The 121896-nt window shown below is 42.0% G+C and overlaps 5 protein-coding genes and 1 long non-coding RNA gene across 14 annotated transcripts; 2 read left to right on the top strand and 4 right to left on the bottom strand.

Moving 5' to 3' along the window:
* Positions 1 to 12275: 12275 nt before the first annotated feature.
* On the bottom strand, positions 12276 to 22614 carry LOC117537027 (protein FAM171B). Its single transcript, XM_034202197.1, has 8 exons — positions 22386 to 22614; positions 20361 to 20594; positions 19166 to 19258; positions 18592 to 18750; positions 17636 to 17806; positions 16353 to 16469; positions 16140 to 16263; positions 12276 to 15865 (listed from the first exon to the last, which is right to left on the bottom strand). Exons 1-8 carry the CDS (start codon positions 22612 to 22614, stop codon positions 14665 to 14667), a joined length of 2328 nt encoding a protein of 775 aa, XP_034058088.1. The 3' UTR covers positions 12276 to 14664.
* Positions 22615 to 24482: 1868 nt separating this feature from the next.
* Positions 24483 to 44588, bottom strand: LOC117537028. Of its 5 annotated transcripts, XM_034202199.1 has the most exons (12): positions 44234 to 44588; positions 28633 to 28765; positions 28291 to 28537; positions 27782 to 28058; positions 27195 to 27372; positions 26972 to 27042; positions 26685 to 26865; positions 26259 to 26498; positions 25955 to 26126; positions 25720 to 25871; positions 24686 to 24877; positions 24483 to 24623 (listed from the first exon to the last, which is right to left on the bottom strand). In XM_034202199.1, the coding sequence occupies exons 1-11, from the start codon at positions 44510 to 44512 to the stop codon at positions 24720 to 24722; spliced, it is 2088 nt and encodes a 695-aa protein (XP_034058090.1). In that variant the 5' UTR covers positions 44513 to 44588; the 3' UTR covers positions 24483 to 24623; positions 24686 to 24719. The 5 variants fall into 5 exon arrangements, with proteins under 5 accessions (XP_034058090.1, XP_034058093.1, XP_034058089.1 ...); XM_034202202.1 differs by having other exon boundaries at positions 24483 to 24877; positions 28291 to 28577; XM_034202198.1 differs by having other exon boundaries at positions 24483 to 24877.
* Positions 43197 to 48052, top strand: LOC117537047. Of its 3 annotated transcripts, none has more exons than XR_004567664.1 (5): positions 43197 to 43361; positions 45547 to 46166; positions 46316 to 46452; positions 47008 to 47075; positions 47239 to 48052. It is a non-coding gene; the product is annotated as an uncharacterized LOC117537047 (long non-coding RNA). The 3 variants fall into 3 exon arrangements; XR_004567665.1 differs by lacking the exon at positions 43197 to 43361 and having other exon boundaries at positions 45379 to 45823; positions 46014 to 46166; XR_004567663.1 differs by lacking the exon at positions 43197 to 43361 and having other exon boundaries at positions 45379 to 46166.
* Positions 48053 to 49147: 1095 nt separating this feature from the next.
* Positions 49148 to 52022, top strand: n6amt1 (N-6 adenine-specific DNA methyltransferase 1). The gene is made up of 6 exons (XM_034202218.1): positions 49148 to 49505; positions 50305 to 50391; positions 50489 to 50579; positions 51316 to 51399; positions 51477 to 51618; positions 51699 to 52022. Exons 1-6 carry the CDS (start codon positions 49369 to 49371, stop codon positions 51803 to 51805), a joined length of 648 nt encoding a protein of 215 aa, XP_034058109.1. The 5' UTR covers positions 49148 to 49368; the 3' UTR covers positions 51806 to 52022.
* Positions 52023 to 53717: 1695 nt separating this feature from the next.
* LOC117537030 (SLAIN motif-containing protein 1-like) lies at positions 53718 to 73391 on the bottom strand. 3 transcript variants are annotated; one of them, XM_034202203.1, is made up of 10 exons: positions 72871 to 73391; positions 71402 to 71538; positions 61697 to 61840; positions 61516 to 61620; positions 60378 to 60530; positions 57659 to 57994; positions 56846 to 56857; positions 55997 to 56146; positions 55593 to 55917; positions 53718 to 54740 (listed from the first exon to the last, which is right to left on the bottom strand). In XM_034202203.1, exons 1-10 carry the CDS (start codon positions 73290 to 73292, stop codon positions 54665 to 54667), a joined length of 1860 nt encoding a protein of 619 aa, XP_034058094.1. In that variant the 5' UTR covers positions 73293 to 73391; the 3' UTR covers positions 53718 to 54664. The 3 variants fall into 3 exon arrangements, with proteins under 3 accessions (XP_034058094.1, XP_034058095.1, XP_034058096.1); XM_034202204.1 differs by having other exon boundaries at positions 60378 to 60527; XM_034202205.1 differs by lacking the exon at positions 56846 to 56857.
* Positions 73392 to 81526: 8135 nt separating this feature from the next.
* Positions 81527 to 111063, bottom strand: mrps9 (mitochondrial ribosomal protein S9). Its single transcript, XM_034202210.1, is given in 12 exon segments — positions 81527 to 81923; positions 82744 to 82913; positions 84023 to 84131; positions 84946 to 85114; positions 85213 to 85288; positions 93712 to 93785; positions 93788 to 93799; positions 99442 to 99521; positions 99601 to 99631; positions 104471 to 104533; positions 109924 to 110103; positions 110947 to 111063. Coding segments are annotated over 12 exon segments (1155 nt in total). The 5' UTR covers positions 111046 to 111063; the 3' UTR covers positions 81527 to 81831.
* Between the last annotated feature and the right edge of the window lie 10833 nt (positions 111064 to 121896).

Raw genomic sequence — 121896 nt, 5'->3', positions numbered from 1 at the left:
CGTGAGACAGAGGAGCTAGGAGCAGCAGTCCCGTTGTCATGAAGGGGGAATCTAACTATATACAGAATATGTTTTTGTAGATCCAGGCTAGAAACATGTTCATTTTCTTATGTTAAGTTGGACATTTTAACATAGGGTCTACGGGAATTGCTACCATCTGCATCCATCGCCTATAGTTTGCAGCATTGGGCTTCACCGCACTGTCCCGGGGTTTGCCGCTTGGCTCTGATAGGCCAGAAGTCGGTTTGATTGCATTAGGGCTCGATTGCTTATCCTGTCTGAGTAGCCCGGATGAGGCTGCATCGCAATTTTTGACGTCGAATTTTACACATCGAATTTTTTTCACTTGAATTTTTGGGATCTGAATTTGAACATTCGAATTTTTTTAACTTGAATTTTTACATTTTTATTTCACATAGATAAATTCGGAGCAAAACAAATTCAGATTCATGATTTTCAAAGTAATTATTTTCAATGCTATAAATTCGGTGTCTGATCAAATTCAAATACTTCTGTCTCTTGTTTGCTTCCATAAAGGAGACGTATTGTGTGAAAAGAAATGTAAGATGTTGTTTAATGGCTGATATATTTATAAATTATGATCCATGTCACGTTTTCAGTGTTGGCGGCAGTTCCTCATGTTTGTCTCTCATCAGGGCTCTATAAATAGAGAACTACGGCAGATATGTAATATTTAATGCAGCCGAACCGTGTATTACAATGCCGTTATGTGATGACTTTCAAAGAGAAAAGCAAGCACACTCTGAATAAAGTGTTTTCGGTCTGTTTCCGGTATTTGTTTATGACGATGTGATGTGAGATGTGAGACTGGAATTGCACAGGGGAAAATAACGTATATGCAGTGGCGGCGGGTCATTAGGGGCAGGTGGGGCACAGCCCCACCTAGTGTCAGAAGAAAGTATTACAAATAATGATTACAAAAAAATACTAAAAAATAAATAAAAAAACATATAAAATATATTTTAAGGTCATGTTTAATAATCTGGTTCGTCTGTACATTTCTGTTTTAGTCTGTGTTCTTCTAATTAGTGTCTAGACTGCCGTTTTGAGCTGTTTAGAGCCATGTGGGACAAAACCCGATCCTGCCCCTCCCTCTCACAGTCTAAGTGAACGGTGATTGTAAAAACTACACTGCGCATGCTTAGAGTATTTTTCTATTTAATGTGTGTGGCAAAAAAATAATGACCGTAGGGGCATAGTGCTCCCATCCCCACCATACGTCATCTCACATAATTCAGAATTGATTGGCTGTAAGTACTCACGTGTGCAGTGCTGCGAAACGTCACGTGTAGTTTGAAGAGGAGACGAGAGAGCAGCATATAGCTAACATCACCAGCGATTAAAAGAAGTAAAAAACTGAAAGAAAATGAATGAAGTTGACCATTTACTGGAGCACACATTTGAGACACTTAGTCTCGGAGAGAAACTGGAGGTAAAGCGCCTCGGTGCCCACCATCCACCGGATTTCCAAATGGTCCAGACTGCGGGCAAAGTTAAACGTGGGTTTAACGCTGAGTGGTTTGCTAAAAAGAAATGGCTAACGGCGAGCATCCAGAAGAATTCCCTCTTTTGCTTTCCTTGCCTGCTTTTTGGTGAAGATCAAGGTACTTGGTCGAGGACAGGTTACAAGGACTTAAAGCATCTTTCGGAGAGGACAATGAAGCATGAGAGCAGCAACAGTCATTTGGAAAATGCCGTAAAATTGGGATTACTTGGAAGGGTGAATGTTGCAGCTCAGATTGACAGCGCCTACAGACGCGGCATTGATTCTCATAATAGGAAGGTGGAAGAAAACAGGTACGTGCTTGGTCGGATCATCACCTGTATTAAACTGTGTGGGAAATGTGAGACAGCACTGCGGGGCCACAACGAGTCGGCGGACTCTCTGAATCCAGGGATATTCAGGTCAATTTTCGAGACAATGTGTGAGGGCGATTCCAGGCTTCAACGGCACTACGAAGCTCAGCTTGTTTTCAAAGGGACATCAAGCACCATACAGAATGAACTCTTGGACTGCATGTATGATGTGTACAGGGAGGAAATAGCCAAGCAAGTGGACAACACATCATTTGTTGCCGTTCAGGCCGACGAGACAACCGATGTCTCCTGTAAATCGCAAATGGTGATTGTGCTGCGATACATTATGCCTGACCTCACAGTTACAGAGCGTTTTTTGGAGTTTGTGGAAGTAAAGGACAAAACTGGTGTAGGTCTCTCTAACAGCATCAAGGCTGTTCTGGAACCCCTGAAGCTGAAAGAAAAGCTCAGACCTATGACGGGGCAGCCGTCATGAGCGGTAACGTGCGCGGGGTACAGACGGTGATGAAGGAGACGTACCCAAACGCTCAGTTTGTTCACTGCTACGCCCACCAACTGAACCTGACCCTGCAGCAACTGTGTTCAGCAAGGATGAGCATCCTGAAGCTGTTTTTTGCAGATCTAACTGCTTTTTCCACTTTTTTCTCCGGTGCTCCAAAACGTGTTGCAGCTCTTGCAGAGGCAACACAGAGACGCATCCCACGGCCACCGGCTGTGAGATGGAACTTTAAAAGCAGAACTGTGAACGCGGTTTGGGAGACCCGAGATGCACTACTTCAGTGTATGAAGCATATACGCGCACAACCAGGATGGGATGCGGTCACCATAAGTGAGGCATACGGCCTGTCAAAGAAACTGCGGGACCGAGCATTTATGCAGCTCCTGGAGTTTTTTTTCGTTGCTTATGCCAGAAGTGGATGTTCTATACAACACTCTGCAAAAACGAAGCATTGATGCACCTGGCATCAACAGCGCGCTCTGCCGTTTCAAGGAAAATGTTCAGAAAATGAGGCAGAAAACTGATGCATTGGCCGCCACTGCTCATGATGGAACAGACGAGCCAGGCCGATGAGTCAGCAGCACAGCGCCGGTGATGAAGGAGGCTTGTGACACAGTCATCTCACAGGTGGAACAGAGGTTCTCACAGAGTGACCATTTGATCGCTGCAAAGCTTGTTGACAGCTCATTCTTCCCACAGCATGTCCTGTCATTTCCTACACCTGAGCTTGACTGCGCCGTGAAACTGTGGCCTGCGTTGGGAAACAAGGAGAAGTTGAAGTCTGAGCTGACCATGCTCTACCGCCACAGTGAGCTTCACACTGGAAACACTGCCCTGTCTCTGTTGAAATCCATTCACGAGAACAACTTGGAGGAAACGTTTGCTGAGACTGTTATTTTGGTCAAAATAATAGTGACAACTCCGATGACGACATCCGAGTCAGAGAGGAACTTTTCCACCCTCAAAAGGATAAAGACTTTCACTCGCAACACCATGGGACAGCCGCGACTTAACGCATTGGCCATGCTTTCAATTGAAAGCCAGTTGATCCAGCAACTACAGGACTTCATCCCCAAAGTGATAGACACATTCTGTCAGAGGAAGGACCGCCGTGCCGCTTTTCTTTTCAAGTGAGCCTTCAGCTTTGGTAAGTTCATTTATGTCATATATTTTGTTGATCTTCTGTGTTTTGCCTCTGCTGGATCGATTGATATTGTGACCTCGATGATGAGTGTCTGTGTTTTCCTTATATTTACAGTCTATGGTGTTTTAATGCTAAAGCATTACGGTTGTTGTTATTGTTAAGAATTACTTTGTGATGGTGACCTTTACTCCATGTATGAAGGTGCATTACTATGACATCCCCACGCTGTGTACGTAAATGTATGCGCTCACAGTGTTGCTCCTGTGGTCTTCAGTATGTAATTTGACACTCCCCCTCTCTCTCTCCTCCCCCCCTCTCTCTGTCCCCCCTCTCTCTCTCCTCCCTCTCTCTGCCCCCCCCCTCTCTCTCTCTCTCTCTCCCCCGACCTCTTTCTGCCCCCCCAGTTTTGTACACCTAGAAACGCCACTGCGTATATGCCACAATTGTAGATGCGGATTTTGTTAAACTAATACGTTTGAGCTGTGGACCAACACTATACATTGACGGGGAAGGGGGTAGCAATAAAGATTACACCATTAAACTGTTACACAACATAACATAATAATATCGATAGCAGCATCCCTAGCAACCACCTTGGTAACAATGAAAACGTTGTATCGACACAATTTCCTGAAGTAATCTTCGTAATAACTAGCAAACTAAAGATCAAGTACATCCACTGCACACATAATCTGAAATAAAAACTCATGTTTCTCGCATCAAATGACATCAAAACGCATTTTAATGGCCAAACTAACTTTAAAATAGGCATTTTACACCGAGAATAAAACGAAGTTCGGCCATGTTTTTTTTTTCTGCAGGGAGAAATGTGAAGATCACGTGACATAGACGCCAGCCATTGGAATGAATGGTGAACATTTTTTTAGGGATCTTACAATTTCAGAGGCGTTTTTGTATAAATACTACGTCATACGTTGTGGACCAACGTAGTTATTACACGCTTTTTTATGAGACTGGGTTGGTGATTCCCACCCCTACTGAAAAGGTTTCACTACAGTCATGTTTCTGGACTTTTGTGGCCAGAACATGACCCCATGAAGCATTATCAGTCCCAAAACAGCTTAACGGAAACCACTTGTACGGATGTGAGGATGTTGTAAAATTAGATTCAAGTGTCCTGATATTCACAGAAGAGGACATTTCATCAAACACAACGGAAATGATGTGGAAATGTGGATTTGCAGCATTGTGGCGACAGATTTTATGCCCTGTCACCAGCAGATGTTTCAGGTCAGAAAGTGGAAGTCATGAGTGTATGTGCCATTGTGCTACAAACATTTGATGTATTTTGATTTGTGTGTTTCACTTATTGTAGAATTTAAACCACAAAGGTCCCAAATCCCTCACCAACAACAATAACAACCCCTCCCCCACCATTGACAATTCCACTCTGTCTCCCTTCCCTCACATCCAACAACTCAGAGTCATTTTCAACAGCAACCTCAAACCATATTAACAGCAATGGGACATCCTTTCAAAAAGTTCAAAAAAACGTGCCGTTTATTGTGCACCCACTGAAAACCTGTCCAGCATCAGTAGCATGGCTTACGTGGTTTCTTGTATAGGTTGAGGTTGTTCTAGGCGTGGCGTGGCGATAATATTGCTCCACTTTCTCCGGTCCCCGAGATTCGGCTTCCAGTACAGGGTTCGTACGGGTGCTTGAAATCCTTGAAAATGCTTGAAATTTGACGTGGTGTTTTCAAGGTTGGGAAAGTGCTTGCATTTTGGGAATGGTGCTTGAAATTGAGATAAAGTGCTTGAAAATGTAAATGCTTTACTTTTACAATAAATTGCTGTCTGACTGAATAGTTCGCTTTTTAGATTAAAAGAAAAGAATTGCTTCGCTTCTACACAAAACAGCTCCGCTGCGGCCTTCCCGCGCTACGCGCGCGACCTGCGAGTGTTTGTGTTACGTGTGACCTGGGCATTCTGATGAGAGTGATAGATGACTGTGTGCCAGGAGGTTGCCGTTTCAACGAGCGTTGGCTAGCAGAAGACAAATACAAGCCATGGCTAAGACGAGGGTAAAGCCCACGAGTAGCCTCCTGCAAAGTTTGCAAACATAACGATGCGAGAGTCTGCGCTGACGAGCCACATGAAAGGTACGCCGTAGTACAGCATTTTAGTTTAGTTTAGTTTAAGCTAACGTTAGCGAGCTGAATAGCGAACTCGATTGAGGGATAATAATAATTGCAGGGGACAATCATTTCAGAGGAGCGTACCTATGTTAATATGTGCGTTACAGTCGCCATCCTGTGGTGTTCAGAGGATGAAGCATTCACGGCATTTCGTATTATAGTCACGAAATATAATCTATTGATTCGACACAGAGCGATTTTGAAAGCAATGTATTTCTACTGGTAGTATGTTTCGTGCCTAAACCAAATGTGACTTGCTCTCTCGAAATCAGTCACATTGACCCGAAGACACATTTTCGTTTGTATTACTGGTCTGGGGGAAGCTCGCGAGTGTGTGTGTATTTTTGCGTTTGTGTACCGGGGAAACACTCACAAGAAACACCAGCTGTTGTTATGCTTGCTGTGATGTTACAATTATGCCGTTACAAGCTTCAAAGTTTTATTTATCATCTGAATTTGCCGAAACAAGTTTAATATTCTGAAAGCCAATACTTTGTTTATTTGAAAACAGATGAAAACAAACTGTATTTTATATAAAATTGAAGTATTATACAAGTAAAATTACATTTTGCTTTAATCCCATGTAATTGTAGAATGAACACAGTCTTCCTTTGAAGATCTATAAGTCAGGTGTCTTGAGTAGCATTACCTACAAATCATTGTACACATTTGTAAATATTATGTTCCACTTGTTACCATTGTGAGTCTATTTTGATGCAGCTCTGCGTGATTTTGTGGCTACAATTCAGGCTAATACGCTACCAGAGGTGGAATAAGTACTCAGATATTGTATTTGAGTAAAAGTACAAGTACTCAGATCTTATAGTGAAATTATAAGTACTCAGATCTTGTACTTGAGTAAAAGTAGAAGTACTCAGATCTTGTAGTGAAATTATAAGTACTCAGATCTTGTACTTGAGTAAAAGTAGAAGTACTCAGATCTTGTACTTGAGTAAAAGTAGAAGTACTCAGATCTTGTACTTGAGTAAAAGTAGAAGTACCAGAGTGTAGGAATACTCTGTTACGGTAAAAGTCCTGAATTCAAAATGTTCCTCAAGTGAAAGTAGAAAAGTATGATCATCAAAATATAGTGAAAGTAGCGACAGTAAAAGTAGTCGCAGATTGGTCCATTTCAGAATAATATATATATGTTTTATAATGATTGATCATGAAAGTGTTCTCAAAGCTGGTAAAGGTGCAGCTAGTTTGAATGACTTTGTATACTGCAGGGTAGCTTGTGGATTTACTCCAGGTGGAACTAAAGTCTGATTTAACACTTGATTATATTTCACATCATTCATCCACATCTGTAAAGTAACTAAAGGTATTAAATACATGTAGTAGAGTAAAAGTACACCATTTACCTCTGACTTGTGTTTACTGCTAACCTAAAAGTACCTCAACAATAGTAATCAATAATGTATTGAAAAGTTATTTGGCTGATTGTTTTATATTGGCTCAGACAGGTTATATGGGAGGCCCAGTCTACGTACAGATCACTAATTTTGAAATATTAAACTTAGTTTTTCATCCTCGTGTAGAATGCTATCACGAAACACACATTTGGTTGTTTATAGCATAAAGAACATCTGATTTAATGTGAGGTAGGGAAATAATCATTTGAGTATGTGTATATAAATATGTAATTTACAACAGCTGTAAGATGCTTGAAAAGCTGGAAAATGCACCTTGAAAATGCTTGAAAAGTGCTTGAATTTGACTTTGGAAAAGGTGTAAGAACCCTGCCAGTAGCTCTGGAGAGAGCTTTGCACCTGTGGCCACTAACGGTAATAATTTCTCTGCTTTGTTTCAAGACATCAGAAAGCTTTTGAATGGTGCTACTTTTCCAGTTGGTCTACCAACCCAGTCTCATGGCATTTCGTGTTCACAACACGATTTTTAATCTATTGATTCGTGTTCACCAACACGATTTGCCCCTTTTTTTCGTGTTGCACAGCACGATTTTAAAAGCAATGTATTTCTACTGCTTGCAGCACGTCTTTTTCTCCGGTCGGGTCGAGGAAGACCGGAAGCTGTGTGGTTCATAAAAACATGTTCTTACTCAATATCAAGCCACAGTTATTGCTTTTATTTTAAATCGTATAATTTCGGACTTTTGTTGCCGTCTGTGAGGAAAATAAATGGGGCTCAGAGTGAGGCTCTGAGCCCCATTTATTTTGGGGATACAGAAATCTGTGGATACGGAAATCTGTATTTTAAAATATTTTTTTCCTTCTAATTCGTTATTCTTTTCAAAATAACACACTGTTATTTACTCACCAATAACACACAATTATCCTTGCTTTTATTTATTGGTTTAATTCCATAATCTCGGGCTTTTTTGGCGTCCGTCAGGAACTGAATTTCAAAATAAAAATAACCGGAAACAGACGTAGACCTATAAGGGACATTTCGAGCATCATTGCGATTGTCAACAGGCTTGTTTGAGACGCGTTGCGGCTCGCCTCGAAAGTAGACGAGAATAGCCGATCGCAGCCGGGGGAGGTCTCAAAAAGCTGGCCTGAAGTCGGACAGCTCGGAGTCCATGCTCGGAGTCGGCTTCGTCTTCTTCTTCTTCTCTCGATTTTTTTTGGCGGATTGCAAACAACTTTAAGGTGCATACCGCCACCTCCGGAGTCGGCTTGACTCGGTTTGCATTTATAAAGAATGCACACATGTGTTTAATCGTTAATGTCAGATATGTACTAAGTAAATACATTTGTTCCTGCTCAAGATTAGATTCAACTTTATCGTTATTGCACATATTACAGGTACTGAGACAACGAATGCACTTTAGCTTCTAACCAGGAGTGCGACAAGCAGTAAAGTGAAAAGTAATGTACAAAATCTACAGAATAAAATATAGAATGAATTGAATGATGAATAAACAGTGAGGGCTATGAATACACTAGATATCAGCCTGTGAGCAGTATGAACAGTGTGTATGAATATGCTAAGATATATAAAGTATGAAAACGGTAAGCAGTGCAAGTATAGTATAAAATATATGGATATTAATTTAATGATGATAAATATTGTGGAACAATGGTGAAAAATGGGAATGGATGTGGCGACGTAAAACTGACACAAAACAACAACAAACTTTTGCCGAGCCAATTGGAGAGTTTCATCACCAGCACGTGGTAAAAACCACCAATGAGCGCTCAGCTCGAGATACCAGCGAGTCGTTTCCCATCAAGCATTTCGCTTCCGCAGCCCGTGGAGAGGAACTGCGCCGACTCGCCGCGCCTCGCTCTCAAGGCTGCGGGCGTCTTTGTCCCGCGAGATTTCAACGTCTCATGTAGGCGAGCCTCCAGAGCAAGTTGGACAAAATGACTAACCATCATGCAACGCACGAGCAAGACGTTGATCGCAATTGCGCAGGTCTGCGCAGGTCTCGCTTGTCTCAAACAAGCCTAACGTTTCTGAATTTAGGATGTCCGAAGACACTACACTACCCATAATCCCCAGCTATCGTTTAGGACTACAGTCCCCGTAAGGTTACGCAGAGCGTCAAACAGCTGTGTGAAATGGAACGAAACCACGCCAGACTATCCAAAACTGGAATCGAACGCTGGCTATTGTGTTTCTCAAAATGTTCTATGGGACGTCTCTACTAAACGTTTCCGTTTTTCCCACAATTAGAAGTTGCCAGTATTAAACACATTGGTGTTATCAAATGTAAAACATATAATTAATAAATGGGTGAAAATCGCTTGTGTCCATAATGCGCAGCATTAATACCCACATGACAGCTCATTGTTACTTTGTAATTCTACTCCACTACAATTCAGAGGTTAACCTGGTATTTTTACTCCACTGCATTTATTTGAGTTACTTTGCAGATTCTGATTAATGATGTGAAATATAAACAACCCTTAAATCAGACTTTAGTTACACCTGAGTAAAATTCAGGTAAGGTGATTGTCAAGTGCCAACAATCAGGAGAGATATTTGATAGTTGGTGCTTGAGAAGACTAAACATGTATCTGCAATTGACATGAATGGAAACGAGTAATAAAGTATATTCATTACTCGTTATTCTCTACTAATAGTTAATTAAAGACTGTATATTATGGCTATTTTGCACATCCCTTTCAAGATTTTCAAAGGTTTATTGACATATCATATACACAACTACGGTGTAGTTATGCAATGAATGAAACACTTGGGTCACAGGTTCCTCAACAGTGCATTACAAGACATCTGTCAATATGTGTGTACCTCCACCATTAAACTGTCGTATTCTGCACATTTCTTATTCTATCTACATAAGAGTATAATTCATATGTATAATATCAGTTAAAATAAGTGCTTCAACATAGTTAACATTGCAGGAAAGCAATATATTAGACGTTAAGTACTTTGTCAGGCTTAATATTTATCTGTAGATAGATACCCCCAAAGTTTTTTTCTTATTTAAAAGAAGACCTTAATCTGTTATTTAATGTTTAAATAAAGGTTAATTCGTTTTTCTGTTTTGCACCTCCTCATATTAATATCTTTGTACATTCTGCACTAAACTGTTTTATTGTAGAGATCACTTATAGTATCTTCTTGATTTTTTATATTCTATATTTATACTTTCCTCCTATGAAAGTATGTACTCTTAATATTTTTTTAATCAAATAAAACACAATAATTCAATAACGTGCTTTAACCACTAGGAGGTGCACACAAGGTACACACAGCCATAATAACTTTGTATTATTAGTGTAGGACACTTGTGTTTTCGTACAACATCTGTAGATGTGTAGTTTTATGCATGCTTTCACATAATTTTACAGCATATTGCTATACTATTTCAGACTCAGTATTTACATTCTTACATTCAAAGAAAATCAGTAATATCTTACAGTCCTTTTATATCAGCTGTGCACCGTTATGGTGTAAATATAACCTATCTGTGAATTAGATCAAATGTAAAAGTCAGCCGAATTAGTGTTGATACTGCAAGGAGACGTATTGTGTGAAGAGAAATTGAAGATGTTGTTTAATTGTTGAATATATTTATGATCCACGTCAAGTATTCAGTTTCGGCGGCATTTTCTCAGTTTTTCCAAAGGTCTTCTCATCAGGGCTCTATAAATAAATAACTACGGCAGATCTGTAATATACAATGCAGCCGAACCGTGTATTACAATGCCGTTATGTGATGACTTTCAAAGAGAAAAGCAAGAGCGCTCGGAATTAAGTATTATTTTATTCTTTTAAAATGTTTTCCGGATTTCATATCATATAAACACCAAATCCCAGCATGCATTGCGGCTAAAACATCCAATAAACGAGCTTAAAACCATAGCTGAGGATCTTGGGTAATCGCTCGAAATGCCTACGTCTGTTTCCGGTTAGTTTTATTTTGAAATTCAGTTCCTGACGGACGCCAAAAAAGCCAGAGATTATGGAATTAAACCAATAAATAAAAGCAAGGATAATTTTGTGTTATTGGTGAGTAAATAACAGTGTGTTATTTTGAAAAGAATAACAAATTAGAAGGAAAAAAAGATTTAAAAAATACAGATTTCAGTATCCTGAGGCTCTGAGCCCCATTTATTTTCCTCACAGACGGCAACAAAAGTCCGAAATTATACGATTTCAAATAAAAGCAATAACTGTGGCTTGATATTGAGTAAGAACATGTTTTTATGAACCACACAGCTTCCGGTCTTCCTCGACCCGACCGGAGAAAAAGACGTGCTGCAGGCAGTAGAAATACATTGCTTTTAAAATCGTGCTGTGCAACACGAAAAAAAGGGGCAAATCGTGTTGGTGAACACCAATCAATAGATTAAAAATCGTGTTGGTGAACACGAAATGCCATGAGACTGGGTTGGGTCTACCTGCTCTTCACGTAGCTCTGCATGTCGTCGTTTCGGTGCTTTTTTTTCTTCTGGAGATAGGCACTGCTCAATCCACTCCTAAGGCCACCCCCCAAGGTCCAAGTTAACCTTACATGTTTCCATGACCCTGACTGTTCAGTGTTTGTCACTTAGGGACTTCATGAGATAAAATAAAGGCTAAAGCTCTAAGGGACTTTCCAGAACATTTACATGTCATGTAACATATGTTTCATCGTGGGTACAAACATCTGGGTTAATATCTCTATAACAATTACACAATTTACAAGATGGACATCCAGTAGCAGTTTAGCGATATAGCAGCCAGGTGAAGGTATAATAAAAGGTGATATGGTTACCCACTTTAGTTCCACACTGACGATCCTGAGGAAGTCCAACCCCTTCCCCCTGGATGGACATGTCATTTATGACATGGTTGTCCAAGCCCCCACTTGGAAGTTGGCCTCCTGCCTTTCCAGTGACTCTGACCAATAGATAGATAGATATGTTGTTATAGGAGCAGTGTGTTCAACATTAAACTACATACTACAATATAAAAAATTCAGGATAATTAAAAATGTTCTTAAAAAAGGTAAAGAATACTGCAGTAGCAGGAATATAGGCTTAAACTATACTGTATATACATATGATAGTATACATGTATACACATATATACTATCAGCTAGAACTGGAACTGGTTTGGTGGAAAAGGGGCCGTTCAGAGAGAACCCATGCGCTGGAACTTTTTGGAGTCGTGATAAACACACAGCAATTTGAATAATGAAAAGTCTGCACAATGTTTGGTATCAAGTAAGTTTATTAATTTAGTGCACAAAAAGGCAATACTAATAACACTACCATAATCACAGAGGTAAACACAAGAGGTGCCCATTTTGGAAGAAACAAAAGCCCACAAGGTTCAATGGGTCGACACAAGAGGGGCACACTGGAGAACACATTCAAATCAATACAAATACATTCAGCGAGATCACTTTAAAACGGGAGTGGCAGTACATCAGCACAAAGAGTTCACAAACTACTGTGTGCTGTGTTTTCAAGCTGATGGCTATCAGGAGAACATATTTTCATTTGTAAGCATACTGAATGATTAAGTGCTCCACTTGTTGCTACATTTAAAAATCACAAAGCTCAAGCTTGTTGTACCCTCCCTGTTAAAAGAGTCTTTAGGCTAACTTTAAACAAATCATATGGATGACTGGTTTAAAAACCTTCACCGAAACACACCTCTCAGACTTTGAGATGGAAGAAAAACGGCACAAAACAAGTGAAATCACAGCCACATAAAACATGAAATGTTGCTTTACTATATACATACAGAAGAACACATGAATGTAGCTACAGAATCCAGCCTAATACACAAAGTGAACTCATCGGGGAACATTTTTACAGTTATACGGAAGACTGAATATGGCAAAACTGTTAAGAGTTCCATTTTAGATTTTCAAATGATGGTAAGTAAATATTGCTCGTAAAACCGCTTTGTGGTGACGTTTTGCCAAACTTTATCATGGATGACCGGTGTCAGTGTTCAGATATTGTGCTGTTGCCGTAATAGAGTCTACAAATGTAGCTCTTTGTGCCAGTGTAACAAAAGGGCACATATTAAAGTGTAGTGTGCTTTATTGGAATCAAAACTAAAGCTGACAGATGAGAATGGCAGACTTCTTTTTTAAAGTAAAATCCTTCTTTATACAAATTGGTTGTTAGTAGGTTACACGTCAAAGTTGTGTTGTTAGAATTGTCCTTTTAACAAAGCGTGTAGTTTTAATGTTGAACCGTTATTCACTGTACAAAATATTATTTCAAAAAATCCTTTAAAAAAACGTTTTCTTTCTACGGTCATACCCAAAGAAAACCCCATGGTCAGGATGTATATATATTTAGGACAAAGTATTAAGAGGTTTGGGAATACATGCTGGAAACTCCAAGGCACCAAATGAATTGAGTAAAGTGTAGAGTTGTTGTTTTCAAAGTGTCTGAATCTGCTGGGCTTCTGGTGTGATTCATAAATTGTGATAATCGTAGTCCTGGGGTATTTTTGTTTTATAATCCCTTACAGTTGGCAGCACAACACTGAGTCTCTTTCCAAAACAATGAACAGTATCATTCAGTCCCCAAGTAATCAAACAGCTGATGAATAAAGCTGTAAGTTAGTTACAAAATATTTTCATACACGCGAGGAAACATTCATTTTCATGCATTCTAAAGTTATCGTGGCCTAAAACCTTAAATATCAGGTGTTAAAACTTCAAAGTGGCAGCTTCACAATGAATCCAGTGGAGTCAGTGAGAGGTGGAAAGTTGAAGATAGTTCTTAAGAAATCCAATATAATGAGGCCGAATGATGACAACATAATGTCAGTAAGCTAGTGTATCTTATTTATTAACAGCAGGCATTTATGGTGAGGATAAGTGCACTGTGTCCCTCCTGCAAACTCACCGGATTTGACTAAATCTAGACAAATACTGTGCCCTATGTGATCATATTTAATGATGACAGGCAGCAAGAAGGCACCCTCTTTAACGCTGGGACTGGAGACGGTGGGATGTGGTGTTCTCACGGACATTTAGCTGTGAAGAGTCTCGCTGGTGATGTTCAGATTCAGGAGAAAGGTGGTGCACACACTCCTAAAACAGCATTACGATTAAACATGATCCTGCTTGTTATCTTGAGCTATGCATTCTTTGGCAACAATGCCTGCGAGAGCTCATTTTAAAGACGCCATGTGATGAAAACAGCTCAATGTGACATTTAAAGGTCACCTATTATACTGTTTTTCATCAATATATCACAGGTCTCAGATCTATACAGAACCTGTCTCTGATTGGCTGAAACACCAAACAGATCATTGCAGCATTACCCATAATCCCCTCTGTTTCAGCCCTGTTTCCAAAGTGCTGATTCTCTGTCTGTTACTTTAGATGAAAATAAGGAGCCCCTCCCCACGCCCCTCTGAGAGACATTTGGTTACAAAGAACTCAATGGTGCTCTAGGAGGAGATTCAGGACAAAAAGTGAGCAAATCTTTTTTCCTGAACCGTTCAGAATCTCTTTACACAGAGGGGACACATGTTTATGTATAAAATACATGAAAAAGTGGATTTTGAATAATAGGTGACCTTTAAATTAAGCATTGATGACATTTTTTTTTAATGTTTGTCATGCTCTAACTTCTCTTGGTCAGGGGTCTCCCCTCGCGGACGTGCTTTGCGCTCCTCTTTTCCGTCTTCCCCTTCTCTCTCACCTTCCTCAGGCGGCGTGGGGGGGGCGTCCCTCTGGACTCGCTGTCCTCCTGAGCGCTGGACGTATCCATCCCGTCTCGCTCCTCGGGGATATTCGGAATGGCCCCGCTGCTCCCGTCTAAAATGTTCCTGAGGTAGGGGTCCTCGGGGGTGCAGGTGGCGGTGGTCCCGCTCTCGCTGCTGCTCAGGTCCTGCTCTTCGCTGTAACGCCCCCCCCGGCTGCGGTAGGGCAGGGAGGAGGCCCGGATGGATCTCCTGTCGCGCTCCATCTCGCGGACATTGTGCTCGTTCATGTCCACCCCCGAGTCCAGGCTGGTGTCGTTGCTGCTGTGGGGGCGGAGGCGGCCCTGTAGCTCGATGATGGAGTGGCGCACCGTGGCGGCCGGTTTCCCCTCCAAGGAGACAAACCAGGCGCGGGATTGAGACTTCCCCCGGGTCAGCTCCAGCAAAGTGCGCTCGGAAATCCCCTGCAGCTCGCTGGGACCCCCGTGCCCCCCCATACCCGCCGCCTCGTTCAGAGTCCCAGGCACGGAGACGGAGGACTCCAGCGGGTTATTGTAGCGGCCCCACATAGCGCCTGGAGGAGGGGTCTCAAGAGGCTGGGGGTCATCTTGGCTGCTCTGCTGGGGGCTGCTTCCACCTTTGGGGAGTGTCTGGGTGTAGTTGTCTTTATCAGGATCTGAGTGAGCGTCGTTGCGGGGGAAAGTGGCCGACTTGCAGTTTTCCGGAGCCTGGATGATAGCCATGTGGAGCAGCTTATCTTGAAAGAAGTTTGTAGAGTTCATGTTGGAACGGTTCTGCTCCGACTTCTCCCGAATCCGTGCCACCTCGTCACTGTTGATGTAGTGAGAGGGCTGCTGGGAGCCTTTGATCCGATCCAGAGCGATGTTCTCGTACAGGGCGGCCCCCGGGCGGCCCCCTGGATCCTCCACATAGATGTTGTAGTTGGCTTTATGCCTCGGTGTGAGGGAGGGGTCGCACTGGACACTGCAGGAAGCCAGGCTGTTGTCGCCAGAACGGAACAGCAAACCCTCCTCCATGTGGGTGGAGGTGGTTTGGTCTTTCTTCACCACTGTGAGTTTGGAAAAGCGTGCTCTCCTCCTAGGCTCTCGATAAGCACCTCGCCTATCGGAGGAAACAGAGATGAATCAGGATGGAATACAGGATCTTTCCACTTGTTAGGACAAACTAATGGCAAGTTAAAGTGTTAAGATTTCCCCAAATACATTTTCTAGTTATGTCTCAATAATAATAAGACAACTGTAAATAAGAGTTTTTATATATAGTGCATAAAATGTACTTCTGTTCATAAAATAATGAAGTCTTACTAAACAAGTAATGTAACATTTGTTTTTTTAAACTGCATATTGAAGGAAGCCCTTCTGAGCAGATCTCTTACCCGCAGTGACATAGCAACAAGGAGAGACATCCGATGACAAGAGCCAGCGACGCTCCCATAATTCCCATCATCAGGTAGGCGTGGTACGATGTGAAATCAAAGGAGCTTCCATGCCACAGGTAACCTAAACGCAGATAAAAACATAGACATGAGAGATCTACTAATACAAACGTCTCAATCTGCATTTGCAGGAGTTTGTGAAGGAAAAGGTACCGTGTGACGAGGGAATCGGGGCGGCGATCCAGTATCCCAGATGGGAAGCAGTGTAGGTCCAAACCAGCTCGTTACCTTCTGCTTTCACTATTCCCAGACCCTGATTCTCCCAGGCACCTGTTGGAATGGAACAGATCATTAAAGGTCTCCTATTATAATATTTGTATATATTATACGTCTCAGATATATAGAAAACATGTCTCTGAAGTGTTTTGCTCAAAACACCAAACAGATTGTAGCCATGCCTCATACACAGGGGTGCACATCACTTTTTTGCCCTGGTTCTCAAAGGAGCACCTGGAGATGTTGCTTTGTGCGCATCCTTAAAATGAAAAAAAAACGGACCTTTTGAGGGGTAGGCTACTTGACTTTATGAACGGGGGGGGGAGGTGTGCTAGTGAGCACGCAGCAGGGTTTCTGTGCGGAGCGCATAAAGCAGACCCTTAACGCGATAGCGAGGGGTAGAGCGAGGGATCGCAGATGCCGTCGTGCTCGTGGACGGATTAAAACAATTAAACCTAAGTAGCTCGCTAATTATATACTCTGCTATCTTACCAGTTCTTATGCAACTCGCATCTCTCTCTCTCTCTCTCTCTCTCTCTCTCTCTCTCTCTCTCTCTCTCTCTCTCTCTCTGATCCGGTGATCTTTTTTAGCGGAGGGTGCGCACCAGTTATGTGCAGCACTGCTCATACACCTCTGTTTCAGCCCTGTTACAAAAGTGCTGATTCTGCTGCTGGCCACGCCCCTTTGGAGCTGCTTCTGTGAAGAGAAGGTTGTCTACCAGCAGAAACTCAGCTAAATGCTGCCCTGGTTAAACGCCATATTATGTTCCAAACCACATCAAGGATTATTTCTGAAACAGTATGGAGCTCAAATGCTTTCTCTCTCTCGCGGGTTTACCACAAGGTGAGTTCCTTTTATATCCTGCTTCTTTACACATATTCTCTCCAGCACAGCATTAGCTCTGAGTGTTAGCGATGCTTGCTAATGTAAACACAGACCATATTACTTCCAAAATATTCTAAATATAGCGTGCATTCAAGCGGATATTGATTTTGAACTTCTTTCTGTTTCTCCAAACTGAGGACGTGCCACCTGCCACAAACTAGTACCCCATATAATCCCCCTTAAGCAATCTGAATCATCCCTTCTAAGTGTACAATATTGACAGATGCTATGTTGTTTTATGTCATCATATATGATCCTTTTTGAGGTTATTTTTCTTGTGATTAGAATTTTTTTTACATCATTTTGTGTCTTTTCTGTTCTCTTTTATCCTCACCTGTCTTTACATTGAAGGCCCAGGCTGGCACGGTGTCAGAGGCCCTCAGGCGGGTGCTGTGTCCCAGGGGGAGGCTGATGTGAATGGGCCCTCGAACCTGGAGCTCCTCACCTTCAGAGTACAGCAGGATATCCACCGCTGCCACCGCCTTCAGCTCGATGCCTCTCAACACTTCACACACAGGAAGCAGTGATCCAGTCAGAGGACGTTCACATGGTTACATTCTGATCTGAATTGTTTTACATTATAGTTTGAAAGAATCTGCTTCATTTAAAGATGCTGGCCCTTTGTGCCCAACCAAGTCTTTAACCAATAAGAACCCACGGTGACACAGACGTTACATGACATTTAAATGTTCTGGAAAGTTCCTTATACAGTTGTAGCCTTTATTTTATCTCATGAAGTCCTTAAGTGACACACTGAACAGTCTGGTGGGTCATGTGATTTTGTGTTCCCATAACAACAAGTCCAAGATGTTGTGACTAATGTGACAGAAATAGCTACATTTCAAAAGCTTGTTTTTTGTTGCTTAAGGTAAGATTCAAGCAATTCAAGAATTATGATGCTTACATAACATGTCCTTTATTACATTTAACATTTCATGATCAAATTGATATGAAACAAATGAGATAAATATGATTAGTTAATTTAGCTGATTCAATTATATTTAGTTAAAATATTCTATATTCTTCAATTTAAACAAATGTAATCAAAAAAATCATCCTCATTAATTAAATTATAAATAAGAATTACTTTACCATTAACGCTCAAAGTGACATATCTCACTTTTCTGCCACTAGGGGGGGTTACTTGTCAGAAATGTGTTCTATGTGGTCTATTTAGTCTAAATGTTGTTCCCCATAATTCTCTCCGAAGTAGAAATGGGTCTGGATTCTTCAGGGACAATTGATTAGAAACCAGCTTTAAACAATAGTAAGGCTTTATTTAATGCTCACATGATTTTTGGCTGATGAGGCCGGGGGTGCAGTTGGCACAGTCTTTGGCTAGGTGGTGCTGTGGAACAGTGAGGTAAGCCGTCACCGAGGAGACGTTGCTGTTATCGGACTTGGTGAGGAGGCTCTTCGGGAACTGGACCTTGGGTTGGGATGAGCTGTCTGTAAAACATGAAGGCGTTTGATTACATCTGGACACAGTATGTTTCCAATGTGTAAAGTGCTTCTGATGTTGTTAGACCATATAGATGAAAGATAAGTGATAATATCTATTTAAAAAAAGAAAAAGACCAAAGGATGTTGGTGGCTGAGAAACAAAAACAGTATCATAGTTCACCTCTATAGTCATATTAGTGGCGACTGTGTCCTAGTCATATTTAAAATGTAGATATGTGTGCAGTTACTCTGCTATTTCTTTATTTAGACAATCAAACCCTTCAAAATGAAATTGTAAAAATCTAAATTTCAACCGGTTTTAGCTTCGTCAATTCACAACAAAATGTGAATCAATGTAAATATCTTTCCTCAAGGAAACCTAAAATGGAGCTGGTAGAGTGAAGGGGTTTCTGAAACTCACCAGGTAACTTCCCGGTGATGAGGACGGAGTCTTGGTACAGCCAGATGTTCCCCTGACTGTGAGGGAGCAGCAGCAACGTCACAGCAGAGAAGACTGCAAACAGAACACACACTCTTCATTATACAACCTTCCAAATGTCTTTCTAAGAGACACCATTAAGAAGAAGACAGGAATCAAACGTCATCTAGAAATAATCCTTTGACAACAAACATGGAAAGAACAGATGTTATGTGTATTTTAAAAGTGATTTAATGAGTAAGGAGAGAAGTATTTGTCATTCTCCAGTTTGTATTTCATAAGACGAGCTGTTTATGTAGATCTGTAACACCGCCAGCAGGTGGCGATGCTACCTCCTCTCCTGAGGGTTCGGCAGAGGGAGGCGCCTGTGATCATGCAGAGCAGCTCTCCAGATGACACTCTCTCATCATCCCCCCTCCTCCATCTTTGATGTAAACACCACCTCCTTTCTTTTTCTGTCCATTTCAGAGAGGAAGTGGACACGGACAATAGACCCGCGGCCCTTTTCTCTTCTACACCAACATGAGATCTGGAGCCCCCACCCCCCCCCCTCATGTGATTGGGCGCAGGACAAAAACAGTTTGCTAAGGCAGGAATATGTCCCTCCCCCCCCCCACACTGGAGTCAGACACATGTAAAGAAAGCCAATCCAATGACGGGGGTCCCGTTACACTTGAACATAAACCGCTCCGTCGTGAACAAACCTCTGTGACACGCTGTGTGTTGTCGCAGACACTTCATTCATCTGTAATGAACATAAATAATGCAGGTTGCTGGCATAAATCACAAATGGCTGCACAGCCTATTTTACAATCGGACAGTTATAGTGTTATGTAACCTTTAACGGACTCCTACAGTAATATAAAATAGTGTTTGTGGAAGAGAAATGCGTCCTTGAGCAAAACGTTTTCAATTGAGTCCTAGAAAGAGCTAAATGGCTTGATTAGGTTTTAGTTTGGTCCGATCGATCCTTGTTGGAAAATCCTCTTCACCAGCAAGGGGGGGTCAGGGTCAGCTGTGACCTTGGGGCTGGTCTGGATTCAGCGATTAGCATTTTAGCAGAGAAGCCAGATTCAAAGGTAGAATAATGACGACATTTGGGCAAATCTTTCCCTCAGAAATCTGACATATTCTTCAATAGCCAAAGGTTTTTATAAGTTGTTGTGGGGACACTCACTGGGTCTCTTGCTGGAGCTCCAGGGCAGGGGGCTGGGGACGTAGCCCTCCATGTTGCCCAGCAGAGTAAGGCTGAGGCCTGGGCTGTACGCCACCCACAGCAGAACCTCCCCCCTCTCCCCCGTTCGGACGGAGCTCCTCAGGGTGTGGTTTAGGTAAACGTCCACTGAAGCCCCCGGCAGCGCCTGGCGGGTCACCAGGTCCCTCACCAGGACCCTCAGGGCAAACTCGGGCTCTGGGGAGAAAATGCCAGGTTTTATTAAAGCAACCAAATGTACAAACTTTCTATTACACTGTCAAAATCCCACAAGGAAATCACTTGTATTAATCAGAGGTGGAAGAAGTACTCATCTTAAGTAAAAGTCCTGCAATCAAGATGTTACTTATGTACAAGGATAAGCATCTAAATATACTTAGAGTACCAAAAGTAGCCATTGTGCAGATTGGTCCATTTCAGAATAATATATATGATATGTTTTATAATGATTGATCATGAAAGTGTTCTCAAAGCTGGTAAAGGTGCAGCTAGTCTGAAGTACTTTGTATACTGCAGGGTAGCTGGTGGATTTACTCCAGGTGGAACTAAAGTCTGATTCAACACTTGATTAGATTTCACATCATTCATCCAGAGAAGTAACTAAAGGTATTAAATACATGTAGTGGAGGAAAAGCACCTAAGTACAAAGTAGCACATTAGCTACAGTGCAGATGTGGCAATGGAAATCACAGGCTCCTCTAACAGAGCAACATGAACATACATAGGACATAAAACAAATCAAACAGATAAAATAGTGCAAGAGAATTTTTGTTGACAGTACAGTGCTTGAGTAAATGTACTTAGTTACTTAATAGGTTGGTACGCTGCCTGGCTGCTAGAGTTAGAAGTACTTGGTGTGTCTTTGCATGTGTCCTATCTGTATGCAGAGCAGCCTCAGCCACTTCCTCTCAGCAGCAGCTAACCTTTCTCTCACCATGAAAAAGTGATGAGGCAGGATGCGTCTGGATGGAAATACACCACAAGCGCCATGTTAGACCTTTCCACTTTTTATTGAGTTTCAGTCTTTTTCTAATCAGAATGCACTTTACCGTCTTATTGAAGTAAATGACTCGGGGAAAGAAGCTTGATTCCAAAGGTTTATACATGAAATGTCCCTGCTGTTGTTGTTCTTGTAACGCACTGTAATCTTTATCAGTATGGTGATACTAAGCTTAATTATATCTCATGTTGGCTGTCACTATATTGTTGTATATTGTACACTGTTACATTCATACTTTTTATCTTGTTATTCCTATGCATATTTATATATTTATACATACACTTTTATTCTGAGATTTTCAAATGCAAGTCAGCTTGTATTTTTTTTACAGAATTTCTTATGCTAGTTTATATCTTTGTTTGTATGTATATTTTTTAATATTCAGGTGTGGAGAGCTGAGCGTGATCATTTGATTGTACAGTGCAAACTGCCTGTTTTGCTGTATATATGAATCTTGTCGTGATGTGTAAATCTGACACTAGTAACACCACAGCCGGGGTGACTAGACATGTCCTTTGTTGTTGTTGTTTAATATGTAAATCCACCATCCATGCTGAGTTGTAAACAACACCCATCAGTGAGCACAGGTAATACATCACCTGCTCGGACACAACGATCAAACCCTAATCCCCAAAACTCCACATTATGCACCCTAATCCTATTAGCCTGTTGGCCAGACTCATTTTCCATCCATACTATATCCATTATGTTGCCGCTGGAGAATTAAAAGTAATTAAATGGCATTTTGGCTGAATTTATAATGTATTTTATAGACACAATTACAGCATGTGCCTCAAAATCATCACATAAAGCTGCAGCACTTTGATGAAAAAAAAACCCCAAGGCAATGAAACAATATGTTTAAAACAAACATCATGCTCTCCTCCACGATCCAGTTATGAGTCACACTGTTTCCTGTGTTGTAGCTCATTTCCATTTCTCCCTAACAATGCCTGAGTGACGGGCAGCTCCTTTCTGTTTTTGTTTACCTTCTATCACCGCGGTGGTGCTGGGAAACCTCCCCGGGGCGGTGGGTTCGGTGGCGGACTGCTCTCCGACGACTGCGACGGTGAGGCCATTGTCCCCGGGTGAGGAGGAGGGCAGGCCGCCGCCCTCCTCCGCTGCTCCCACCGCCTCATCCAGGCAGGAAATCAGGAGCAGCGACGGCAGAAAGAGCAGCAGCGGCAGCGGCAGCACGGAGCGTTCAGCAGCGGGCATGGCGAGAGCAGGCTCACCGACATACCGGACCGAGAGACTCGAGCTCGGGGGGAGAAGAGGGTCCAGCAGTGTGTGCTTATCCTGTAGGCCTCACCCCTTTCATGGCTCCTCTTAATGTCGGTGCGCACTGAGGGGGGAAAGCCCCGTGGAGAAAGGATGCGCTGGTGCTGAGGCTGGGCGTGTGAACACAAAGATCGTTTATATTAGGAAGATGTGTCACGCGTTAAATAAATACAGTACATGCTCATGTTTTTTTTGCACAGAATGTACTCACACTTCCTCATTGCATTTAAATCTTTAGTTTTAAAAACTGCAGCTACTTTGCCCACTTTAAGAATTGAATAGAATATATCATTTTGTTGGTAGTACTCTGTCAAAATCAAAAGTCAAGACAAAGTCAACTTTATTGTCAATCTTTCAGTTTGTGTACAGACAGAGATCGAAATACCGTTTCCCACAATCCAGAGGAATACACAATACAAATATGTATACATATATACACACAATCAACATTTGTACCCTACATATGCTCACATATAAAGTGTTCTTACTTATTTAACTTTTTAGGCTACTGCATATATGTAGGCTATATATAGATATACCATTCATATTTGTTGTTGTTGTGTCATATTTTAACTATTGCTTTGCCTTGTTAACATGCTGCTGTGAAAGCAAAACAAAATAAAGTAATAAGACGAAATAAGAGCCGCTGAATTGTACTCCTTAATTATATAGCTCGTATGTATTTTATTCCAAAAATGCATACAAATACTTGCATATGTGTGGAAACAAACTGTAATATCATCTAAATTAAACAGCATGGGCAACAACAGACATTTTTCAGTCATATTGTTCAAATTCACTGCTTTTTCTCTCTTTTATAATCATTGTAATCCATCATTTGTTTATAGATGTTACATTTGATCAATTTGACGACCATTTCTGTACCAGGAAAGATTTACAGAGTGAGAGGTCCCTCAGTCTAGATAATCTTTGGTGAGAGGGGAGCTGCTGTTACCTCCTCGTGGTCTGTCTTTCGCCCTGTCAGTCGCGGAGATCCCTCCATCCTAGTTTTATCTCCTTGTTTGACAACATTGGAAAATCCTCCAATCAGGACACATAACAAGACTGATGGCCAGACCATTTTTACTTGTCAAGTCTACATTAAAACATTCAGTAAATAAGTCATAATCAGACCTCAAAGGTATTCAATCTGACTAAATGTAAACATATCTTTAAAGTAACAGCCCAGGCAAGTCGATACAGATTGATTGAAATGTGTGTAGGGTTCCTATTTCATGTTTGAAAGGTGTTCACCCCCTGTCTCATGTCTGCTTCCTGTCTCTGTGTTGTCCCTCCTGTCTGATTGATTTCCTGCCCCTGTGTCTCAGCTTGTCAGCAATGTGTATAGTTTGAAATGCTCAGTTCTTCACTTCTTTATACAGGTGGAAATGTGGAACTTGCTCTACAACGCCTGCTGAATCTGAGCATGTGCAGTTACATTTTAGAGAGCGTAACTAAGTTGTCTGTTTTAGAGAATATATATTTTCCACATGGCATGACATTCAATATTTGTTCATCACACGAGGTGTCAAGACAGATGCAGGGCTGAATATGAGCGACTATGAGGCACATACAGCAGTGAGTGTTTTTGTTGTTGTATGAATTCATTTGTAAAACTTATGGTAATATTGTTCATGAAAATAAATACTGGTGTATAATGTTTTATGCAATCTTTCTTTTCATTCTGTCATTGTACATGGCGTTACTATATTATATACTACACGGCAATGGCACCCCATAGTGTTGACTACAAATTATCCACACAACCTTCAGCATATCCACCAGACACGAATAATCATGACACATTTTATACAAACTTCCAAAACTTTATCGGAAAAACAAACGCTTCACTGAACCCATAACAAAGTAACTATACATACATTTCACACAAGTGACATAGGCTTTTGACTAAACATCCTTTGGAATTCTTCCAGGCGTCACAGGTTTCTAGCCTACAGAGGTTTAGTGAGCTGGCCCAGGATCAGAGTAGTCATGCATCTGCGTTGTTCTCAGGGAGTTTCTTGATCCCAAAACGTCCGGGTTCAGAATGCTGTCAAAATTGAGCCGCGTAGCATATTTTGTGCTGACCTCCTCCCTGTCAGGTCCTCTGGGACGGGGATCTTCAGAACCTCCTCTGTGAATGGGGCGGGGTCCACAAAGACTTGATCAAAGATGAGGTCCATTAAGTTGTCAACGTAACCTGTGCATTATTTCAAAAAAACAAATGTTTGGTTTAGATTGTTATATGCATGTGAAAAGACAGACTGAAAGTTATTTTTTTTGTGCTGTTTCTGCAATACATACTTTATTTGAAACTGTATGAATGTCAACATTACGGGCACCTTTAACAGTTGTATATGTTTACCTACTTTTTTTAAATACTGCAACCTATTTATTTACCATAGGTATTTACGTGTGCTTGTGCCCTATTTTCTATTAGGGCTGCACGATATATCGTGTCGTGACGAAAATCACGTTATGCGCATATTGACATCGCAGGACGTGCAATTTTTTTTATTGAATTTATTATTATTTTTTTAATATTAGGACGTGCGATATTAAGTAGGCAAATGAACTCAAACACGTCGTGTTACAATTATTGAGTGAGTAACATGCAGGCTCTGCATGCACAGCAAACCACCAATCACAACCATTCTTGATCAGATCACAGCAGGGTAACCGAGCTAGCTCAGCTTGTTGCTCTGATAACTTAAGATCCAGACGTCCGTGACTAAAATCCATCATCCGGTTAAATATTGTTAAAAAAATACCAATTGTAGAGCAGTTCAAGAAAGGATGGTTTGCGGACAAAATAAACGGTCTTTTCTTCAATTCCTGTATTTTTTCATATCGCAGGGGAAGAAAATATATCGTGATGTCCGTTTTTTCCAATATCGTGCAGCCCTATTTTCGATGCAAGTCTACTCATTTACTTCCGCATTTATCTACCATTGTTGTTGTAATGCTGTAGTTTGTTTTGAAATGTAAAATATCCAATCTTGTTGTGTAAATAGTTGTATAATAAATCATTTGAACACTTACGGAATGTGGGGTCAGTCTTTATAGCTTTTGCTCTGCACTCTCCCTCCCTGGCCTCTGGGGTCTGCAGTTCATACGGAGGGTCTCCAGTGGATGAAGTGGGGCGTTCAGCCCTTTCATTATAGTGTATGGCTGCCAAGTACAGTCTTTCATTTCCGTAATGAGAACAAAAAAATGTAAATAATAGCAAAGGATGTACAAATTGTCATTAATTCTAAGTAACTATGGTTTATTTTACCTGCACAACATTCCAAGAAATGGAAACACGACATTTTGTGGCGCAAAGCGTAGGATGGCGCTGTGGAAGGCCTTCAAAGGTGAAGTCTGGTGGTGGGGGCTGAGTTTCTCCACATCATTCAAAACCCTCTCGTTTGAGAGCACTTTCTCCAGCTTGTGAAAGGCCTGCGTTCCTAAGAATTAGAAAATCAAAGTTATATTTATTACTGTTATTATGTATATTTGAAATGTTCATGCTGTGTCTGACAACAACTCTCTATTGGTTGTCCCTAACAAATATTAAAAGAGGAACGTGAAGCACATACCTGCTGCCAGCCATTCTCCTTTATCCCTGGTTACGGGCAGTGGATGAAGGCATTTGGGGAACAGGGGGTCCTCATGACCCTGCACGTGGTTCAGGATGGACGTCCATTTGGCCACTCTCTCAGGCCCGCTGGTGGAAGTTGCTGCAGTCCAGTATATATGCTTTCTGATACTCTTCAACCACTCTCGAAGCTGCTCGCAGTCCCTCTTCTTTGCAGCCTTGAGCAGTTGTTTAGAAATCCCTAAAAATACAATGAACATGTCGTTAATACACATATACATTGACTCAAAATGTTATTTCATTTCTGTGATCGTAGGGTTTATGTCTAAATAAATGTGTTAATTAATTTAAATTGTGTCATTGCATTACAATAAATGTTAGAGATCAAATGATGATATCAGAATTTTCTTTGAGACAAAGCGTTTACCTTTCTCTATGTGCCCGACATCATAGAGCTGGGTGACGCTGCTTTCCCTGAGGAACTCCTGAATTTGTCGATGTCGGTCTGTGACAATACAGTCCGGAGTCACACCACGTTCCTTCAACCACTCCAGACTCCTTTTCAGGCCCTCTTTCTCCATGTGTTTGCTTCCGCCAACCTCATTGCTCTGTCAGGACACATACAAATAAACATTGATATGTGCATTTGAATGAATACATGCAAAACAGTGCAGAAAAAACACCTCACTCAAAATGTAATTTCATCCAACTTACCTGAACCAACTGCAGGTCAACGACTTTGTTGTTCTTGAGGTCCATCAAAGTGTAGCTGCCAAACTTTGTGCCTGTGAAAAGATGTTTTACAATCTTTACATAGGGTGCATTTGTATTATTGATTGAAGTGTTTTAGCATATGTTTTTCATGCACTGTCAATTTAACAATCCCACATAATCCAACCCCTTTCTGAAATGTAAATAATATATAAATATGACATACCTGGAGAGACAGCCTTCATATCTCCACCAACGACCACCTTCTCCTCTTCACGGAGCTTCCGCAGCATGTCTTCCTGAGAGGTTTTCCAGTAAGATACGACCGCTGGCTCGATGAACATCCTGGCATGCCTTCGAAAGGTGTTGTATTTGAAGAGCTGCATGTTCATTGCTTTGAAGACCTAATGGTGGTTTAAAAAAAGAAAACAAGAATACATTTTGATCTAAAATAGTAGATTCAACACAATTAATGCATATTCAACCAATAATAACACATATAGCTTATATATCACACAAAGCGTAATGGAAATAAAATGTTTGTTATGGGAACCGGGGGTCGCTGGGCAACGAAACTCACGCACTCTTAGCAATGGTGACAAAGCAACGAGAGGGGGACATGAAAAAGATTAGTGGCTACAAACAGTCATTGAGGGGACCCTGGAAAGTGCAAATGAGATGCCCTTTTTTAAAACATGTTAGCATGGGTGCTGCTTACTCTACAGTGACCCATTCACACCTCTTCTCTCTCTTCTTCTTATTCAACAACATTATTTGCATTTTCAACCATTAGCCAAACTGCCGTTCATGTACCTTTCCAAGTTTGTAGAAAGATAGCCCGTTGACGTACGTTGCAGCTGATAGCTGCAGGTTTCCAGCTGGAGTACTCCCCAGAATAGGCTGGCTATTCCAATGTCTCGCAAACTGACAATGGGGGCAGAGCTGCTGCACTGATATGAATGTACCCATCTTTGTGGTTTGTACGTCACACACACGCCTGCACACAGGACACACTTCAAAAAGCTCCATGAGGCAGGTCTCATACACGATGTATGTGTTGATCTTATGGGGGGGTTTTGGTGCTTGAACTCTGAAATAAAAAAAGAGATGTTATTAGCCATCACACAGAAATGTAAATTATATATGTCGTCTACAGAAATGTATACTTGACATTTTTTAAGGGTTAGACCGTTAAGTCTCAAAGTGTTTGGTGTTGTGGACTTGTATTGCTTTCGAGCTGTTTTGTGTTTCCCTAGCAATCTTGGAATGATGTACAACAAAAACACAATACATAGACTCATAGGGATATTTGAGTAACTCACAACATGTCTGTTGTTTCTGTGTCATCTGCTATTGACTCTGTTGGATCATAGGTAGGATCCTGCGAGTCATCAATGTCCATAGTAGGGATTCCCTCAAATGGATCCTCGTCTTCCTCCTCAGAGTCTACACTGGACCTTTCTGATGGTCTCTCTATGGGGTCGGGTGGTAAATCTGGCAGGGGTGCTTCCAACGGAACAGTTTTCGTGCCTACACCAACGTTTCTGTGGGAAGCTTGAGCCTGGACAGCTGTAACACAATGGTATTTCCCACAAAAAACAAGATAAAACTAATAAACAATATTTACAAGCACACAAAAAACATTTGTAAAACGGGCTTCTTACCTATACTTCGAGAGGGACGAAGAGTCCTCCAGGAAAGCTGTGTCCTAACAGAACGCTGCGGTGGGGGGTCAGTCTGACAGGCAGCATCCACCTTTATACGAGGTATATGGCTGATATCTTCTGATGTGCTGGCCTGTATAGAACAAACAGAGTTATATTCAGGATAAGAAAATTGTATTTGAATAATTAGATAGCGCTACAAAAACAGAGTTGAGCAATAGAGAGCTGGGTTACTCAGAACTCAAAGTAGAGTAAAGTTAGAACGATATTGGCAGATTCAGATTTCACGGATCAATAACTCATGAAAAAAACGTTATTCAGACACAAAGTACGTCTCCTATGTACCGTGGTAAGGTTGACAACGAACTACAATCACATTTTGATTTAAAAAAAGCCAATACGCGCCCTCCTCCGAGCTGGACACATTAAATTGGTCTCTATCTGCAGCCGGAGAAGAAACGAGTGGTCAGGGACCGTCTGCAAAGTGCAACTCCGAAAAAAGAGAATACAATAATATTCAATCACTATTATACAGTTTATTACTACCAAACTCACCACACACATCAATAGTCTCCTGGTGGTCATACTACAGCAGAGAGTTTGGAAGAATATGGTTTTGAATAATTTTGGTGAATATTTATAGTGTAAAATCTTCAATAAATATGGCATAATCTTCAATAACGTCACTATTATACAGTTTATTACTACCAAACTCACTACACACAATATTACATTACATTTAGCTGACGCTTTCATCCAAAGCGACTTACAATCGGTATAGTCTCCTGTTTGTTATACTCCACTGATACATTTGTATAAATATTTTTGTGAACAAAACTAAATGTTTATTACAGATTTAGCCAAAGTTGAAGTTAAAGTCAACTTTAGTGTCAAATGTTCCACATGTGTTATACATACAGAAACATTGAAATACCGTTTCTTACAGTCCCACAGCCTGAACAAAAACAATATATATATAAACAAATTAAGAAAGTTCTAGCTAAACAAGGGTATAAAAGTAAGTAATACATTTATATATAAAAAACACAATCAACAAGAAACATAAATTGGACATTAGTGCAAGAAATTAGGACTAGGATTTAGGACTAGAAATGAAGCGAAATCGTGAAAACATCTTCAGGTGGAGGTGATGTACACGATAATATACTTTACTTTTTATTTCCCCTCTAAAGATCAGCTGCCACACTTAAAAAGAAAAAAGATTGTTCCATGGCAAAAGGGTTAAGAGTTTAAACAAATCAAATGAAGGATGCAGAGCAATCAAGCCTCCAGTTACGTTTGAGCTCATCTTGTTAGTATTTGATCAACTGAAATGTTACTGAATTAAAACTACAAACAAATGTTATTTGTTCCTGTGATGGGCTGTCAGTCGATTAAAATATTTAATTGCGATTAATCGCATGATTGTCAATAGTTAATCGCGATTAATCGCAAATTAATCGCACATTTTTGATCTGTTCTAAATGTACCTTAGAGGAATATATTTCAAGTTTTTAATACTCTTATCAACATATGAGTGGACAAATATGCTTTATGCTAATGTTTATTATCATTTGAACAATGACAAATATTCTCATGAATATTAAACACAACAACCTGGAACCTCTCTCATACAATAATACAATACAAATGGTGTGGGTGGGTGTGGGTGTGTGTGTGTGTGTGTGTGTGTGTGTGTGTGTGTGTGTGTGTGTGATGGACATTGGAGTTATGTGCAACTCAAGGCATATGCTCGAACGGGAGCTGCCTGGACGCTGTGATCATGTTGCGCGCACTATCCGTGCTGAGTGTGCTGACTTCTCGTACAATGTCCCACTGTCTGGCTTCCTGCATAAAGTCAAGTGCTCGGCGCAGTTGTGGCGAAATGTCGCTCCTCTGTTTTCATTTAAACAGCTCCTTATATCCGTTAGCGCAGCTAGCTAGCACCAGATGCTAACAACAACAATGCACGTAAGGTCTCTCTCTCGCTCGCTCGTGCCACACATACACACACCCTCCCGGTCCTCCAGATGGCCAGTCGGTGCCTGCCGGTGAGCGTGGAAGTGTGGTCTGCCACAAGCGGGCGGCAGGAGCGGGGCTGTCAGCATCAGCTTGTAGATGGTATTTTAAACTCGATGCGCTCTGAAACTACGGGGCGGCCGAGGACAAAAAATACACATGCGTTAATCACGTTAAAATAATTAGTGGCGTTCATTATTTTTTTCGTTAACGCGTTATTAACGTGTTAACTTGACAGCCCTAATATATTACACATATTAAAATGACAAATGACTAGTTTTGCAAACCAAAACAAAAACCCAACTTAGTGTTACATATTTGGCCACAGTTTTTTCTTATATGTACTTCTAAAAAGTTTACTTCAAACTCTTTTTATATTGAGAAAAAGTATTTCGCTTTGCGGGTCCTCCTTTTCCTAGTTTAGAGGCCATTTGAAAATAATGGGAAGAGTTAAAAAAGGAAACAGGGCCCAGAGGAAGGGCTGGTGGAATGGAAGCATTAGTCCGAGGAATGAAGAGTGTTCACATTACCAAAAGAGATACAGGACATTCTTCATATATTTGGTCGGAACCCGCTATAATTCTTTTTGGTCATGATGATAAGAAAAACCGTCATTGGCTGTGGGTAGTATGGACCAACAATCGAAAAGGATTGAAGGATTTGATCTATAAACGCAAAAAATCATTAGAGCAGAAGGAAGTTCAGGTAATGGAGGAAAATCAAAACGAGAGAGATGTTGGAGGGGAATGTTCTGAAGACTGTCTTACAAAGGACTTGCTTCTGAGCATGATTCAGAATAAGGTATCAGATGAGGACACAGAAAATAAAGAAGGAGAAGACAAACAACAAAGGATGTCTTCTCAGAGTGGACTAGAATTAGATGACCAGTTATCAGATGAGGACACAGACAAGAATGAAGCAGAAGACAAACAACAAAGGATGTCTTCTCAGAGTGGACTAGAATTAGATGACCAGTTATCAGATGAGGACACAGACAAGAATGAAGCAGAAGACAAACAACAAAGGATGTCTTCTCAGAGTGGACTAGAAGTAGATGACCAGTTATCGGATGAGGACACAGACAAGAATGAAGCAGAAGACAAACAACAAAGGATGTCTTCTCAGAGTGGACTTGAAGTAGATGACCAGTTATCAGATGAGGACACAGACAAGAATGAAGCAGAAGACAAACAACAAAGGATGTCTTCTCAGAGTGGACTAGAATTAGATGACCAGTTATCAGATGAGGACACAGACAAGAATGAAGCAGAAGACAAACAACAAAGGATGTCTTCTCAGAGTGGACTAGAAGTAGATGACCAGTTATCAGATGAGGACACAGACAAGAATGAAGCAGAAGACAAACAACAAAGGATGTCTTCTCAGAGTGGACTAGAATTAGATGACCAGTTATCAGATGAGGACACAGACAAGAATGAAGCAGAAGACAAACAACAAAGGATGTCTTCTCAGAGTGGACTAGAAGTAGATGACCAGTTATCAGATGAGGACACAGACAACAATGAAGCAGAAGACAAACAACAAAGGATGTCTTCTCAGAGTGGACTAGAAGTAGATGACCAGTTATCAGATGAGGACACAGACAAGAATGAAGCAGAAGACAAACAACAAAGGATGTCTTCTCAGAGTGGACTAGAAGTAGATGACCAGTTATCAGATGAGGACACAGACAAGAATGAAGCAGAAGACAAACAACAAAGGATGTCTTCTCAGAGTGGACTTGAAGTAGATGACCAGTTATCAGATGAGGACACAGACAACAATGAAGCAGAAGACAAACAACAAAGGATGTCTTCTCAGAGTGGACTAGAAGTAGATGACCAGTTATCAGATGAGGACACAGACAAGAATGAAGCAGAAGACAAACAACAAAGGATGTCTTCTCAGAGTGGACTTGAAGTAGATGACCAGTTATCAGATGAGGACACAGACAAGAATGAAGCAGAAGACAAAGAACAAAGGATGTCTTCTCAGAGTGGACTAGAATTAGATGACCAGTTATCAGATGAGGACACAGACAAGAATGAAGCAGAAGACAAACAACAAAGGATGTCTTCTCAGAGTGGACTAGAATTAGATGACCAGTTATCAGATGAGGACACAGACAAGAATGAAGCAGAAGACAAACAACAAAGGATGTCTTCTCAGAGTGGACTAGAAGTAGATGACCAGTTATCAGATGAGGACACAGACAAGAATGAAGCAGAAGACAAACAACAAAGGATGTCTTCTCAGAGTGGACTAGAAGTAGATGACCAGTTATCAGATGAGGACACAGACAAGAATGAAGCAGAAGACAAACAACAAAGGATGTCTTCTCAGAGTGGACTAGAAGTAGATGACCAGTTATCAGATGAGGACACAGACAAGAATGAAGCAGAAGACAAACAACAAAGGATGTCTTCTCAGAGTGGACTGAAGTAGATGACCAGTTATCAGATGAGGACACAGACAAGAATGAAGCAGAAGACAAACAACAAAGGATTGTCTTCTCAGAGTGGACTAGAAGTAGATGACCAGTTATCAGATGAGGACACAGACAAGAATGAAGCAGAAGACAAACAACAAAGGATGTCTTCTCAGAGTGGACTAGAAGTAGATGACCAGTTATCAGATGAGGACACAGACAAGAATGAAGCAGAAGACAAACAACAAAGGATGTCTTCTCAGAGTGGACTAGAAGTAGATGACCAGTTATCAGATGAGGACACAGACAAGAATGAAGCAGAAGACAAACAACAAAGGATGTCTTCTCAGAGTGGACTAGAAGTAGATGACCAGTTATCAGATGAGGGACACAGACAAGAATGAAGCAGAAGACAAACAACAAAGGATGTCTTCTCAGAGTGGACTAGAAGTAGATGACCAGTTATCAGATGAGGACACAGACAAGAATGAAGCAGAAGACAAACAACAAGGATGTCTTCTCAGAGTGGACTAGAAGTAGATGACCAGTTATCAGATGAGGACACAGACAAGAATGAAGCAGAAGACAAACAACAAAGGATGTCTTCTCAGAGTGGACCTAGAAGTAGATGACCAGTTATCAGATGAGGACACAGACAAGAATGAAGCAGAAGACAAACAACAAAGGATGTCTTCTCAGAGTGGACTAGAAGTAGATGACCAGTTATCAGATGAGGACACAGACAAGAATGAAGCAGAAGACAAACAACAAAGGATGTCTTCTCAGAGTGGACTAGAAGTAGATGACCAGTTATCAGATGAGGACACAGACAACAATGAAGCAGAAGACAAACAACAAAGGATGTCTTCTCAGAGTGGACTAGAAGTAGATGACCAGTTATCAGATGAGGACACAGACAAGAATGAAGCAGAAGACAAACAACAAAGGATGTCTTCTCAGAGTGGACTTGAAGTAGATGACCAGTTATCAGATGAGGACACAGACAAGAATGAAGCAGAAGACAAACAACAAAGGATGTCTTCTCAGAGTGGACTAGAATTAGATGACCAGTTATCAGATGAGGACACAGACAAGAATGAAGCAGAAGACAAACAACAAAGGATGTCTTCTCAGAGTGGACTAGAAGTAGATGACCAGTTATCAGATGAGGACACAGACAAGAATGAAGCAGAAGACAAACAACAAAGGATGTCTTCTCAGAGTGGACTAGAATTAGATGACCAGTTATCAGATGAGGACACAGACAAGAATGAAGCAGAAGACAAACAACAAAGGATGTCTTCTCAGAGTGGACTTGAAGTAGATGACCAGTTATCAGATGAGGACACAGACAAGAATGAAGCAGAAGACAAACAACAAAGGATGTCTTCTCAGAGTGGACTAGAAGTAGATGACCAGTTATCAGATGAGGACACAGACAAGAATGAAGCAGAAGACAAACAACAAAGGATGTCTTCTCAGAGTGGACTTGAAGTAGATGACCAGTTATCAGATGAGGACACAGACAAGAATGAAGCAGAAGACAAACAACAAAGGATGTCTTCTCAGAGTGGACTAGAAGTAGATGACCAGTTATCAGATGAGGACACAGACAAGAATGAAGCAGAAGACAAACAACAAAGGATGTCTTCTCAGAGTGGACTAGAAGTAGATGACCAGTTATCAGATGAGGACACAGACAAGAATGAAGCAGAAGACAAACAACAAAGGATGTCTTCTCAGAGTGGACTAGAAGTAGATGACCAGTTATCAGATGAGGACACAGACAAGAATGAAGCAGAAGACAAACAACAAAGGATGTCTTCTCAGAGTGGACTAGAAGTAGATGACCAGTTATCAGATGAGGACACAGACAAGAATGAAGCAGAAGACAAACAACAAAGGATGTCTTCTCAGAGTGGACTTAGAAGTAGATGACCAGTTATCAGATGAGGACACAGACAAGAATGAAGCAGAAGACAAACAACAAAGGATGTCTTCTCAGAGTGGACTAGAAGTAGATGACCAGTTATCAGATGAGGACACAGACAAGAATGAAGCAGAAGACAAACAACAAAGGATGTCTTCTCAGAGTGGACTAGAAGTAGATGACCAGTTATCAGATGAGGACACAGACAAGAATGAAGCAGAAGACAAACAACAAATGATGTCTTCTCAGAGTGGACTAGAAGTAGATGACCAGTTATCAGATGAGGACACAGACAAGAATGAAGCAGAAGACAAACAACAAAGGATGTCTTCTCAGAGTGGACTAGAAGTAGATGACCAGTTATCAGATGAGGACACAGACAAGAATGAAGCAGAAGACAAACAACAAAGGATGTCTTCTCAGAGTGGACTTGAAGTAGATGACCAGTTATCAGATGAGGACACAGACAAGAATGAAGCAGAAGACAAACAACAAAGGATGTCTTCTCAGAGTGGACTAGAAGTAGATGACCAGTTATCAGATGAGGACACAGACAAGAATGAAGCAGAAGACAAACAACAAATGATGTCTTCTCAGAGTGGACTTAGAAGTAGATGACCAGTTATCAGATGAGGACACAGACAAGAATGAAGCAGAAGACAAACAACAAAGGATGTCTTCTCAGAGTGGACTAGAAGTAGATGACCAGTTATCAGATGAGGACACAGACAAGAATGAAGCAGAAGACAAACAACAAAGGATGTCTTCTCAGAGTGGACTTGAAGTAGATGACCAGTTATCAGATGAGGACACAGACAAGAATGAAGCAGAAGACAAACAACAAAGGATGTCTTCTCAGAGTGGACTTGAAGTAGATGACCAGTTATCAGATGAGGACACAGACAAGAATGAAGCAGAAGACAAACAACAAAGGATGTCTTCTCAGAGTGGACTAGAAGTAGATGACCAGTTATCAGATGAGGACACAGACAAGAATGAAGCAGAAGACAAACAACAAAGGATGTCTTCTCAGAGTGGACTAGAAGTAGATGACCAGTTATCAGATGAGGACACAGACAAGAATGAAGCAGAAGACAAACAACAAAGGATGTCTTCTCAGAGTGGACTTGAAGTAGATGACCAGTTATCAGATGAGGACACAGACAAGAATGAAGCAGAAGACAAACAACAAAGGATGTCTTCTCAGAGTGGACTTGAAGTAGATGACCAGTTATCAGATGAGGACACAGACAAGAATGAAGCAGAAGACAAACAACAAAGGATGTCTTCTCAGAGTGGACTAGAATTAGATGACCAGTTATCAGATGAGGACACAGACAAGAATGAAGCAGAAGACAAACAACAAAGGATGTCTTCTCAGAGTGGACTAGAAGTAGATGACCAGTTATCAGATGAGGACACAGACAAGAATGAAGCAGAAGACAAACAACAAAGGATGTCTTCTCAGAGTGGACTAGAAGTAGATGACCAGTTATCAGATGAGGACACAGACAAGAATGAAGCAGAAGACAAACAACAAAGGATGTCTTCTCAGAGTGGACTAGAATTAGATGACCAGTTATCAGAGGAGGACACAGACAAGAATGAAGCAGAAGACAAACAACAAAGGATGTCTTCTCAGAGTTGACTAGAAGTAGATGACCAGTTATCAGATGAGGACACAGACAAGAATGAAGCAGAAGACAAACAACAAAGGATGTCTTCTCAGAGTGGACTAGAAGTAGATGACCAGTTATCAGATGAGGACACAGACAAGAATGAAGCAGAAGACAAACAACAAAGGATGTCTTCTCAGAGTGGACTTGAAGTAGATGACCAGTTATCAGATGAGGACACAGACAAGAATGAAGCAGAAGACAAACAACAAAGGATGTCTTCTCAGAGTGGACTTGAAGTAGATGACCAGTTATCAGATGAGGACACAGACAAGAATGAAGCAGAAGACAAACAACAAAGGATGTCTTCTCAGACACCATGGGCTACAAAAGGTGAGTGAAAGTGATTATTCAAAGTATTTTCATCCCTTTAGTTTTGTAAGCTTGAGAAAGGAGACTGAGCTGTGTCTACAGGCAACAGTGTTATTATAATCATGTATGTAGTTTTTGGATACATTTGTGTTGTTTTTAACCAATACATTAAGAATATAAGCTTTCCTTTTTTTCTTGTTCCTGTTGAGAAAAATAAAAAATGAATACTGTGTAAATGAAATTATTGTTTTGCACCTGTATATTATAGAAAATAACACTTATATTTACATATTCCCTGATTTGTTCAGGTGACATTTGATCTATATGATGGAGCCATTGGATTTGTGAATATAAGAAATGTGCACTGGAAGTTTGTGGTGAGTATACAGCAGGGCTCGACATTAAGGACCGCCCGATGGCCCGGGGCCATCTAGTATTTAGCTCGGTCAATGAAGCCTCACCTGCTGGTTGCCCGATCGGGCAATCTATTATGCCAGTATCATGCAGCTCGCGGATCCAGTAATGAGTGACCCGACAGTAAAACTAAACATATCTATAACTAGTTTCGGTAGTTTGAGAGGTAATTAAAATAGCTACGTGTGATATTCTAACCTGAAGTGTGTGTTTTGTCCGCTCACCGCTGCATGTGATTATGCAGAGCTGCGTGTCGACTCGTCAGCAGCAGCTGATCTCTCTCTCCCGTCAGATTAGACTTCACTCCCGTTTATGTCCATATCAATAAGATCCAGCTAGTTATAGCTAATGATATGACTACCTGCTTATTAAAAGACACCTAAACAATAAGCGTCGCTATGCAACTTGGTGAGGCCGCAAAGTATAGAGCAGCATTATGCATTTGTTTACATGTCCACCGGAACCCCGAGGCATTACCAACAGATCAACGCACAATCAACCCATACAGGACATCTCTTTCTCCACATTAAGTGTTAGACATTATAATTGACTATTCTTGTCTGTCACATACTCTTCTTGTCTGTCACATAAGTGGCGCAACTGAAGCGGTATTGCGCTAAAGGATAATTATTTTGACCGAAGAGATTTAGATTTGCCGGCTAACGGGAACTCTGACGTCGCCATTTTGTGTGCTTCGCGGATGCGCTCGGCTCCTCTCGACTGCTGCTCGGTCAGCTTCCGGATGAGGAGGCATTCATGGGACCAACTTACAGTAGATAACATTACAAACATTTTGAACAGGGGCCATAATAGTGTAAATAATGTTTGTTTTGGCAGTTATAACTGAATGTAATGTTTTCTACTTGTTTACATCTGGGAAGGCATTTGCCTTCATCAGATGGAAAGTGTCTTGACCAACAACTTAAATATTTCTTATAGCTATGCAGGGCATGCAAGTGAGCAAACACAAACAAGAACAAACAAACAAGAGAATATTTAAGAATAAAATTGAACAATATAATATTGTGGTGGTTCATCTTATAATTCAGTCTAGATAATGCACCAGACAGCATCTAAGACCTGCAAACATCTAAATGTTCTAGGGCAGTGTTTCTCAAACTTTTTCATACCAAGGACCACTTAACCAATAAAAAAACACTCGCGGACCACCTAACTCCACAAATATCCAAAAACCCATCGGTTTTTACAAATCGCCTGAAAATTGTACAAACAAGTGGCAACATGTGTGATGAAGGTGCTTATCTGGGCTATATCATGCAATTGAAAGTGAAACTTAAGCTCGTTCCATTGCGGAGATATTCCCGCGAGAGTGCGAAAAACTTAAATAAATGTATTTATTTCAAATGTGAAATGTTACCAATATACTCACGGACCACTAGGGGGCGCTCACGGACCACCAGTGGTCCGCGGACCACACTTTGAGAAGCACTGTTCTAGGGGGAGGCCCCCCAAACCCTTCGTGCGTCTTTTCGTCCGCGCGCATTTTTCAGGGCAATCTCTATTGGGTTCAGGGCCATCTGTAAATTAGCTTATGGGGCGTTTCCACTGCAGCGGGTAACTCGCTTTAAGCGTGCCGAGCCGTGCGGGGCCCGTTTTTGGTTGCGTTTCCACTTGGCCTAGTACCGGCTAGTGGGTCCTAATTCACAGTTTTTCTGGCCCCATAAAATCGTGGTTCTAGGGTCAGGAACAACCAGGCTGAGTCGGGCTGAGTATGCTAAACTAGAGAGAGAATCGCTGGCAAGGGGGCTACAACTACAACAAGATGAACATATTTGACCGTGATTTATTTGTAATACACGTTTCAAAATGATGCCGAAGTAACAACATACTGATACCGGTTAGTAAAAACCATGAATTAATGCTTTGACAAGTCTACAGACAGACGGCAGGCGAAAAACCCTTTTAAAATGCGTGCTTTCTAAATGGAGCTTGGCTAAGCTAACGTTATATATGCTCCGACCGTCCACACTCACAACAACGGCCTATACAGACATAAATAAACCAGCGACTGTATTCACCATGACACAGGCAGTCTGTGGTTTGTACTTGTTGGTTTCTGAACAGATATGAAGAGCTGTGAGCTCTGAGTGCTAAGAGCTAACGGCTGTGTTGTTTTTCTGGGGCTCTCATTGAAGATGACGTCACGGCTCCGCCTACACTGCGTTACTATAGTAACTACCCCAGTTCCTAAACTGTAATGGAAGCGCAGCATTAAAGTGAGCCGGGCCTAATAAGGCCTAACCAAACCGAGCGAGTCCTGCAGTGGAAACGCGCCATTAGATGGCCCACAGGGCCATCTCCCAAAATCCTTAATGTCATGCACTGATACAGCTACTCGTATAGTCATACTGTAGCTGCTTTTACAGCATGTATGTTTTGCTCAGGGTTTGCACATTTCAAGTTCATCAACTATTACTTTGAAGATGTATGATTACATTTATTCAAATGCATACAACTAAATATACATTGCTATTAAAAAATATTGTAATACATTACTCATATACTGTGACAGAGTTAAGACTAAAATGTGTATCTCATGCAGCCCCATTTTGTAAATGCATCTTTGCCTCAGGATTGATTTAAAAATGCTTCTTTTAGTTGTAATGTCTTCATGTTCTTCATCTATATCATAGGGAAACAATATAACATGTAGTCCAAAATAAGTACTCATTCAAACATTTCTCATTGGTGGTTGCTACTGCTCCACTAAAGATTTGAGTCTTCTGACCTCAAATTGTGCAACTTTCTTTCATCTGACATCTTTCATTACTTCAATACTTTTAAGTCTTAATTATACCCATTTAAAATGGGTAGTTATTATTTTAGTATTACTTTTAATAGCTTTTTTAACAGTTGAGCTGATTTTAATAATGTGAATCTATTAGTTAACTGTGGTTTTCATTTTTGAAGAAAAGCTGATACATTATTGTTGCTGCTAACATATTGAAAAAGGTTTGGTTTAATTATACGGTATGCTACTTTTTAAAACAGTACCTCCATGCCCTTTCAAACCACATGTATGTGGTTGATCCTCTGCAAGGGTCAAATGAAGTTGAGGACTCTAGAAAGGCTGGTTACAAATTTGGGTAATATCAAATATATTACAGGAAATACATTGGTTAAACGCACATTTGGTAAAGGCAAAGAGTAAGCGCCAATTACATTTTTTTCCCTATTGTTCTATAGAGAGTATTTCAAGATGCGCCGGAACAGACTGGGAAAAGAGGACTGGGTTAACATCAAATGGCAGCCTGGAAAGATAACCCACACCTTCCAGAAAGATGTCACCAGCTGTGGAGCCTTTGTCATGCAGGTGATTCAATGAAACATGTTGTGTTCATTAATAATAAAGCATTTTATTTTAAAGGGAAATTCAAAAACACGTCATAACGTCATGTTATTTTACCATCTGTCCAGATGGCCGAGATGACAGTGAAGGAATTTCCGTAAATTCCACAGACGTTTCACATCAAGTCATCAAAACAATGTCTTCAACATCTACGAAGAGACATGGCAGAAGAAATCCTCAAAGGATCAGGTATTAGCCAAAAATATGAAATGAATATATGGACGGCTTCCTGTAAATTGAACCTGTTATTTTTTCAGTTTCAAAGGATGACTTCTGTTCCTTCTGTAGAATTGAGGACCTGCCCACAACTGCTGTTGATGCTGTTTGGGTGAGGCTAAATGATGAATGGTTTTGAAACTCCAGAAGATAATCTGAATAGTAGATAATATATAGATCATCTGGAGTTAGATTTCAGGAATAACATAAAAGTAATGACATTTTGTATATTTTTATTAGTGCTGTCAAAATTATCGCGTTAACGGCGGTAATTAATTTTTTGAATGAATTGCGTTAAAATATTTAACGCATTTAACGCATGTGCAGAATGGCCCGCCCCATACGTGCCACCAGTGGCAGCGCCAGGGTATGGCTGGGGTAGGCTACACCCATACCAAGAAATGGCTTAGCCCCACCATGAAAAATGATGTTAAAGTAAGCAAAATAAAGTCTGCCAACTCACGCGGAGTAAATTGCACAGACAGCAGTTAGTAAGATTGATTTCAGTAGCCACGGTTTTGAAAACTTTTGTCACGTAGTGATCGTCTTCTCAATAGAACATCTTTGATAACGGCGTGGTGTTGTTGCAGGAAGTCCCGACGGAGAATACTTTTGCTGTAGTACAGGGGTGCACATAACTGGTACGCAGGTTATGTGCGTAATCTGAAATGCGTACCGTCACTTGTGTCACAAAGCGCATTTGCGTACCGACGTACTTGTGAAGCTTTCCCAGAAGGCGGTTAGATCACCGGACGACAGAGTCGGCTCCGTGTGCACAGACAGGGCTGCTGTTAACGTCGGTCTGTACAACGGAATTGTGCCAAAACTACGCCAACCGGCTGCGGAGGGAGACTCTCTTCCCCCCCCCCCCCCCCCCCTTCACTGGAGAACTGCGCTAAAACAGCTGATCACAACGTTCACACTCTGTGGTCAAGAAGTACTCCACGAGCCGCCGCCCCCCCCCCCCCCTCTGTCGACTTTCCTGAAGTACTCCCCCGTTGATAGAAATCAACACGTAATGAATTAAGACCCCACGGTTTGATGATTGATAGGTGTGTGGGTTGTCTTTTATTTTGACACGCAGAAAATGTTATAATAAACATAGATACTGTATGTGAAATGGATATATCCGCCTTCTTTCCATTCCCACAACAATATACATAAATAAATGGCATATTTTGGAAAATAGTTCGAATGGTGATTAATCATGATTAATTAATTTTTAAGCTGTGATTAATCTGATTAAAAATGTTAATCGTTTGACAGCCCTAATTTTTATGCATTACAGGTTTCCTTTTGTTTTTCTTATAATTTGTTAAAGTTTTAGCACAGTACAGATAAACCTGAATAACAACAAGTATTTATATATATTTTTTTTTTTTAAAAGTATAATCTCTATAAAATATAAATGAATATGCCTGCTTTACAAGTGTCCTACACTTTACATTTTCTTAATATCTTTGTTGTATTTGTCCCCATGTAGATTCAGTGTGAAACTTGTGGGAGATGGTTTCACACGCAGTGCCTTGTATTGGTGCCTGCTGCACCAATACAAAGAAAGACCCCGTGGTATTGTGTGTTGTGTATCCTCCCTAACTAAAGAGGCTAGAGGTGAGTTTGTGTAACTTTTACCAGAGGAACCAGGATTTGGGGAGGTAAGGCTTGTAGTTTGAACTACTACCACAGTAGAAGTAGTGCGCTTACAAACGGCATGTGGGGGGGAAATCCAGCCCAGCCAGTGATTTCAAATCGGCAAAATGAAAGCTGAACAAAACACAAACAAAAATCCAGAAAAAAGCTTTGCTAAATATTTTGGGCAACTGAAGTAATGATTAATAATCACCTGTCCATAGTTTTAAATTGTTATATTCTTAATTAAGATGTTAAATATATTTTCAATTACAGATGAAAGTAGTCACAGATGTTCACGATGTTTTCCATGTCTGACATTAGATTGTAGATGTGTTCATTAATATTGTACAGTAAGATAGGTGAAAAGCCTGAAATGTTTTATTTGTAATGTTAACTTTATGTTGTCACAGTCTGCTCCATCATTCACCAGTAGTTTTCCATTCACCTGTCTCACCTGTTAACCACACCCACGTTTTTGCTCACTCTCTTTCTCTTCACTGCAGTATTTAAACCCTCACCAGACACACACCCGTTGCCACATCCTACTTTGCCTTCATGCTAGTCTTTCACGCGTTTGTTACCAGATTGCCTACCCGGTTCCGACCCTGCCTGCTCTGCTGATCCCCGATCCTGCCTGTCCTTGGACTATCCTGCCATGCCTGCAGTCTGACCCTGCCTGTACCTACGCTGACCGCCTCGCCTGCTCCCTGACCTTCTGCCCGCTGTCCTCTGGTTCGTTTGCCTGCACATCATTCGGCTGATACTGTTCTGTTATCCCTCTGCTCTGGTAGTATTACCAATAAAGTTCATTAGCCTACTCCTTGGTTTCTCGAGTGCTGCATTTGGGTCCTTCGTAGGATTGTGACCATTTTACTGTTTCATAGCTAATGAAAAAGCTGTTTCATGTCTTAATTTATATATAACATACTGTATATACAATGTGTAACATTGTATGTTATAATATATTATAAATCTTCCCCAAAATTATTCCAAACCATATTCTTCCAAACTCTCTGCTGTAGTATGACCACCAGGAGACTATTGATGTGTGTGGTGAGTTTGGTAGTAATAAACTGTATAATAGTGATTGAATATTATTGTATTCTCTTTTTTCGGAGTTGCACTTTGCAGACGGTCCCTGACCACTCGTTTCTTCTCCGGCTGCAGAAAGAGACCAATTTAATGTGTCCAGCTCGGAGGACGGCGCATATTGGCTTTTTTTGATCAACATGTGATTGTAGTTCGTTGTCAACCTTACCACGGTACATAGGAGACGTACTTTGTGTCTGAATAACGTTTTGTTATTGATCCGTGAAATCCGAATCTGCCAATATCGTTCTAACTTTACTCAACTGGAACTCAATAGGAGACGTAATACTTGTGTTATTGGATGCTTATTGGCTATATTAGCCGTTACAGCACTATGTCTGAACATGTTAGCAAATGCGTGATAATTTCAATAAAAGCAAAGGGTGCTGGGCTTACAAAATAAAAAGTTACAAAAAGTTATAAAACACTCAACCGATTCCTGTCGAGGCTACACTAAGGCAAAGCTACATGCACGCTAACTAGCCTATAGCAAATATTAATATGGAAACACTTACAGCTTCCGAATTCGTGTTCCGGATGGTTGGAATTGACCCAGTCTTTAGCCTTAGTTTGGTGGCAAATCCACTTTTGACTTGACTTAAGTTAATAAACAAGTCCGCCGTAAAATGTTTCGAACACACAACCATACATTTGTTCTGGTATTCTGGCACATTCCCGTTGTAAATGAAGTCCATCCACAGTTTCTTGTCTTTCTCCGAAGTTGGCATTGAATGCAGTGTCTTGTCCGGATAGTCGCAGCCAACAACAACACAACGTTTGGATGTCTTATACATCTTGTTTGTAAGAGCCGGCCAAAAACACAAATGCTAGTGGGGGGAGCGATTCAGCTAGCCGACTGTATTATGCAGTGTGGCCAACTCCATAGTAAGGAGAGAGTAGCTATTGGCTGTCATAAAAGTCGCGAGAAGTCTCCCAATGACGTCATCACGTAATTTTCACGTCATGTAGTGGACGCTGTAGGAGTGATAACGCGGGAAAGACAACAACTACAACTTTCTTCTGTTGATTCTTGATTGATTGATTGATTGAAAAGTTTATTAACAGCTTGTATATTGGGTACAGTACAGTACAGCTCAAAACATACAATTGTTAAGGGGATGCAGACCAGAGAAAGACTTTCGTCTTGTTTACATCAGGGTCCCGGTCCCCCATTTCCAATTAATCAATTCTGTTATTTTTATTTTTATTTGGCCATTGAAATAGGCTTGAATCTCAAAATAGCTTCATGACTTTAATGCTTTGTCTAGACCCACATTACATAAATCACTTTTAGTCCTGTGGCCTATTGTTAAATGCTAAAACATAGAATTGTGGAAATGCTACGTCCAACCCTCCTCCTCTATCCGGGCTTGGGACCGGCAGAAACACTCTGGCAGAGTTACTTACGTTTTTACAGTTTTAATTTGATAGTTTTATTATTTAGAATGTATTTAATGTATTATCCTAATAGTTATCACTGATCAACAGTATTTCATTGTATTTCACTGTACATATTAAACCTTACATTCTGTTCTTTCAACTGCTATATTTTATTCAAATGTATCGCACTCTGTTTCATTTGCACTATTTTATTTTTGCATTATTCATATTGTTTAGTTTGATAAAATTAAATGTAATTAAATGTACTAGTTTAATGATTGTTCTTCAAAGGTATTATTCAGTCGTAAACAAAATAATAGCCTACTGAATAGGCTACTCTACAGCAGTGAATGAAGGATGAGCCTAAAACATGGTCATGCATCCAAAATGTTTATTTTTAACAAAATAAACACTTTTTTTTAAAAAATTAGCACTTTTTTGTATTCAGCCTCATATGTCAGCCATGGCTGTTGCTGCTGCTGCTGGCGGAGGCTGCTGCTGCTGAAGGAGGGTGCTGCTGCTGGAGGGTGCTGCTGCTGAAGGAGGGTGCTGCTGCTGGAGGAGGGTGCTGCTGCTGGAGGAGGGTGCTGCTGCTGGAGGGTGCTGCTGCTGAAGGAGGCTGGTGCTGGCAACGGCTGCAGGTGATGACTGCTGAAAGAAGAGGAGGCTGGAGGCTGCTGACGGTGGACCAGGAATGGAGATGCCAAGTACATCGATGGCAACGAGTAAGGTGTTTGGCAGTGGCCTAGATGTTATGACCTTCGGTGCAGAGGTCTGTTGGGTCTTCTTTGCCTTCTTACTCTGACTCTTACTGCCAAGATACCCTTTATGTTTATCCTTCCTCTCAGCCCTGATGCACTTTGATGCAATCCTTAACCTCAGCCTGATGTATGTTGAGAGGATTTTTTTCTTCAGGTCATGGCATGAGGGAAGGTTGCTGTCCAGCAACATGGCTTCTTGTTCCAGCTGTGACACTGCATTTGAGGACTCTATGAGGGAATCGCTCGTCCTCACACGGAACAGCTGCTCCACGTTCTGAACAAGGGTGAAAACCTCATCAGATGGACGGTAATCTGGCTCTAATTTGGTCTGTGTTGAAGATTTTTTTAAATGTTAGATTAATCAAATTGTGTTGTTTTTTTTAATGCCGAATTAATCCTTTTCCGGTTTACCAGAGCCCTCTCTGCTCTCTTTCTTAGTAATCTCTTCCTTCTCAGTTGCCTCATTAGATCCTCCACGTGAGCCCGGTCACAACTGGCCCTTGGCAGTCTGGTCCCTGGAGCACCTGACCCTGGCAAACTGGCCTCTTCATAGCTGACCCCTGACTGACTGGCTCCTGGCACACTGATCTCTGGTAAGGTGGCCTCTTGATTGTCGGCCCCTGACATACTGGCCCCTGGCAGTCTGCTGACATCTGTCTCACTCTCTCTGTCTGTTATGTCCCTTTCATTCCCTTGGAACTCCACCTCAATAGCTCCCTGAATCTCTGTAACAATAACAAGGCAATCTTGCTGTTATATGTATATGCTGCCTTTACTTGTGCACCTATTGTCATTTAAGGGTACGTACACTACACTCCTATAGTGACATTCATCTAAATTCGTCTATTGGCAATGTTAAAGTATGAAGAAATCTGTAGATTATCTACATGTGGTATATGAGTCTTCAGAGAATCCCTGAACCCTGGTAGTTTTGAAGCTGTATAATCTGAAGGTTGCATAGGAGTGTAGTCTATCCTTGAATTATATAACATGGGAAACATTGTTAGCTTCCTATATCATACCAATGTTTGATGTGCCATAATAGGTGTGGTCATCATTCCTGACATTAACAGCTGGAGGCATACTCCTTGACTGTTGTTGTCTGTTGACCATTGCCATCCATCTCTTCCTTCGCTCTACGTCCTTAGGGAAGCCATACATCCGGAACCCCTTCTCGGATCGATTAGAGCATCCAAATGCTGCACATCCAACCATGGTATGACAACTGATCTATTAAAATGCAATATAAACGAAAGTGCCATCATATTTGTTGTGCAAACATTTTAACATGAATATTGCTATGTCCTCTGTTCAGTCTGCTCCCAACTGTATTCTCTCCCCTTATTCACCACTGTTCCTATTCTTGCTCTGCTTTTTAGGGCCCAGGAAACAGATGAAGAGGATGAACCTTTTTGTTTTTTCAAAATGGTTAGGCTCCTGGATGACTTAGAGTTCTGTATTGCTTTTTTGTAAATAGTTGCTTACCCTAACCCTTTTTTGTAAATAGTTGTTTGTAAATATTTGTAAAATGTTTACAAACCCCCCCCCCCACAATTGTTGTTCGCACAATTACAGTATGCTTCTGTTTTTCACTTTTTGGTGTCCATTGTTCAGCCACTGTATTGGTAAGCAACAATTTGTTTTGGCCAAAATGTGTTATTCACACTCCTGACTCCAGTTTGATGTGCTGCACTCCTCTGAGTGGTCCTGATTTCAGGCAGAGGTCATGGCTTGGAAGGTTTTATATCCTGTAGTGCCACAACAGAACCTAATATGAATTGCTTTTTTCAGTTTCTCTTTTTTTTGTATTGTCTCGTCGCTGGATCATAGAAGAACATGACAGCGCAGCGCAACTATACTACGGACGTGACTGCCCTGGCAGTGACAGCAACATAGCCTGCTTGTGCTACCACACTTTCCCCTCAAAATATCGTTAAATAACGAAACTTGTAAATAGTGCCAATCCATACAAAGTGTAACCACATCATGTAAATATGAAAGCAATCTTTAAAAAATAACAGCGTTGGTTTAATCTATAACTATTTTGAGCATGTTTGTGCTGCTTTTGCCATAGAGAAGCATTGCAACGGAAGTGCGTTTGGAACTATCCCGGCATACATAAACCACGTGACCGGCTGGCGGCGACATCAAAGAGTGTCGTAACTCTTATCTCTCTAGGGCTCTGTCCATTGCCATAACTACACTGTAGCTACTATGATAATAAAAACCCTTGAATCTTTTGTGGGTTTCTTTAGTTTGGTTTACTTTTCTAACCTTATGATCCACTTGAGAGCCTACAACAAGTCAAAGAAAAACATGAACATTTTTGCCATTACTACAACATTTGTCTTTGTTTTTTTTAATTTAAAAGTTTGGTTTACTTTCTAATTGTATGTTCCACTTAGGAGCGTACAACACAGTAAAACATGAAAATGTGTTGTTTTTTTTCCGACCCCCCCTACACACATATGTCATCTTTATTTTTGTTAAAGGCTTTCTATGGCAGGTTCAGCCACTGAGCTGATGTGCCAACAAGCTGCAAAACATTATCAGGCAGCTTGTGATCATAGCAAGCCTCACCAGACAGCTTCAGACCATATCGTACATACAGGATGGAGTTAAGGGTCTGCAAGGACATCCGATTTCTAAATTGGCTTTTTACCACACTCATCTGGCTGAATAATCTCTCAACTTCAGCATTCAAGTGTCGCAAGGGCAGCACAGACACAGCAGCCATGGCAAGTTCCTGAAATGGGTTGATATCGGGAGGCGTGTGGTGCAGTGGGTTGAGCGTTGGTGTTCGGATCAGGGGGTCACAGGTTCAAACCTCACTGCAGTCAGCATGTCGTTGTGTCCCTGGGCAAGACACTTCACCCCAAATTGCTCCTGTGGGGATTGTCCACAGTATTGAGTATGTAAGTCGCTTTGGATAAAAGCGTCTAACAAGTGACATGTAATGTAATGATATCAGCTGAAGCCCACTGTGTTTTTTGTTTCATTCCACTTTCTCAGATGGATGTGGGATATTATTTAGATTTAGTGTGCAAGAATGACATGAAAAAATTAAATATGTAAAATGTGTTTTTTTTAGTTCTATATATCATTACATGGTACTATGACGTTTTACAAAGAAGACAAGTTTTAATGAAAGACACTTAAGAATAATTGTAGCAGTTTTTTTATCACCTTTTGTCGATGAACTAGGAGCTGTAATAGTACTGGTCAGAGCCCTAGAGATACTATCTCTAGAGCTCTGGTACTGGTTACCGTACGTCATCGTGACGTAGTTGTAAACACGGAAGTCGATTCTGAACGTGTGGCAAACACATTTTAGCTAGCAGCAGTTCGTTTGCCGCTTCTGTGATACGCGCTACTGTGAGTAAACCTGACTCACGCGTTGAACAACAACACTGCGTCTATTAACAGTATTAAATAATATTAAGAGTATTAACTTAACACCAATGGTGACGAGGTAGGAGCACGCGCAGGCTGTTAGCAGTGAAGCTAACATGTCAAAGAGTTATCCCACACCTGTTTACTGTCATGCTGCACGAGGAGACTTCCGGGATGTTTACGATCCGGCGGAGGACTCTTTCCTCCTGATTGACGCCTTGGAGAAGGACGCAGAGAGGCTGCAGCTGATGAGGTCAGACACAGCGCACCTGAACGCATCACATGTGCAGTGCAGGCTATGGTGCAGTGGTGGAAAGTCACTAAGTGCATGGATAAGGGAATAAATCATTGTTTATGAGTTTTACACAAAGGAACAAAACAGTAAAGTCCTGCTTTGTGCATCGGATGAAATATAGTGGTCTCAAAGGACATTTCCCTGCAGAATCACTACTTTCAAATATTTGAGTACATTTTGCTTGCAGTTGAGTAAATATTAATACAGTCAGAGGTGGGAAGTACATTTACTCAAGTAATGTACTTAAGTACAATTTTGAGGTACTTGAGTTTTACTTGAATATGTCCATTTGATGTTACATTTTACTTCTACTCCACTACATTTAAAAGCTCTAAAAATTCAATTAGTGGACTAACTCTTCAAGTTTTTATTTTACAAAAAGTAAATCAGAACTTTGTTTCTCTACAACAGTCAAATGCTACTTGATGCAGCAATATCATGTGGAAATGTCATATATATATAATTATATACACACAAAGGCCATTTTTCTGATGATTACTTTTGTACTTTTACATGAGTAAGATTTTGAATGCAGGACTTTTACTTGTGATTAAGTATGTTGACAGTAATGTATAGGACCTATACATTATTGTCAACATACTTGAGTAAAAGTACCTATACTATAGGTACTTTTACTCGAGGACAGCATGTTGTACTTGTATACTCACCATCATGTTTATAGTATGTTTAAGTATAGCAGGATTTGAACACTTACTCCACCTCTGGTTTACTGTGTGTATCTCTCTGCTGTTTCCAGCCCATGTGTGTGTCTGGAGGTGGGCAGCGGCTCAGGAGCAGTCTCAGCTTTCCTGGCCTCAGTGGTCGGACCCTCAGCTCTATATCTGTGAGTTTAAAAAATACTTATTTCTCATATCCAGCCGATAATTGCTTGTTGTAAAAGACACTTGACAATCCTAAAAACAGCAATGGTCTCTCTTCAGTTGCACTGATGTGAATCCTGCCGCAGCACAGTGCACCGCAAAGACGGCTTCCTGCAACGATGTGTCCCTGCAGCCTGTCCTCACATCCCTGGTGAGACGTGAGACATTCACAGCTCAGGACTTAACATGCTTTTAAAGGTGTCCTATCATGCAAAATGCACTTTCTGATGTCTTTTATACATACATGTGTGTCCCCGGTGTGTCAGGGAACTCACAAAACGTCAGAAAACAAATCCCTCTCTCTTTTCCTCCGTACCCAAATCTCTAAAAACGGGGGTACAACGGAGCTGATCCAGATTTTCTGCCGATATGACGTAATATCGGAAATGTGGGCTGGCTTTACGCCCACGGCCCTATCAGAAACGTCGCTATCAGAAACAATGCACAACGTGTTTTGGACGTAATATGGTCTTTGTTTACATTAGCAAGCATCGCTAACACAGAGCTAACCTGTACTGGAGAGAATATGTGTAAAGAAGCAGGATATAAAAAGGAACTCACCTTGTAGTAAACCCGCAAAAGAGGAAGTGTTTGAGCTCCATACTGTTTCAGAAATAATCCTTAATGTGGTTTTGAACACATTTAGCTGAGTATCTGGGTAGAATTCTCCTGCATGTTTTGTTTTTAAAGCTAAGGACCCAGAATCAGCACTTCTGTAACAGGGCTGAAATAGAGGGGTATGAGGCATTGCTAGAATGAGTGATCTGTTTGGTATTCTGAGCAAAACACTTCATAGACATGTAATATATGCCTTCAATTATTATAATAGGAGACCTTTAAGTGCGAGAATTTGATCGTTTAAGGCTGTTTTCCTGTTGTTCTTAAAGGTGGACAGTCTTCTCCCCCGCTTAAGTGGGAAAGTGGATGTCCTTCTCTTCAACCCTCCGTATGTGGTGACGCCTTCAGAAGAGGTCTGTACAGCAGGTTCAGGTTGTCTTCAGCTCACAGATGAGGAGCATTTTTTTAATAAAAGTCACTTTTCTCCCAGGTGGGGGGCACGGGTATAGAGGCTGCCTGGGCCGGGGGGGAGCGAGGACGAGAGGTGACCGACAGATTTCTGCCTGTGGTGGCACAGCTGCTCTCCAATAAAGGGTTATTTTACCTCATTACTATCGCTGAGAACGACCCAGGTGAGTTAACCGAGGAAATGAATATCAGTGCTGGAAACATTCTGGATAAAAGATCAATATTATTTTCTTTTTCTCACCAGAGGAGATCATCCGTCTACTGGGCAAATGTGGGTTGAAGGGAGAGGCATGCTTGTCTACAAGAGCTGGAAATGAGAGGCTGTCTGTCCTGCGCTTCCATAAGAGCTAAGCAACAAGGAACTGTCACAAATACATCCTCTGAGAAGATGACAGGAACTCTAAACTGACTTTGAAACAGTATGGCTGCAAGGACACATCTTTGAAAGATTCATCAGACAACACTTTTCTCGATCAAAACTCAGCATTGTGAAAGAAATGGGCTGGGGAGAAAGACTAAGGTGTCTCTGATGCAGAAAGGAAATTAAACAAATGTTTCACAAAGATAACTCCTTGTATTCACACTTTTTTTTTAAGCTACAAAGACATTTAAGAAAAATCCTAACATACTTCATATAGCTTTACAATTTAGATCGCCATTACTTTTTTTATTTCAAGATTTATATTTCAGTGAAAACCATTGGAATTGAGTTTTAAGTATGGTTCTTCTTTGCACAATAAGTTAAAAAGCTAATGCGACCTTTAAAGGTCCCAAGGCTTTCGCCACTGTATAGTTAGTTTAATAGGTTTATTTTTCCGCTACTTTGTGCATTACGGGACGAGTTGTGTTCGTATGTGGAAAACTCATACTCAGTGCGGTGAGCGCTGGCTTTATTGCTACTGTATCCGTAGCACGCAATAGTTGGGACTGTGTAATGACGTCAGTAAAAAAGGTTTGCTCCCCCCAAACGCAAATGTCAAACTCCGCCTATGATACAGAGATGCTGTATGAGAAACCAATGTGAGTTTGGAAAATTGCACAGTATAAATCTACTCTAGTAGACCTCAACAATGGAATTATGATCAGTAGAAATGGCCATGACATGGAACCTTTAAGCATCCGAAAAAACGATGGGAGTATGACAATCCAAACAAATTGGCATATTAGAACAGTCAAAAGTGAATTTCTTGCACTAGTCTGATGCCCAGGTACCCAGGTCTTTTGTATTATAGAACCAGTTTTAAGTAACAGAAGTAATTTGTTGTAAAAAGCTTGCAGTAATGTAAAGTTGGGCTGGACGTGTTTAACTATGCCAATTGGAAGTTATTTTGTGCATCATGTATTTTTGCAGGTGGACTGGTGTGTTAAATGTGCAGTTGTTCCTCAGTCCACCTGCAAACTTCCCTGATCCCTGGAAGAGCAGCAGCCTGCCCGGTACCATTCATGCATCTCACATCCGCCAAGTAGTCAAAACCTCATTTTACCACCTCTAGTGTTGACAGCAGATAACAGGAATGTATTCATCCAGCTGCAGGTATAGCTCACCGAGATAAATTCCAGAAGTGTAGGGATCTAATCCCATTTCTCTTCTTCATTTTCCCTCAGTATTGTGAACAACAAATACAGCGAAGTTTAAGATGCTGAGAGCTGTTGACCTAAAATGGAAATATTAGATGCCCAAGGGTGTGTAACATTTATCCTCCCTGGAAAATGTTAAATAAACCGACAAGTACTAGAACACTTATGTTGCCATGAATAAAAGTAAACACCTATCTTGACATGATTTATGTACCCCAACGTATTTTTCTTTTCGAGAGCCCCAGTTCCTTATTTGTTTTTACAGATGTCATTATAAGGACGTTTTCAATCTTGAGATGAGTGGGGGGAAATAATACTACAGATTTGGTATTAAAGATACCTTTTTATAACCATATCACACATTTAATTATTGCTAGGAATCATCTTTAACATACATTTCCAGAAACAAATCCTACCGAGCATTCTTGTATTTTTTTTTATATGCATTTACTCAAGTATTCATTTGATTATATTTTAGTTTGGTTAACATTTTTCACATTCCTGTTTACAAATGATACGGTTTAAAGTAAAAGTGTTTTTGGTTATAACCCTACCACTAGGTGGCAACATCTGCGTTATACTAATATCAGTTTGTTGCATACTGATTACAGCATGTTCAACCAATTAAAACGGGTTGAGTAAAGTTAAAAGTTGCAGATTTATATTTCAACATGAGAATGTTTTATTCAGTGTGTTTTATTAAAATGTTTCACTCGATCCAGTTCATCACAGTAACAAAAGTGTCAGGTTTCTGTGAAATGTGCCATGGTGACAGTCATTTAAAAACACAAACAAAAAGGTGCTACATTATGCCGTGTATAACTGTGACATCTCCAAAAACACATTTAATTAACAGTTTTCCCCATAAACCAGAATATCAAATTCAAAAAGAAGTGCAGGTATTAGTAAACAGAACAAATATCAATCAATTCAGAGATTAGTACAAAGTGCAACAAGAGCAAATCCCTTTAAGGGCGTTAAAAAGTTATTATGCACAGTTTTGTGAGACAATTATTGTAAACACATTCAGACACTTTCCTTTTGGTCACATTTAAAAATCAATAATATTGCATCAATATATATTTATATAATTAGCACACTTATAGTTAGATTTGTACATTAATACATACTTTAATGTCTTGTAAAAATTCGACCAAATGTGCCCAAACCAGGGATCAACTCATTTTTAGCAGCATCTTTGGCGCTTGTTGCCAGAGGGAAAGCACCTGATTAGTTAGAAATGTCCTTTTAAAATAAATATATAAATACAGTATCGTAAGGATCACTTCATAGAAACTGGCAGCCCTCATTTAGCAGGTTAGTACCCCACAGACAGTGGCTTATTGCACAAGAGCATCAGGGAACAACTCCCCATTGGCACACACCAATAAAATCAGACCTGACATTCAGTCACTCACATCCGGAAACACACAACCCGCCTTCCCCGAAGAAATTCTGCATAGAATTCAAAATGGATGACACGAGAGATCACTTTGGCCTTTTTGGATAACATTTCTCTACTCTATGCAGGATCTATGCAGAATGTAAGGTTACTTTTTGGTCAAACCCATTCAAAATGTCCCCACGGAAGAATGTTGAGTGACCCCAGCCAGCGGGGTTGTCTCCTCTTCATCAGTAGCAGCCGTCTCTCCAGTTGCTGTCACGGAGGGCACTGAAGGTGGTCAAGGTCTTTGGAGGCGTCAGTAAACTGGAAAACAAAATAAGTCTTAAAGCTCACCTATTATGCTATTATTAAACAGTATATTATAGGGCCATATCTATACAAAACATGTCTCTGAAGTGTTTTGCTCAAAACACCAAACAGATCACCCATTGTAGCCATGCCTCATACCCCTCTATTTCAGCCTCGTTACAAAAGTGCTGATTCTGGGTCTGGCCCTTTAAATGTAACCGAGCTGCTGCTGGCCACGCCCCTTTGGAGCATCCGCATGCAAGCAGTGAGCTCTGTGAAGAGAAGGCTGTCTACCAGCGGAAACTCAGCTAAATGCTGCCGTGGTTAAACGCCATATTATGTTCCAAACCACATCAAGGATTATTTCTGAAACAGTATGGAGCTCAAACTCTTTCTCTCTCGCGGGTTTACCACAAGGTGAGTTCCTTTTTATTTCCTGCTTCTTTACACATACTCTCTCCAGTACAGGTTAGCTCTGAGTGTTAGCGATGCTTGCTAATGTAAACACAGACCATAAAACACATCGCGCATTGTTTCTGATACAGCAACGTTTCTGATTCTGGGGTGGAACGTTGCCAGGAGTTCAACGTAAAGCCCGCCCACATTTTAGTAATGTCGTCATGACCGCAGCAAATCTGGATCAGCTCCGTTGTTCCCCCGTTTTTAGAGATGTGGGTACGGAGGAAAAGAGAGAGGGTTGTATTTTCTGACACTTTGTGAGTCTCCTTACACACCGGGGACACATATTTATTTAAAAAGACATCAAAAAGTGCATTTTGCATAATAGGTGTGCTTTTAGAGAATACAAATAATACATTACATTTTGATAGCGCTTTTCCTGGTGCTCAAAGCGCTTAAGGGATTTACCTTCGTGCTGATTGGGCCACCTTGCTGCGAGAGGTGGAGCTTGATGTGCTGAATAATGAGGCTGGGCGAGGCAGGCTGCTGCGGGCCGTGAGCGGGGTGGAAGTGGCTGCCCCCCCCCCACTTTGAGCTTTACTGATTATAGGGATGCCACTACCCCCCCCGCTGCTTCCACTGCTGCTGTTCAGTGAGTGGAGGCTTGTGGAGGTTGCCATGGAGCCCTTGATGGTGGGACTGACGTAGGCGGTGGCTTTTAAAGTCTGCCGTGACATGGAGGAGAAGTTCCCGACGCTCTGGACTCTGTTCTGCAGCTGGCCTGGGGAGGGGACTGGAAACAAAGATTCAATGAGCGTGTTTCTTTCACGATTCAATAAATACAGCTCTAGAAATGAGAGAAACCGTCTTACTGGAGGACTGCAGTCGAGCCAGCCCACTGGACGAATCAAAACTCTGGCTGTTACGAAGCAAACAAAGGGAAGCGCTAGGATTGGTTGGAATGGGCACACTGGGCATGCTGGGAGCTCGGACCAGGTTAGGCATGCTCCTGCGCAGATAATCTGACAAACACACAAATGCAAATAAAAAAGTTAAAAGATGCACCACGGTAGATTTTAATTCTCAAAATACAAATAAATAAACCTTATACTGCTTAGTGTGAGCTGCATGCCTAGAATTTGAACGTTTGTGGCCCTTTTTTGATACAATTGAACTATTCTATGTAAGATGTATGCAGTTACTTTTTGATCAAACCCATATCTGACAGAGACCGACACACAACTGAACATTCATGAAGTAAAAAACTGCACTAGGGCAGGTTTTAATCACTCACTAAGGCTCAAGATGGAAATAAATAAACATTATACTGTTTATGTGCCTGTTGCTTTATAACGATCCCTTGAGACGGCACATAAAGCTGGCTGTAACAACCACAGTCAGACATACAGCCCTAATCCCTTCAAACTCTCTCTCTCCAGTCTGAGGCTTTGAGGGTGGATGTACAAGAGGCTTACGCAGAGTTATTATTAAGTTGTAAGGACATCAGTGTGGGTCAGTCCTCAGCTGAGACGCATGATTAAATAGCAAAGGCGGGACACATCTCAAAGTGAGGAAAATTATGAAAAAGCATATTCAATAGTAATGAATTAATGGGTTTAACATAGCTGGGAGAGTTGGATTAAATATTACTTTGATTTATTTATATGAGGTTATTAGACTTTAATTTAATTTTGGATTAAGAGGAAAACATGTCGACTTACTCTCATGTTCGGCTGGACGCCGTGATGAAGTTTCCCCAAAACAATATGCCCAATAGGCAACACGTATAAACAAATACACACAGAAATATTTCACGTACAAAACATATAAACAAAGAGATAACTGATTAGTACTTCGGACACAGTTCAAAGAACGCAAGGTAAGATAGCATGTCTATCCCACTCTTCTGGAACAAAACATTTCAATGGGTTCAGAAAGACTTATTTCCACCCCTGCTACAAGATTTGGACAATTGCTTTATTTTATAGGTCTATTGCAAGACCCAAACGTTTTTTCCCTCAATCCAATTTAGTAGTTTCTTAACATCAGATATTGAGTGCATGTTTCCATCTTGATGGAGATTGCACTTCCCTTTCCCTGGCTCTTTGGAAGTCGTGGTCACACGATGAATACACGTCCAACATTCAGTCTCCTTTTAGCTCAGTTTTGGTCTCCACCATCTCCTAAAAAGTTAAATATCTGCCTCTCCTACTGAATGATACACCAAAGGGTAAGATAAGAGCATTGGTGTATCAGTTTGATGGGGATTGGTAGAGTTTTTTGCCCTTTCACTGTCTTATTGGAAGTTGGGTCACAAAGATTAGACGTCCAATATTCAGTCTCCTTTAGCTCCGGTTTAGTCTCCACCATCTTCTAAAAAGTTATATCTGGCTCTCCTTCTACTAAATGCCACACCAATGGGTATTTAAGCTTCTTCCCCTCCCCTATGAGAGATATATTATCTGCAGTGACTTTTGCACCAGTGTTCCTTATTGGAAAAGAGGCTACAAAGCGTTGAAAGGGTCTTCCCTCACCTGACCCGGGCCTGAAGCCGTGCTGCTCGGGCTGGGTTTGGAGCTGAGGCTGGAAGGCGAACCCTGCGGAGAGGTGAGGGGGAGTGGAGGGCGGGGTGGACAGGGAGCTGGTGCTTCTTCGCCAGTCTCGGACGCTGGAGAAAGTATGGGAGTGGGGCAGGCGGGTGAGGCGAGGCTGCGCGGGGGGCAGGAGGCCGTAGTCTTCGTCGTCCTCCTCCTCCTCGTCTTCCTCCTCCAGGCCGAGCCCGGCGCTGAGCTGGCTGAGCTGGAACGTGAAGCTCTGACTGCGGCGGGGGCCCAGGACGGACGACGTGCTGGCATAGTCCTGCCTTAGACCTGGGGGAGCGAGATATGAGGACCAGCGTGCAACACACGTGCAACACACACACACACACACACACACACACATCACCTCCTGGGGTTAATGAAGCTGAAGTAGTGATGAGCTCTGAGATCTGGTGACATATGTTAAATATTAGAGGGGGGACAGTAGAGACAGATGGTCAGCTGGTACACAATGACACAGAAACAATGAAAACATACTGGAAAAACTGACACATTTAAACATGAAATACATGTTCCTGATAAAGTTCAGGGGCCTCATTTATAAAGCCTTGCTTACGTAAGACAAAGCAAATAAATACGCACAGACATTTTCCGATTCATAAAACACTGCGTACCGGCACAGGACTTGCGTACGGCACGTCCTACGCCGGTTTTCCTTTATAAATCACAATCGACTCGAAATGCGGTGCAGCTTTTGAGGGCTTCACGTAACGCCCATATTTGCCTAGAAATAGTCAAAGAAACGCCCATTCATTCATTCTGACTGACTTTATGAAGAAGATCGCAGGAAATGACGACAGAACAGCTAAAAAAGACATCTCACACCGTGTCAGATGTTGGTTATTTTGGGGAGGTGGAGATAAATCATATTGTTTGGTGGATGCAGTTTGAACCAGAGTAGCAGCATGGAGGTCGGATCGTCACCAAAATAAATAAATGGCCCGAAAAAGGTTAATTACAAAAACAATACACATAGCCTTCCTCAGGCAGTGTGTTTGTACCAGGGACAGGAGACCCCCCCTTGATGAGAAACTGTAAGAAATGATCGGGGAATCCCTCCGGAGTGGAGTCATGACGACTGGATCTGAATTATGTTTTTGTATTTGGTGGTTTGTGTTCCAGCTGCCGATCAGCTGTGCGCAGCGTCTCCACTGCAGCCTGTGCGTCTCAACCCCCCCCCCCCAGCAACCCTATATCCATCAGTTAAAGGAAATACAACTAATGTGTTGTGTTATATCAGCTGTACAATTTACCACATATGGTGTTCTTAGCTTCCATACCTCCTGTGTTTTACGAGCAACTTATCAAGTCTTGGCAAATGGCATAAAACATGATTAAACGTGATAGTATAAAACCATGCTCGTATCTACAACCTATAGAAATGCAAAACGACGTCAGTTTAGACGTAATTCTGTCCTCCTGCTTACCGCATCATTTGTGAGAAAACATTTCATAACATTAACACAACATATTGGAGGTGGTTTTCAATAACATTTCCGTATTTATTTATTTCTCCAAGTTATGTTTTTGTGAGCACTGAGGAGTCGCAAACAGGCCTTCGTTAAATCATTTTAAGATTGGCTTTAATCAATGTTTGAAAATGAATTCTTCATATCTGATAAATGAGAGGTAACATTTTATTTATGGTATTATTTCCACATATTTCTCTCCATTCTTCCTTCTGCCAACGGTGTCGCAGTTTCTCGTCTCTCCTGTTGTTGTGCTTAGTGCGTACGCATGGGTCAGAGTTTGCGTGGAGGACCGCACGTTTTCCCGTCAAGTTAGTATTTAAAAAATCGCAAACATTGCGTAGAAACTGGCGTACGCCATCTTGTGTGCGTATATCCCTTTATAAATGAGGCCCCAGAAATTATTTTCCACTTCAAATGCAGGGAAATGTCACCCATCAACTTTTAGCAGGACTGATGGACAACAATAACATTTGAACAGTGAGATGTTTGGATGTTACAGCCTTTTTAAAACACCTAATTCCATTTGAATGTTATATCATATGACCTTTATTGCTCACTGTTTCTTTGTTTAGAGTTAAAACACACACAGGACAATAGCAACACATTTTGTTATGTCTGGATACCAGATGTGCCTCATCTAAAAACTCATAGTTCAGGTTTGTACTAAATGAGCCATGTGTACAAAATAAAAAATGCACTTAAACTTAAAATAAACTGAATTTGACAAATACGATTTTCTCTTATATTTCATAATTGTCTGTTTCTATAAGCAATCTTTTTTTTAAATAGATTTTGTGTACCAGAGTAGCATTTTATTTTAGAGAGACAGTGTTGAGCCTGAATCAATAAGTCTTGCAATCAGCAAAGTCTTCTTGTTTATCATGATTAAGATTCATACACCCGTTTCACACAGGAAGAACATGTGCAACTAATAACTATTAACAATGTCTTTGCTGTTGTAATGCGGTGAATAATGTTATGAGTGACACCTGTGTGCAAGTCTAATGTTCTATATCACCCCCCCAGTTTGGGAACCCCTGACCTTAAATAAAGATACAGCCAGCGTGCAGTGGGACAAAGCCCCTACATGACACACTTCGTCTCAGATCAGGAACTTCATGTTAAATCTCCACTGCTGAGCCAAAGAGCTGTAGTGTGTCTGTTTGGAGTCAATAACTTACTCTCCTCCTGCAGGCGGGCCATGACCTGGACGTCGGTGAGGTCCTGCAGTTTGTATCCCAGAGAGATGGAGTCGTCGTCCACCTCTGAAGAGCCGAGGTCGCTGTCCATGGACGACTGCGGGCTGAGGGCGCAGCGCCGGAGGCTGCGGCCTTCTGACAGAAAGAGAAGCAGCGTTAGAAAACACGTCGACTCCTCGTGTCCCCTCTCGTTTCTGACTCGGTGTTAAATGAATGAATGAGAAAAGCCCTCGAGTGTTCTCTGCATAAAGATGAAGGGTCGGTGAGAGATTCAGAATGTATTAAGCACCGGTGAGGCAGAACTATGACCAGAGAGGTCACACCAACCTGTCCCCGCTTAATGATATCCCTGATATCATTAACCCTGCCCGTCACCTGTATTATTCCAATGACTTTTATCCCATTTTGCTTTTATGTGCTCATCAGGCCAAGATTTCGTCACCCGTTGTGAGGCTTCACATATTTCTCTAATGGTAGTTCAGTACTGAACTAGTCTCTACAGTAATAAAACAGTTAAAGCTCCGGATTATTCGGAAATTGTCTGAACAGCTTTTCTGGAATGACTTGCTGATTGTCTTTCAAATTGTGTTTGTAAATGAGCACCTACATTTTAAATGTATTCACCTCAATGGAATTGGGAAGGAGACAGAATAATTCGCATTTTCAGAAAATGTAACAAAAGTCTGTCTTCATTTTCTCACAGAGTCTCGAAGATGGAATTTGGACACAGGATTTTTGAGTTTTGTTTTTGTATCCCCGTTTGGACTAGCGCCGTCATGGAAATGAGCCTCGGGATAAAACGCACTGAATCCTCGTTCCCTGCAGCGACCCCCCCCCCCCCCCCCCCCGAGCCTGGAACATTATTTCTTTCCGTTACAAATAATGCACAAAAGGCTGTGGCCCGGATTTGATTTCTGCGAGTGAAGCTGCATATATTCCCTTACTCCCACGAATTGAAGTGATATGTAAAAAGCTTGTTGCTGAGCCAGTTCTACACTCGGTGTCTACACCTGCACCTCCTCTGAAGATCATATTCAGTTTGATGTTCTATACAGTCTGAGGCAGGGAAAGCAGGAAGTGTGAATATATAAAATATACAAGAAGCAGCACTGAGGCTTACTGCGCTGCGCGGGGAAGAACGTGGGAGTCCTCTCAGAAAAGGGGGAGAGATCCTTCCCTACAGGACTCATCGTCCGGTGGTGGAATGGGGAGGAGAGGGACGAAACTGGGGGGGGGGAGAGCAACAACTGTTACTTTAATACCAGGGATATTGGATTTGAAATGTTTTGAGTCCACGTTACCGTGTCTTTCCGATGACTGGAGGGTGGAGGAGGGTTTGGCACAAGGGGAGGAAGTGAGGGGGGACACTCCGGCCACTCGACTCAGAGGAAGGCCGGGGGAGGCGGTGGGAGAGGGGCTGGATAGGGAGCTACGCCACCTGGAGACTGGGGAGGGAGGAAGGAAGGAGGAGAAACAAGCAGAAGGGAGGATTTTAACAAAATGCACAATCGTTAGGCAAAAATCTGGATTTTATTTAAATTAGACGAGATGGTGATTTATTTATCCCCATAGGGATAGTCAGGTGTAATAGCAGCAACAGAATGAGTGAAACATAGGTAGTACACGTGAGAATAAACACAGGGATATTAAGAATACAAAGAAGAAGAATAAACATGTACAGTGCATCCGGAAACTAGTCATACTCCTTCACTTTTGACATTTTGTTATGTTACAGCCTTATTCCAAAATGGATTCAATTCATTTTTTCCCTCAACATTCTAAACACAATAACCCATAATGACAAAGTGAAACATGGTTTTTTAGATTTTTTTGATTTACATACAGTGGGGCAAAAAAGTATTTAGTCAGCCACCAATTGTGCAAGTTCTCCCACTTAAAAAGATGAGGCCTGTAATTTTCATCCTAGGCATTCCTGCACTAGTTCCAGTAACTGGTTTACATATGGAACTTTTTGCAGGCAATGTGCTGATTAAGGCTGCGAAGATCCAGAATGGGTCTGCACTCTGTCTTCTTGGGAACCAGGAAATACATGGAGTAAAGCCCCTTTCCTCTGTCCTGAACGCACCGCGGCACGCTCTCGGGGGGGCCGCGCGCCCCATCTTAATGCCGTCTTCACACAGACGGTGAAATGCATCAATCGGAGCTATTACACTAGGCGAGGTGTGTTTTCTGAACAACACGCCGGCCATAATGTCCCTGCACTCGCATAGCGCTTTGACAGCACTTCCTGCGGTTTATCACCTTTACTGGAGTTACAACTGGGGCGGCGAGTGGGGAATTGTGTTGCATAATGGGTGCCTAATTAACCTCGTATGAAACGGACATTATGGGGAAATGTGGAGAGAGATTACTCTTACTCTGGGATAAATGCAATCGCTTTGATTGAATGCATTTTTCACACACACCACTCTAGAACTAGGGTTACAATACGTAACCTGAATGGAGGAGGGACGCTGCAAAACTGGAGTGAGTAACCCAGCCTCAGTGTCCTGTCCATCCACAGCTGAGCTTCCATTCCCCATAAAACTGTGTTAGGGGACATGTAAGCAGCTGTGGAGTCGCAGCTAAGAAGCTGTAGTACTCTCTGGTGGCCACACACACACACACACACACACACACAACTGTGCAGCTGTTACCTCACCATCACTGTGACTGCCACTCACTGCTCTATTCAACACAAAGGGACAAAGCTAGATTCAACACAACAAAGCTACTCTCTCTCTCTCTCTCTCTCACACACACTGTAGCCTACCTGGTGCAGAGTGTCTCAGACTAACACACACACACACCTCAGTTACTATTCATAGATGGAGAGAAGAAACTTGGGTTTGCAGCTGTGATAGGAATATCTTGGGAATAAAGATTTATAAAAGAGATACAGGAAGAGGATTTCACTCTATTACCTGTCAGTGGGAATATAAACCACTTAAAAGCTATGAGATGGGGGGGTTCAGTGTGAGAAAAAGTTTTTAGAGAGTACTTGTCCATGGACAAGTGAGTTTGGCAATTTACTTGTCCGAATACATTTTTCACTTGTCCAGAATGGACAAACATTGGGGCCACTGGAATCTTCTTCTTTGTCATCGTATTTTACATTTTCCCACGGTTTTTACGACACCGTTAACGTAAGTGAGCCGTAAGATTGTACTGCATCACACATGGGGTTGGGTATCGTTTGGATTTTAACGATTCCGGTTCTGCTTTTCGATTCCGGTTATTTTCGGTTCTCGATTCCGGTTCTTTGAGAGGGTAAAAATAAGTCAAACTGGGAGAAAAATATATTTATGAAAACATTAAGTAAAATCTGTATTCCTATTTACAAATCACTTCATACTGTTTAATTTCTTACGGTTATTGAATACAATTATATAAAAATAATCTCTGCATTGTTTAGTTAGTTCCAGTGGCAGTTCTAGAACATTTTAAATGGGGGGGCAAAGGGGAGGCAAGAGGTCATGCCAGGATGGCATAGGAGGGCGGACAGTACGTGGTATGTTATACTCTATATAACCTATTTATTGTTAATTCATGCCCTAACACAAGTGTTCTTAATGCACAAGAGAAACAAGGTGTTCAGACAAACAATCGGGTGCCCTTTGAGTCCCCCAAGCTTACCTCAACCATTTTAAATGAAAGGAAATTACAAAATGTATTTTAAAGCAATGAATTAATGGAACAGGTTGTTTTGCATTACAATGTAAAATTAAATATATATTTTGTTTTTAAAAAAATTGGTTGTCTTAGACAAGCACTAAGCATTATTACATATTAATTTAATATTAAACAAATCAAAATGGCCAATTATCCCAAAATGTTGCTGCTAATATAATCACATGCTTGTCAACTTTAACTGATCAAAAATCAATTCTGAAAAAATACTTGAATTATCTATGAAATTGCAATATTGTCCCTCAGTTTGTTTCAACCCCGTCACGCCATACCATTTACCCTCCTATTAAAATAATGGATCAGTCCGTGATCTGCATTGAGGGAATTACATCACAAAAGTGTCAGTTTCTTCTCTTACCTATATTTCAGATTAAGATTGACAAGCTCAACATTTCAACTATGTTGTATGAATTAATAATAGTAAATAATTGTTTATTACAAAAATAAACAATAGTTTTGCAAAATATTACAATTTTGTAATGTCCTTGACTTCCATGTGGTGCCATATCTTAGCTAAACAAGGTCTCATGCCTACTTTTTGTCAAAAACTTCAACCCTGTTACATTTTTTCAAGGAAATTCCTAGTAATTATTTATATGTTGTGCCAGAGGTGGGAAAATGTAAGTAGTCCACTACCAGATGTTATGACCAAACATTTTGGTTTCATTTTTCAAAGATATAAAGACCCAAAAGGCACCCGATTCAGAGAATACCCAGAATTCTGCATACTGTAAGTACTTAATTATAATTAAGTACACAAATGACATCACCCATCTCTTCAGAGAGCTACAGGTGACCTGTGCAGCAACACATTTCAATCAATATTAGTCAATACTAAGAGCTGCTAGATTGTGCTGCTTTAATGGAATATGTAAGGAGAATAAGAACATACCATGTGGTCCAGCTGGAGTTTCATCTGCCTCCTGATCCCTGCCTCTGGCCCTCTTTCTGATACTTCATCTTTATTCCTCACATATATTTCTTCTTCTTCACTAATGTCTTCATCTCCTCCTCTTCCTCCTGCTCTGACCCTCCTGGTCTCTTCGTCTCTCTTTTCCTTTTCCTTTTTCTGTTCGTCCTGATCACTTCTCAGATATGTCTTTTTGTTGTTGTTGAATCACTCCAATACTCTGGCCTGCAAGAGTCTACTTGTGAAAAGCACTGGTACAAATGCTTGTATAACTTTACACGTTAGGGCCATGTAGCCTAGCTAATATGTAGCATATCATAAATATAACATCAGAAAGTATTGATCAAGCGCACACAGGCAGCTGTGTTTGGATCCAGTTTTTACGGTAAAGGATGAATCCTGGTTTCATTGATCTGGCCTCATGGCTGTGATGTGTAGTTTACGTGGATTTAATAGTAGGCTACCGCGTAGTTTAGCAAAGTGATCGATCTCCCAGCTAACGCTGTCTGCGTAGTATTTTGTAACGTAACGCCCCAAACAGCGCCCGTCTGTTAAACGCTATCGATTCAAACGGCAGCGTTTTATTAATATTTAGTTTCAAGCTCTCGTCCTTAGTAAAAACAAAACTAGTGGAAAGGGAAATGCTCCCAGGGGAAGCTGATCCATAGGTGCTGGGACAGCTCGCTCCCTCTCTGCAGCGGTGTGAGCCGCGGTCTGTGTGAACGCCGCTCCGCAGTTTAATGCAGGGCCGTAGCTGTGTTTTTAACGGGCCTAAAATGATATTTAAAATGATTCAATTTTAACTAATGTAATGCTTGTTTTGTTGCTTGAGAAGCTTGTGGAAATAGTGTAGGTTTGTTTTAGTACAGTTTTAGGGAAACAAAAGTTAGGGGGGCAGCTGGGGGGGCAAGGCTCTACAGTGGGGGGGCAGCTGCGTCAATCGTTATGTACTTATATTACGCTGTAACAGGATCTAGTGATATCCAAGCAACAGAGCTTCATTTAGCATGAAATAATTATTGCACTGTATATATATATATATATACACTTATAATAATAAGTAATATTAACTTTATTTAATACAACATTTACGGTACAAGATTTAATCATACAGCCCATGTAGTATGATAATGAATTATAGCAAACATGTGCAATATATCCATTATTACAGCTCTGTGAGACGATATGGGTCCGTTCTTATTGTGCATCCATGGGTAAAGATAAATGCAACTCACATTGGTTTCTCAAACAGCATCTCTGTAAACTACGTGTATTCACTGAATTTCACTCTCTGCCTTTAACGGCTCCTTGTAGCTCCAATAGCTCCAGCCCCCACCCTCCCTGTGAGCACAGTGTGCTCTGATTGGTCGGGACACGTAACATGAACGTGCCGGGCGGCGCGGTCCCGTGGGTTAGATGCGCGTTCATAATGCAGAGGGAAATAACTCTCAGAATAACGTTATTAGTACATTATTACAACTTGAGGAACGAATGTTTTTAATAAGGGCTATACAAGTGTTCATACTGGGTAGTTTATTTAGTTTTAAAAAAATTATCCAACGATTTACAGACCACTAAATCGTCTCCGGCGTCAGAAGTTGAACATTGTTCAACTTCTGACGCCGGAGACGGACCGCTATGCTACTTTCAGTTCGGCGAAAAAGCGAGGCAACGTGACGTCACCCCATTCAAAGTGAATGGGCAGATTGAAGCTGTAGTGTGGACGGGCCGTTAGGAATCGACAAGCAGAACCGAAACTAACACTTCTAAACGAACAATGGCGGACACGTACAATTTGCGAATGAGTTCTGCCTTTTGTAAACTGAATGTATCAATAATTTGTCAATAAATCAGGCCGAAAAACTCCACTTGTCCGCCGGACAAGTCAATTGAAAGATCTACTTGTCCGATATTGTAAATAACACGTCCCGGACGGTGGGACGTGTACTTTTTCGCACACTGGGGTTGCATTCCTTTCATACAAACTGTTTCCATGGCAATGGCTCTACATTTTCACTGGTGGGAGGCTTCCTGCTAACAGCGATGCATGTAGAGTGCTTGCTGCACCGCTCCTGATGTAACGTCTATTACTCTGACCCACATATTAAGGAGACCCCCACCCTAAAAACAAAACAAAGTGTGTGTTACATGCAGTGCCATTCATCAATCTAGATTGTTCTGCGATATGCTTAAAGTTTTCAGTCTCATATTACGATTTAAATATAATAGGGACATATTGTGGAACATTGAAGTAGATGGTATGTAAAGTATAAACAAATCTAAATTGATCCATCTATCTAAAATCTGTCTGAAAATGAGCTGATCAGATTTTGTGATGTCATAATGTTTTTTTGTCTTGTGTAACCATTAGTCAATAACCAACCAAGGTAACACCCCCCGCCCCCCTTATCACCTGAATCTCCTCCTAGAGCACCATTGTGTTTTCTTAACCAATCTCTCAAAGGGGCGTGGCCAGCACATGCTCATTAGCATTTAAAGCTACAGACACAGAATCAGCACTTTTAGAACAGGGCTGAAAAAGAGGGGATTATGGGATGCTGCAATGATCTGTTTGGTGCCCAACACTTCAGAGACATGTTCTGTATATATCTGAGACCTATAATATGTTGTTGGAAAAGAGTATAATAGGGGACCTTTAAGGCAGCAATGTCACTTTTTCCAAGAAGATGTCAAATGGTTGAAATTAAGTTTATTGTCCAGTGTTACTCCAAGGTATTTAAAGCTGTCAACTGTTTGGTTATTGATAATAATGGGGTGCTGTGGTGTGGGGGGGATCAATAATGATTTATTTTACTGACATTGAGGTGGACATGGTTGTCCTCAAACCATTTGGTGAAGTGCGTGATGTTGTTGTAGTAATCCAGGACCACAACATCATAAAGGATGTCTGATTCTCAAGAACTGGATTTTCCTGCACTCTTCAACCCCACGCAACACTTTTAAGATGTTAGCCAGACACTCATGATGGCTGGATCTTAACAGTAAGTCTATGAGCCACCATGACCTGACCATTGTAAAAAAGAGCAGTCCAGCAAAAACACATCGCTTTGAAAACACTGCAGATAAAGATTTTCAGTTTTGTCACACAGAAGTGCCCACACAGGTGAGTGGAGCTCAGTCTCTTCTCATTAAAGGCTTCAGGGCCAGACACACACAGTAACCATGACGGCTGGTATATTCTAAAGGAAGCTCAGCACCCACACATACAGGTCACATGACCCAGGCCTGATCTGCTTAATGCAGGCAGACTGATGAAAGTCTGTGAGGTGGACTGAACCACTGATGACAGCAGAGGGAAGAAGCTGCTCCAACTACAACCTGGGGAGCAGTGCTTTTACATCAAGTCACTTTTCATTACATTTCAAAGCTTGAACAGTTCATCAAGGAAATATAATTGATAGATATGGACCAAATTTCCCACCACAAACAAAAACACAATTTACAAACCAATGCATTCTGTTTTGCAATAAAACACATATCCATCAGACAAACACATGACATGTTTCTAATAAATCATGTCAGTGGAACATAGGGCATTTGTAAAACAGGTTTAGTTTATTTGTGGAGTTTTGGTAGCGAATTAGCTCCATGAGTTGACTCATTTGCAAAAGAAATGTGTAATGGCCCGTCCACACAGCGGCGTGCGTTGAAGCTCGCCGGCGGGCGTGTCTGAAACTCGACCAATAACCAATCACATGAATCTCCCGCCCCTGACACACAAGCAGCGGTTTGATTGGCTAGAGTTTGTACTGGCATACGATTCGATTGGCTGACGCTTCTGCCGAGGCTTCAAAAGTTGAACATTGCTCAACTTTTGCAGCGAGCCACGCCAGCAAAGCTCCGCGTCGCTTCCCACAATGCATTTTGGCGAAAAGTGACGTCACCCCATTCAAAGTGAATGGTGAAGCTTTCAACGCACGCCGCTGTGTGAACGGGCCGTTAGTATGGAGATGCACACAGTGAAATACTCAGCTATAGCTCATAACAGTTGTAGATCGGAAGGAAGCTTTACAGATGTCACTGTTCTTTGTCTCCGCTCGAGGCTACATTAGCCTCTTAGCATGAATCTGGCTAAACAGTCAGTGATCGAGTTGCATTGTAGGTAATGTAGAGGCTTCTTGTTTGGTGAGAGAAGAATGCTTGGAGAAAATAATGTTACCTTGGTTTTTATATTTTGCTGCTTAAAATTAAATATTTGTTGATACAAATCTTTCAATTTAAAAAGTGAATAATCCAGCAGGGCAAAGCTTTCTCATTAGTCATTTTCTGCATGTAAATAATTGCAAAAAGCCTCCCAAAGATTGACTTGAAACGTTTGATGAAATGAAGCCAAGCTCAACAGGGAGCAGTAAACCAACCAAAAAGAGAGTTAAATAAACAGTCTTTTGAGCATAGAAATATGTCCACCAATATATTTTAACAACCTTTATTCACTTCAAGTCTCATTCTATTTGATCACATTAATGGTAAACTCTAGAAAAGGACATCAAACTGTCAGACGGCCTCCTACACAAGTAGGCGGAGCATGTAGCTGTGAAGTCTAGACGAGAAACTATTTAACGGTTCTTCCCTGCCCAAGATTTATGTTGTGTCAGCGAGCGAATGTGTTTTTTGGCAAGACGCCTGAAAGCGGTGTACATCGGTTTAAAATAGCCTGGAGGACAGAAGCATCCTCAACTAATCTGCTGTCTGGGTGAGAAAAAGATCTTACGCAATCAGAAGGGAACACAAACGTAAAGAAAAAGAGAAATACAAATGTAGGGAAATAAAGGAACCAAAAGGGCCACATAATCAGGATAATGTGAGTCTAGGTGGTCAAAATCAGGACGTCTGAACAACAAATACGCCCATCATATCAACGAAAAGTGTCAAAACAAAAAAAAAGAACCGCCAATTGAGACTGAAGGATAAAAACACCCGTAAAACATCCACACGCGCAGAAACACAGCTATTTAGGTGCACTTAATACCATGAGGATGATGAAATCTGCAGTGCATCATGGTCATTTCAGGTCAATAGTGACATTAGCATGTGCACTTATCTTAGCATTAGGTCTTAGTTTGTGTGTGCAATTAAAACATGTTTAACTTGCTGGTGATTGCACATGTTTTACTGGTGTAAAATTAAACACCAGCCATCTTTTAAGTCTGCCATCTTAATCTTTTCACAGCAAAAATATAATAAAAAGATGTAGCTCAAAATGTATGTGTTAAAACCATAGACTGTATACAGTTGCAAGAAAAAGTATGTGAACCCTTTGGATTCTCCGCACATAGCGTTGTGTGTTCCTTCCAAACAACTCAACGTTGGTTTCATCTGTCCACAGAATATGTTGCCAGTAGTGCTGTGGAACATCCAGGTGCTCTTTTGCAAACTTCAAACGTGCAGCAATGTTTTTTCTGGACAGCAGTGGCTTCCTCCGTGGTGTCCTCCGTGGTGTCCTCCGTGGTGTCCTCCCATGAACTCCATTCTTGTTCAGTGTTTTATGTATCGTAGATTCGTCACCAGAGATTTCTCTAAGTCTCTAGCTGACACTCTAGAATTCTTCTTCACCTCATTGAGCATTCTGCGCTGTGCTCTTGCAGTCATCTTTACAGGACGGCCACTCCTAGGGAGAGTAGCAACAGTGCTGACCTTTCTCCATTCATAGACAATGTGTCTTACCGTGGACTGATGAACATCAAGGCTTTCAGAGATACTTTTGTAACCCTTTCCAGCTTTATGCAAGTCAACAATTCTTAATGGTAGGTCTTCTGAGAGCTCTTTTGTGCGAGGCATGGTTCACATCTGGCAATGCTTCTTAAGAATAGCAAATTCAAAACTGGTGTGTATTTTTTATAGGGCAGGGCAGCTTTAACCAACACCTCTAATCTCGTCTCATCGATTGGACTCCAGGTTGGCTGACTCCTGACTCCAAGTAGCTCTTGAAGAAGTCTTTAGCCTAGGGGTTCACATACTTGTTCCACCCTGCACTGTGAATGTTTACATGGTGTGTTCAATAAAAACATATCATTGTTTGTGTGGTATTAGTTTAAGCAGACTGTGTTTGTCTATTGTTGTGACTTAGATGAAGATCAGAACACATTTTATGACCAACTTATGCAGAAATCCAGGTCATTCCAAAGGGTTCACATACTTTTTCTTGCAACTGTATATATATATATATATATATATATATATATATATATATATATATATAAAAATATATATATATATATATAAAAAACGTTCTGCCAGCACAGCCATATGTTCAAACTAAATCAAAAAGGTTTTATATCACTCTCAGACAGAGAGCATCTGTTTTAAAACAATATGGCAACAGATTTATTTTTGCCTCTTTTTAGTACACACCCAACAACTCTTTTTCTCGCACACAGCCTCTTACCTTGTTCCAGTCTGAGGGACAGGGATCTCCGGGCGGCCTCCACCTCAGATCTTGGAGATTCCAGCGCCTTCCGGCACCACTGCAGAGCTGAGAGGGAGTTACCCGTGCACTCTCTGGATTTTGAGGACACATACAGCCTGGAAAGAGAGACAGAGGAAACACTAAATGCTAGTTAAACAGGACAATGTAGATTTCACTTTTACACTGACGTCTGGATGCTAACACAACAGTTCATTTTGAGCAGGTTTACCATGCTAATAGCACCAAGTCAAGCTAATGGGAATGTCATTAGTTCGCAGGGTGATTATTTTCGGCTAAAATGAATCACAAAGTAACAGGTGCCAATGAAGTGGTTGTACCATAGAGTAGACATGTTTTGGAGTGTTTGGATGTGACAGTTTCTGATTTGATCTTGACTTTGTGCCACCAGCTCATCTCCTCCTGAGACAGAAACACATTTCCTCCCGGGATAATGTGATGTTAAGCTTTTCAGATTGGAGAAAGTGCAGCTCAGATTATTCTGACAGCCCTGAACTCCCACTCCTCGATTCTGCTCTGAAGGCAACACGGGGGAGCTGAATGATAGATTCAAAAAGCTACACTGACATCAGGTGAGCCCACATATACTTTCCCTTAAAACAAGGAGGGCCTGCAGTGTGAGGACATTGAAGTAAAACATGAATGCAAATGAGCTACAGTGCAGAATCATTCAGATTATAATGTTCAGTGTCAAGTCTAAAAGAAACCCTCAACAAAAGCACACCATGATAACTTCAGACATGTGGGAATGTATTGCAGGACAGCTCATAATGGCGTTTAAATGATGTTCTGTTATGTGACTGATGTGCTATGTGACATGTATTTAGTAACGTGTCATTTGCATTTTGTTATTCCCTTTTATCCGTTCGCCTCCATCTACTCGTCTTTCATTATGGCTCCCTGTGGGTTTTTGTGCATGCGCTGGTCACTTCTCCCTCTGCAACATGTCATGAAGTTCATCTCTTTTTCAGTGGAATAGGACAACAAGTGACAGGGTATAGTACTTATACATGTCTTACTTGAAGCAAATGTAAGAAATAACAGTGACACTAGCTCATGGTAACTGATGTTTCAGAGCATGGCACAACCCCATTTAGGGTTTAAGGAATTCCTGTGTGGCACCAAAGAGAATGCACCAATGTAAAAGCATCCAGCCAATGGCACTGTGATGTGAATGTGAGGAAGAATGGCAGCTTGGTGCAGCCATGATGACAGACAGGCCTGATAACAAGTGGCCTGTGTGTGTGTGTGTGTGTGTGTGTGTGTGTGTGTGTGTGTGTGTGTGTGTGTGTGTGTGTGTATGTGTCTTTGTCTTGCAGGAGGCTGGATCCAGACACAATGAGAATCAGGTGCAATTAGCAGGAGAAGCCTCTAAATCACACATGCGGGACTTTGAACGCAACACATGGTTGGAGACAAGCAACATTTACCAGGTTTCGTCGGACTCGTCTGAGCAGCACAGAGAATCAAAATCCAAAAGTTCCAGCTCGTCCAGAACCGACGGCTCGGAACCGTCCTCCGCCGCTCCATCCCCGGAGTGGAAATAGTCGAAAGGCTCCTCCAGGGAGGACCCCAAGGACGACTCACGCAGCAGGGTGGGCACTGGGCTGGGGAGGCAGAACCCCCCGGTGCCTGCGAGCATTTTCCACGGGGAAGGAGGCAGCACATGCGAGCGCGAGCAGCTACTCGCGCGGGTCCGGAGCAGCTCGTTTTGCCACTCCAGCGTTCGGACGAGCTGCTGCAGTTTCTTCACCTCCAGCTCGGCGTCCACGGTGTTGCTGTTGCAGTCCACTTCCGGAATTATAGCGGAGTTCAGAACCACTGCCTCCATTGGACCAGAACACAATACCATAAACGGTTGAATGAGAGACGGGGGACAGGTAAGCTGCTGCGTCTCACCTCGCTCCTTAAGACTGGCTTCTGAATTCCGGTAGCGGGAGTAATGTGCACGGCACCCAATGGGAGAGTACTCCACCCCTCCATCACACACCCCAGCCTCCGCCTCCTCATCACTACACGCTGACTACAGGTACACACTGCACCTGTCGCACTATAAATCATGGTAATATCTCAAATAAAAACCGTTTAGGATTTTATTTTTACCATAATGTACCATTTAAAAAAAAACGAGCTCTTCTTCGTATTGTTTTTAGGAAATCGTTGTTTTAAGTAGGCATAACCAACCATTGCTACCTATTTGTCAGCCTCAATTCATGTAATTCCCTAATCAGATAAAGGTGTATTATATTGAGCAGAAACACGCCTGATCAACATGTGCATTTGGCGCCATCTTGTGGTTGAAACTGGTAATTACATGACATTGAACATCTCTTTATCTGCATAGCAGGGTTATTTATATAGCACCTTTCAACTCAAGGCAATTCAAAGTGCTTTACAAAAAAATTAAATAATAAGATCATTAAGAAATAGGCATTTAAAAACAAACATTGAAAAGCAAAGAGCATAACATAAAACAAGCTGATATCTATATAACATAGTCAGACATTACATGAATAAGAGTTACAGTGCAGTGTGAGATAAGAATAGTTCAATTAAAAGCATCAGCAAAAAGAAACGTCTTCAGCCTGGATTTAAAAGTATTGAGAGTTGCAGTGGACTTGCAGGATTCTGGGAGTTTGTTCCAGAAGTTCTGACTTGGGACAGAAAGCAGACCAGAAGACCTGAGAGTTCTGGATGTAGCAGGAGATCAGAATAAACCATTCAATGTTTTATAAACCAGCAGCAGTATTTTGAATTCTTTGACAGACAGGAGACCAGTGTGAAGACCTCAGAACTGGACTGATGTGATCCACTTTCTTAGTGTTAGTGAGGACTCGAGCAGCAGCGTTCTGAATTAGCTGCGGCTTTCTAATAGAGACCTGTGAAGACACCATTACAGTAGTCCAGTCTACTGAAGACATTACATTGCATTTAGCTGACGCTTTTATCCAAAGCGACGTACAATAAGTGCGTTCGACCAACAAAATACAAACTTGAAGAAAACAGAATCATATAAGTACATCAGGCTTCATAGAGCAAAAACATTTCAAGTGCTACTCAACTGGCTTTAGATAAGCCAGTCCTTTATTAGTATATAAGTGCTTTGTTAATAGTTCTATCGCTCGAAGTGGAGTCGAAAGAGATGAGTTTTCAGTCTGCGCCGGAAGGTGTGTAAGCTATCTGCAAATGGGGAGCTCATTCCACCATCTTGGAGCCAGGATAGCAAACCCACGTGTTTTTGCTGATGGGAACTTGGGTCCCCTTCGCAGCGAGGGTGCAGTGAGCCGTTTGGTTGATGCAGAGCGGAGTGCACGCGCTGGGGTGTACAGTTTAACCATGTCCTGGATGTAGGAAGGGCCAGATCCATTCGCAGCATGGTAAGCAAGTACCAGTGTCTTGAAGTGGATTCTAGCAGTTACCGGAAGCCAGTGAAGGCAGCGGAGGAGCGGAGTGGTGTGTGAAAATTTAGGAAGGTTGAAGACCAGACGAGCCGCTGCATTCTGGATGAGCTGCTGATGAGAGGTCGGATGGCACATGCAGGTAGACCAGCCAGGAGGGAGTTGCAGTAGTCTAGGCGTGAGATGACGAGAGCCTGGACCAGAACCTGTGTCACTTTCTGGGTCAGCTGGGGACGTATCTTCCTGATGTTGTAAAGCGTGTATCTGCAGCAACGGGTTGTAGCAGCGATGTTTGCAGTGAAGGACAGGTTGTTATCTAGGATCACACCCAGATTCCTTGCAGTCTGAGTCGGGGAAACAACAGAGGTGCCAATGTTGATTGTCAGGTCAAGAGTGGGACAATCTTTTCCCGGAAGGAAAAGCAGCTCAGTCTTGTCAAGGTTGAGCTTGAGGGTGATGCAGACATCCACTGAGAGATGTCAGCTAGACAAGCAGAGATGCGTGCGACGACCTGGGTCTCTGAGCGGGGAAAGGACAGAATTAATTGGGTGTCATCAGCGTAGCAGTGGTATGAAAAACCATGCGGGCTAATGACTGATCCGAGCGAGTTTGTGTACAAGGAGAAGAGGAGGGGACCAAGAACAGAGCCCTGAGGGACCCCTGTAGTTAATTGACAAGGGTCGGACTCAGACCCTCTCCAAGTTACCTTGTAGGTACGGTCTTTGAGGTATGAGGTGAGGAGGGAAAGTGCAGAGCCTGAAACTCCAAGTTCTTGGAGAGTGCGAAGGAGGATCTGATGGTTCACCGTGTCGAATGCAGCAGACGGGTCCAAAAGGATGATGACAGAGGAGAGGAAGGCTGCTTTAGCAGTGTGCAGTTCCTCAGTGACAGCATGGAGGGCAGTTTCTGTGGAGTGACCTGCCTTGAAACCAGACTGGTGCGGATCCAGAAGGTTATTCTGATGGAGATAACAGGAGAGTTGTTTAAAGACAGCGCGTTCAAGTGTTTTAGACAGGAACGGGAGTAGAGAGACAGGCCTGTAGTTTATAACATCAGACGGGTTGAGAGTGGGTTTCTTTAGGAGAGGGTTTACTCTTGCCTCCTTGAGACTGTTTGGAAAGTGACCAGAAGTTAGAGAAGTGTTGATGAAATGGGAGAGAAACGGTAGAATATCAGGAGCGATAGTCTGAAGGAGGTTTGAAGGGATAGGGTCCAGAGGACAGGTGGTAGGGCGGGCAGAGGTAATGAGGGTAAGAACCTCACTTGGAGAGAGAGGGGAAAAGGAGGTAAGTGTGTTGGTGGAAGGAAGGTCTGGTGACCCAGCGGTGAGTAAAGGTGAGTCAGAAAAAGAAGAGCGAATATCATCAACCTTTTTTTCAAAGTGGGTAACAAAGTCGCTTGACATAAGGGAGGAGGGGGAAGGGGCTTTGGGGGGGTCCAGGAGGGAGGAGAAGATGGAAAATAGTTTTGTAGGATTGGAATAGGAAGATTGGATCTTATCTTGAAAGAAAGTGCTTTTTGCCTGAGAGATCGAAGCAGAGAAAGAGGAGAGGAGAGCCTGATAGGTTAGGAGGTCGTCACGGTGTTTGGATTTCCACCGTTTCCGCTCTGCTGCCCGAAGGACGGTTCTATTAGCACGCAGTGCGTCATTGAAGACATGAGCATGGACAAGTTTTTCCAAATCCTGCTGTGACATTAGTCTTTTAATTCTAGATATGTTCTTTAGGTGATAGTAGGCTGATTTAGTAACTGTTTTAATGTGACTGTTGAAACTCAGGTCAGAGTCCATGACTAGATTTCTGGCTCTTCCTGTTGTTTTGAACATTGCAGACTGAAGCTCAGCGCTAACTTTTATTCATTCTGCCTCCGAAGAAAATTACTTTAGTTATCCAGTTATCTTTATTTATTTGGAGAAAGTTCTGACCCATCCAGTCATTGATTTGTTCAATGCAGTGTTTGAATTGGAGCATAGTCTCCTTGTGAAATGGTTATGTAAATGTGTGTCGTCTGGTATAGCTATCGTAAACTCAACTTTAAATATGACTTTTTTCCAGCTTTTTTAAATTGGGAAAAGATTATTTAAAAAAAAAAACTGGAAAAAAGAATAAAGACACATTTGAAAACATGTGTTTGTATAATACATATACATACATCATATATAATTATCTATGTAAGTAATTCAGTTGTTAAATAAATAAAGCAAAAGTCGAGACAACTTGAAAGGGTATGGCGTTCCACTAAACTTGAAGAATCTCGTTTAATTTGGCATATTACACTCAATGAATGAAAGCACTGCGTAAAGTGAGAGCAGCCTACTACTCTTCATTAATAGATGAGAATAAGAATAATGCAAGATTTCTTTTCAGCACTGTAGCCAGGCTGACAGAGAGCCACAGCTCGATTGAGCCTTCTATTCCCATAGCACTCAGTAGCAATGATTTTATGTGCTTTTTTAACGATAAAATTCTCTTAGAAACAAAATTAATGACCTCTTGCCTTTGACCAGTATAGTGTTATCAACAGCTCCCGGAAACGTAAGTTCTAATATTACACTAGATAGTCAACTAGAATGCTTTTCAGCCATAAACCTTGAACAATTAAATTAAATGATTCTCTCTTCTAAACCATCAACGTGTATCTTAGACCCAATTCCAACTAAGCTGTTGAAGGAAGTTTTTCCATTAATTAGCACTTATTTATTAAATATTATGAATATGTCTTTATTATCAGGCTATGTTCCACAATCATTCAAAGTAGCAGTGATAAAACCGCTTCTTAAAAAGCACAACCTCGATCCAGAGGTTTTAGCCAATTATAGACCTATTTCTAATCTTCCGTTCCTCTCAAAAATTCTTGAGAAAGCGGTCGCAAAACAGTTGTGTGATTACTTAAAAAACAATGATTTATTTGAAGCTTTTCAGTCTGGCTTTAGAACACATCATAGCACAGAGACAGCTCTGGTTAAAGTCACAAATGACATTCTAATAGCCTCTGACAAGGGACGTGTCTCTATTCTTGTTTTGCTCGATCTCAGTGCTGCATTTGATACTATCGACCATGATATCTTATTGCAAAGACTAGAGCACTTAGTTGGCATACAGGGAACTGCTTTGGACTGGTTTAGGTCCTATCTGTCTGAACGCTCTCAGTTTGTACGTGTCAATGATGAATCTTCCACGCAAACCAAAGTTAGCCATGGAGTGCCACAGGGCTCAGTGCTCGGACCTATTTTGTTCACATTATATATGCTTCCGTTAGGCAATATTATAAGGAATCATTCTGTACATTTTCATTGTTATGCGGATGATACTCAACTATATTTATCAATCAGGCCTGATGAAATTAATCATCTAAATAAAATTCAAGACTGCCTTAAGGACTTAAAAACGTGGATGACCTTAAACTTTTTGATGTTAAACACGACCAAAACTGAAGTTATTGTACTTGGCCCGAAGTGGATGGCATTAATTTGGCCTCCAGTGAGACTAAGGAATCTTGGTGTTATATTTGATCAGGATTTATCCTTTAACACCCACATAAAATCAATTTCAAGGACCCCCTACTTCCATCTACGTAACATTGCAAAAATCAGGCATATCTTGCCTCAAAACGATGCAGAGAAACTAGTCCATGCATTTGTTACTTCAAGGCTGGATTATTATAACTCTTTATTATCAGGGTGTACCAAGAAGTCAGTCAAGTCGCTTCAGCTGATTCAAAATGCTGCAGCTCGTGTACTAACCAGAGTTAGGAAAAGGGACCACATTACTCCTGTTCTGGCTGCCTTACACTGGCTCCCTATAGAACACAGGATATCATTTAAAATTCTTCTTCTCGCCTACAAAGCCCTTAATGGGCAGGCGCCATCTTACCTCAAATAACTCATTATACCCTACTGTCCTACTAGGGCATTGCGTTCCAAGAATGCAGGGTTGTTGGTTGTTCCTAGAGTCTCTAAAAGTACAATGGGAGCCAGAGCCTTTTCTTATCAAGCTCCACATTTGTGGAATCAGCTTCCAGTTTGTGTTCGGGCGGCAGACACCCTATCCGTTTTTAAGAGTGCGCTTAAGACCTTCCTTTTTGATAAAGCTTATAGTTAGGGCTGATTAGATTCAGCCCCTAGTTTTGCTGATATAGGCTTAGTTTGTCGGGGGACATCTTACTTCTTCCTTCTCTCTGTCTATACCTGTGTACTCTCATGTTCCGATTAACCCAGCTTCCCCAAATATCTTTCTTTTTGGTGTCTATATACGCCGGGATCCGGAGTCATGGATGATCCTGCGCTCCTCTGTCCTGGATCGCGAGCCCTGGATCTTGAGTCGTGGCTGTGGTCCTGGATCATAGGTCCTGGATGGATATCCTCGTGGATTCATCTTCCTATTATACACACATTACATTACATTACATTACATTACATTGCATTTAGCTGACGCTTTTGTCCAAAGCGACTTACAATAAGTACATTCGACCAGGAAGACACAACCTTGAAGAAAACAGAATCATATAAGTATATCAGGTTTCATAGAGCCAAACATTTCAAGTGCTACTCAACTGGCTTTAGGTAATCCAGTCCTTTATTGGTATAAAAGTGCTTCGTTAATCGTTCTAACGCTCGAAGTGGAGTCGAAAGAGATGAGTTTTCAGTTTGCGCCGGAAGATGTGCAAGCTATCTGCCGTCCTGATGTCAATGGGGAGCTCATTCCACCATCTTGGAGCCAGGATAGCAAACCCACGTGTTTTCGCCGATGGGAACTTGGGTCCCCCTCGCAGCGAGGGCGCAACGAGTCGTTTGGCTGATGCAGAGCGGAGTGCACGCGCTGGGGTGTACGGTTTAACCATGTCCTGGATGTAGGAAGGGCCAGATCCATTCGCAGCACGGTAAGCAAGTACCAGTGTCTTGAAGTGGATTCTAGCAGTTACCGGAAGCCAGTGAAGGGAGCGGAGGAGCGGAGTGGTGTGGGAGAATTTAGGAAGGTTGAAAACCAGACGAGCCGCTGCATTCTGGATGAGCTGCAGAGGTCGGATGGCACATGCAGGTAGACCAGCCAGGAGGGAGTTGCAGTAGTCTAGGCGTGAGATGACGAGAGCCTGGACCAGAACCTGAGTCGCTTTCTGAGTCAGCTGGGGACGTATCTTCCTGATGTTGTAAAGCGTGTATCTGCAGCAGCGGGTTGTAGCAGCGATGTTTGCAGTGAAGGACAGGTTGTTATCTAGGGTCACACCCAGATTCCTTGCAGTCTGAGTCGGGGAAACAACTGAGGTGCCGATGTTGATTGTCAGGTCAAGAGTTGGACAATCTTTTCCCGGGAGGAAGAGCAGCTCAGTCTTGTCAAGGTTGAGCTTGAGGTGGTGAGCAGACATCCACTGAGAGATGTCAGCTAGACAAGCAGAGATGCGTGCGACGACCTGGGTCTCTGAGCGGGGAAAGGACAGAATTAATTGGGTGTCGTCAGCGTAGCAGTGGTAAGAAAAACCATGCGGGCTAATGACTGATCCGAGCGAGTTTGTGTACAAGGAGAAGAGGAGGGGACCAAGAACAGAGCACTGAGGGACCCCCGTAGTTAATTGACAAGGGTCGGACTCAGACCCTCTCCAAGTCACCCTGTAGGTACGGTCTTTCAGGTATGAGGTGAGGAGGGAAAGTGCAGAGCCAGAAACTCCAAGTTTTTGGAGAGTGCGAAGGAGGATCTGATGATTCACCGTGTCGAATGCAGGTCCAACAGGATGATGACAGAGGAGAGGGATGCAGTTTCCAAAACATTTGGACTACCTATGTTGCAAACGTATTATCTTTTCAATTTACACACGGCATCTATTGCACGTCTGTCCGTCCTGGGAGAGGGATCCCTCCTCTGTTGCTCTCCCTGAGGTTTTCTCCCATTTTTTCCTTTAAACTGTGGGTTTTCTCCGGAAGTTTTTCCTTGTACGATGTGAGGGTCTAAGGACAGAGGGTGTCGTATTGTCATACTGATATTCTGTACAAACTGTGAAGTCCACTGAGACAAATGTAACATTTGTGATATTGGGCTATATAAATAAACATTGATTAATTGAAATGAAAATGAGTGAAGTAAAAAGTTTGATATTTCCCTGAGATACAGTTTAGTAGAAGTATAAAGTAAATCAATTAAGTTATTTCTACAACCAAATAAATCCATTTGAAAATATTGTCATGTAAACGTGAGTTTGTCGTTAATAACACGGGATATGTTGCTTCATCATGTTCGTAATAACAAGCACACATTCCTCACATACATAAGACCAAATGGGCATGTGGAATTGTTTAGAAAGCATCTTAAAATGGTTCAACATGCTAATAATTTCAAGCAAAAATAAGAATATAACATGTGTATCTTATGAAAAACCTTATTTATCATTGAATGTATTGATAAACATCTCCATCTTTCTCATATATTCCTGGAGTGTATGACAAAGAGCAGAAACACGCCTGCTCAACATGTGCATTTGCCGCCATCTTGTGGCTGAAACCGGTCATTACACGAAGTGAAAAACATGCAGGTTTAGTTTGGTTAGAAATGTAATAATGCTACCATCAGTTGTTAAAAAAAACCTAGAGGATGATTTTAATTATACAATTCATAATTAAAATAATTTATCAAGCTCAAATTCCCAACATCTGCACATTAGTACAATGTGTAGAAAACACAAGGATTAGACAAATAAGCAGTCTTGTGAACACAAATCATATTTATTGTTTGATTTATTGATAAACAGCACCATCTTTTTCATGTATTCCTTGACAAACACTGCCACCTGGTGTCTGAAGAGGCTCACTGCAGCTGGATGAGTCAAAGCTGCACATTGAAACACAGCCCCCTGAGGGACATTCAGCAGTCTTTGTAAGAGCACAAATGAACGTCTGAAGTGATACAGCCTCTGGGAAGCAGACGAGGAGTTTATCTCTGGAAACAGTAACACCAGAATCAAGTCTGAATGTTGTATATCAGAGTTCAGGGAAGGGGAGTCTCCTGCTCAGCGTTTCTTCCAGGTGAATTTCCTTCGCGCTCCCTCCTGGCCGGGCTTCTTCCTCTCCTTTACTCTGGGGTCCGGTGTCAGCAGACCAGCTAGAAATGAAAAAGAAAACAAATGAAACAGGATGGGGAAAAGGAGGGAATAATAAGACAAGATTGTCAATATGCTCCACTGTCACAATAACTCTATAAAACAAATCACCTCTGGCTGGAAGACAACTAACTTCTCCATGGTGTCTCCTTGGTTACCTGGACTTATAACATTAACACTTGATGTAAATAATATCCTGCTTATATTGTGTTAACAGAAAATTGGCCCTTTAATAATGTCTTTATTTCAGTTTATAGATTTTTTTCTTTTATCTTCACGATCATCTGTAGGTTTTTCTTACTCTCTACTGCTGCTTTATTTCTATTTTTAGATATTTCTATTTTAGAATTGTTTATTTCTACTCTTTTAATTTGTTATTATGTGCAAAGTCTTGTTTTAATGCGGCTGCAACAAAACAAAACCCAAATTGGGATAAATAAAGTACTTATCTTATATATATATATCTTTATCTGAGTAGCTTTTGGAACAATTGGTTTTGATATGTGTGTTTCAATGTTCTGTTGAGCTGCATCTCAGGTGAACTTCAAGGAGTCCAAAAACAGGGACAGGAAACCAATTAGAGTACATTTCAACCACCACTTGACCTACATCGTTTCTGATCCAGGATCTAGTTTAAACATCACCTTTTTACACAAGTATTCACGTGCGTTATTAAAGGTATTTGTGTCAAATTTGATCGGAAAGTCAGTCGAGGTCAAAAACAATCTCTAAAAACACAAGATGGGGAAATAAGAAGAAAATGAGCATAAAGGTTTCAAACTAATCCTGAGAGGGGATTTGAACCAGCGCTTTCCGACCCACCTTGCCTCATGGTCTCCACCTGGCCCTCGGACAGGAAGCCGAGCAGGGCGCGGGACACGGCGAGCCGCAGCGCCCCCGCCTGGCTGGAGCGCCCCCCCCCACTCACAGAGCACTCCAGGTCGAAGCGTCCCAACACGTCCAGGAACTGAAGCGGGAACATCAGCTGCTCTCTACAAATAAAAGAGAGGGAAGGAGGACAACATGACCAGGAGATAATAAAGAAGAGGTGAAAGAATGGGGGGGGGGGGGGGGAGTGTGTGTGTTGAACAGATAGCGGTGTCGGCGGTGCAGGCTTAGCTAATTTAATGTCTGCTTGGATGACTTCTCGACAAGCATAGAGGAAAAGCTTACAATCTCACCTCCACATATTACAGACTTCTGACTCAGCAGGAAAAGGAATGGTGTGTGTGTGTGTGTGTGTGTGTGTGTGTGTGTGTGTGTGTGTGTGTGTGTGTGTGTGTGTGTGTGTGTGTGTGTGTGTGTGTGTAAAGAAAGTGAGTTCTGGATGGCGTCTCTGGCTGAATGGCCCGTGGGTGCTGACAAAGTCAATTGTCACCTCTCTGCTCCGATTACTAGCCCCCTCCTCACCACCGAATCTGGACATTCTCACACACACACACACACACACACACACACACACACACACAAACACACACACACACACACCAGCCTCACACACACTCACTCAACTGTGTAATTAACTCACTACGAGGCGACGCTGCGGAGAGTGAAAAAGCTGCTTTTGAAATGTATTTTAGGGGAGGTCCGAACGTAAAACAGTTTTTAAAAAAAGGTATAAGGACATGATTTTAACAAGATACAGGGATGACATTGTTTAATCATAACTTGGTGTTATTTTATCTTTTCGTACGTGTTGGTCAATAGTAATTTTGTTTATGAATTTGATACTGCTTAAGTTTGTACAGTATCATAATTCTCTTGTGTCATTTCAGGAGGCGTGTGGTGCAGTGGGTTGTGTGTTGGGATCAGGGGGTCACAGGTTCAAACCCCTCTGCAGTCAGCATGTGGTTGTGTCCCTGAGACCCTCACCCCAAAGTGCTCCTGTGGGGATTGTCCACAGTACTGAGTATGGAAGTCTCTTTGGATAAAAGCGTCTAACGAGTGACATGTAAGTAGTGATATATTATTTGTTGTATTATGGTTTTACACGTTCGAAGTGTAAAGAAACCAAATGAAAGATGTTTGAAGGGGAGAAAGTAGATCACGTCTTTAAGGACACAGGAAGTAAGTCAAACGTGTTTCCTCGCAGCTCTCGTACCTGTCCTGCTGAACGGGGAAATAATGAACGTAATCTCGCCCGTTGATCACGATGCGTCCGGAGCCGCTGTCTCGAAGAACCACAGAAGAAGTCGACGTCTTCCTCCGCCCTGAAGAGGCAAAGCACACCTTTACCTGACGTTTCTCATCATATATTATGATACCAAAGAGTGGGAACTGATTGGAAGTGTGTGAGTCTGACATTTATGGAGGTGTTTTACACAAAAGCCTTAGTTTAGGAACCAGGAGGTACTTTAGTGATCCCACATTGGGACGTGTTTGCGTTGCAGCAGCTTCAAACACAACAAAGGCACAGAAGCAGAAACACAAGAATGTGAACATCTCAAAATAGAATGAAAGCAGCATTAAAGTAGAACATGTACAGCAGACTGTGAAGATACTAACTCATCTATACACTTGACAATGAAGCACTCTTGAAAGGCTTCCCTATAATCAGCAGACTCATTCAGTCTTGAGTTTCTCCTCTCATTGGTTTCACTTTAGTTTTTGACATTATTTCCTGATCTGGAACATCTCTCCAGAATATAGAAACCGGTGAAACAGGGAAGGAACAGGGAACAGGGAAGGAACAGGGAACAGGGAAGGAACAGGGAACAGGAAACAGGGAAGGAACAGGGAACAGGGAAGGAACATGCGCACCTTCTTCTATATCCCAAACACTCCCAGAAAGCAGATAGTTGTAAAACCAGCAGAAAACCAGACGTTGATTGGAAGAACATAAAGAAAAAGGAGAACCTATTTGAACAATCAATCCAGATGATTTAGAGTTGGTTTTGATCTCTTTGAGTTATTTTAAAGGTGGACGCGTCACATTACGTACATCCATTTCCCATCAGTTAGTAAGAATGGCACGGTTACACCAAATGTCAAAATCTAATTTAGCAACGTTTTGTGCGTTCCTACCTTCCGAGGTGCTATAGGCCACGCCCCTCTCGTCTCGCTCAATCATGGGCACCGTTTGTTTGCTGGACTGGGCGTCGAGCTCCCTCCGGTAGCTCAGGACGAAGCTCTTCTCTGTGCCGCAGTACGGCAGGGACAGCAGGCGCTCCATCAGCTGGAGGAAGCGGTCGTACTGAAGGAAACCACGTGACACGTTTTAGACTAAGGGAAATAATCCTTACATAGATGTGAGAGACGAGGAGGACGACAGGAAATAAAGAGAGTTCTTACATCCTCAGTGCGCATGCCCTCTCCTAGCAATATATCCAGTTCATCCTTGGTGAGCCACCTGCTTGTGCCGAGTCCACTGATGGAGGAGAACACGGGTCAAACACACAAGAAAAGAGACATGGAGAAGAGGGGACACATGTTGATGAAGAAGAGACATGGAGAAGAGGGGACACATGTTGATGTAGAAGAGACATGAAGAAGAGGGGACACATGTTGATGTAGAAGAGACATGGAGAAGAGGGGACACATGTTGATGTAGAAGAGACATGGAGAAGAGGGGACACATGTTGATGTAGAAGAGACATGGAGAAGAGGGGACACATGTTGATGTAGAAGAGACATGAAGACGAGGGGACACATGTTGATGTAGAAGAGACATGGAAGAAGAGGGGACACATGTTGATGTAGAAGAGACATGAAGAAGAGGGGACACATGTTGATGTAGAAGAGACATGAAGAAGAGGGGGACACACTGTTGATGTAGAAGAGACATGAAGAAGAGGGGGACACATGTTGATGTAGAAGAGACATGAAGAAGAGGGGACACATTTGATGTAGAGGAACCTGAAGAGAGGGTACACATGTTGATGTAGAGACATGAGAGAGGGGACACATGTTGATGTAGAAGAGACCGTGAAGAAGAGGGGACACATGTTGATGTAGAAGAGACATGAAGAAGAGGGGACACATGTTGATGTAGAGGAGACATGGAGAAGAGGGGACACATGTTGATGTAGAAGAGACATGAAGAAGAGGGGACACATGTTGATGTAGAAGAGACGTGAAGAAGAGGGGACACATGTTGATGTAGAAGAGACATGAAGAAGAGGGGACACATGTTGATGTAGAGGAGACATGAAGAAGAGGGGACACATGTTGATGTAGAAGAGACATGAAGAAGAGGGGACACATGTTGATGTAGAAGAGACGTGAAGAAGAGGGGACACATGTTGATGTAGAGGAGACATGAAGAAGAGGGGACACATGTTGATGTAGAAGAGACATGAAGAAGAGGGGACACATGTTGATGTAGAAGAGACATGAAGAGGAGGGGACACATGATGATGTAGAAGAGACATGAAGAAGAGGGGACACATGTTGATGTAGAGGAGACATGAAGAAGAGGGGACACATGTTGATGTAGAAGAGACATGAAGAAGAGGGGACACATGTTGATGTAGAAGAGACATGAAGGAGAGGGGACACATGGTGATGTAGAAGAGACATGAAGAAGAGGGGACACATGTTGATGTAGAAGAGACATGGAGAAGAGGGGACACATGTTTGATGTAGAAGAGACATGGAGAAGAGGGGACACATGTTGATGTAGAAGAGACATGGAGAAGAGGGGACACATGTTTGATGTAGAAGAGACATGGAGAAGAGGGGACACATGTTGATAGTAGAAGAGACATGAAGAAGAGGGGACACATGTTGATGTAGAAGAGACATGAAGAAGAGGGGACCACATGTTGATGTAGAAGAGACATGAAGAAGAGGGGACACATGTTGATGTAGAAGAGACATGAAGAAGAGGGGACACATGTTGATGAAGAAGAGACATGAAGAAGAGGGGACCCCATGTTGATGTAGAAGAGACATGGAGAAGAGGGGACACATGTTGATGTAGAAGAGACATGAAGAAGAGGGGGACACATGTTGATGTAGAAGAGGACATGAAGAAGAAGGGGACACATGTTGATGTAGAAGAGACATGAAGAAGAGGGGACACATGTTGATGTAGAAGAGACATGAAGAAGAGGGGACACCTGTTGATGGGAGAAAGAGACATGAAGAAAGAGGGGACACATGTTGATGTAGAAGCGACATGGAGAAGAGGTGGACACATGTTGATGTAGAAGAGACACGAAGAAGAGGGGACACATGTTGATGTAGAAGAGACAATGGAGAAGAGGGGACACTGTTGATGTAGAAGAGACATGAAGGAGAGGGGACACATGTTGATGTAGAAGAGACATGAGGAGAGGGGGACACATGGTTGATGTAGGAGAGAATGAAGAAGAGGGGACACATGTTGATGTGGAGAGACATGAAGGAGAGGGGACACATGTTTGATGTAGGAGAGACATGAAGGAGAGGGGACACATGTTGATGTAGAAGAGACATGAAGGAGAGGGGACACATGTTGATGTAGAGGAGACATGAAGAAGAGGGGACACATGTTGATGTAGAAGAGACATGAAGAAGAGGGGACACATGTTGATGTAGAGGACACATGTTGATGTAGAGGACACATGTTGATGTAGAAGAGACATGAAGAAGAGGGGACACATGTTGATGTAGAAGAGACATGGAGAAGAGGGGACACATGTTGATGTAGAAGAGACACGAAGAAGAGGGGACACATGTTGATGTAGAAGAGACATGGAGAAGAGGGGACACATGATGATGTAGAAGAGACATGAAGGAGAGGGACACATGTTGATGTAGAAGAGACATGAAGAAGAGGGGACACGTGTTGATGTAGAAGGACATGAAGAAGAGGGACACATGTTGATGTAGAGGAGACATGAATGAAGAAGAGGGGACACATGTTGATGTAGAAGAGACATGGAGAAGAGGGAACATGTTGATGTAGAGGAGACATGAGAAGAGGGGAACATGTTGATTTAGAAGAGCATGGAGAAGGGGACATATGTTGATGTAGAAAGAGACATGAAGAAGAGGGGACACATGTTTGATGTAGAAAGAGAGAGACATGAAGAAGAGGGGACACATGTTGATGAGAAGAGACATGGAGAAGAGGGGACACATGTTGATGTAGAAGAGACATGAAGAAGAGGGACACATGTTGATGTAGAAGAGACATGGAGAAAGAGGGACATGTTGATGTAGAAGAGACATGAAGAAGAGGGGACACATGTTGATGTAGAAGAGACATGAAGAAGAGGGGACACATGTTTGATGTAGAAGACACATGGAGAAGAGGGGACACATGTTGATGTAGAAGAGACATGAAGAAGAGGGGACACATGTTTGATGTAGAAGAGACATGGAGAAGAGGGGACACATGTTGATGTAGAGGAGACATGAAGAAGAGGGGACACATGTTGATGTAGAAGAGACATGAAGAAGAGGGGACACATGTTGATGTAGAAGAGACATGGAGAAGAGGGGACACATGTTTGATGTAGAAGAGACATGAAGAAGAGGGGACACATGTTGATGTAGAAGAGACATGAAGAAGAGGGGACACATGTTGATGTAGAAGAGACATGGAGAAGAGGGGACACATGTTGATGTAGAAGAGACATGAAGAAGAGGGGACACATGTTGATGTAGAAGAGACATGAAGAAGAGGGGACACATGTTTGATGTAGAAGAGACATGGAGAAGAGGGGACACATGTTGATGTAGAAGAGACATGAAGAAGAGGGGACACATGTTGATGTAGAAGAGACATGGAGAAGAGGGGACACATGTTTGATGTAGAAGAGACATGAAGAAGAAGAGGGGACACATGTTGATGTAGAAGAGACATGGAGAAGAGGGGACACATGTTGATGTAGAAGAGACATATGAAGAAGAGGGGACACATGTTGATGTAGAAGAGACATGAGAAGAGGGGACACATGTTTGATGTAGAAGAGACATGAGAAGAGGGGACACATGTTGATGTAGAAGAGACATGGAGAAGAGGGGACACATTTGATGTAGAAGAGACATGAAGAAGAGGGGACACATGTTGATGTAGAAGAGACATGGAGAAGAGGGGACACATGTTGATGTAGAAGAGACATGAAGAAGAGGGGACACATGTTTGATGTAGAAGAGACATGAAGAAGAGGGGACACATGTTTGATGTAGAAGAGACATGGAGAAGAGGGGACACATGTTGATGTAGAAGAGACATGAAGAAGAGGGGACACAGTTTGATGTAGAAGAGACATGGAGAAGAGGGGACACATGTTGATGTAGAAGAGACATGAAGAAGAGGGGACACATGTTGATGTAGAAGAGACATGGAGAAGAGGGGACACATTTGAGTAGAAGAGACATGAAGAAGAGGGGACACATTTGATGTAGAAGAGACATGGAGAAGAGGGGACACATGTTTGATGTAGAGAGACATGAAGAAGAGGGGACACATGTTTGATGTAGAAGAGACATGAAGAAGAGGGGACACATGTTGATGTAGAAGAGACATGAAGAAGAGGGGACACATGTTGATGTAGAAGAGACATGGAGAAGAGGGGACACATGTTGATGTAGAAGAGACATGAAGAAGAGGGGACACATGTTTGATGTAGAAGAGACATGAAGAAGAGGGGACACATGTTTGATGTAGAAGAGACATGGAGAAGAGGGGACACATGTTGATTTAGAAGAGACATGAAGAAGAGGGGACACATGTTTGATGTAGAAGAGACATGGAGAAGAGGGGACACATGTTGATGTAGAAGAGACATGAAGAAGAGGGGACACATGTTGATGTAGAAGAGACATGAAGAAGAGGGGACACATGTTGATGTAGAAGAGACATGGAGAAGAGGGGACACATGTTGATTTAGAAGAGACATGAAGAAGAGGGGACACATGTTTGATGTAGAAGAGACATGGAGAAGAGGGGGACACATGTTGATGTAGAAGAGACATGAAGAAGAGGGGACACATGTTGATGTAGAAGAGACATGAAGAAGAGGGGACACATGTTTGATGTAGAAGAGACATGGAGAAGAGGGGACACATGTTGATTTAGAAGAGACATGAAGAAGAGGGGACACATGTTTGATGTAGAAGAGACATGGAGAAGAGGGGACACATGTTGATTTAGAGAGACATGAAGAAGAGGGGACACATGTTGATGTAGAAGAGACATGGAGAAGAGGGGACACATGTTGATTAGAAGAGAGCATGGAAGAAGAGGGGACACATGTTGATTGTAAGAAGAAGACATGAAAGAAGAGGGGACACATGTTGATGTAGAAGAGACATGAAGAAGAGGGGACACATGTTGATGTAGAAGAGACATGAAGAAGAGGGGGACACAGTTGATGTAGAAGAGACATGAAGAAGAGGGGACACATGTTTGATGTAGAAGAGACATGGAGAAGAGGGGACACATGTTGATGTAGAAGAGACATGAAGAAGAGGGGACCATGTTGATGTAGAAGAGCATGGAGAAGAGGGGACACATGTTGATGTAGAGAAGAGACATGGAGAAGAGAGAGGGGACCACATGTTGATGTAGAAGAGACATGAAGAGAGGGGACACATGTTGATGTCGGAAGAGACCTGAAGAAGAGGGGACACATGTTTGATGTAGGAGAGACATGAAGGAAGAGGGGACACATGTTGATGTAGGAAGAGACATGAGAGGAAGAGGGGACACATGTTGATGTAGAAGAGACATGAAGGAGAGGGGACACATGTTGATGTAGCAGGAGACATGAAGAAGAGGGGACACATGTTGATGTAGAAGAGACATGAGAAGAGGGGACACATGTGATGTAGAGGAGACATGAATTGAATGTAGAGGGACACATGTTGATGTAAGAAGAGACATGAAGAAGAGGGGACACATGTTGATGTAGAAGAGACATGGAGAAGAGGGGACACATGTTGATGTAAGAAGAGACGGACATGAAGAAGAGGGGACACATGTTGATGTAGAAGAGACATGGAAGAAGAGGGGACACATGATGATGTAGAAGAGACATGAGGAGAGGGGACACATGTTGATGTAGAAGAGACATGAAGAAGAGGGGACACATGTTGATGTAGAGAGACATGAAGAAGAGGGGAAACTGTTGATTGTAGAGGAGACATGAAGAGAGGGGACACATGTTGATGTAGAAGAGACCTGAAGAAGAGGGGACACATGTTGATGTAGAGGAGACATGAAGAAGAGGGGACACATGTTGATGTAGAAGAGACATGAGAAGAGGGGACACATGTTGATGTAGAAGAGACAGGAGAAGAATAGAAGAGGGGACCACATGTTGATGTAGACGAGACATGAAGAAGAGGGGACACATGTTGATGTAGAAGAGACATGAAGAAGAGGGGACGACAATGTTTGATGTAGAAGAGACATGAGAAGAGGGGACAAGCATGTTGATGTCGAATAGACATGAAGAAAGAGGGGACCACATGTTTGATGTAGAAGAGACTGAGAGAAGAGGGGACACATGTTGATGTAGAAGAGACATGAAGAAGAGGGGACACATGTTGATGTAGAAGAGACATGAAGAAGAGGGGACACAATGTTGATGTAGAGAGACATGGAGAAGAGGGGACCATGTTTGATGTAGAAGAGACATGAAGAAGAGGGGACACATGTTGATTAGAAGAGACATGAAGAAGAGGGGAACATGTGATGTAGAGAGAGACATGGAGAAGAGGGGAACACATGTTGATGTAGAAAGAGACATGAAGAAGAGGGGACACATGTTGATGTAGAAGAGACATGGAAGAAGAGGGGACACATGTTTGATGTAGAAGGACACATGTTTGATGTAGAGAGACATAGAAGAAGAGGGGACACATGTTTGATTTAGAAGAGACATGAAGAAGAGGGGACACATTTGATGTAGAAGAGACATGGAGAAGAGGGGACACATGTTGATGTAGAAGAGACATGAAGAAGAGGGGACACATGTTGATGTAGAAGAGACATGGAGAAGAGGGGACACATGTTGATTTAGAAGAGACATGAAGAAGAGGGGACACATGTTGATGTAGAAGAGACATGGAGAAGAGGGGACACATGTTGATGTAGAAGAGACATGAAGAAGAGGGGACACATGTTGATGTAGAAGAGACATGAGAAGAGGGGACACATGTTTGATGTAGAAGAGACATGGAGAAGAGGGGACACATGTTGATGTAGAAGAGACATGAAGAAGAGGGGACACATGTTGATGTAGAAGAGACATGGAGAAGAGGGGACACATGTTGATGTAGAAGAGACATGGAGAAGAGGGGACACATGTTTGATGTAGAAGAGACATGAAGAAGAGGGGACACATGTTGATGTAGAAGAGACATGGAGAAGAGGGGACAATGTTTGATGTAGAAGAGAACATGAAGAAGAGGGGACACATGTTGATGTAGAAGAGACATGAAGAAGAGGGGACACATGTTTGATGTAGAAGAGAACATGGAGAAGAGGGGACACATGTTGATGTAGAAGAGACATGGAGAAGAGGGGGACACATGTTTGATGTAGAAGAGACATGAAGAAGAGGGGACACATGTTGATGTAGAAGAGACATGGAGAAGAGGGGACACATGTTGATGTAGAAGAGACATGAGAAGAGGGGGACACATGTTTGATGTAGAAGAGACATGAAGAGAGGGGACACATGTTTGATGTAGAAGAGACATGGAGAAGAGGGGACACATGTTGATGTAGAAGAGACATGAAGAAGAGGGACACATGTTTGATGTAGAAGAGACATGGAGAAGAGGGGACACATGTTGATGTAGAAGAGACATGAAGAAGAGGGGACACATGTTGATGTAGAAGAGACATGAAGAAGAGGGGACACATGTTTGATGTAGAAGAGACATGGAGAAGAGGGGACACATGTTTGATGTAGAAGAGACATGAAGAAGAGGGGACACATGTTTGATGTAGAAGAGACATGAAGAAGAGGGGACACATGTTGATGTAGAAGAGACATGAAGAAGAGGGGACACATGTTTGATGTAGAAGAGACATGGAGAGAAGGGGACACATGTTGATGTAGAAGGACATGAAGAAGAGGGGACACATGTTTGATGTAGAAGAGACATGAAGAAGAGGGGACACATGTTTGATGTAGAAGAGACATGGAGAAGAGGGGACACATGTTGATTTAGAAGAGACATGAAGAACAGAGGGACACATGTTTGATGTAGAAGAGGACATGGAGAAGAGGGGACACATGTTGATGTAGAAGAGACATGAAGAAGAGGGGACACATGTTGATGTAGAAGAGGACATGAAGAAGAGGGGACACATGTTTGATGTAGAAGAGACAGGGAGAAGAGGGGACACATGTTGATTAGAAGAGACATGAAGAGAGGGGAAACATGTTGATGTAGAAGAGGACATGGAGAAGAGGGGACACATGTGATGTAGAAGAGACATGAAGAAGAGGGGACACATGTTTGATGTAGAAGAGACATGAAGAAGAGGGACACATGTCTTGATGTAGAAGAGACATGGAGAAGAGGAGGACACATGTTGAGTTAGGAAGAGACATGAAGACGAGGGGACACATGTTGATGTAGAAGGACATGGAGAAGAGGGGACACATGTTTGATTTAGAAGAGACATGAAGAAGAGGGCGACACATGTTGATGTTTAGAAGAGACGTGAAGAAGAGGAGAGACATGGAGAAGAGGATTTTGCATAATAGGTGACCTTTAAACTAAATAAAACATCCTGAAAGAACTGAATAGGATGATAGCCAGTAGACACAACAGCTCTGAGGAGTTCACTAAAATACCAAACTATTTTTATATTCTTAAAAAAAAAATGGAACTTACATGGGCTCGCCCTCATTGGAGAAGAGTCCTTTTTGTCTCAGTCGATCTTGGTGCTTCTCTACCATCCAGGATTTTTGCCGTATATGTCCTGTAACACACCATCACGATGACACATTTCACAACACATTGATACACGGAATATTACAGCATCTTGGTAGAAATCCTCTGTTCTTTCTGAAACTTGAGAAGTAACATACTCTTAGAGCAGGGGTGCCCAATACGTCGATCGCAAAGGTAGTGTGGGTAGATCGCATTGGCATAAAAAAAAAAGAAGATTTAAATACAAAAAAAAAAGTTAGCTCATCCTTACTATGGCATTTGCCACTTGATTGACGTACAGGTAAGCCAGTCTGAGATCTCACATTTTATAAGACGCAGTTCACCACGCATGCACGGTCAACTGCGCCAGCTGCAAATCACTGGCGAGCTGATTACCTAGTTAGCCTTCCAATTTATACAATTCTACTAAAGAAAGGGTATAAGGGGGCCCCACCTCCTCATCTGAAGAAGGCAAGGCAAGTTTATTTATATAGCACTTTTCAACACAAGGCAATTCAAAGTGCTTTACAAAAAATGAAAGACATTAAGAAAATGGCATTTAAAATCAGTCATTAAAAAGAAAAGCTAATAAAATAAACATTAAAAGAAAAATACATGGATAAAAGTTACAGTAATAAAAGTTACAGTGCAGTTTAAGATATGAATAGTTCAATTAAAAGCAGCGACAAAAAGAAAAGTCTTCAGCCTGGATTTAAAAGTAGTCAGAGTTGCAGCGGACCTGCAGGTTTCTGGGAGTTTGTTCCAGATATTTGGAGCATAATAACTGAACGCTGCTTTACCATGTTTAGTCTGACTCTGGGGACAGAAAGCTGACCAGTCCCTGAAGACCTGAGAGATCTGGATGGTTCATAATTTAGCAGGAGGTCAGAAATGTATTTTGGGCCTAAACCATTCAGTGCTTTATAAACCAGCAGCAGTATTTTGAAATCTATTCTTTGACACACAGGAAGCCAGTGTAAAGACTTCAGAACATGAGTGAGTGATCCACTTTCTTAGTGTCAGTGAGGACTCGAGCAGCGGCGTTCTGAATTAGCTGCAGCTTTCTAATAGATTTTTTAGTGAGACCTGTGAAGACACCATTGCAGTAGTCGAGTCTACTGAAGATAAAAGCATGGACAGTTTTTCCAAATCCTGCTGTGACATTAGTCTTTTAATCCTAGATATATTCTTTAGGTGATAGTAGGCTGATTTAGTAACAGTTTTAATGTGACTGTTGAAACTCAGGTCAGAGTCCATGACTACACCTAGATTTCTGGCTTTATCTGTTGTTTTGAACATTGCACATGAAGCTCAGTGCTAACTTTTATACGTTCTGCGTTACGTTTTATAAGAAGCACAATAAGTGGAAAGCACGCCACTGTTTCTCCGCCGCTTCGAGGTTCCGGTGCGTGTTTGCATGTGTTTTTTTTATTAAACTTTTCAAGGTGGGGGTGGGTGGTGGTGATGGTTTGTTCTAAAACATTGAAAATGGATGAAGATCATTGGTCTCATTGTGCCTGTGGAAGAAAAATGCAGAATGCTCTTCCCAACGTTTAAGAGATTTTGTTCTAGACACAGAACGGGTTAAGGCCCTGACACACCAAACTGACACCAAAGAACACGTCCCGACTGGAACACCCCGCAAAGACTTCAGCCGACGGCCAAGTAGCACGTACGAACTGCGCATGCGTGAGTGGCAATAACTCTCCTTACCAGCAGGCGGCGGTAGTGTGTATTCGTCATTCAAAAGAGGCAACCAACCGGAAGACAGACTGCGTGATACACCGAGAGAAGAAGAACAGACTGCGTGATATAAACAAACAACAAATAGCATGTGCGTTGGTCCTTCGGTTTCTTCATTCCAGATCGCCATGATGAAAAATAAACTCTTGCGTCCAGGTGAGATGAAAATGAAAAAGAATAGCCATCTGTGGTGTGCCTTCTTAATCGTTTGTTTTGGTCCCTCACTTCCGCTTTCGCTTCTCATGCACTGATTCGCTAAGCTGAACAGCCAATCAGAGTGATTTCTTTGGCCGACGACCTTTAGCCAACATGTCGAATCGGCGGCGGGAGGTGTCGGCATGGCCGAAAATACACAACGGGGCGGGACACACCAACCTGAGTAGGGCGACAGGAACGCTCATTGAGCGGCCAGACAATCTATCGACGGCCAAAATCGGGTTGGTGCGTCCGGCCCTTAGGGTTAGGGGTTGTATAGAATGAGTGTCCCTGGTTGGGGTTAGGGGTTGTATAGAATTGAGTGTCCCTGGTTGGGGTTAGGGGTTGTATAGAATTGAGTGTCCCTGGTTGGGGTTAGGGTTAGGGGTTGTATAGAATTGAGTGTCCCTGGTTGGGGTTAGGGGTTGTACTAGAATTGAGTGTCCCTGGTTGGGGTTAGGGGTCTGTATAGAATTGAGTGTCCCTGGTTGGGTTAGGGGTTGTATAGAATTGAGTGTCCCTCGGTTGGGGTTAGGGTTGTATAGAATTGAGTGTCCCCTGGTTGGGGTTAGGGGTTGTATAGAATTGAGTGTCCCTGGTTGGGGTTAGGGGTTGTATAGAATTGAGTGTCCCTGGTTAGGGTTAGGGGTTGTATAGAATTGAGTGTCCCTGGTTGGGGTTAGGGGTTGTATAGAATTGAGTGTCCCTGGTTAGGGTTAGGGGTTGTATAGAATTGAGTGTCCCTGGTTGGGGGTTAGGGGTTGTATAGAATTGAGTGTCCCTGGTTAGGGTTAGGGGTTGTATAGAATTGAGTGTCCCTGGTTAGGGTTAGGGGTTGTATAGAATTGAGTGTCCCTGGTTAGGGGTTGTATAAAATTGAGTGTCCCTGGTTAGGGTTAGGGGTTGTATAGAATTGAGTGTCCCTGGTTAGGGTTAGGGGTTGTATAGAATTGAGTGTCCCTGGTTAGGGGTTGTATAGAATTGAGTGTCCCTGGTTAGGGTTAGGGGTTGTATAGAATTGAGTGTCCCCTGGTTAGGTTAGGGGTTGTATAGAATTGAGTGTCCCTGGTTAGGGTTAGGGGTTGTATAGAATTGAGTGTCCCTGGTTAGGGTTAGGGGTTGTATAGAATTGAGTGTCCCTGGTTAGGGTTAGGGGTTGTATAGAATTGAGTGTCCCTGGTTAGGGTTAGGGGTTGTATAGAATTGAGTGTCCCTGGTTAGGGGTTGTATAAATTGAGTGTCCCTGGTTAGGGTTAGGGGTTGTATAGAATTGAGTGTCCCTGGTTAGGGTTAAGGGGTTGTATAGAATTGAGTGTCCCTGGTTGGTTAGAATGAGGTCTTAGGTTGTTATAGAATTGAGTGTCCCCTGGTTAGGGTTAGGGGTTGTATAGAATTGAGTGTCCCTGGTTAGGGTTAGGGGTTGTATAGAATTGAGTGTCCCTGGTTAGGGTTAGGGGTTGTATAGAATTGAGTGTCCCTGAAGCTGAGGACACAATAATAAAAACCCATCATGTGTTAACTTTAGTGTAGAATGGGAGGATACTCAATGAGAGGACAGTTCTAGGGGAGTGTGTCACAGACAGACAGATGGAGGAGGGGGGGGGGACGTCACCGGTCACGTCCCCGAGGCAGAGAAACCCCCCCCCCACCTCAGCCCCCGGAGCCTGGGTGAGAACTCATTTCCCCGTCAATTATTCAGCAGCTGTTTGTTTAATGCCTTCTTGATAGAGTGTACCTAATCCGCTGCCACTCTGACCAGGAGGAGGAACAAAGCAAACATTGAGCAAGAAACTGCTTTAGGTGGAAAAAGTATCAAAGAAAATGTTATATATATATTATATTGGCTGCATGAAAGAGGAGGGGGCCAGTATGTAGATACATTTTAGTGGGTTTGGGTTATTCAAGGCCTACGTTTTTTTTTGTTTCTTTTGTACATTTAAATTTGTTGTAAATACTTTCTTTATTCTTTAGTAAATATCTTTATTGATTTTCTCCCTTTTCTTTACTCTTTCTCAATGTTAAATCTTTTTTTGTAATATATATTTTATTTTAATTGTTATATTTTCTTATGTTGTTTATATTTGCACCTCCATACACCAAAGCAACATTCCTTGTATGTGTAAACGTACCTGGACATTCAGATTCAGATTCTTTAAAAGATAGAATATCTACTCTTGCTTTACACGCTATTTTCCAGAAACACTCCAGAGGTGTGTGTGGGGATTGGACACAAGATGGGAAAGGAGGAGAAACAGGAAGAGGAAAGGTGGAGGAAGAAGAGAGGGGAAACACAAACAGGAAGTGAGCCTGTAATGGTGCAGACAAGCTCCCAGACATGGCTGACACACCTATTTAAACCCACAGCAGGGGGTGAAGAGAAGGCTCAATGGTGTGTGTGTGTGTGTGTGTTTCAGAGATCACACCTCACTCTCTGTTTAAGACACAGACACGCGCCTCAGTTCTGTGAAACGTCTTTGAACAAGGTCAGCGGCAGACGGGAAGAGAACAGTTGAGTGTGTGAAAATAACAAAAGGTGGAGGAAGATGGAGGGCTGTTCAGAGGTGAGGAGCAGTCACACCCCCCCCCCCCCCCCTCTTTCTTTCCCCCTAAATCCCCATGGAGGAGTTGCTCCCCGCGGCGGGACAAAAGCCTGACAACCAGACGTGCCACACCTCAGATTAGATTCTGAACACGGACTCAAAAACACTCTGCACACTGCATGTTATTTATTTTTACAACACTTATGGAGATTTAGAAATCTGGAAAAAATACTATCAATCTTTCATATTTTCCTTTTTTTAATAGCTTAATTGAATGCCATTGGCGGATATCAGTGATAAGTGATACTTTGGGGGTTTTGGCGCCCCCTGTTGGTTATTTTCAGATTTTTTTCTTCTTCAAATAATTATACAAAAATAAATGTTATCCGCTATCCCCATCTTATTTATTTCACCCATCTTTCACCAGTCTTGCTTAGTAAGAATCTCATTTTGTTTTGTCCGTTTGGCAGATTTCTAGATATAAAAAATCACGGGCTGTCAGATTTTAACATCTGTTTCTTGGCTCTTCCATTTGATTGCCTTCCGATGCACAAAAGAGGGAATATGTTATTTAATCGTGCAGTAGAAAGGAATGCATGGCATGACAGCACCTTCATTTAAAAATGTAAACAGTCCAAGTATTGGTAAATGCTAAAAGAACTGTCATTAGAGGAAATAACCTATTCAATTAAAGGAAAACAAGACTATTTAAAAAGCATGAGAAGGATGGAAGCCTTTCATATCTGCCTACATGTTTGTATGTTTGCTCACATAGCCTAGCCACATGTTTGTGTAGTTAATTTAATGCACTTCATTTTGTTATGTCTTCTGGATGTTTGTCTACTTTCTCATATATTGTCTATATATGCTAAAAACATGCAACTGATCAGTGTAAAAAAAAAAGTTTCATTATCGGTTGATATATTGTTATAAGATCATTTCTTTGCCCAATTACAGAGTATCCGTGGGGCTAAAGTAACAACAATCATGGGCATTTGGGTTTGGACATCTCGATTAGCTCCAAAATATTGGTTATGAATGATTTTAAAACAAACTATTTCAGCTCCCCCTCCCTCCCGTAGATCCAGGTACTCTTCAGTCCCCCCTCCCTCTATTCAGCTCTGAGAAAAGAGAGGACCCGAGGGTGCAGGTGAGGAAGAACTAGCTGGATGAAGATGTACCTCACCCTCACATAAAACCTGACAGTACTCACATGCATCAGGGAGTAGTAGGCCTGTTTGCCGGTGTAGAACAGGAAGTGGAACGGCCGTCCGTCCTCCCCCCACTGCACAGCTTCAATACAAGACAGACAAGCAGTTAGAATGTATACAAACATTCATATTAGAAAAGAAAGAAATGACAGTTAACATACCTTTCTGCCTGGGGAAGATTTCCTCTGGATGCTGGAAATAAAGCGGGAGATATTGTGTCATATTGTGGAGACTTAAAACACACGTTTGTTTGGTACAGACCCTCTTATGAATAAAAAATGATCAATCCCAACAATATAGTTATTCATTATGCAATTACAATATCAGTCAAAAATAATCAGTTACTTCTTTTGGCCAAGTCGTGCAGCCATACTAAATATATGATACCATTACGTTATAAATTGTATTCAATTAAAGGTCCCCTATTATACTGTTTTTCGTCAATATATTACAGGTCTCAGATACATACAGAACCTGTCTCTGAAGTGTCTGAAACACCAAACAGATCATTGCAGCATCCCATAATCCCCTCTGTTTCAGCCCTGTTTCCAAAGTGCTGATTCTATAGAGGTTTCTCAATTCTTAAATGTCCCCTCCTCGACTCCTATCCTCGACTCCTATCCTCGAGATTTAGTCCCGCCCGCAGGAGATGCGAGCGGAGGAGCCGAGAAGGGGAGCCGAGGAGAGAGGAGGGGAAGCAGCAGGCGGTTAGAGAAATGAGAACTCCTCTTCTCTGAGCGGTCATTTTAAAGAGACGTCCATTAATGATGACAGAGACTGGATATATCCCCCCCCCTCTCTCTGGTCGCTGAAATGGGGAATTGAAATTACGGGCCAAAAGTTGTATTTACAAGTATTAAAAGTAAGCAGAGGACACCAGACCAACTGAGACCCGTCTGTCCGCTGCATCTACGCACTGTACCACACACACACCTACACACTGTACCACACACACACCTACACACTGTACCACACAACCACAGGCACACGACCACACTGTACCACACACACACCTACACACTGTACCACACACACCTACACACTGTTACCACCAAACACACCCTACACACTGTAACACACAACACACCTACACACTGTACCACACACACACCCGTACCACAACACACACCGTACACACTACCACACCACCCTACACACTGTACCACACACCTACACACTGTACCACACACACACCTACACACTGTACCACACACACACCTACACAACTGTACCACACACACACCTACACCTGTACCAACACACCACACCTACACACTGTACCACACACACAGCACACCTTACACACTGTAACACACACACCACCTACACACTGTACCACACACACACACCTACACACTGTACCACACACACACACCTACACACTGTACCACCTACACACTGTACCACACACACACACCTACACACTGTACCACACACACACCTACAACACTGTACCACACACACACCTACACACTGTACCACACACACACATCACCTACACACTGTACCACACACACACACACACTTTACCACACACACACCTACACACTGTACCACACACACACACCTACACACTGTCCACACACACACACCTACACACTGTACCACACACACACACCTACACACTGTACCACACACACCTACGCACTGTACCACACACACCGTACCACACACACACCTACGCACCGTACCACACACACACCTACACACTGTACCACACACACACACCTACGCACTGTACCACACACACACCTACGCACTGTACCACACACACACCTACGCACTGTACCACACACACACCTACGCACTGTACCACACACACACCTACGCACTGTACCACACACACACCTACACACCGTACCACACACACACCCTACACACTGTACCACCACAAACACCTACACACTGTACCACACACACACCTACACACTGTACCACACACACCTACACACTGTACCACACACACACATCTACACACTGTACGTCACACACACCTACACACTGTACCACACACACACACTGTACCACACACACACACCCCTACACACTGTACCACACCACCACCTACACACTGTACCACACACACACTACCACACTGTACGTCACACACCACCTACACACTGTACCACACACACCTACACACTGTACCACACACACACACCTACACACTGTACCACACACACACCTACACACTGTACCACACACACACCTACACACTGTACCACACACACCTACACACTGTACCACACACACCTACACACTGTACCACACACACACCTACACACTGTACCACAGACACACACCTACACACTGTACCACACACACCTACACACTGTACCACACACACCCTACACACTGTACCACACACACACCTACACACTGTACCACACACACACCTACACACTGTACCACACACACACACTACACTGTACCACACACACCTACACACTGTACCACACACACACACCTACACACTGTACCACACACACACACCTACACACTGTACCACACACACACCTACACACTGTACCACACACACCTACACACTGTACCACACACACACACACTGTACACAGACACACACCTACACACTGTAACCACACACCTACACACTGTACCACACACACACCTACACACTGTACCACACCCACCTACACACTGTACCACACACACTACACACTGTACCACACACCCTACACACTGTACCACACACACCTACACACTGTACCACACACACCTACACACTGTACCACACACACACCACACACACCTACACACGTACCACACACACACCTACACACTGTACCACACACACCTACACACTGTACCACAGACACACACACTACACCTGTACCACACACACACTGTACCACACACACACCTACCCACTGTACCACACACACACCTACACACTGTACCACACCACACCTACACACTGTACCAACACACACACACCTACCACTGTACCACACACACACCTACACACTGTACCACACACACACACCTACACACTGTACCACACACACACCTACACACTGTACCACACACACCTACACACTGTACCACACACACACCTACACACTGTACCACACACACACACACACACTACACACTGTAACCACACACACACCTACACACTGTACCACACACACACCTACACACTGTACCACACACACCTACACACTGTACCACACACACACACACACTGTACCACAACACACACCTACACACTGTACCACACACACCTACTGTACCACACACACCTACACACTGTACCACACACACCTACACACTGTACCCCACACACACACACACTGTACCACACACCCACCTACACACTGTACCACACACACCTACACACTGTACCACACACACCTACACACTGTACCACACACACACCTACACACTGTACCACACACACACCTACACACTGTACCACACACACACACCTACACACTGTACCACACACACACCTACACACTGTACCACACACACACCTACACACTGTACCACACACACCTACACACTGTACCACACACCTACACACTGTACCACACACACCTACACACTGTACCACACCACACACCTACACACTGTACCACACACACACCTACACACCTGTACCACACACACACCTACACACTGTACCACACACACACACCTACACACTGTACCACACACACACCTACACACTGTACCACACACACCTACACACTGTACAACACACACCTACACACTGTACCACACACACACCTACACACTGTACCACACACACACCTACACACTGTACCACACACAACCTACCACTGTACCACACACACCTACACACTGTACCACACACACCTACACACTGTACCACACACACCTACACACTGTACCACACCTACAGCTCCTAAAGCACAATCAGGCTACAGCCGTTGTGTGTTTTATTTTGTGAAGCACTAAATGGTTTTAGAAAAATCTGGACTCTTTGTTTGTAGATATCTACTAAACTAAAGCAAATAAAGAGAGTAGGCCTGTTCTACTGAGTGATATATATTATACACACTGCTCTGCTTTCTGCACGGACCTCACAGCTGTTCTCTCTGGAAACATCGCGACGTGATGAAAGCAGTTAATAAAATAATATCCAAGGGATGCATGCAGAGCTGTCATTGGCTGAGAAAAGTCCGGCCGTGCGTCACGCCTCCACCGTTCCCGGAAATGCATCCACGAAGGAGCCGTGGAGGACCCATCAGTGTCTCCTCGGTTAGAGCTCCTCCAGAGACGCTCGATCCTCGGTCCTCGATGTGCATTTAGAGAAATGAGATGTCCTTCAAAATGGCACGCTGAAATCCATTTCCGGGTCACTACTGGAGGACCGAGGAGTCGAGGAGTCGAGGAGTCGTGGAGGGGAAATTTGAGTATTGAAAAACCTCTTGTGTCTGTAGCTTTAAATGCTAATGAGCTGCTGCTGGCCACGCCCCTATGATAAGTGATTGGTTTAAAAAAACAAAACACAATGGTGCTATAGGAGGAGATTCAGGGGATAAGGTGTGGGGGGGGGTTACCTTGGTTGCTGATTGGCTAATGGTTACACAACCCAAAAAAACATTTTCAGACAGGTTTTTATATAAATGGATCCGGACAAAAAGAGAGGGGGTCTTTGTTCCTGAGACTTTCAGAGTCTCTTTCCACAAAGGGGACACATGTTTCTGTACTAGAGACTAAGTGGATTTTGCACTTTAAGATGACTCCTTAGGTTAGTTCTCCCAAACCTTATTACTTTCTTATGTCTCTTTATGTATGTATGGTCAAAAGCAGTTCAGCCAAAGAGGTCAAAGTAGTTGTCTTTCACAAAACAAAAAAAAAGGTGACATTTTCTGGTCTAGTTCTATTATGGAAGTGAATAAAAACGACATATTATGGGGGGAAAAAGTCCCTAAATGTCACAATAAAACCAATAAAAGTAACCTTCACGCCATTCGAAATCGAAATGTTTACCTTTAAACTTGAAAGAAAAGTGGAGTTGATATGAGCTCACAGACTTACCTTCATGAGGGGCCGGGCCTTCTTCTCAAACAGGCCGGAGGGGAAGAGGTAGGCGATGCTCCTCTGTGGGAGAGAGAAGGAAATGAAAACATAAATAACAGGAAACAAGGGGGCAGTTTGAGACATGATGGCAGATCATGACAACGCTGACATGTCGCAACAGCGGAGGTCACGCCAGCGGACGACAGTGAAAGTGACAGTAGAAGAAGAAGAGGAGGAAGCGCAAGCTGCTGCGGGTTCAAGGAAAGGCTGAGGAGAGGAGGAGCAGGAAAAGGCACAAGTTGGGTGACAGCGAGGAGAGGACACTGTTCACTCCAAGTTCACCTTCCTCCGTGTGTGTGTGATTAGCAGGGCTACAGATGGCACTGTGAGTGTGTGTGTGTGTGTGTGTGTGTGTGTGGAAGGGGGGGAGACAGAAAGTGTGCTGGCTCTGCCACACTCATCTCTCTCTTCCTCCATCCCCTCCTCTTCCTCTCCGTCCGTTCATTAGTGAGGCAGCAGGTGTAGGGGGGGGAGCAGGTTGTTGCTTTAAGGTTGTCAAAACTGGGGAAAGCAGGAAGAAAAAGGGCCGGCCGAGAGACGTGTGTGTGTGTGAGGGACAGGAAGAGAAGGTAAAAAGGTACAGAGAGAAGCAGGGAACAGATGAACACACACCTGTGTCCCCTGAGTCTCAGCATCATGTGGCAGAGACCCCCGGGGGCCAGAGACGCAGTGACAGGAGAGGAAAGAGACACACCAGCAGGGCATGTCGTTGTAGCTTGATAAATACAATCCTTGATCAAATAAATAACAATTGGAACCATTATTGAATGGAAATAGGACTCAAATGACTACTAAATCATGATCATTTGTAGCCTGGTTTTCTTTTTTCAATCAGATCATTCCTAATCTGTTTGCATGAGTTACTTATTCAATTATATACCTAACTAAATGTCCACCCATATTTTCCAGAGCACAAGCTGGTGTCTGGAACGATTTGCCAAAGATATTCCATAGTTTTCTTATGGAAACGAATAAAAACAAGATATTATGGGGGAAAAAAGTAACTAAATGTAAAACCAACCAATCAAATGAACCTTTAAAGGTCACCTATCATGCTATTTTTAGGCAATAGCATAGGTCTCAGATATATACAAATTAGGGATGCACGATAATTATCGGCCCGATAATTATCGGCCCGATAATTATCGGCCCGATAATTATCGGCCCGATAATTATCGGTCCGATATTAGGAATTATGACGTCATCCCGATAAACCTGATACCAGTATTAATAGCCCCGATAATATACAATATATTTTTTGGGTAAAAAAAAAGAAACAATACTGCGGTGTGGGTGGATTGGGATGAGGGGCGCTTGTTTTTTCATTCGGCTCCTCCCGTTTTGCCAGTACTGTGGTATTAGTGGTTTAGGAAGAGGGGAGTTCTTCACAAATCCAGCGCTCCCTAACTCATGCCTGGCTGTGACGTAAATGGTGTGCAGCCGTGAAGCCAGGACAGAAACAAACATGTCGTCGGTGGTATGGGCGTTGGAGCTATGTGCAACTCAAGGCATATGCTCGAACCGGAGCTGCCTGGACGCTGCAATCATGTTGCGCACTATCCGAGCTGAGTGTGCTGACTTTTCGTACAATGTCCCACTGTCTGGCTTCCTGCATAAAGTCAAGTGCTCGGCGCAGTTGTGGCAAAATGTCGCTCCTCTGTTTTCATTTAAACAGCTCCTTATATCCGTTAGCGCAGCTAGCTAGCACCAGATGCTAACAACAACAATGCACGTAAGATCTCTCTCTCTCTCGCTCGGGCCACACATACACACACCCTCCCGGTCCTCCAGATGGCCAGTCGGTGCCTGCCGGTGAGCGTGGAAGTGTGGTCTGCCACAAGCGGGCGGCAGGAGCGGGGCTGTCAGCATCAGCTTGTAGATGGTATTTTAAACTCGATGCGCTCTGAAACTACGGGGCGACCAAGGAAAAAAAATACACATGCGTTAATCGCGTTAAAATAATTAGTGGCGTAAATTTTTTTTTATTATCGGTTATCGGTATCGGTCTTGAGAAGCAGGAAGTTATCGGTATCGGTTTCAAAAAACCAATATCGTGCATCCCTAATACAAATATATAAAAACATGTCTATGAAGTGGTTTGCTCTAAATACCAAACAGATCACCCGTTCTAGCCATGCCTCATATCCCTCTATTTCACTTCCTGTTTCAAAAGTGCTGATTTTGGGTATAAAGCTTTAACAAAAAAAAGAATTGATAAAAAAGAGGGGCGGAGCTTATGCCGCTCATGCGGTAGATTCTACCGGCAGATACTGCCGTGATGAAACGCCTTATCAAGGATTCTCTCTGAAACAGTCTGGAGCTCAAAGGCTTTCTCTCTTGCCGGTTATACCACAAGGTGAGTTCCTTTTTACTTCCTGCTTCTGCTGAGTGTTAGCGATGCTAATGTAAACACCGACCATATTACGTCCAAAGCAGTCGGGCATTGTTTCTGATAGCAGCTTTCCGATTGGGCCGTGGGTCCACATTTCAGATATTACGTCATATCGGACGCAAATCTGGATCAGCTCCGTTGTAGCCCCGTTTTTAGAGATTTGGGTACGGAGGAAAAGAGAGAGGGTTTTATTTTCTGACGCTGCGTGAGTTCCCCGACACACCGGGGACACATGTTGATGTAGAAGAGACATCAAAAAGTGTACTTTGCATGATAGGTCCCCTTTAAGTCATAAGAAATGACATAAAGAAGCAAGAAAGCTAAACAAGTGATAGTATTCTGCCTGATTAAGGTGTAACAAATTAATAAATGATCGAAAAATATGTATTTTTGTAAAAATGTAAAGATATGAAGCAGTAGATTGAAAGAATGCTGGCTGGAAATCTCACCTTGGGTCCAAATAAGTATTTTAAGATATATTTTTTAAGTTGTATAATATTTAAGTTTAAGAAAATAATTTATAGTTCAAACTTTTATTTTGGAATACGAGTAATTTAAGACATTTCTATGTGTGTGGCTTCCCCTGTCTGTCTTTCATTTCCCCTGGGTCTTCATCACCATCACACCTGAGCCCTAAACTGGGGCGGGGGATCCATCAGGTCCCTCTCCGCCCCTCTCCAGTCCCCCTAAATGTTCCCCTTCCCCTCCACACGTCTGCAGTCGGGCTGCTCTCCGTCGCTTCAGCTTTCACAGCGCGGCCCTAACAGCTCTCTTCATTATTCGTGAGGGACACCGGGGACTGGCCGAGGGAAAGTGGGAAATCGAGCTAAGTGGTCGGAGCTGTGAGAGCGGATGTGTTGCCAAAATCTGGAATAATAGCGGGCGTTGCTAATCTCCCCGATGCAGCAGATTACAGACCTCCAGCTGGGAGATAAAAACCCAATTAATGTTTCAAATGCTTTAACCGCTTGTGTCTTTTAAACTGCATCTCATGAGAAGAGGAGACGTTTTAGGACGCTTTGGAAATAGTTTGTACAACAACAAAAGTTTGTATGTACAGTAAAGACATTTCGATTCAGTTGATATGAAGTGCCGTGAGGCAAGTCCGGGTGTGCCGTGGGATTTTGTGACAACCATACGTTATTATTGCAATATACAACTACACAAAAATAATTATGTTTTAATTTACTATATCAGTACTTTGTAGGTTTATATGTACGTAACCTGCGCGACTTGCCCGTCCACATCTCCACGTGCAGTGCTGCATAAACATGGCTGAGTCAGCGATAACTTTCGAGGGGTGGAGGTATGCCCATTACTTTGAGTTCGTCCGAAGAATAGACAGGAATGTGACGGTGAGGTGCAAACTGTGTCCAGGCCAGAAGCTGTTATCCACTGCTGGAAACACCACGTGGTCAAACCTCAACAAACACCTGCAAAGAACACATGCTAAGGTGAAGCTACCGCACACGCTATTTGTTGTTTGTTTATATCACGTAGTCTGTTCTTCTTCTCTGTCTTCCGGTTGTTGCCTGTTTTGAATAACAAATACATACTACCGCCGCCTGCTGGTAAGGAAAGTTATTGCCACTCACGCATGCGCAGTTCGTACGTGCTCGGCGAGTAAAGTAACGAGTTACTTTATGTAGAGAGTAACAAAGAGTGTAATATATTACTTTTTTTAAAGTAACAAAGTAGTGTAATATATTCCTTTTTTTAAGTAATATGTAATATATTACTTTTTTTTAGTAACGACCCCATCTCTGGAGTTGGCGTTCTCTACTCTGATTTACATGAAGAACAACAGGAGGTCACGGCTCTCTGTTGAACAGGATTTGTGAGTGGCCCTCTCCTCAGTGCCACCAAGGATTAAAAAATTCTGCGCGCCCCGACAGGCACATGTATCTCACTAATTTGTAAGTCGGCAAAATATTTACAATAGCACATGTTTCAATGCTGATTGCTGAAATGTTACATTTATAATTTGTAGTTCAGGACCATGGTCAATGCAGCTTCCTTGCATTGACAGTTCTCTATGCTGAATTTCTGCTGAGTTTCCTTTGCCTCATTTCTAATGTTGTGACCTGTCTGGTTTAAATGAGTGTGTTGCTGCTTTGATGAAGCCTAATTTGATAAAGTTTCAAATTAATTTCTGAAATATTTCGTTAAGAAATATTTCATGAGTAATATAGTTGTCTTTGTCACATTGTATTTGGCATTAGTAAATAATGATGCATATTACAGATATTTTACATGATATGAGTGATAACACGTGTTATAAGGGCTATTTTGCACAATAGGTGTGCCTTGAGATTTTTACTTGTCCAAAAAGTTTGGGAACCACTGAGCTAGATGATAGGAAAGGAGCTTTGAAACTTCCTTTATTTAGGAAACACTGGACCTTCCTTTTACATAAGGAGATGAGAAAATGCTGCCCCACAATGCCTTGCGGTCGCCACATTACCGTGACACAACATTTGTCTGTTTACAGAAAGAACCGATCGTGACAAATAAGTATCATGACAGTTACGGTGCTTATTGAGCAGTTGCCAAAGTGCTTTGTTTTGAACACTATAATAATCAAAAGGAGAAATATGAACGTTACTGTTTCACTGTAAAAGGATCAAATAAAGTCTCTGTGTTCACTGAGCTGTGTGGGGTTCTTCAGCCGTTTGGAATGGTGATGTTAAGGCCTAACAACTTTATAATAAATACATTTGTATTTATTTAAAAATATATTCATACAATCATACATATTGGGACCATGTGGATTCATACGTATTTACCTAAGGGTGACAACAATAAGTTTCACTTGACTTTTTTAGTTCAGTTCCAAACAAAGGAAGAGTATAGGTTCCACTCCTTTTGATTTCTCCTCTCCACTGCTCCTTGAGCTCTGTGTGAAATGTCACGGGGTTAAGGAGCAGTGGAGAGGAAAAGACGACAGGAGTTTTTGGGCAACCCCAAAGAAAACAGCACTTGTGTGTCTGCAGAAAACCACAATGCCTCTTTCTCTTACATCTACGTCTTCCTGGGTGAAGTCCTCGGGGTCCTCTCCCATCATATTAGCCAGGTGCCGCTTCCCGTTGTTGTACTCCTCCACCTGCTTCTGGATGAACTCCAGACTGAACTTCTCGGGCCCCGGGTTCAGGTTCTTCCTGCGGAGGACCGAGGCCACACATATCTGCCTGCTCAGCACCTGAGGAGGAGGAGGAGGAGGAGGAGCACACTTAATGTAAATAATATCCTACTTTAAATGTCCATGTAGCTGTATTTGGCCCGTCATAGTGTTTATTTGACAGATCTACATCAGGGTGTCCAAACTACGGCCCAGGGCCAACTACGGACCATGGTCCATTTTGAATTGGCCCTGAGCTATTTCTTAAAAGTATAATGTTCCAGTATATGGCCCATACCTGAAGCTTGTGCTTTCCTTATATTGTACTTCTTAAATGGTATCCGTGTGTTAATAAGCCCACTTTTCAAATAACTTCCGTCAATTGAAGTTGAAAACATTTTCTAACAAATTAAAGCCTATTCAAGAAACAAGCTAAATGTACCTACATCTCTCACTCACAATATGTATATATTTTACTTTTTGGTTGTTTGATTTTCTATTGTGATATGTTTAGATTTTAAGTGTGTTCATTTTCTTATCTTTTTCATTTGCACATGATGTGCCTTGTTAACATGTTACTATGACGAAAAAAGGTCCCAAATTGCGGTCAATATAGTAAAAGATATATGATAAAAGTGATATGAAACTATGCTTACTTGGTAAATATCTTGGTCAGAACCCAGCCGAATTCTAGTTTAGTGCTCAATAATGTCTCAAAGTAAATTGCACCATGATAAAGTGTAATACTACCTTGTGTAACTGTCATTTTATATATTTGTCAAGCAAGATTCGGCTAACGGAAGCTGCAGCAGGATGCTAGCTCAAGGACGTCAGTGTGTGTGCATTGCAGTCTATCCCTACGAGTTCACGTTTACTTTACAGGCACAACTTGTGAGTTTCTGTGAAAGCAAAAGCATATTTTACCTGTCGGCTTAATTGTGATGAGAGACTGTTCATACTCGAGCTGCAATTCCTACATTTTCCTAAAATCGATCCCACGGTTCTCATACAGGACGCCGCCATGTTTACTGACAGCGATGACGTCGGCGGCGGAAGTTGTTACACGTCATTGACATGTGCCATGAATTGTTAAATAAAAACAAAAAAGATTTCATTATTTTTATTTTTGAAAACATAACAACATCTTTAACTATTACATGCTTATTGTCTTTCTTAGATTTAGCTGTTATTCTTCATGTCGGAATAAATTAAGCTTTAGTGTCTGTCAACTTGATTATATATTTTAAACTCTAATGACATGGGTATATAAATACATATTATATAGGAATCATAGTCTATATGAAATCTCAACTATTTTTTAAATAATGCCAGATAAAACTTTGAGATTTGTTTGTAATGGTATGTATTCAATTGTTCTTGAATCAATAAAACAAATGAAAATAGTTCAACCCTAAAGCTTTTTATATATCCACTTCACGTATTTCACCATAAGGCAAAACGCACGATATAATTAAAACAGTGTTGAGTGTTTATAACATTGGAAAAGATACAAAGACAGTATTGGTTGTTTATTGCATTTATACAGTGACAACTCAGAAGTTTGTTAGAAAACATTAGAAATTGAAATTGAATGTTGAAATGCAAGTAAGTAAAATTGAGAATATAACAGATCTTCTAACCACATGCAACAACAACAACAACAAAAGAAAGAAGAAAGTATGTACTCTCATGTTCCGAATAACCCAGCTTCCCCCAAATGTCTTTTTTGGTGTCTATCTACGCCAGGATCCTGAGTGGTGGCTGATCCTGTTGCTGTGGTCCTGAGTCCTGGATCCTCTATCCTGAGTCCTGGACTTCGAGTCGTGGCTGAACCTGTCTCTGCGGTCCAGACTCACACACCCTGATGGCTCCCACAGGATTGCTGACATCCTCGTGGATTCATCTTCCTATTATACACACATGCATTTCCAAACATTTGGACTACCTATGTTGCAAATGTATTATCTTTTCAATTTACACACGGCATCTATTGCACGTCTGTCCGTCCTGGGAGAGGGATCCCTCCTCTGTTGCTCTCCCTGAGGTTTCTCCCATGTTCCCCTTAAACTGTGGGTTTTCTTCGGAAGTTTTTCCTTGTACGATGTGAGGGTCTAAGGACAGAGGGTGTTGTATTGTCATACTGATATTCTGTACAAACTGTGAAGTCCACTGAGACAAATGTAACATTTGTGATATTGGGCTATATAAATAAACATTGATTGATTGAAGAAACTGTTCAGAAATTAAAAGAAAAAGAAGAGACTGAACTGGATAATCCAAGCCACATGACCAGGGACCACAATATTGCAAATCTTGCCTGAAATGACAAATGAAGCGCTGCAAATGTGTATCCAACAAGGACAAACATTCTTAAAGCAATTGAAAATAGTGGTTCTTTTTCATTCTATTGTCTGCATCATTTACTCAGCTTTTGTGATGTAACCACATCACATCACAATGTCCCAGCTCATTGAAATCGTGTATTGTTCAGCATTATCGTGAAGATTCAAAACACGTGGCCAGTGCCACATGTTGGAGTTAAAAGCTCTGCAGTGATCCAGGCTAGCACACCAAAACTATTCCTCATGTCCTTTTGTTGAGGTTGGAAATGAACACCAGCCATCGCCTGGATGTTGAAGGCTAAAAACGACTTCAAACTTGTTTATCTACAGGTTGAAAAATGACAGAATCCACCTGTCACTTTGTCAATTTGCAGAAAAAACATCGTTAAAACAGCAGACTTCATTTGGAAGATTGTACATAAGAAGTTCCACGATAATTCAGTTCTTTCTCCCATTGTTTCAGACTATGACATCACATGATCACCATGTCTGGCACCAGCTTTTTGCATACAAGCAGAGGTGGGAAGTAGTGGAGTACAAATACTGTGTTACTGTACTTAAGTACACGTTTCTGGTATCAGTACTTTACTCCACTACTTATTTTTCTGACGACTTTTTACTTTGACTACATTTTGAACCCAAACACCTGTACTTTCTACTTCTTACATGTTGAACACAAATACCTGTACTTTCTACTTCTTACATGTTGAACACAAATACCTGTACTTTCTACTTCTTACTGTTGAACACAAATACCTGTACTTTCTATTTCTTACATGTTGAACACAAATACCTGTACTTTCTTACTTCTTACATGTTGAACACAAATACCTGTACTTTCTACTTCTTACATGTTGAACACAAATACCTGTACTTTCTACTTCTTACATGTTGAACACAAAATACCTGTACTTTCTACTTCTTACATGTTGAACACAAATACCTGTACTTTCTACTTCTTACATGTTGAACACAAATACCTGTACTTTCTACTTCTTACATGTTGAACACAAATACCTGTACTTTCTACTTCTCACATGTTGAACACAAATACCTGTACTTTCTACTTCTTACCATGTTGAACACAAATACCTGTACTTTCTACTTCTTACATGTTGAACACAAATACCTGTACTTTCTACTTCTTACATGTTGAACACAAATACCTGTACTTTCTACTTCTCACATGTTGAACACAAATACCTGTACTTTCTACTCTTACATTTTGAACTCAAATACCTGTACTTTCTACTTCTTACACTTTGAACTCAAATACCTGTACTTTCTACTTCTTACATGTTGAACACAAATACCTGTACTTTCTACTTCTTACATGTTGAACTCAAATACCTGTACTTTCTACTTCTTACATGTTGAACCCAAATACCTGTACTTTCTACTTCTTACATTTTGAACTCAAATACCTGTACTTTCTACTTCTTACATGTTGAACACAAATACCTGAACTTTCTACTTGTTACATGTTGAACTCAAATACCTGTACTTTCTACTTCTCACATTTTGAACACAAATACCTGTACTTTCTACTTGTTACATGTTGAACTCAAATACCTGTACTTTCTACTTCTTACATGTTGAACATAAATACCTGTACTTTCTACTTCTTACATGTTGAACCCAAATACCTGTACTTTCTACTTCTTACATATTGAACCCAAATACCTGTACTTTCTACTTCTTACATGTTGAACTCAAATACCTGTACTTTCTACTTCTCACATTTTGAACACAAATACCTGTACTTTCTACTTCTTACATGTTGAACTCAAATACCTGTACTTTCTACTTCTTACATGTTGAACTCAAATACCTGTACTTTCTACTTCTTACATGTTGAACACAAATACCTGTACTTTCTACTTCTCTCATTTCCCAAACAGCTGGTTCCTTTAGTCTGAATGTGTGTTTGATGCGTGATCATTATTCTTTAGAGTCATTGCGTGCCTATTGATTTGAACACGATCCGTGTATCCATCATTTCCTGGTCTTCTCTAAAGAAGAGGGACCAATGGAAACGTTGTCATGTTGCCGTTGTTCAGCATGGAAACATTCATTAGCTAACAATGACATTATTGTTCTATTAATATAAAGGGAGGTCAGGTACTCTTTAAAACAGCTGCTAGGTATGGGTACTGTTTACTTAAGTACATTTCAAAGCCTCTTTACTTTGACTTGAGTAAAGACGTTTAGTCAGTACTTCTACTTTTACCAGAGTATTTTTAAACACAAGTATCTCTACTTGAGTAAATGATGTGTGTACTTTTGCCATCTCTGCATATAAACAGTTGAAACCACTTTGACCTCAGAGACCCGAAAACCTTTTTACTTGTAAGGCCCTGATGCCCTGTCCAGTTTAATGTGAGCTGCATGTGAGCACCATCTGTCTTCCATGTTCAAGTCACTGACAATAACAGGGGTACTGTAAATGTCACGCCACAGGATTTAAAGCAGCCGATCCACATGAGTTATCAGAAATAACACAATGAAAAATGCTCAGTCACCGTCTGCCAAGCACGCTGGCAAGGCTACACAGAAAACAGATTGTTTTGCATATGTGCTGCGGTCGGTGCTGGGCAGTGCAGAGATGGATTAACACAAGCTGCCGCACCTTACCCAAACTTCTCTTCCTTCCTCCATGAAGCCATGATTTCGGGCTTTTCAGTGACTCGTTGCAACATTTGTCTAATGGTTTTGGTAACAAATAAATGTATACCTATGGCTTTGCAGGGAGTAGAAGCATTATTTTAAATCATCTTATTGAACATCCCCAATCGATTTTTTTGCACATTCTGCTAGGGCTGCTCGATTATGGCAAAAATCATAATCTTTTTTTTGAACAGTATGTTTTGAACAGTTGATTACCCTGAACTTTAAGTATAATTCAACTGAAAAAGTAATAATAATAATAAAAAAATAATCGTTTTATTTCGATTACGTTATTATTACAAGCCATAATCGTAATTGCAATTAAAATACGATTAATTGAGCAGCCCTACATTCTGCACAAAACATCTCTCTCAATAATTTCACTGGTAATGGATATACATAATGATAGTTGTATTGTATATATTTGAAGTATCTTTTTCTTAATTTCTATATTTTACCGTACTTGAAAGATTTTATATTTTATTTTCTCTTAATATCTTTATTGCATGCAACAAACAGCAAGACACATTCCTTGTACGTGAACAACCTTGACAGTACAACTTATTCTGTTTCTCATGTTTTGTCTCATTATATATGTACTTTTTACACTTTCTGTCCTTTATTATCCCAATGGCATTTATTTAATTGGGTAGAATAAAGTTATATTTCTGCAAACATATATTTGTAATATAGGGATCTATATGACCTGATAGATAGATAGATAGATAGATAGATAGATCGATAGATAGATAGATAGATAGATCGATAGATAGATAGATCGATAGATAGATAGATAGATAGATAGATCGATAGATAGATAGATAGATAGATAGATCGATAGATAGATAGATAGATAGATAGATAGATAGATAGATAGATAGATAGATAGATAGATAGATAGATAGATAGATAGATAGATAGATAGATAGATAGATAGATAGATAGATCGATAGATAGATAGATAGATAGATAGCTAGATAGATAGATAGATAGATAGATAGATAGATAGATAGATAGATAGATAGATAGAGTCGAGACCATCGAGGTAATTTATAAACACACGCAAAAAAGAAAAACATTTAAGAAATCTAGACCGCAAAAAAATTAAACAAGCGAGTGCCTGTTTTTCAAGGTCAGGGTCCTTGAGCACAACACGAGCCTAACGTGTCATCACGTGGTATACGTCTCGTCTGACGGGGGTGCAGTTCTGCTGGAGAGCACCAGAACGTCGCTCCGGCACTTCAGAAATATAACGCCATATAAGGAGCTGTACACGTGCCGCAGTTTCTGCGTGGCTGTGTCTTTAGCTGAAAGCCCAGTGGCGATCTGTTCATCTGTCATACTGATCATACAGTCAATAACTTTGTTGTTATTAGCATCTGGTTAGCTAGCTATGCTAACGAATATAAGAAGCTTTTTCTCCAACCAGTGAGGTAAAGGCACATCTTTATATGATCATTATAGTTATACAAAATAAGATAATAAAGTAAACAGGTATAAAATACTATGACAGTAAAAAAATAAGTTTTTATTAATAAACAAGAATACAGTTTGAAAGGGGAGTGATTTGTAAAATATCCATAAAGAACATCTGATTACAGTTCTGTTTCATCTGGGTGTTGAGAGATGTATCCATAGATCTCTTAATGTTGCTCTCAAAGTGCACCAGATTGATGCTTTCAACTTCAACATTTTAAAAACAAATCTTCCTTGGGGAGCATGCCCCCCGGACCCCCCTAGAGGAGGTTAGGTCCCCCCCCCCACTTAAATCATGTTCACATGGATAGGAAACTAAATACATTTGCACACATCTTGTGTCCATATCTTTCTGTTGTGGTGGTCATGCCACAACCGTGCACGTGCATGCATGCGCGAGTCAAGATATCTGGATTGAGAGGTTGCTTTTTCTTTGCACAGCATGAAAGAAAGGCCAAATGAATGAGCTGTGATTTTAGTGTTTTTAAGCAGAGGTCAATCATTTGTACGGCCCTCGGAGGATGTTGTACAAATTGAAATGGCCCTTGAGAGGAAAAAGGTTCCCCACCCCTGCTTTCGAGAATCCGACTGCACTTTCACTATCCGACGTGTTTCTGATGCGCCAGCGGACGTCCTGAATGTGCGTCTGCTGCTGTGGGGAAACTATGGAAACTACAGTTTTCTATACAGCGGACTACAACATGGATGTTCAATAAGAACGAGGGACTACTGTAAACTCATCTAGAGACTCTGCACCGTGCTCTGATGCTGTTGCTTTATGCTTTATGAACGTGGACAACAGAGAAACATTTTCTTCAGGACCAAAGTTGGAATTGAAATAAAAAAGGAAAGTCAAACTTATGCTCGTCACCCTCTCCCTCCGGTCCACATTAATACAAATGGTCCCTGTAGAGGAAACTTCTGTGTAGCAATGCAGTGGGAGTCACCGACTCAGGAAGGAGACACGGGAAGAGCAGTAGCTTTGATGTCAAACACATGATGGTTTATTTGGAGTTAACGGCCGGAGGATTCACATCACAAGTCCAAGAGTCAGAGGTTCTGACTTCACGGTAGAGTTGCCACGTCAATTCTGAAGAACTCTACCCCAGACCCATGTATTTAGCTAGTTCAGAGAGCATCATCAACATGCTGCATAACAAGATAGAATGATAACACCTCTATCAGCTGACGCCAACAGGCAGGAACAGGGAGACAAAACACTGAGAGCACAGCAGCCAAGGTTACAGGTGCCTGTGCTCAGTCAGGAGAGTTTGAACTGATACACTGGCTCAAAGTTATGGGCCTTGGAAAATATTCCACAACAGTCCCAATACTTATGATTGTATGAACTATGAAAAGATTCTAAAATCAATACAAATGTATTTATTATAAACGTTAGTCCTTAACATCTATCACTGTGTACATCACCATTCAAACATCTTTTAAAAGTTGAACAAACTCCACACAGCTCAGTAAACACTGTGAAATGTTGACTTTATTTGATCATTTCAGTAAAAACTAACGTTTATATTTCTCTTTTTGATTATAATACTGATGAACGTTCAAAACAAATCACTTTGGCAACTTACCACATACGTTTTAAAATGCTTAATAAGCACCGTAACTTTCATGATATAATTTCTCCGTCATAATCGGTTGTTTCCTTGAACGGCCGACTGTTGTGTGACGCAAATGCTGCGGCTGCAAGGCATTGTGGGGCAGCATTTTCTCCTCTCCTTTCGGTTACGGAGGTCCAGTGGTTCCTAAGCTAAAGGAGGTTATAAAGGAAGTTTGAAACCTCCTTTCCTTTCATTTAGAGAATTCAAACGGCACTTATCATGGCTGCCACTGAGGGACTTCCGGGTCATTTCACTCCGTTAGGAAGGTTCCTAAGCTAAATGGACTATTCGACCGCAGCCAGGGTGTGTGTTTGTGAGGACGTTACGTCACTATACCAACCCAATACGTCACTGTACTTACTACACTATAAGAAGAACACAATGGAAAAAGAGAAATGTCCAACGAGGCGTTCTGGGGCAGCATAGGTATTTTCTGTATTAGAGTTTTACTCGCAACAGGGTGTACTTTGAGGGTTTGTGACTCTGCAGACCGTTTACATGCATAAAAACCTTCATAACACACAAGGGGACGGGTAATAACCGGAAAAGCATGACATGGGAGCTTTAATTCATTAAAGTATGGTGTACAAAAAATACATTTTCCATGAAACGGAATTCTTGCAAGATCAAAAATGAAAAGTTCTATCGCCAAATCTGGTCGTTTTAGTTCATCATATGTAATTAAAGAAATGTTTTCCCATTATAATGCATGCAAATATGACTTCTGTTGGTTAATAACATGGGGAAGCTCCAGGAACTGTGGCCTCTTCCCTCAGTGTGTGTGGTGTGTGTGTGTGTGTGTGTGTGTGTGTGAGTGTGTGTGTGTGTGTGTGTGTGTGTGTGTGTGTGTGTGTGTGTGTGTGTTTTTTGGCACAGTACTATGCTGTGTTTACAGATCAATGCTGTGTGTCTTCACTTAGATTACTTTGATAGAGTTGGAACAGGAACAGGGGGAGATTAATCAAAGTGAAGGGGCACTGACTCCCGGCCCCGTGCCAGTCGATATGGCCGCGTGCTTAATTTGCCCCAAGGAGGGCTGTCGTCAGGCAGATGATAAACAGTGTTTGCCCCGTTTTTTAGCCACAAGCGTGCTGCTCACCAAGAAAAATAGTTTCGACCCATCGTCTCTAATTTACAGTGGGGGGTGAGAGGTGGGACATTAATCATCCTTCTGCTGTGGCGAGCCACCGTGGGAGGAGATATTTGTTTGTTGAGCTCACTGTGGACGTGGGTAAACCCTGTTGTGACTGCAATGGATTCATCTCACAGGTTACTTTCTGTTTAATGCACCAAACAAGATTCAAGGCTTTTATTGTCATTTGTACATAGCGTGTAGATATGTCAATTAAAATCTTAGGTCACAGGCTCCTCCGTAGTCCAGCAGTGTCTCAGTCAGTAGGGGCTTGGACTGGGAGCTGTAGGGTCGCCGGTTCAAGTCCCCGACCAGACCTAAAATATGGATTGTGGACTGCTACTTGGAGAGGTCCCAGTTCACCTCCTGCCCTGCCGTGGTGCCCTTGAGCAAGGCACCGGACACCCCCCTTCCCCCCTTACTCCCAGTGCTCCCCGGGTGCTGTGCAATAGCTGCCCACTACCTAGGGGGGTGCTAGTGGATCGCCGGAGCTGTATTAGATTAACATTAACATGCTTATTGTAGTTGTAAGTGCACTGCCTTGCGGCCTGTAGCACCATCCTTGATGTGTGGGCTGGACCTGTATTTTACAGGAAAGGAGTGAGCAGAGGGTGGAGTTGTCGATTCTTGTTCTGTTTTCTGTGACTATCTTCCTCACCCTCTCATACTTTCAGTTGCACGCGCTACTAAAGAGACGTGCTACTATGGAAACCAAACAATGGTGTAGCTGTATTAAAGTCCAAGTGGAAACAGTCCTGAGTAAATCTGATTTAGTCAGAAATCGGGAGAAATGCGGGAGAAATATGACCCCGGAAGGAAACCGGGAGGGCAATGAAATCGGGAGTCTCCCGCGAAAATCGGGAGGGTTGGCAAGTAGCCTATGCTGCCTACAGGCGCTAATCTCAGGACACCTCCACAATCAGTACATTGCCACTTTCCGAACAAGGAATGCACGCAAATACAAGCTTTTATATTATTAAGGTACAGCGCCACTTTCCATGGGTGCTAGACAGTGAACTGTCAACGGGGGGAGCCTCGCTGCGGGGAAACGGTGGACCTCTGTCGCCTGTCAAAGCAACTTCAGATGGCCCCTGCCGGTACCGAGGTAGGTCGATCGGAGTGGCCCGACCGGCCCACTTCGGTACGTCCCGATGGCCAGTCTGCGACTGCTTCGGCATACAGTATAAGTGTTGCCAGATACGGCTCGAGAAGCTGACTCAGATGAATGAGGCGAGTAAACAGCTGACAGCCGGCAAGAAACTCAAGCGATTCTTCGCATTGCGTCCGGTGTGAATGCACAACTCTTTCACACACACATACGGGTATTGGGCCGAGGGCGACACCGTACTTCCGGTATCCGCCGTTTTACGCAAGGTGCAAGCAGGCCAAGGGTTTAGCCGTACACCGTCTAGGTGTTGCTAAGCTTCCTGTACTGTCTATTGCCTTAATCAATATCTAGTCAACTCTAAAATACCACATATATGCAATGGCATGATAATATTATTGTGACAAGTGGGGTATTCACCTGGTGTTTCCAGAAATTAGACGTAGATGCAGCCAAAATCGACGCAGTCTGTAATCCGACAACCCACACAGCTCTAGTTTACGCTGGTAACGACCTAGAGCACACCCCTCAAGTCCAGAGATGTAATCCGAAGACATGCAGCGATTTCTTCGGTCGTTAATTCAGAAAAAAAACCTAGTGCGCTCTGCCTTGCTACGTTAGCTAGCTGTTTATATTTGCACTTCCAGGATATTTGCACCTCCATGAAAATGGTGTATTTATATATATATGGCGCGTGTTGCATTGTGGGTAGCTCGTGACGTCACTGTGTGTGAAATAATTATTACAAGTATTATATAATTATTAGGGCCGGGACTCGATTAAAAAAATTAATCTAATTAATTAGAGGCTTTGTAATTAATTAATCGAAATTAATCGCATTTTTAATCACATATAAATATTTGACCTGAGAACAGTGAGAAGCAATTTTTTTCACATGGATTTTAGTATACAATTAGGCGCATTCACACCGCAGTACTTTTCCCACAAAGGTTCATGAGAACTCTTTGAACCTGGGGGAGGATTAGGCAAATGAAGCCGCTGACGTCACTTCTTCTTCTTCTGCTTTGGGTTTACTGGCAGGCCGCAAACCACTTCACGGCGTATACTGCCGCCCAAAGTCGCCGGCCGGAAGTCCCCGGAGTTGGGGACTGGCTTCAGTAGAAGCTGCTGGGAGTCCCAGCAGCCTTCCGAGTAAATCGCCAGAACGCCGACACCTCCTCATCTCCACCACTCCCATGTTTTATTTTGTGTTGCCATAAGTTAGTCTCTCTGCGTTTCTGCACTGGGCTAATGCTAATAATGCTAATGCGAGGATAATAAAATGGCGGCTTCACAACACTTTTTGGGAGTTTTACGGGGCGTGGTTTGCAATCCGCCCAGCCAATCAGAAATATAGCTATTTTCTCACAAGAGAGCCGTACGAAAGTCCCTGCTCTCTAGCAGCTCTCTGCTCTCTAGCAGGGACTTTCGTGGGGGTAAAAAGGTTCTCATTAACTAATTTTAGTACCGGCTCTTTTTGGTGTGAACGCGATAAAAGAGGCTAACGTCCACGCTAGCTTCCACGCTAGCTGC

Source organism: Gymnodraco acuticeps, unplaced genomic scaffold, assembly GCF_902827175.1.
Source record: "Gymnodraco acuticeps unplaced genomic scaffold, fGymAcu1.1, whole genome shotgun sequence".
Classification (NCBI taxonomy): domain Eukaryota; kingdom Metazoa; phylum Chordata; class Actinopteri; order Perciformes; family Bathydraconidae; genus Gymnodraco; species Gymnodraco acuticeps.
Note: the sequence above shows the minus strand (reverse complement) of the source record. Positions and strands in the feature narration are given on the sequence as shown.

Bases quoted from the DNA above. Each gene is read 5' to 3' on its own strand.
- LOC117537030 (XM_034202203.1), bottom strand. From the start codon at position 73,292: ATGGTATTGTGTTCTGGTCCAATGGAGGCAGTGGTTCTGAACTCCGCT. The intron at 61,621-61,696 runs GTAACGTGGACT...CCCCCCCCCCAG, and splicing joins CCAGTCATCGGAAAGACACG to TTTCGTCCCTCTCCTCCCCA. The intron at 54,741-55,592 runs GTAAATCCCTTA...TTTGTTTTCCAG, and splicing joins GTGGCCCAATCAGCACGAAG to TTTACTGACGCCTCCAAAGA.
- LOC117537027 (XM_034202197.1), bottom strand. From the start codon at position 22,614: ATGCCCGCTGCTGAACGCTCCGTGCTGCCGCTGCCGCTGCTGCTCTTT. The intron at 19,259-20,360 runs GTGAGTGTCCCC...TTCTGTTTGCAG, and splicing joins GAGCTCCAGCAAGAGACCCA to TCTTCTCTGCTGTGACGTTG. The intron at 15,866-16,139 runs GTAAGAGATCTG...TTCCTCCGATAG, and splicing joins TTGTTGCTATGTCACTGCGG to GCGAGGTGCTTATCGAGAGC.
- n6amt1 (XM_034202218.1), top strand. From the start codon at position 49,369: ATGTCAAAGAGTTATCCCACACCTGTTTACTGTCATGCTGCACGAGGA. The intron at 50,392-50,488 runs GTGAGTTTAAAA...GTCTCTCTTCAG, and splicing joins GGACCCTCAGCTCTATATCT to TTGCACTGATGTGAATCCTG. The intron at 50,580-51,315 runs GTGAGACGTGAG...TTGTTCTTAAAG, and splicing joins AGCCTGTCCTCACATCCCTG to GTGGACAGTCTTCTCCCCCG.
- LOC117537028 (XM_034202198.1), bottom strand. From the start codon at position 44,512: ATGTATAAGACATCCAAACGTTGTGTTGTTGTTGGCTGCGACTATCCG. The intron at 26,499-26,684 runs GTAAACGCTTTG...TTGTATTTTTAG, and splicing joins TGTCGGGCACATAGAGAAAG to GGATTTCTAAACAACTGCTC. The intron at 26,127-26,258 runs GTATGTGCTTCA...TCTAATTCTTAG, and splicing joins AGGAGAATGGCTGGCAGCAG to GAACGCAGGCCTTTCACAAG.